Source organism: Sarcophilus harrisii, chromosome 1 (assembly GCF_902635505.1).
Source record: "Sarcophilus harrisii chromosome 1, mSarHar1.11, whole genome shotgun sequence".
Taxonomy (NCBI): domain Eukaryota; kingdom Metazoa; phylum Chordata; class Mammalia; order Dasyuromorphia; family Dasyuridae; genus Sarcophilus; species Sarcophilus harrisii.
Genome location: NC_045426.1, coordinates 342,772,906 through 342,917,084, shown reverse-complemented (window position 1 = coordinate 342,917,084; position 144,179 = coordinate 342,772,906). Strand labels below are relative to the sequence as shown.

The 144,179-nt window shown below is 35.4% G+C and overlaps 1 protein-coding gene across 3 annotated transcripts; it reads left to right on the top strand.

Annotated features, from left to right (window-relative positions):
* The first annotated feature begins 32,968 nt into the window (after positions 1 to 32,968).
* Positions 32,969 to 118,306, top strand: TEKT4 (tektin 4). Of its 3 annotated transcripts, none has more exons than XM_031945751.1 (6): positions 32,969 to 33,030; positions 99,261 to 99,331; positions 102,582 to 102,725; positions 108,803 to 109,025; positions 112,388 to 112,542; positions 117,956 to 118,306. In XM_031945751.1, the coding sequence occupies exons 2-6, from the start codon at positions 99,309 to 99,311 to the stop codon at positions 118,170 to 118,172; spliced, it is 762 nt and encodes a 253-aa protein (XP_031801611.1). In that variant the 5' UTR covers positions 32,969 to 33,030; positions 99,261 to 99,308; the 3' UTR covers positions 118,173 to 118,306. The 3 variants fall into 3 exon arrangements, with proteins under 3 accessions (XP_031801611.1, XP_031801609.1, XP_031801610.1); XM_031945749.1 differs by lacking the exon at positions 32,969 to 33,030 and adding an exon at positions 66,107 to 66,744; XM_031945750.1 differs by lacking the exons at positions 32,969 to 33,030; positions 102,582 to 102,725 and adding an exon at positions 66,110 to 66,744.
* Positions 118,307 to 144,179: the final 25,873 nt, after the last annotated feature.

The following is a 144,179-nucleotide window of genomic DNA, read 5'->3' as shown; positions in this document are numbered from 1 at the left end:
TACTATCTCCTCTCCTGCTGCCTATAGGCATTCCCAGATTTTTCTCTTCTTTAAAAAAAAAGCCTTTAATTGATCCTACCACTCCCTCAAGTGATCTTCATATATATTGTTTGGCCCTTTCACAGCCAAATTCTTAGAAAAAAATCTGTCAACACTCATTGCCTCTACTTTATCACCTCCTACTCATTTCTCAACCCTTTGCAATCTGGTTTTTGACCTCATAACTCAACTGAAACTGCTGTCTCCAAGGTTACCAATTATCTCTTAATTGCCAAGTCCTATGGTCTTTTCTCAGTCAAACTCTCTTTATTTGACATTACAAACCATCTTTTTTTCCCTAGTCACTCTCTCCTGATTCTTCTCCCTGACTGGCTCCTCCATCTCTGTCTGCCTTGTCAGATCAATCTATGCTCAAATCTCTATGTATAAGTCCTCTTCTCTTTCTACGTTCTTCATCTTGATCATACCATCAATTAGCATGGGTTTAATGATCACCTCCTGTGCCCAGTGCTTCCCAGATCTCTCTGTCTAGTTCTGGTTTCTCCCTAGGTTCCAATTCCATCCCATTCACAAAATCCTCTCTTTTCCCTAGCTTCTGAATTTTTTGCTGAAGTAACTATCACTCTTTCAGTCATTCAAGTTCCACCTTTAGAACTAGAGTTGACTCTTTTCTAACCTTCAGAAATAAATCAATCAAAAGAATAGTTTATTCTGTTTCTATAATATAATTTGTATCTGCCCATTACTCTCTGTTCATTCACCCACTGCTCTGATTCAGGTCTTCCATATCTTTTACCTGGACTTTGCAGTAGCCTCCTAATAGGTCATTCTGTTTCAAGTCTCTCCCACCTCAAGTGGGACCACCTACCTGCCAAAGTAGGAGATCCCAGTCTGCTTGTGTCACTCTCTATAGTATGAGACAAATTCCTTTATTTAACTATCAAAAGCTTTTCTAGCTTAGCTTCAGCCTTTCTGGATTTACTACATACTATTTCCCTATTTATGCTGTAGACAAAACATCATATTGACTAGCCCCCCCTTATAATAACCCAGCTCCTGCTTCTGTGTCTTTGTTAGTCATTTAAAAAACATTTATTAAGTGCCGATTATTTGTCAGTCAATGTGCTAAGCTCTAGAGATAAAAAGAAATGTAAAGAAATTCCCTGACCTCAAAGAGCTCACAGTCGAATGGTGGAGATAAAATGCAAACAATTATGTGCAAACAAGATGTATACAAGATAAATTGAAGATTGTACTGAACACAATAAGGTGGTTAGGTGGTACCAGAGCAAAAAGAGTGCTGGGCATGTAGTCAAAAGGCCTTCCTGAGTTCAAATCTGTCCTGAGATGCGTATTTGCTATATGACTCTGGGCAACTCACGTAATCCTATTTGCCTCAGTTTCCTCATCTGTAAAATAATCTGGAGAAAGAAATGGCAAATCACTCCAGTATCTTTGACAAGAAAACCCCATGTAGGATCTCAAAGAGTCAGATCTTTACATCTTTAGTCATTTACAAAAGGGAGAATGATGTAATGGATAAAGGACCAGCCATGGGAGTGCTGAATATCCACATTCACATCCTGGCCATGTGATCCTGGATAAACAATTTAAAATTTCAATGTCTCAGGAAGCTAGTTGATTAATAATATTGTTAGAGGGAATTTTCCTGGCTGAGATTTTCTTACACTGATGAAAATCAGAAGTTTAGGCCTCTTTCCCAATTCCCAGATAGACAGTGGCTACCACCTAGTAAATGTGCATGGCCAGTGAATGAATAAATTGGACTTATCTAAAAGGAGAATGAACTGCCTCACGATAGCCAGTTCCTCCTCACTAGAAGTCTTCAAACTGTTATTTTTCATCATTCTTGAAGAGGATCAATGACATCATAAAGGTGATGACTAATATGTGAACTGGATTTAAAATCAACTTCAGGTAAAAGTTTATACTGAACCCAGCACTGGAATTTAGTCAGCACTGACCCAGATCAACTACTATTGCTTGTGGAGGAAGCTTGCACAATCTCCCCTTTGCCCTAAAAGCAGACCTCAATTTTTTTTAATTAAAGCTTTTTATTTTCAAAACACATGAATGGATAATTCTTCAACATTAACCATTGCACAACCTTGTGTTCCAATTTTCCATCTTTTCCCACTGCCTCCCCTAGATGCCAAGTAGTCCAGTATATGTTAAACATGATAGAACTATATGTTAAATCCAATATATGCACACATATTTACACAATTATCTTGATGCACAAGAAAAATCAAAGCAAAATGGAAAAAGTGAGAAAGAGAATAAAATGCAAGCAAATAAAAAAAAAGTTTGTACTGAAAGTTATGTTGATTCAGCAAGTCATTGCTCCCAAACCTCTTAGTCAATCAATGTTAGGGAGAATATCACCTAATCTGATATCAAGATATAAAGAGCAACTTCCTAATAAATCACCATATGCAAATGGAGCAGGCCACCTTAGGAGATAATAAGTCCTGATCACCATTCATTAGAAATATTACAGTGCATTGTGGGATGCCTTCCCATTCTGAGAATTTGGTTTTACCACATCCTATTTATCATAAGCAAAACTCTTTATAAAATCCTTAATAGATATGGAGATGTATTATAGAAGCTTCCACTAATTCTGATGCTGGCTGAGACTTTGCCAAGATGCCTCATCTTCCTTTTTGCCCAGGAGCATCACTCTGACCTTCTGGTTCTCTTTACCCACTGGTGATTTCCTACATGGGGTCTTAATTTGGAGGGAGTACCCAGCCTAGCTATCCTTAATTCTTCTTCCACTCTGCTTCTGATTTCATCACCATGCCTTCCTATAGGTACATTCCCAGCTTTTTAGCTCCCTCATTAGAATATTAGCTTACTGACTATTGAATCAGGGGCTATATTTCTTTTTGCTTGTATTTGTGTTTCCAAAACTTAATACCAGGTAAGTGATACCAGGTAAAAGCATTTAACAAGGTACCTGATACAAAGTGAACACTTATTGTCTGAGTACCTCATACAGTAAAAGTCCCAAGATAGGTAGAAACCTGGGTTATTTGTACAAACAAGCAGTAAAATAAGAACAATAGGTCAACTCTTGAATGGATGGGGATATCTCAGACTTTAACAACAAGCACAGTACTAGTAATTCATTAATCTATAGGCTTTTTATTACCTGCTTTATATTTTAATTCACATAAAGTAGAGAGGGTATGGGGGTGGGTGAGGGTGGGTAGAGAGTAAAATACAGCCAGGGTGACTGCCAGACCACAGATGCAATGGGTAAGAGGTAGAGCAAGGCTGCCATAGATAGTCTTTCAGAGAGGTTGCCATTAAACTTAGCAACCCAGTCCTGTTGAGCTCTTTAACATACCTCCTGGTATATACTTCCTTAGGCAGTTAGGTGGCACATTGAATAGAGTGTAGGCTTGGACTCAAAAATACTCTTCCAGAGGCACTTATCATGTGACCCTAGTCAAATCATTCAACCCTGCTAGCCTCAGTTTCCTTATCTGTAAATTGAACTGGAAAAGGAAATAGCAAAACACTCTATTTCCTGCTAAGAAAACTCCAGATGGGGTCATGAAGTATCAAACATGACTAAAAAATGACTGAACTTGTACATCTTCTACAATTTATTGCCGAACACTTGTACAAAGCTAGAAATTTTGACACCTGAGTCAAATTCAGTTGAGCTTGGGGAAAGGAGAAGGAAGAATGACAAAAAGATACATAAATGACAGCAAGGATCACTGGCAGAATGGAATGACCTTTAAAGAAAGAGAGGTTGTTGGTTGTTGCTGGCTGATGGAGTGTCTGAAAATAACTATGGAGAAGAAAGATGTGTGTCATGGGATATGGTGAAGAATTGTGATCCTTGAAAAGGATACAAGAATGTGATGTCTTCATGAAAAAAGTGAGTGCTGGCGGGTAAAAAAATACTAGATCTGAAGTCTAGGAGACCTGGGTTCAAATACTGCCTCAGACACTTACTAGATATATGGTTCTGGATAATCACTGAATTTTTATTTTATTTTGTTTTTTCAATCTGGAAAAAGGAGGGAGGATGGGTTTTGGTGGCCTCTGGATTCCTTCCAGCTCTAAACCTGTAATCATGTGATCATGGTTTTAGTGAGCACTGGCAGATAATGGAAGGAATATGAGAAAAAAGAGAACTTCTAGATGAAAGAGAATGTCTTAATAGAAGAGAGTTCTATAGGGCATAATGAAAAGGGAGGGCTAGGGATAAGTTAGTTTTTGTTTTTTTTTTTCTGGGAAGAGAGAACAACATATAGCTTAATGACTGATCCAGGAAATTCTTTCTAATATGGAGGCAGGGTGGTCTTCAGAGTGAATGAGGGAGACCTATTTGGGTGGCCATGGATTATGATAGAGAATCTACGCAGAACATCAAAACAAGTGTATCTATTCTTGCATAGCAAGCGCAGGCTCTTTTTTAATGTGGGGGACTGGCACTAGTAGGAACTTTGCAAGGAAAACAATACAGGAAAGTTTCTTGGGGAGGTATTGCTATTGATGTGCTCTATGTGTGTGTGTATGGGGGCACATATGTGCAATAGAAGTCCTCACTTAGACAGGAAACAGTCTTGCTACTTATCCAATGTAGAGATGGGATATATTAGAACAAAAGGACTGGACTAGGTCTTGTGGTCAAAATTTATCTCTAGCTACTTCTTAACTGGTATTGGGCAAATCATTTAATCATATCAGATCACATTTATATCACCCTGAATAAAACACCTTGTTCACAACAGCCCCATGATATAAATGAAGAAACTGAGGCTTACAGAAATTGGCATGGCTTGACCATGGGAACAGAGTTAAATGTTGGAGAAGATGGTATTTGAACCTAATTTTGCTAACTCTGAATCCAATACTTCTCAAGCGTGTCTCTTTCAGTATCGATTTATTTTCCTTTTCTAAAATGAGAGTCTTAGATTAGATCCTAAATTGTTTTCAGCCCTAAAGCCTATGTGTTGAAAGTTCTGGGGTTAAAGTGGTTGTTCTGCCACTAACTAGCTGTATGATCTAGGGCAAGTGGGTTAATATCTCTGATTCTGTTTCTTTATCCTTAAAGTGAGAGTTGATCATCTCCAAGGTCCCTTCCAGTTCTGCCATTCTATGATCTTATTTTTATTCTACAATTTTTCCCCTTCTTCCTCTACTCTAGCAAAGTCTTACAATTCTGAGATATTGCCAGTTTATAAAACTTGCATCCAGGAAGCCATAGACAAATTGATACCAGGTAAAATAGAATTGACTTTTTCTTCCAGGCTGCCTACCTAGTCCCTTTGGTTGTCAAAACCTGTCAAGAAGAGATGACTCAATTTACGCAGTCTGTCTCCTCTGAGCTATGAGATGAAATATCAATTTAGCCTCCTGGAAAGAGGTGGGTATTCTCTCCTTCTACACGATGCCATGTTCAAATAGATGGCAGACTTGGGGATTAAAAGTCAAGGGTCAGAGGAATAGAAGTACCAGGTAACAAATGCTGGGGTAAATAAGGCTCAGGGGTCATTGCCACCAGGAGCCTTATTCCAATATGCTGCACTTGTTAGCCTGTATCTATCCATCATGCAGCTGCAAGGGACAACTATTAATGTGTTCAGAGGAAGTGGAGGAGGGGATTTTATAAATAAGAGGATTAGCAAGATAAGTATTAGTTTTTTTTTTTTTTATTATATCTCTAACAGGGCTAGCCTGCAAAGCAGCAAAATGGTAGAATGAGATTCCAGAGAGAAGAGGTTTCTGTGACATGGTTGAGAAAATTGCGTGGAGATAAGCCAACCTGAAGAGGAATAAAAATCACGATAGGATTGGAACTGGTGGGACAAACTCAAATTCTTCCCAGGGTGCAGAACCAGAGGGCAAGCTTAACTTGGACAGAAAGACAAAGAAATAACTGCAATGATAACATAGGAGGGAAAGGCATAGGCATAGATTATGCCCTGAGGAATGTCATAGTCCAGGAAAAGACTCAGAAGGAATAGTCCTAGAACTTGTCTTTGAGAACTCACAGCTATTTGGAGGAAGATAAGACTTGTGGATCAACCATTCTGGAAAGTAGTTTGGAACTATGCTCAAAAAGTTATCAAACTGTGTATACCCTTTGATCCAGCAGTGTTACTACTGGGCTTATATCCCAAAGAGATTATAAAGAAGGGAAAGGGACCTGTATGTGCACGAATGTTTGTGGCAGCCCTTTTTGTAGTGGCTAGAAACTGGAAACTGAATGGATGCCCATCAGTTGGAGAATGGCTGAATAAATTGTGGTATATGAATATTATGGAATATTATTGCTCTGTAAGAAATGACCAACAGGATGATTTCAGAAAGGCCTGGAGAGACTTACACGAACTGATGCTGAGTGAAATGAGCAGGACCAGGAGATCATTATATACTTCAACAACAATACTATATGATGACCAGTTCTGATGGACCTGGCCATCCTCAGCAACGAGATCAACCAAATCATTTCCAATGGAGCAGTAATGAACTGAACCAACTACACCCAGCCAAAGAACTCTGGGTGATGACTAAAAACCATTACATTGAACTCCCAATCCCTATATTTATGCCCGCCTGCATTTTTTATTTCCTTCATAAGCTAATTGTACAATATTTCAGAGTCTGATTCTTTTTGTACAGCAAAATAACGGTTTGGGCATGTATACTTATTGTGTATCTAATTTATATTTTAATATATTTAACATCTACTGGTCATCCTGCCATCTGGGGGAGGTGGTGGGGGATAAGAGGTGAAAAATTGGAACAAGAGGTTTGGCAATTGTTAATGCTGTAAAGTTACCCATGCATATAACCTGTAAATAAAAGGCTATTAAAAAAAAAAAAAAAGACTTGTGGATCCAGTAAGTAGCTTATCCTAATTCTCCCTCTCTTTGTGGCTGATTTATTCAATCTTTTCCCACAGTGACAAGTTAGGAGTTCCAAGAAGGGGTGCCCATGATGACAATTAACTCTCTCCTTACATATGACTTGACTATGAGATGATGATAGAAGACATATTTCAGCTCCAGATGTGTATGTACATTGCAAATACTAGAAGGATTAAGATGGGAGAGCCAGGTTTGAAACAGATTACTCTGGAAAAATTACCTAGAAATTGTAGGATTTGATTTGGGGATTGAAGATAAGTAGGACATAAATAGGTGAAGAGGAAGAAAGTGGATGTTCTAAATACTTGGTGGAGAAAAGGAAGAAGGACAGTAAAGTAGAAGATATTGTCTATGATGTTACATCATTATGGATTGTGCACATTAACAGTTTGGTGATACCAATAATAATAGGGCAAATTCATTTATGTAATACTTTAGTTTAAAAAAAAAACACTTGTCATCTAAAAATACAATTATTCTCATTTTATAAGTAAAGAGAAGAGAAGGAATGTGTCTCAGGTCACATGATCTAATATTCAAACTCGGGACTTCTGACTCCAAGGGAATTATTATTGGTGGAAAGTAAATCTAGAGATCAGCTGCATAAAGAAAATGTTGTTTTTTGTTTGTTTGTTTGTTTGTTTTTGGATGCATATGAAGTTTTACTGCAGCTGCTGAGCTCCAGAAACAGGGTCATAGTCCTCTTCCTATCCTTAGGTCTGAGGAAGATATATGGGAAGCTCTGTTTCTGAAGTGTTCTAGACTGTATTTAGCTCTTTTGGGCCTTGCATTTGGAGAGCAAAGCTGAGGGTCGGGTTCATTCTGGATCCCAGGAGACTATGAAAATGAAAAGAATGGGAAGAGAGTCAATGGACCAGGCCTTAGAAGAGCAAAATTCCATGGAACTAAAAAAAATGGAAAATACATCCCATTTCCTTTATCCTGGAGGTCAGAACCATACAAACTGAGAGGGAATCTGAGCCAAATTTGAGGCCTGGCCTCCTTCTACTTTGGTGACTTTGCTGTTGGTCCTGTGGATGATTCTGCACTTTTATTTTTTAACAAGAAAGATTTCTGGCAGAAAAACAGAGACAGAGAGAGACTAGAAGAGACAGATATAAGGAGAAAAAACTTCAGACTGTGTCATCACTGTGTTATTATAAGGGGAATAATCTTGGACCTTTCTTTCCCCCTTACCTTATATATCTAATAAGTTTTTCTAATGTTTCTCTTTTTAATATCTCTAGAATACTTCTTCTATATTCTATTGGTTATCATCTACTTCAGGTCTTATTGCCCTGACTGGACCATTACAATAGACTGACCCCTTTCCTATACATCCAATGTTGCCAAAGTAGTCTTCCTTATGTATCTTTTGGATTATCTTGATTATCTATTTAAAAAATTTTTGAGGCTCCCTATTATCTCCAAAATAAATATCGGATTATGATCCTGACATTGAAGGCCTCTGGGATCTTGTACTGTATGTTTTATCAAAACTGTAATTAAATTCTCAGACTTCCATTCTCATTCTTCCCAAACTATCTCTATGCCTTTGCTTATGTATTCCTTAAGTTAGAAGTTTTCACAGAACATGAAAAGTATAATTCGAGGGATTTATCAAATTTCTGACTAACTGCCCCCAGCCCAGATACTTTTGGAGTTTCATGTCAGATACCCCAAATACTACTGTTACCACCACCTTGTAAGGTCATGGTCCACAAGCCCAAAAATATGAGCAATTTTATATACAGGCCAAAGAAAACAAACAGAGCCTGTATTAGGCACAACAGTTATTGTTTGTCCTTCATTCCTGAAGAGGACCATTACGTCAAGGAGGTGATATCATGCCATGCAAGTGAATTGGATTTATGTGAGGGAGAGCTGTCCAAGGTCACCTGCTTCACTTTTCCCTCCAGAGCCATCTGAGTCCAGTGGCCAGATATAGATTAAAATGGTTGGAGATGGTCCTGATGCAGTGGAAGCTATGACATGATGAGAAAATCTTATATGCTCCTTTAAAAAATCTGTGCTCAAGATGTTTATGTACAGTAAGAAATACCAATGCTTTATTGCATTAACCCAGGATTTCATTCACAAAACACTATGAGGTAGATACTGTTAAATATTAGTATCTCCATTTTATAGATAAAGAATCTGTGACACACCAGTTGTCACACAAACTCCAAGATATAACAGTATTTGCCAGTGAATAAGATCTCCTTTGCTGAAGCCTTCCATTGACCTCTTTCTGCTTATTAATATTATTTCCCTCTTTACACACTCTTGAGTTCATATATTTACCTATTAACATGCTGTGCCATCCCAGTAGAAAATACTTTCATTTTTGTCTTTGTAGACCCAAAATCTATCATAGCACTTTGAACATAGCTTTTGCTAATAATAATAATAAGGGCTTTAAAGTTTATAAGGTACATCACAAATATCTCATTTGAGTCTCACAACTCTGGGAAATAGATGTTATTTTGCTCACTTTAAAGATGAAGAAACAAACAAACGGAAAAAAAAAAAAGACAGAGGTTAACTGAGTTGCACAGTCACAGAATTAGCAAGTTTCTGACTTGATTTGAACTCCTCATATTTCAAGTCCAGTAGTCCAATGCTCTATTTTTTTGAGCCATGTAGTTGCCTTATAGCAAACAATCAATACATTTTCATTGAAATGACTTGAATTGAATTACTGCTGCTGTTGCTTTTGTGGACCATTCTTATCCTTGTACCATAGTTGTCTGGGTTAAAAATCTTGCCCTCATCCCTGCCTCCCATCTCTTCCCATTAAACTGTAAGATTTTTTAAGAGAAGGATTTGGGTCATCCCTTTCTTAGCATCCCTAGCACCCAGCACAAGGCCTTGCGCATAGTAGATGTTTAATTAATATTTGTCCAATTATAGTGACTGAAATGGAATGGGATTTGTTGAATTCACCTGCAGACAACATGGGCAGTCCTTCCAGGGCCTTTATTCTACAAAGGCTGGTCCTTGAGGAATAGAAGAGGGTTCAAATGGTCTAGGTTTGCATCCTCCAGACCAAAATGACATTTCAAACAGAATTCACAGTGAAGATGATCAGATTGGATAGACTTTTGGTGACTTAAATTACACTGAGACCTTGGAAAATGAATTTTTCATGGTAACTTTGGATTCTAAGTAGCTGGAAGCTGCTTTTCAAGTTGATTTAAAATTGAAGTCTCTCAGCAGGAAGTGCTTACACCAAATCTTGGCTACTGCTCCCTTCTTTCATTTGGCTTGGTGTGCTACTAGGGACTTTTAAAAAATTCTGCTTCAACCTCTGGAATTCATTGGTTGTGAAAATTATCCTTCCTAATCTTGTACTAAAGTTTGCATAGGCAGATAAAGTGAAGAGGGCAGAAGGATCAAGGCCAGGAGACCTGGGATTCTTGTCCTTGCTCTGGCATCAACCCATTGACTAACCCAATCATGCAGAATCTAAGATCTAGAGATGGAAGGATCTCTGGAGGCTAAATAGTCCAATCTCCTCTTTCCAGAGAGGAGGAACTGAAACAGTATCTTATCCAAGAAAGCACAGGTTGTAAACATAATAATCATCAGAAGGAAGATTTTTAATAAGGTTCCTCTGCCTCTGAAGTCAGTGTTCTTTTCCCTCCACTACACTGATTATGTGATTTTGAATAGATCACTTCCCTTATTTGGACCTCATTTTTTTCCCTCTGTAAAATGGAAGGCCTGGACTAAATTATATTAACTCTAAAGTTCATTCCAGAATTAATATTAGCTACATTAAGGTCCCTTTGGTCTCTGATATTTATGCTCTTTGTTCTAAGGTCATTTTAATCTCAATGTTTCTGTAATGTATTTGTGGAGATTCATGACTTGCCTTGGAATTACTGATTTGTACAAATAGTGTTTCTAGAATCCAAGTTGCTTGTAACACGGTTTAAACCCAATCCATTTTTTTCTCTATAGTAAAATGAAAATATGCAAAGCTCATTCTATCAATTATTAGTCAATCTTTCAAGTTTTCACTAAGTCCCTGCCCATTTCTGATCACGTAGAGAAAGCAAGATGGCGGTGCTATTTAAGATATAACACCCAAAGGTCTTGATTTTTGTCTTAGCTATGGAATCTTGATCAAAGAAATAAAAATATGGCATTTCCTTATGTTTGATCACATGTGACACTTTTTTGATAGGAGTTAACATGAGGTTTTATATATGTAGGCAACTTCTGGAGTTCTTAGTGTGATTTGTCTTAGAAAGAGACTTAAAATTGAGAGAGTAGCCCCCTCATAAACTTTTGTTAAAAAGAAGTAATTTCTGAGATCTTTACAGACTGGAATTCTGCAGTGCTTCAAGGTTTGCTAAGCCTTTTCCAAAAAAATTAGGAAATAAAGTGTCACTTAGGAACAAGAATGGCACTCTTATTCTAACCTCTAGAAACATGTTCTCTAAGACTAATGAAAAGCAACAGCCCAAGTGTCCAATTTTCACAGCCTCCCTAGAATAGGAGAGTAGTTAGATGTTTGCATTTGGAAAGGTTCTTAGATGAACTTTTCAATATGCAAAGAATGACCAAAAAGAGATTGTATATTAAACAATGACCATCCTCACCAACTATATAACTTTAATAGTTAACATTTGTATAGCATCTTAAGCATTTGTAAGGCATCTTGCAAATATTATCTTTTTTGATCCTCACAACAATCCTGGGAGGGAGGTGCTATTATCTCCATTTTTACAAATGGGAAAACTGAGGCAGATAAAAGTTAAATTATCAGGGTAACAAAGTACTGGATACTGGAGTCAGGAAGATCTGACTTCAAATTCTGAAGACCTGAACTTGAATCCTGCCTCCAAATCTAACACTCTACCCCACTTAGCTTCTACCTGCATGAACTTCTGTTATAGATCAACAGATATAGATCTGTTATAGATCAACCTATTCTTTTATACAGTAAAGATAAACTGAGGACAAAACATAAGAGATCTCTCCAAAGTCTCTCACTGAATAAATGTCAGACCTTAGGAACTAGAACATAGACCTTCTGGCTTGAAATCTAGTAAGACTGAATTTAAAAGCTAAGTTTTCCTAAAACAAAACAAAATGTGGAAGATTTATCCTTTACATGAAAATTCTGAGAATAATATTTCTGTATTTCAAAGGAAATGTCAAAATATCTGTGATTTCATCAGTGTGGTATTTCTTCTACTGATGCAGGTCACATATATGCCCTTAATTTGTAGTTGCGTGAGTCATCATGACCAAAGAAATAAAAAGATGACATTTCCTTATATTTGATCACGTGTGACACTTTTTTTGGTAGGGGTTAACTTGAGATTTTTTTCATGTAGCCAACTTCTGGAATTCCTGGTGTGATTTGTGTTAGAAAGGGACTTAATATTGAGAGAGTGACTCACTCATAAAGCAAGCATATATCAGAGGCAACACTTGAACTTAAGTTTTCCTAACTATGTCAGGCTGTTTCTCTCAAGGCATTTTATAGTTTGCAAAGTATGTTACCTCAATTATTTCATTTGATTCTTTTGACAGTCTTTGAATGGAGACAGTCCCTATTTTGAGGTAGGGAAGCTGAAGCTAGATGGGGTAAGTGACTTTCATAAAGCATAGAGCTGGTAAGGAGCAGGACTTAAACATAGGCCTTCTATCACCAAATCAAGATTTTTTCCCTTTTATCACTCATGAGAATCACCTGTGTATAAAATATCATATAGTGATGAATCTAAGCTTTTTTATGTCTCCTAGATGCTTTGTTCTATTATTAAATCAGTCTGACACCCGTGAACCATAAAATACTCCAGCCCCCAAACCATAGGCTCTTGAGTGCCCAGCATCTAACAATCACATTTCTAAAGAGAATTTAACATTTTGTGTCATATTACTAAATTGACAAATCAGATGGTCCCTTGTGATTTACTTATCTCTGACTCAGGCCTTATCCTTAAGACAGGTTACAGAGCAAGCTCAAGGCCATATGTCCCATGCCTTCATGAACTCAGATAATAGACTTTATAGAAATATGGTGCCCAACCTAATGAACAATTCAAGTATCTGAGGAAAATGAAAGGTTTTATAAATATGGTTCTGAAGCTCAGGGGATATAGGTGGAAGCTAGAGACACAGATCTATGAGGAACCTACATAAAATATATAAATATGACTTTGGAAATATATCAGTTCACCAAGGGAGAAAATTCAGGGAGAGAAGATAGCTAAGGACAAAGCCTTGGCCTAGGTCAAGAAGAAAAAACAGCTATCAGGGTGGAAGGGAATAGGTAAGAGGAGACCCAGCAGAGAAAGCAATGTCATAGAATCTAGGAAAACAAAGAATATTCAGGATTTTGGTACATAAAAAGCTTTAGAGAAATCAAAGAGAATGGAAATTGAGAAAAGGGCAATGTTTGATTATTAGGAGATAATTGATGACCTAGTAATTCCATTTGGAAGAGAAGTTATTAGCCAACATCCCATACTCTCTGGTCAAAATTACACTGGGAATGAATGGGAGTGGGTAACCAATTTGGAGCTTTGTCTCATCTATGGCAGCATGAGTCCTAGCATTGCCTTTCCCTGTAACAACTACTTATATATTTTCTAGAAAATGAGGTAACATTTTCAGGGAGCCAGTAGATATTTCTGAGGTCATAAGAGAATAAAATACAATTGAATGTGGGTTTTATTTTAATCAGAGCAGGAAACTGCAATTTAGAAAGGATCTGGCTTTAAAAGACCTGAGTTCTAATTCAAGCTCTGTCAATTACTACATATCATTTTGGGCCAGTCATTTTTCTGTTCTGGGACTCATAGAGCACAATTCTCAACAAATAGTAGGCACTTAATAAGAATTTGTTGATTGAATGTATTATATCATGCTGCATTATTAGTTGTCAATTTCTCAGTAATCTTAGGTCACTTTGGGGAGCAATATTCTGGACATTATTCTGGAACCCAATGAATATGATGGAATATACATAGTTTTCATTTGTCTCCATGAAGAAAAATTGATTCCAAAGAAAAGAGGGAGACCTAGGTAAATGAAGTAAGCAGGTGATTCCAGAAGCTAAAGGAAGGTAAGTGGGAATACCATGTCATCTTGACATCTATGGTTGTCATTCAAGGGCCTGATCTGGCTCTATATCTAGCTCATCAGACACACTCTGCCCTACAGAATGGGGCAGAACAAATGAAGCTGTAAATGGGCTTCTCATCCATGCAAGAAAGCAGTCAGCTGTGGGTCTCCTTTGGTGAGGGAATAATTGTTCGTAAAACTACTCAGTTTTCTTCAAGTCTCACTGTCATTATTGTCCTAATTTCAAAGACCTTGTGGTGCTTGGGAAGGTTCTATGTTTTAAGGACAGTAATCATAGGCTGTAACAGAATAACTTACTTACATAATAACAGTACTTGAGATTGATAGAGCTCTCTGCTTATGAAAAGCCTTTATGGGAAAAGAGATTTTGTAATGGGAAAAGCATCAGACATTGTCTCTGTGACCTGGAAGACCAGGGCTAGAAAACTCATGTGATACTTCCCTTCCTTTTTTCTGTCTCTGCTTTCCCATGTGCAATCAGTTGCTTCTTTCTATCTGCTCAATATTCCTTGCATGTGACTTTTCCAAACTATTCCCATTGCCAAGCAGTTAGATGGTATAGTGATTACAGTGATGGGGTTGGAGTTGGAAAGATCTGATTTCAAATACTGCCTTAGACATTTGTTGGACCTTGGATAAATTGCTTAGTACATTCCAGCCTCAGTTTCCTCACATGTGAAATTTCTTCATTTGTAAAATGAGGATAATAGTACCTACCTCACAGGGTTGTTACAAAGATTAAATGAGATAGCATATATGAAGAGCTTAAAATGCTGTGTAAATACTAGTTATTATTATTATTATAATCACTCTAGTCCAGGCCTAAAGTTAGAATTCAGGTTTTTTTTGTCCATTTCATCATGGAGCAGTATGACTTCCTTACATTTGTGTGGTCCACTGTGAAGTATCTGGCCTCTGTTGTTAAGACATTTTTTCAAATTGAGTCCAAACCTCTGTAACTCCATTTGGGATTTTTCTTGGCAAAGATACTGGAGTGTTTTGTTTTGCCATTTCCTTCTCCAACTCATTTTACAGTTGAAGAAACTGAGACAAATAGGATTAAGCTGCTTGCCCAGGATCACATAGCTAGTAAATGTCTGTGGCCACATTTGAACTCAGAAACATGATTCTGGCTCCAAGTCCATTGTTTCATCTGCCATGTCATCTAGTTCCCCATATGGGCTCTAAAAGGAAAAACTGTGTATAGGCGAGTACTTCACTGGCAATGGGTTTAAGGGAGAGCTACAACAAGCCCTCAATTCTAATAGCACATAGGTGCTTCCTGAATCTACTCCATGCTTTATATTCTAAGTTACCAGGGTACTAGTCCAATTCTAACAAAGAAACAAATCTGCAACAATGAACATTTATTAAGTTCTTGCTGGGTGCATGACATTATTAGCCTAAGCACTGGGAGAGAAACAAAATTTCCTTACACCATCATCTAATCTGGTAATCAATGTCCGAGACATTGATATGATTAAGGCACTGTATTTCATTATAAGTGCTCTGGTGAATTAGAAATTAAGTTCTTTGTGAACTCTAAGGGAGAAAGTTGTTATTAATCTGAGACTGGTGGCAACCAGGGAAGACTTTTGGAAGGAAGCTGCATGAAGTTAGACTTTAAAAGGGACTGGGGAAGATAGTATAGAAAATTGTTCAGAGTGACACCTAAGGCTGAAGAGATAGGGTGGTTACGAAAAAAATGAGAAATTTCAGAGAAACACTCATCCATCAAGTAATGCAGATAGCAACTTATCCAAGCCTACATAGCTAAAATAATTCTTGTTGTGGGTCTTCCCAGATGTTTGACAACAGTGTCCACACAAAATGCTAGAGACTTCCTTTGATTTCTCTAGTTAGAAATTAGTGGAATATGTGGGATGATGACCAATTTACTAACTTGCCTGTGGAGGTAAGAGGCTTTCAGTAGAGACTAACTGATACTTTAGTTGATGGGGATGGGGAGCTATAAAGGGAATTCCTTCATTGGTGTAGGCAGAGCTAAATGAGTTTTAAGAACAATTCTAACACATTCTTTAAAAAGAGAATTGCTAGATGCTCTCATTGAGTCCAACACCATTGGCCCATGCAGATTATAGCCCAAAAGTTCTGAAAGCCAAACAAAATCAAACAAAATCTGGCAAATGTGATTGCTGGGCTATTGGCAGTCATTTCTAAAAGATTTAAAGAATAGAAGATGGTGTTAGAGGATGGAGATGAACAAATGTTTTATTTTCACAGAGAGGAAAATAATAGATTCTTTCAAAAATAGAGCAAAAATGGTACTTGTGATTCTGGAACATTTAGAGAATGATCAACTTGTGAGTAACTAGGTGGGTGAAAGGAGCAGAACCAGGAGAACACTGTACATAATAACAGCAACACTGTGATATCATCAGCTGTGATAGCTCTTCTCAGGGATATAGTGATCCAAGATAATTCCAACAGACATAGAAAATGCTATTCACATCCAGAGAAAGAACTAAGTCTGGATGTACATAGAAGCATAGTATTTTCACTTTTTCGTTTTTTCTTTCTTGTGGTTTTCACCTTTTGTTCTGATTCTTCTTTCAAAACATGACTAATGTGAAAATATGTTTAATATGATTATACATAGATAGCCTATATCAAATTCTTTGCCATGGGACAGCGAGGTGTTGCAGTGGATAGAGCACCAGCCCTGAAATCAGGAGGATCTGAGTTCAAATCTGACCTTAACACTTAACACTTCGTAGCTATGTGGCATCATTTAACCCCAATTGCCTCAGCAAAAAAAAAAAAAAAAAAAAAAAAAAGTTTGCCATGTTTGAAATGATGAATTGATGAATGGGAAGGAGGGAGAGAAAAAAACTTTGGAACTCAAAATCTTATAAAAACTAATATTGAAAACTATTTTATATGTATTTGGAAAAAATAAAATACTTTTAAATGGGGGTCAATCAAGCAAGTACATTATTAAGAACAGATTTAATGTTTGCTAAATAAATGCTGAATGAAATATGGAAATGTTTTAAAAGAAAATTGACTATAATAAATACACTAACTGGAAAAAAAGAATGAGCTTGGCCAGGGAGAAGATAGTGTTGTTTGGTCCTGTGATTTTATTTGTATAGGGAATTCTAGAGAAGAAAAATTTTCTACTTTAGCAAAATAACAATTATTTCCTTTACTCTCCCTTTTCTTTCTCCTCTTAAGTCCTCCAAACACAACCAATCTACCTCATGTTCTCAGGTTTTCTTGTTTAACTTGCTTAAGTATTGTTTAGGGACATCAAAAAAGTTTTATAAAGGGACATGTATCATCTCCCCATTTTAGAATGGTGGCAAATCATCATCATAGTGATACTCTGCAACTTGTAGTCTGAGAGAATTGTCTAGGATACTTGAGAAGTTAAATAACTTGAGTCCACAGCCAGGATATGTTGGATGCAAGATTTGAACCCCTGTTTTTCTTACACAAGCCAAATCACAATCCAGGACATTGCATGACTTCTTTTTACGGTTCAATCTAAAGTGAGGTACCATTAAAAGAAATATATTCAGAAAGAAAGATGATAGTCCTTCTGCCTTTTGCTTTCTCTCTATTGCCCCCTACTCTGATTAGTCTAAATTCCAGAGTCTTGTATTTATTTCTAGGTGTTACAATTTAGGAAAGATTAACAAACTGAAGAGGATCCAGAGGAAGGTGTCCAAGATGGTGAGGTACTGGCAAGAGAACTAAAAACCAGACTATGTGCTTTTTATATTGTAGAATTACTGCTTTCTGGATATGTCTGTGTTTTTGTGTCTAAGTTTCTCTCTCTGTGTCTTGGAGTCTCTCTCATTCTGTTAAAAGAACAGAAGGATGTATGTTTGAGCTTTAACAATCATTTCTGAGGAAAAGAACTTTGAACTTGAGAACTTTGAAATACAAACACAAGAGTCAATAGAAACCTAGGAAGGTAAATTTATTTGAGCAATTAGAAGTATGATGATAATTTGCCAACATTCTAACAGGGAGAGATGAAACATTTCCTTTTAGAAACTTGCTTGATGTCTCTAAACAGTATCAAATAAGTTAAACAAGAAAACCAGAGAACATGAGATAGATTGGTTCTGTTTGGAGGACTTATTAAGAAGAGAAAGAAAAGGGATGGTAAAGGAAACAAATTAGTGTTGAAAAAGGGGAGATAGAGCTTGCTACTTCTCATAACTGGAAAGCATGAGAAGATTATACACATATGGAGGAAAGAGTGGGGGAGAAGAATGGGACAATCCTGATTTATCTGACAATGGACAAAGGGGAGTATAACACACATAGATATTTTGGCATAGGAATATGTTAAATCCAACGGGGAAACAAATAGAAATAGGGAAAAGAGGATGGAATTAAGAAGGAAGATAATGATAATACCAGGGAAGGAACTGTCGCAAGGGAAAAAAACATCCTACAGAAGAGATGGAAGGAAACCAGAATGTAAGGGTCAATGCAGTGACTAGTTACATCTTCAGAGGATCTTTGATGAAATATGATGCACAATTCCTGACAAAGGTGATGGACTCAACTGCAGATGGAGACATCTATTTTTGGTGATGGTCATGGAGAATCACTGTGCTTGCCTAGGTTGCTTTGTCATTCACCCTCACCACCTTTTTCTCTTGTTTTTGTAATTGATGTGGATAGAGAATGGAGGGGAAGGAGGGTTTTAATAATATGATACAAAAAAATTTTAAGGACTATTGAAACATTTTTAAATGCATAGAAGGAAGCTCTGAATGGAAAAACAGACAAGCAAGGTCATTTTGAAAGTTATATAAAGATTATGTTATATGTTTTAAAAAAAAAACCTACGTGGTATGAAGTGGATATTCACAGTCTCATCTACAAACCATTACTTGTATTCTGCTGTGTATATGTAAATGATCCTTTTTGATGTTTGAGGTCAGAATAAAAATAAATTTTAAAATCTTAAATAAGTTCCCTTCATTATATTCAGCCTGAGTTTTATTGCCATAAATTATTGTGCACAAAAGTCATGCTCTGATACCTCATTATGACATGGAGGTGACCTTAAGTTTTCAATGGCTATGCCAATGAAGCATAAGATCTGGCTGAATCTTACCATGCTGGAAAATCTTCAAGTATGGTTCTGGCAATAGATTATGCTTGCTTTCTGAAGCATAGCATAACCAAGTAGAGGGAGGTGCATCCCCCAGAGGAGAGCCACTAGGTGATGAATTTTCTGGCCATGGTAAAGTATGAAGCAAAGAACACCACCACATTGCTTTCTGTTGCTCCCCTTATATCTCTATAGTGATGGCAACAGAATGCACAAAAAAAATCACATGGTTTTTTAAACCTTCTATAAACATCTATTATCTGTTGGTACTAAAAATGTGAAATCCTTGTCCAATGACTAACAAGTCATAATACTAGAGGAATGGCGTAACATCAATATTGACATTCTCATGCTAAATGAAACCAGAAGATACAAGAAAATTACAGTGAAATAAATGACTCAGAGGTTCTTCTCTCACAGGGGGAAAAAAGAGTCAGTAGACTTAGCTCTATTTTGCATCCAAAGGCAACAAGAACTAGGATTTCACAGGGCACTTGGTTATCTTGCATGGCAGTGCTCCTGAGAAACATAAGCAAAAAAGGCACCAAGAAGGTAATTTCAGTTTAATATACCATCTGTTGTATTACATGAAAAAGGACTGAAAATCTAAAAAGAATTTAATAAGAGACCCTGATACAAGTCAACATCTATTTTAATAATCATTGATTTCAATACAAAGGTGGTCATAGAAGGTAATGACAAAAGTAATTATGTTGGAAACTATGGTTCAGGACTTTTTTAATAAAAGAGAGAACAAAGACTTTTAAGCTATTGAAAAAAGTCATATGTGTGTGTATCATGGATATATTCTTTAGGAAAAAAGTCAGAAGATACTTAATATTGAAAGCACTGAATAACATTACAAAAATAGATTTTTTAAACTAGAAAACCAAGACCCATGAGTATTTCAATATGCAAATGTTGAAAAAGAAGACTATGTATGAAACTCTGGATCTATTACACGTAATTTTAAAAAAATCTTTTCAATGTAAGGTGAAAGTATCAATATAGCTCTGCTTATCTTATATCCCCTTTTGAATTCCTTTCTATTCTCTTCTGTGATTCTTTTGATGTTTCATACAGTGCTGTTGTCTTTATTTATTAAATGTGTGTTTTTTCATCATGAACACTATTCTACCCCATCTATCTCTAAATCTTCCACTTTCCAAACAAAAGTCCTCTCTGGTAAGTGATCAGTAAGTATAATCAAGCAAAAAAGATTAGTGCCATATTAATTATGTCTGAAATATGAACCTTATTCTGAAACTCTAGACAATCATTTCTCTATCAAGACAAGGGAAGCATGCATCATTACTGGACCTCTCAAATCAGAATTGGTTATTTTACGGCTCTGTCTTTATAAGTCTTTGCAATATTGTAGTCATAATGTATATTGGTTTTTGTTCTGATAACTTCACTTTATATCAGGTCATACAAATGTTTCTAGGCATCTATGAATTTGATTTTTCATAATTTTAGAGTGTAACACTATTTTGTTATATTTACATACCACAATTTTAATTATTGCCTAATTGATGAGAACTCTTCCTTTCAATTCTTTGTACATATGGATTCTTTCTATCTCTTTTGGGTACATGTATATAGTAGTATCAATAGCTTGAAGTATATATATATATATATATATATATATATATATATATATATATATATATGATTTAGTGATTTTTTTTGAGCATAGTTCCCAGTACCTTTCTAGAATGGCTATACAAATCTATAGCTCAATTAATAGTGCACCAATGTGTCTGTCTTCCCATATAATCTTCAACAATTCCTCATTTACTTAATATATATATTACATACATATATTTATTACAAATATATATGCCAATCTGATGAATATAAAGTAGGATCTCATTACTTTTATTTATTTACATTTCTTTCATTAGTGTTTTGAACATTTTCTCCATATGGCTATTGATAGTTTGACCTTCTATTTATTGAGGAATAGCTTTTTCTTATAAATTTATCAATGTCAAATATATTTTGAACAATAGACCTTTAGGAAAATTTTGCTACAAAGATTTCCCTATCAACTCTTTCCTTCTAACTACATTGATTCTATTTGTGTAGAAACTTTTCAATTTTATGTAATCAAAATTGTCTATTTTATCTAAATATGATCCTCTTTTCATTATTTACCTTTGCTATTTTGACCTTTTGTTCCTTCAGCGATCCTCAAACTACGCCCACAGGCCAGATGCGGCAGCTGAGGATGATTATCCCCCTCACCCAGGGCTATGAAGTTTCTTTATTTAAAGGCCCACAAAACAAAGTTTTTGTTTTTACTATAGTCAAGCCCTCCAACAATCTGAGGGACAGTGAACTGGCCCCCGATTTAAAAAGTTTGAGGACCCCTGCATGTATTGCTATCATGTCTTTGTGGTTTTTTCTGATACTGAATATGTAAGCTAACTTTAAATAGTATTATAAAGGTTAAATATGTACAATAGAATTCCCTAAATATACCATCTTGTGATATGTGAAAGGTAAGTCATTTCCTCTTTCACTACTCTTTATCTCTTCAAATTTTCTTTCTTGTCTTGTTGCTATAGCTAGCATTTCCAGAATTATATCCAAAAAATGGTGGTAAATTTGATTTACCTCTGATCTTTTTGGAAAGGCCTATAGTATTTCTCCATTATAAATGACAACATTTTTTAGATTATTATTCACCACAGTTAGGAATGGTCCAATTTTATATGTAAATACTTCATGAAATTGTAACCCAATTTTTTAGACTTCTTATCTTCATTGTTTGCCCTCTATCTTCTATACCAGAGAAACCTCCTCACTGAAGCCCTGTTCTCTTCCACAAACTACAAGTCCCATTTTCTGATATTGCTGAGAAATTGCTTTTGGGGGAATGTTTATTTTTTTAATAGGATCTGATTCTTAAATGAGCTTTCCTCCTCATTCGATCATTCTCTTTGCAACCCTCACCTATCTTCCCCTAATGCTTGCCTTTAGTTTTGTTCTCTTACCCAAGAAAGAAGCCAGATTCACTTTAATTTCTTGCCTAACTATCCACTTTCAATAGGAAAGTTAAAAATCTCCAAGTTGGAAAATTTGAGAATCTGTCTGTCTCTGTCTCTGTCTCTCTCGCTCTCTCTCTTTCTCTCTTTTCTCTGTCTCTCTCTACTTTCTTCTCTCTCTCTCTCTTTCTCTCTTTCTCTCTATCTCTGTATCTCTCTGTCTCTGTCTTTATCTGCCTGTCTCTCTCTATTTCTGCCTCTATATCTCTCTGTTTCTTTTTCTGTCTCTGCCTCTCTCTCTGTCTCTCTGTGTATATGTGTATGTGCTTTGTCTCTGTGTCTTTCTCTTTGTCTAGCTGTCTCATTCTGTCTCCGTCTTTCTCTTCTCTCTTTCACTATCTCTCTCTTTCTCTCTGTCTGCCTCTCTGTTTTACTGTTTTTCTGTCTCTATCTACATATAGTTTGTATATATGTGTATGTGCTTATGACATAGTGTGTGTGTGTATGTATGTGTATCCTTTAAAACCTAACTTCATGAAATTTCTTTCCAAAAGCCTTCCCTGATTCCCCTCAGTCTCTCAATTTTTGCCAATTTTCTGTGTATGAAGTAAAAACTAAGAGTTTTTTCTTTCAATTTTTCTAATTATTAGTTATTTGAAGCATTCTTTCATGTGGTAGTAATTTGAAATTGCAGATCAGTTTATTATGATTGTTTGGGTAGTTATATTATTCCTTCCCTATATCTCTCTTCCTAGACAATAAACTCTCCTCAAAGCCAAGAGCTATGTTTTATTTCATCTTTGGAAAGCAATATGATGAGTGGATGATATATTAGAATTGGAATCAGAAAGATGTGGCTTCAAATCCTACCTTTGATATTGCCCCATGGCCAAGTCACTTAACCTCTCCAAGGTTTCTACATCTGTAAATGGAAATAATAGTACCCACTTACCTCACAGACTTGTCAGACTCAGATAAAATAATATATATGAAGTGCTTGTCAAACTTCAAAACACTGCATAAATGTCCATTATTAATAATAATTTTATAATAATTTAATAGTAATTTTACAATAGTTAATTATCAATTATCACTTACTACCTAACTATATGATCTTGAAGTTATTTAATGTTTCTAGATGTCCATTTTCCTATCTGTATAACGGGAAAAACATATTTGCATTAACTATTTGATGGGGGATGTTCTAAAGACTGAATAAGATAACAGATCTGAATTTGAAGCTATGTTATTACTATTAAAAATAAAATAGTAAAATAGAGGGAACTTATTGAGTTTGATGTCATTCCTTATATAAAATCCCATTGTAACATTTCATCATGGTGGAGAGGTGACCTTGGGTTTTCAAGTGGAACACAGGCTGCCCTGGCAGCTGCTTCAACCAAGCTGTAAAGTCTCTAAGAGCAGGCCTGGTGACAGCTTGTGTGTCTGTTGTCTGAAGTAGCAAAATGTGGAAGAATGCAGCCTCAGACCAGTAACTGCCAGGTGATGACTATTTAAGTTTAAGCAACTCATAATTAAGTTTGGAAGAGATTGCAACCTACATCTTGTATTGGGGATATTTAAATGTATTAAATTGTTGTTTTTGTCAGTTAACCAGCATTTATTAAGTGCCTACAAATGTGCCAGTCACTCAGCTTAGCATTAGTGATACAGGGAAAGGTAAGAGACAGTTTCTTTTTTATTTATTCAAGTTTTTTATTTTAAAAACTTATGCAAGAATAATTTTTCAACAATGACCCTTGAAAAATTCTGTGTTTCAATTTCCCCCCCTTCTTCTCACTCCCTCCCTAAATGGGATGTAATCCAATATATGTTAAACATGGTAAAAATATATGTTAAATCCAACATAGACATAAATATTTATACAATTATCTTGGACAGTCTCTATTCTGGAGGATTTTCCAGTCAAATGGTAGAGACAATATGCAAACAACTATTTGCAAACAAGATACATGCTGGATAAATTGGAGATAGTCCCAAAAGAAAGCTTGAGGATTAAGGGAGATAAAGGCAGAGTTCCTCTACAAGGTGGGATTTTAGCTGGTCTTGAAGGAAGTCAGGGAAGTCAGAAGGTGAGGGGGACATTCAGAGAAATGTTCGAAGAAGAGAGAGAACATGAAAGAGATAAGAAGGAGTTTGGTGTTATTTGGGATATATAAAGAAGATCTAAGAAGAATAGAAAGATAGGAAGGACCAGATTGTGAAGGATTTTAAATGCTAAACAAAAGATTGATATGAAATCTTGGAGATGTTAGGCAACCTTGGGGTATGTTGAATGAGATTGGGATGAGACATAAGATCTCCCCTTAAGGAAGATCAGTTTGACAATTTAATGGAGAATGGAAAGGAGTGAAGAAAGACTTCAGGCAGAGACTTGTTGAATACAAAGATATTAAATTGTTGATATGTTAAAATATTATCAATATTTTCTAGATACCAAATGAGACTGGGTCTTAAATGTTTTGTAAATTTTCAAAAACCACATGAGAGGGAGGAAGGAGAGAATAAACATTTACATATTGACTATGGGCCAAGCACTGGGCTAAGAACTTTTTACAAATATTATTTCATTTGATCTTCACCACAGTCCTGTGACATAAGTATTATTATTATCTTCATTTTACAATTAAAGAAATCAAGGCAAACAGAAACTAAATGACTTGACCAGTGTCATACAGCTTCTTCAATTATTTCAGTCCTTTCCAACTCTTCAGGACCCTATTTCATTTTTTCTTGGAAAATATACTGAAATGGTTTGTTATTTCTCTCTCCAGATCATTTTGCAGATAAGGAAACTGAGGTAAAGAGATAAATGACTTTCCCACAGTCACACAGCAAATAAATTTCTGAAGCCAGGTTTGAACTCAGATGTTCCTGAATCTAGACCTGGCTCTATATAGTTCCTGATGGATATGAGTGCAAGATATTTTATTTTCACAATCCTTTTTTCTACTCCAACCTGTTCCTCTTAGATATATAATTGGATTTGAGATTGGAGGGGCAAGAATTATAAGCCAAACTATGATAATAATTAGGACCACACCTTAAACCTAAATCATTCTGCATTTCATTTGTTGACCAAGAAAAGGTCCCAGGCCAAGCCCCATTTAGTCATTATAAGTCTCTCCAGGCCTTTCTGAAATTATCCTTCTGATTATTTCATATAGAACAATAATATTCCATAAAGTTCATACACCATAACTTATTTAGCCATTCTCCAACTGATGAGCATACACTCAGTTTCCAGTTCCACAACAAAATGCTTCTTTCTTCCTGAATCACTGGATGGGCATTGCTTAAGTCAAACTGAGACCTATTGAAGACTTTAACTTAAAAGCCCAAGGTCTCCCACTGCATCCAGGGTCATTTCCGGTTGTCCTATCTATATCTGGCCCCAGGACCAGATGATTCTGGAGGGGAAAGTGAGACAGGTGACCTTGCACAGCCCTCCCTCACTGAAATGCAACTCATTTGCATCACCTCTCTGATGTTATGGTTCTCTTTGAGAATGAAGAACAAACTCCAACCACCATACTGATTAGCGCGTATAAGGCACTCACATATACTATCTCATTTGATCCTCATGACAACCCTGTGACACAGGTGCTATCATTATTTCTATATTGCAAATGAGAAAATTGTGGGTGAAAGAAATTAAATGATGTAACAAGAATCACTAATAAGTCTCTGAGGCAGGATTTGAACTCAGATCTATCTGATTCAAGGTCTAGTGCTCTATTGTGCCAGCTTGCAGTCTCTACCTATTCATGATAAGGTTTTCCAAAGAGGGTTCCAAAAGGATCTCCAAGAAGATTCCAAAGAATCCAAATGATTTCTTCAAGACCGCACAAGGTATGCTGCACACATTTATTATTTTCTCATCTCTGATCCATATTTTCTTATATTTGAAAAAACTTTCTTACTCCATGTGCATTGATGCCCGACATTTGAAGCCCGACTTCAACAAAACTTTCCTTGATACTCCCAGTTAATAATGACTTTCCTTTCTTCCCATTTTACATAGTATTCACATACATGAACATTTCACGTATTATAGTTATTTGGGTAGATCTTCCTCCTAAGATAAGCCCCATGAGTGCCATGCATCTTAACACAACTTTGTTCCTTCAGGAACACAGCATAGTGTTCTATAAACTTTACTTAAGCATTATTCCATGAAATTTTGTTGAACTGAGCTAAATTTAAATGGAGCCAAGACTCAAGTACTCCATCTACTTACTACATTCACAGGAATGGAAGACCTTGTGTCTTATAGGTTATAGAATCACAAAATATTAGACCTCTTATAGCACAATTCATTTTTATAGATGAAGATACTGAGTCCTAGAGATTTATACAACTATCAAGTATAAGAGAGGGAGCTCCAACTGTGGAGTGAACTTTGATTATATGAGGTTCCCTCCCCCCCCATTTATAATTAGCTCTATTGCCTTTCCATGACGCAAAGAAACAAGGAGAATAAGGTCACCTGAATGCTTTTTTTCAAGAATGTTAGAGAGAAGGAACAATTAAAAGCCCCCTCTATAGTCCTGAGCAGATTTCAACCTTATAGAAGTTGCCCTGTAAGAGGTTAAGATGTCAGAGTTTCTATGTCCCAGAGAAGGAGAGAACATTTTAATAACAAAAGAATTTACAGTAGCAGAATATTCCCCAGACAAATCTCTAAGCCCAGTATACAGATCATGACCCAGTCTCTCCCAGCTTGTCTGGATAGAAAAGAAAACTTGCATGGGAGGCAAGTTAGAGAAACTACTGATTCGAAAAAACTCATCCAGAAAATCTGACTCAGAGTCATGTTTGCTCATCAGTCAACCATCCACTAAGTCTTTCCTCCATTACATGCCCAACATTGTGCTTGGTTCCACTAAGGACTTTGTCAACACTAATTATAAATTAAAGGATAAGATAAGTAGTGAAACATCCAAATGCAACGAGCATTTATTAAGTATTTACTATGTGCCTGGGCTTCTATTTATCATCAAGGGAAAAGTTCCATGGATCACTAACAACTTATCCTGTCCTCCTAGAGTTTATAATCTAGTGTGCAGTGGAGGTAAGGGAAGTCACGTAATAAAGATGTAATGATGTAATAAAGAACATTTTATTCTCCTATTTTCCAGACAAAGAAATCAAGGTGCAAATAGTTTGAACTTTTCACTCAACTTATCAGTCAGATCAGAATCATATGTGCCAGCTCAGATGTCTAGTAAAGTAATAAGTGTGTCCATTCTCTTTAGATAGAATAATTTTTTTATTAAGGTTGCTAAGGCAAGTCATCCAAATGGGCAGAGACAATCAACTTCCAGGTCAATTTTTTTATGTACCTGCATTCTTACGTGGGCTGATTATTCTTATGAATAAGAAAGAGAATTGGGAATTAGTACAGAAGCAGAGGTGCAGCTCTCCATCTGGGTCTACTATTTTCCCTGGACTCTGCCCTTGAACCAGACCCTATGATTAGTAAAAGGCAACAACTAATAACTTAGCTATATGGATAACCCATTCATCCTTTACTGGTTAGTATAATTAATATTAATTAGTAATTGATTAGTAATTGATAGTATTAATATTTGAGTACTTGATACTTAATAGTAATAATACTTAAGTATTAATTGTATTAATATTTGAGTATTTCCAGCAATATTTACTAGAAGTCAATTAAGATACTTTGGTCAGAGATCCTTCCAAGTGATTGGCAAACAGAAATATGGTCTATATATATATATATATATATATATATATATATATATATACATATTTGAAGTTTATGTTGTCTCTCTAATATAATGGGAACTCCTTGAGGGCAGAGATTGTTTATTTTTTATCTTTATATCACCTAGTGTTAGGACAATGCCTGGCACAGAGTTGATAATTAATAAAAGCTTGTTGATCGGCTTTGGCAGAGAGAATTAGGATATCAATTTGCTAATGACTGGCTAGGCAACCCAGCCAGGCAGCTGCTCTTGTCTCATGCAAGCTGTTAGTTTTTGATTCCCATCTTGAAAGAAAGTAGCAGTTGCTTTTACCCAGAATCCTTTGAGGGTGGAATCATTAGCATTTGTGTATCTAACAAGGTTCTGCTACAGCAGATCTCTTTACTCCTCAGCACAGAGTTCTGGCTCCCACATTACCCTGTTCTTTAGAGTTTTATTTTTAGTGGAAAAAATGCCAAGGTTGCAAAGGAATAATAATGATAACTGTAGCTCACATTTATATGGTGCTTATTATTATATATATATATATATATATATATATATATATATATATTTTTTTTTTTTTACAGAAGGTTTTCTTTACCACGGTACTGTGAGTTAGATAATAATAATAATTTCTCAGGTTTCTATTATGTTTTAAGATTTACAAATCATTTTTCTCACAACCATATTTTTGTGAGCATAAGCATCATTGTCCTTCTTATAATAGAAGGGGAAACTTAAGCTCTGAAATGAGGAGTAACTTCTTCAAGATCACATAGCTTTAAAAAAAAACCTAAATAAAAATTTAAAAATGATTACATACTTGAATAAGTAGTAAAGATTCTGATTATTTCCAAATTATCCTGCATATAGCTTGTTAGTATATAGTTTTATGTTTAGTATCTCTTCCATTAGACTGTTAATTCTTTGGGGGCAGGGACTATGATTTATCTTCCATTATTTCCCCAGCATTTTACACAGTGCCTAGTACATAATGATTAAATGTTTATTGATTGGATGATTGACTGATTGGGAGATATTTCCATCCCATTCAGATCACAGAGATAGAGTGTGTTTCTACTCCTGCATGCTGATGGGCCCTCTCAGCTTCTGCAGATCTCTTTTGGACAAGTCACATTTGGTTCTCTATCTACTTTGAGCTAGAGGATACAGTGAAAATTTGAAGCTTGAATCTTTTATAGCTATGTACTAGCTGTGTGACCCTGTGGAAGTCACTAGCCTCAGTTTTTCTCATTTAAAAAATGGGAATAACAATAATACCTACCTCTCCGAGTCATTAGGAGGATCAAATGAGATATTTATAATGTACTTTGCATAATATAAATGTTAGTTGTTCTATTTCCCAGCATCTCTCTAGGGACCTTAGAGGTCATCTAGTCCAAGGTCTTAGTTTTATAGAAGAGAAAACTGAAGTCCAGAAAAGAAAGCTCATACTTCAGTCAACTGGTATTCCCTAATCTCTTGTTATTTCACAAAATTCATCACTCAACAATGGGTTGCAATGGATAGCTCTTTCCCCAGATAATTAGAAACACTGAATGATCAGAGATTTTGAACAGGTTTATCTCTCATACCCTTTACAGCACTGATGCTCTTTATCTGTGATCTCATGATCTCCCAGAGCAGGCTGTGTTCCCCACTCCTGCCTATTCCTGCCTATTTCTACCTATTCCTACCTTAGTGGATGCTGAGTTTTTGAAATCACTTAATCTCAATTATGACAAGTCACTGATAAACATAGATTTAGAACTGGATAGTACCTCAGAGTTCATCAAGTGAAGATCTTTTTACAAATAAGGAAACTGAGGCTCAAAGAAAAGTAAATCCGTTTGCCTCATGATCACTCAGCTAGTAAAGGTGAATTCCTAGTCCATTGCTCTATTTTAGCATGCTACTTGGTAATACTACTCTAAGTTTTTTAGACTTTTTGATTTTGTTGTATTTTATTTCTGGCATCCTTTTAATAAAATAGAGCCACTGACATGGCTAGAAAGATAAGTATCTATGGAGAGAATTTTTTTTATTATAGCTTTTTATTTACAAGATATATGCATGGATAATTTTTCAGCATTGACCCTTGCAAAACCCGCTTTTTCAACTTTTCCCTCTTTCCCCCATCCCCTCCCCTAGATGGCAGGCGTAGACCCATACATATTAAATATGCTAAAGTATATGTTAAATACAATATAGGTATTCTTATCCATACAGTTATTTTGCTGCACAAGAAAAATTGGACTTAGAATAAGGTAAAAATAACCTGAGAAGAAAGTCAAAAATGCAAGTGGACAAAAAACAGAGGGAGTGGAAATGCTATGTTGTGGTTCATATTCATTTCCCATAGTACTTTCACTGGATATAGCTGGTTCTCTTCATTGTTGAACAAATGGAACTGATTTGGCTCATGTCCATCAGAATTGATTATCATATAGTATTGTTGTTATAGAATGATCTCCTGAATCTCATTTCACTCATCATCAGTTCATGTAAGTCTCTTATGGAGAGAATCTTTGAAGGAAAGCATCATCTTATAGCTAACAGATGCTGGGCATCCAAAGGGAATGGTTCATAACAAGCTAGAGATGTTTATTATGCTGTTTGTTATTTTATTCACACAAAATATGAAGAGCTATGTGGAATTTTGTGTTTAATTTGGATGGAGAGAGAATCCCAGAATGTCAGAGCTGGAAGCAATTTAAGAAATTGTCCAATTGCCCCTGCCCCCTTATTTAATAAATAAAGAAAATAAAATATAGTAAGGCAAAATAATTAAGGTAATTTGACTTAGAGTTGGAAGAAATCTTTAAACATAATTTAGATCAATTCTCATCTTAAAGATGGGGAAATGATGTTAAAAAAAGATAAATTTAAATATTCCCAGGGTCATACAGAGAGTTGTTAACACAAATGGGATTAAAAATCAAATGCATTGGTTAATCTAGGGCTCTATTCATTAGGAAATATTGCCTTCTGTGAAGATACACTGAAAAGATTGATAGTTCCTGGGATTGCATACAAGTAAAGTAAGCAATCCCCAACATGGTGCAAGTTGACAGGTACCAAGAAGACCCTCAGATATCTTCACCCCATACCCAACTAGACTGTTATACTGCATTAGTTATATATATATATATATATATATATATATATATTCTATATATATAATTCTACCATTAGAACTAGAGCAAGCCACTGTTAATTCTGTCTCTATTAAAGTGCAACATTCCTTTCTCTTAGGTAGACAGTTGTGGACTCACAGAATTGGAGAGCAAGAAGGAAATTAATGACCATTAAGTACAGCTTTTTTTTTTTTACAGCTAAGGAAGCTAAAGCCCAGAAAAATCCAGTGATTTGACAAATAGCATATAGCTAGCAAAATGGAATGATCAAGATTTGAACCCCAAAGTTTTCATTTTAATCCCAGTGCTGTCCATTAAAATCGCATATCCTACTATGAGGATCAACAGAAAGGGATTGAAGCTTATAAGAAAAAATGGGATGACTAAGAAAGAAGGCAAAGAAAGTAGTCTAGAGATTCAAAAGAAATTTTAGTGACTTTAAAATTTGATCCTGAGTGGAGACAAATACATGATGTACTCATGGAACAAGAATGCAAATGCCTGAGAAGAGGGCAAGAAATCAATGAGATTAGTAGAGTGTAGGAGGAACAAAGAGTTCAGTGCAGTTCCCTAACTGCACAATGTAAGGAGACTGAAGAGTATAGGATGAAAAGGGAAAATCAGAATTAAATTCAGGGATGATTGTATAGAAGATAGATCACTGCACTTGAACTGGATTCAAATCTTGTTTCAGGTATGTACTTAGTTTGAGACCCTTAAGAAGCTATATAAATGTCAAATGTTAGTTCAGAGTTCTTATTGCTAACTGTGGCATAAAAGGAAGGTTAATACATAGGAGGTAAGACTGAGCGGAGCAAAGTGATTTCAGTCTACCTTCCTATGTTTCTCTGGAAAATAAGGGATGCTCTGTATAGTCTCCCAGATCAATACTATCCAGATAAAAGGTTTCATTTTGTGAAGAAAGCCTTTAGGATGGACCAAGAAGCATCTAAATGTTTGAGCTAAGTTCTTGGGAACCATTGTAACATCTTTTACTTTACAGGCAAGGGAGGAAAGCTGGAAACTTGTGATAAGGAGTGAAGGGAGATGTACATTGTTGTTTTAAAGGAAACAATAAAACCAATTTCATCATTTATACCAAAACACATTCTAAGAAAGATTGAATCAGATTCATTGGACAAGTGTTATTGAGTTACCCTCCTCCAGATCATTGAACAAATGGCACTGAACTTCTCTTCTCACAATGTCATATTTGTTGAACATTTATGTTTCTTACCCATAACTCTAGCCAGTTGTTCTATTCCGCTCTCCACAACAGGTGCTGTATGTTACTTTGCAACCTCTGACTATTTTTTGCCTATCACAAGAGTCCATCAAAGGCTAACAGTTAATCACAGTTCACAGTAGCATAATTCATGATTCTGGACTCCTCACAGGGATACCCAACCAAGTTCCTCTTAGTAGTACTTCTGTGAAAAATCAGATACCAGGAATATTTTAAGGGAGATTCTGTTTGCCCTGAGCCCAACCAGAAGAAAACAGGGCAAGTGGTAAGTGTTTTGGGGTTGTTATCAAAGCTTGCTTCTTGGGTTTGTTCCCTGTTGTTGCCAGAGAGAGACTGTGAATGACTCTTCCCTTCCATTTAATTTTTTTGATTGGTCCAAGTTGAACAAAGCAGAAAAGAGGAAAATGCCATTATGAAATGAGCAAATAAAAGGTTGCAGTTTAAAGGGGTAAAAAATTAAAAGGGAAAGGAAGTGGGAAATCATGGCAGGAACAGAGAAAAACTTGAAGGCTGAAAACATTTGAAATCAAAGCTCATTCTGCAGTCAGCCTCTGCCAGCATTGTCTCAGGCTAATGAGAGCCTGGGAGTAAAATGATTCCTCCCCTCTAATTAGAAAAGTGCTTCCTCCCTTTGGACAAAGGAAGTATCCGCCTTCTTTGGGACAATTAGCATTCAGAAACACTGTAAAGTTTTTGTACTTGGTTGATACCAGCAGATCTCCAGAGATGCTTGACCACAAAGACAAAGATGAGAAGCTAACTTGAGTTTGTGGATTAGCAATGGAAAGGTAAGGTCCCTGGAATTCTAAAACAATTGAAAGAGAATGGTATTTAATAAGCCCTCCTTAGCCTTAAACAAAATCAAGACAATTGAAAAAGAACTGTATTCAATACTTCCCTTTAGCCTTAAACAAAATCAAACACATTCTTACCTAGTATAGGTTGTTATTCACTTGTTTCAGTCCTGTCTCCTTGGTACCTCATTTGGGATTTTCTTGGAGACATGCCAGAATCTATTCAGAAAGAACAAGCCACCTCCTTTAGCAAGTTCACAATCTTGGAGAGGTGGAGTGAGATGGAAAACACCAGGGCTTTTCCCACTAGTAGCTGATAGTTAGACTACAGAATACATAAAGAGTGTAGGACACGGTATCACTAAGTGCTAGAATGCATTATATAGAGTGTGAGTGTGAGGGAAGAAAGAAAAGAGTGAGAGGGGAGAAGATCAAACTACTGGACTAAATAAGGAAGATGAATAGGATTCTGAACAGGTAGAGGCAGGGAGGCTGCTCAGGATGGAGAAAAAAATCAATCATAGGTTTATGGGACCATAGATTAACCTTAGTGTCCATGAAGTTCAGTCCTGCCAATCATGGAAAGAATTCTATGATAAACTTGGCTAATGAGCCTTAAGGAAGGATGGCCTCTTTTGGCAGTCAGAACAGACTATGGATCTCTTCTCAGAATATCATTTAATATTACATATATATATATATGTAATTATATTGTTTATCATTTAAATGCATAAAATAAAAATAGGATTATAGACAAAATTAATTATGATGAAGTAGTTATCTAATTTTTTTTAAAGATCCAGATCCTAAGTTAAGAACTACTGTTTTAGAACTAGGAGACTGCACCAACAAGGTTATGCAATGACCAATTCTGATGGACATGGCTCTCTTCAGCAATGAGATGATTCAGACCAGTTCCAATGATCTTGTGATGAAGAGAGCCATCTACACCCAGAGAGAACTATGGGAACTGAGTATGATTCACAACATAGCATTTTCACCCTTTTTGTTGTTGTTTGCTTGCATTTTATTTTTTCTATTTTTTTCTTGTTTGATTTGATTTTTCTCGTGCAGCAAGATAATTGTATAAATATGTGCATATAAATCCAATATATGTATTTCTACTATATTTAACATATATTGGATTATTCGCCATATAGGGGAGGAGGTGAGTGAAGGGGGGAATATTGGAATACAAGTTTTTGCAAAGGTTAATGTTGAAAAATTATCGATGCATGTGTTTTGAAAATTAAAAGCTTTAATAAAAAAAGAACTCCTCCTTTAGAAGGATAATTTAAAATGATATACACAGAGACAAATGTGGTGTATTCACACCTGGAATACTGAAGCAATTTTTGTCTACTGTTCTTCAGAAAAGGATAAATAGGACTCTTTTAAGAAAGTCTATAGAAAAGAGAGATTTGGTGGAGTGTCCAAATCCCTGGAAACAAATTCTAATTCCAACTTTGACATCAAATTGTTATATGACTTGAGGGAATTTTTTCTTCTCTGGGTCTCTGTTGCTTCCTATGTAAAGTAGGGGTTGGGCTAGATGTTTATAAGCTCTTCCAGCTCTAGAATTATCCAATTCTTTAAATTCCTAAAATTTTGAAGGAAATATAAAACCAATCAAAGAAGATGAATTAAGACAACTGAGCCTTTACACTTGGAAAAGACTGAGAAAGAGATTATTTTTAGAAACTATTTAGATTAAGGAGAAAGAAAACAGTTTGAATACCCTATTATTGAAACAAAGAACCCCCAGTAGACCCCAAGGGAAAGCAATTTAGGATAAAAATGAAAAATTACAGAACATTAATGCTGGGGGGAAAAAAAAAATTTTAGTGATCATTTAGTCTGAAGCCATAATTTTGAGGAAACTGAGGCTCAGGAAGGTTGTGGTTTATAACTGGTTACTCAGGAAATAGGAGAGACAGATAGATAAGAAGAAAGATACTGGATTTGGAGTCAGGAAATCTGGCTTCCATTCCAAGCTCTGACATCTACTATCTGAGTGGTCTTGAGCAAATCAGCTTTCTTGACCATTTTTCTCATCTGTATACTCAGTAGTTGATCTAGTAGAAAGATTACTGGCTCTGAACTAGTGGACCTGAGTTCCAATCCTAACTGCAACTAATGTAGCAGTTTTACATTCTACTATAGCTATTTCAAATCCCAAACCAGGTTTCTTTTGGAGAGCTATAACTAATAAAGGAGAAATGTATTTTTCTCCCAGTCATAAACATGGGAGCAGCATCCTAGCAATCTCAAGAGGGGCTTCCCTGCTTCAACCCCTCCCCATAGAGCCTGTGCCCTCTGTTGTCCTGTGCCTCCACTCTCAGGACTCTGTCATTATGGCATGCACTGACTAAATTTGCCCCTCTTTCAACTCCTGTGGGAGAGTGAGCAGGACTTTTTTTCTCTCAGTATGACTGCCTAGAAGGGTGACAGCTTTATTCAGTCTCCCTGGACCCACCTCACCTTCAACTCTTTTTACTCTTGGTGAAAATTTTTTCTAGTTATTTCCAACTATAAAATAAGAGTAGTGGACTAAATGATTTCTAAGATCTTCTCCAGTTTTAAATCTTATAAACCTATGAGAAGAATCTTAGAATTACTCCAGTTTCATTAAGCAAATATATTTAAACTTTAATTTTAAAATTTATTGCCATATTTTGCTTTTATATTACCTATATTTCTTTCTTCTCCCAGTAAGCCAAAACTTGTAACAAAGGATAAAAAAAGTAATTCAGTAAAAATAACCAAAAACATTAACCAAATCCGACATCATATGGAAAGTTCTGAACCCTACATCTACAAAGGAGGCAAGATGATTACAAGGAAATGAATTTACATCTCTTTTTTAGGACTAAGCTTGATCATTATAATTTCATAGTATCGAGTTTCAATTGTTTTGTTATTCTTCCTATTTTGTTGTTGTAGTCATGGATATTATTTTCCCAATTATTCTTGCTTCATTTTGAATTTATTAATAAAAGTATTCCCATTTTTCTGTGAGTTCATCATATCCATCAATTCTTACCACATCATAACATTCTGTCACCTTTAGGTACCATAGCTTATTTTGCCATTTCCTAGTTGATGGGAATCTACTAACCAATATTTAAGTGACAACTTCGTATCATATCCTGTGTTAGGAACCTTAGAATTGGAAGGAACTTTAGAGATCATCTAATCCATTCCCTCCTACTAAGCACAGGGGCCTCCTCTATAGTATTTTTAATAAGCTGTTTTCTCCTTGCTCACCCCTTTCACTATCATGTTCTTTCACTATCACACAAGGCAGATCATTTCATGGTTGGATAGTTCTAATCACTAGAAAGTTCTTTATTTGGCACTGAAATGATTCCTTACAATGTTTCCCTCCTATTATTGGTTCTAGCTTTGAACCACCTCCCCTTTAAGTAAAACAAGTCAAATCCTTCTTTTCTAAACAGCTCTTCCTATATTTCAAGACAGCTATCATTTTTACACACACACATGCACATGTGCACCCCTAAAATCAGTCTTTGTTACCTCCATCTACCACCCTCCCCCATTCTGTCTGGCTTGTTGCACTTCAATCTACTAATGTCCCAAGAATGGCAGGAAAGGAGAGAGGGAAGGGGAAGGAAGAGATGACAGTTGTCTGAAGGACAACAGAGTGATGGAGAAGGAGGAGTACTGGGGAACAGCTTGCTCTGTCAAAACTGTTCCATGCGAGAGAAACCTTTCATCAGCTTTCCCAAGGGAAGGAGAAAAATCCTATGGTGGATCTGAATTCAGACAAGCTACCCATCCCACGTTGCCTTGCACACAATATGCCGCTTGGGCTCAGTGCATATCATCACAGCTAATCTCGTGCCAGCTGTCCTGAAGCTTTCTTCAGACAACACCAAATAGAAACTGATAATAGGAGGAGCGTTCCTTCTCATGCTTTTCCCCTTCCTGCCAACCTCCCCCGACCCCCCTTCTCCATTCTGGGAGAGAAGATGACTGAGTTGAGCCAAAAGAAAACTTCATACACTCAGCTTTCAGAAGAGAAAGCAAACTGCATTCTTTCCCTTTTCTGGTGGTGTATTAGACTTGTAGTAGCAGAGTGACACCTCATAATTCACAGTTCCTGAGAGAGGGGAGACCCCACCACATGAGAACTTGGAATGGTTGGGTGGGAAATTGAAGGCTTTGCTAATCAAGCCCACAAGATTTCTGAGAAGGAGGACTGGGAGAGCAAATGTTGCCAGGCACGCAAGCACTTTGGAAGCATCCAGATACAAACAGCGTAGGGGAAGAGGCAGGATAGTGTGGGGAAAAGAGCTCTAGTCTTAAAGTCAGCAGAGACAGGGCTCTACTTCCTGCCTGGCTACTTCCTGCAGGACTTCACCTCTCTAGGTGGGAGCTCAGTGAAATCACCTGGGCCCTCTGGACCTTAGTTTCTCCATTTGTAAGACAGAAAAACTGGGTTATCTGGAAGATCCCATGCAGTTCTAAATATTAAATTCTTGATAAAGTAAGTTTCCCTATCCCCATCTTAAAGACCTCTATTAGCCACATACATGCATAGTACAACACACACACACAGAGCAACATACAGTGCATACACATGCATGCATACATGTGTGTACACATGAATATCTAAATAATTTGTAGTGGCTATGATTTCTACATATTCCTCCTGATGCTGTCATGTGAAGGAGAGATTAGCTTAAATGTAAATTTAAGGCTAATGTCATGAAAAGTCCTAAATAGAACAAGTTGCAGGCAGTTAGGGGTTGTAATAGGAAGAGTTCTAAGTTTGAATCAGGAAGACCTGCCTCAGGATACCTATGTGACACTGGACTTAATAGCTCTCACTCTTAGTTTCCTCATCTATAAAATGGGAATGATTATGGCTCCTACAAATTATATACGGATATATTATATGTGTTTATATATACCTGTACATACGTTGTATATACATGGATATTCATGCATGTGTTTATGTGTATATAGACAAATATCATGTATTATGTATATGTATGTATTAACATTATGCTCACTATAAGTTTTAATTTCAATATACATTATACAAATTCAACTTTACATAAAGAATTCAGTCTTCCATCCATATGTCTGTCTCGACCATCCCCTCCTGTCTGTATCTGCATCTGGCATCCACATGGCACCTCTGTGTTCTTCCTCTTGGTTTGGCCAGGCCTACATATGACTGGCCCCAGACTCCACTTATTTCTCCTTGTGCTCTCACTTCCTTGAACCATTTCTTCCACCATGTGTGTTTTGAACCATGTGCTGGTTCTATACCTCCATTGGGCAGGGTGGAAGTAGGGCAATTTCCTTCTTGCCTGCCTCCCTCCCTTTCCTAGTAAATTCCTATTATGTAAAGATCATGTAGAGGTCTGCAGAAAACCTACTTAAAGTCTATATGTGTATATATTGTATTATATGCACTCTATAAACATTAACCATTATCATCACTATTACTATCATTACATAGAAATCCCTCAAATCTTTAACCCTTGGAAAGGAGCTGATATGTTCTGCTATAGTCCATACAACAACCTTCTTTTTTTTAACTTTTTATTGACAGAACATATGCCTGAATAATTTTTTATATTATCTCTTGCACTCACTTCTAGTTCCGACTTTTCCCTTCCCTCCCTCCACCCCCTCCCCTAGATGGCAAGCAGTCTTATACATGTTAAATATGTTACAGTATATCCTAAATACAATATATGTGTGCAGAACCAAACAGTTCTCTTGTTGCACAGGAAGAATTGGATTCAGAAGGTAAAAATAACCTGGGAAGAAAAAAAATGCAAATAGTTTATACTCATTTCCCAGTGTTCCTTATCTGGGTGTAGCTGTTTCTGTCCATCACTGATCAATTGGAACTGAGTTAGATCTTCTCTTTGTCGAAGAAATCCACTTCCATCAGAATACATCCTCATACAGTATTGTTGTTGAAGTATATAATGATCTCCTGGTTCTGCTCATTTCACTCAGCATCAGTTCATGTAAGTCTCTCCAAGTCTCTCTGTATTCATCCTGCTGGTCATTTCTTACAGAACAAAAATATTCCATAACATTCATATACCACAATTTACCTAACCATTCTCCAATTGATGGGCATTCATTCATTTTCCGAACTGACATGAACTAGGACTAGAGAAATCATAAAATTCAACCACTAAAGAAATATTACTTGAATTTTACTCTCACAACATCTCTGGAAAGTATATGCTACTAAGCAAATTACCTACAGCTAAAAAGTAACAGTAGTGATTCAAATCTAGGTCTTTTGATTACAAAACTAATGTACTATGCATTGTAATTTGTTAACAGGAATGAATCTCTGGTCCAAACTAAACATGCAAGGTCATAGAATTGTAAATTGATATATATACAATGATGACTTTGTCCAATTTCCTCATTTTATAGATGAGAAAACAAACCCAGAAAGGTTACTTGATTTGTCCAAAGTTATGGAGGCAGAAAGTTGAAAAGATGAAAATGAAGCACAGAACCCAGATTCAGCTGTGACATGGGATAATGAAAATCAAGATCAATTTGGGAGAATTGGATTGAAAAGGCAATGGATTGAAAAGCCTTCTCTCTTAGAAGGCCTTCAAGAAAAACATAAAGGAGCCCTTCTTCAAAGTTGTTTGATTGGAATCAACATAATCTGAGAGTTCTTTCTATCTAAGTCATATGTAAAATCTTAATATTATTGTCCCAGAACTGGATTGGAAAAATGGTTTGACTAATTTTTAAGAACAGAATAAGACTACTTCCCTTTCTTCCAATCTCTATCCAGAGCCATACACCTTCAAATCTTTTACTGACTTCCTAAGATTTGAAAGTTTGTCCTTAAATAATCTGATCCCAGGCTCTCTAGGCAGGCCAAAGAGTCCTGAATTTGAAGGCACATAACACAAATTCAGATTTTAACTCTGTCTTTGTGAATACAGCCAAGTCACTTCACCTTGCTAAACCCCAACAGATGACCTCCAAAATTCCTTTCAACCCTGTGTCTCTGATCCTATTATATATATCTAGGAAACATATATTGATATTCTCTCTGAGGAATCAATAATTGATCTCACTGAAGAGATCCCATTGCCTTTTAAACCCAGAGAGAATTTAATGAAGTTGGAGAACACATTTCCCTCAATTCACCATTGGCCACAAGCCTGGCCTGACCTGAATTCACTCATAAAATTCAGTGAAAGGAATTTTGACAATTAATAGGAATCTCCTTCCAATCTATCCAATCCCCATCTCAAAACTCTTTTTGGCTACTGATGCCCAAATTTAACTCTCCTTTATCTTGAGCAAGTGACAACCAGCATCCAAAAGAACCTCATTAAGACAGCTTAAGATGGGGATGCAGTTACTAGTCAGTTTCACTCCTCTGATCTGTACCCTATTGTTCTTGATGGGGCATTATTGCACATATTTGTAGGTGAGCCCTAGATTTCTTGCTATTCTGTGACTTCATGTTCATTTGAGTCAAGAACTTAATATCACCAAAGGGAAACTAGGATTGATCCTCCCTAGAATGCCCCTGGTTTTCAGTGAAGGAAATGGAACATGAAGGTAAAAATCGATTTTGGAGAAACTGTTTTCAAAGCAGGAAATTTAAGGAATATCATCCTCCACATAGAAGCATCCCCATGCTTGTGGTTGTACAACCATGGATTCTACTTCATGATACATGCCAGTGTTTTTGGAAAGTCCCATTTAAACTTGTGTAGTATATTAATAAACATTTCTGAGTTTGATGAGTTGTTACTTGTGCTACTCATCTTGGCCGAATCATTTCCACTCAATAGGCCATATCTCAATTTCTTTTTTTGTGAAATCAAGGGTTGGTTTAGATGAGGAGTTCTTAATCAGTTATCTGTGATCTTTTTTTTAAAAATGACAATTATATTTTTATATAATTGCTTTCCTTTGTAATCCAATATATTTTATGTATTTAAAAACATTCTGAGGTGTCCAGGGCTGGTCTAGGTTATTTCAAATATCCTTTTTGGCTCTAAGAATTATGATTCTTTGTTCTTTATCAAACTAGGGTATGACTTGGGAGAATTTTATTAAATTCACTATGTTCATTTTTCATGATATATAAACAGGTGTGCTGCATTACCATTTTGATTCTGCAAAATACATTTATATGATCTCATTTTATCTTTGTACTATCAAGACTTTGAGGTCTGTTGGCTAAAGCATTTGATTTTGAAGGTTCACATTTTTATTTTCAGTGTGCAGTATTTTTCCTATTAGGTATTCGCCAAATTGTAAAATGAACCCCCTCTTTGTGATAAGATTCGGTGGTGCTATTCTATTTTCAACAATAAAGAAACTGAGGCCCAGAGGGATACCCTAATGCTAACAGTAAAATTCAAAGGCTAGAGAAGTCCAGTAGCAGGAGGCTGGCACCGGTATTTTGAATACAATGGCTCCCTCTGTTGGTACATAATTTTTATGTGTTTTTTTTTTTTTTAATTAAAAAATATCATACTGCCTTTCCTTGGGAAATTGAGAAGTTCTTATTCTGAGGTTTTAATCCCTAGGCCATGGTTATTCTAAACCTCAGATCCTAAAACATTTTTCTTTGTTTTTACTAATTGTTTTCACTAATTCAATTTACTATTTCAATATAATTGATTTCCTATATAATATTATTTATTTTATATTATGCATTGAAAATATTCTAATAACAAGCCTAAGATACAAAAACAGTTTAAAGACCTCTGATTTATAGGAGGAAAATTGGAATCAATTGCCTTTTCTGTGGATCCTGTTCCTTTCAGAAATGATCTCTAATGTCTGAGGAGATTAGAAAAGTCTGTTTGTCCCTCTTTGCCCATAGGAGATGGAAATCTACTTTGAAATCAAATGAGTAGGTGAAATGTATGAATAATTCACTTGGGCTTTTTGAGACTTCTTATACCAGTAATGCTTGGCATTATGGAAGCTGAGGGAGGATTCAATCACTGTCCAACAGAGCACTAATGAGAATAGCTCATATTTATATAATATCTTAAGGTTTACAAAGTATTTTCCTCATCCAACCCTATCAGATAGGTAGTGGGAGTAGGATTCTCTCTCTCTCTTTCTCTGCCTGCCTATCTGTCTCTCTCTCTCTCTCCATCTTTCTCAGACACACACACACACATACCCACACACACAAAGGAAGGAAACTAAACTACAGCTCTGAGAAGTTAATGGATTTCCTTGGAGTGTTCAGCTAATAAGGTATAAAAAATAAGTGCTTGATTGTAGGTTCAAATCCAGATTTCCTAGTTCCAAGTTCAATACTCTCCTCCTTCTAAAATTTTTCTTTCCCTCCTCTTTGATAAATTTTATAAATACATTGTATAAAACTCCAGCACACTTACAGTTAAATCCTCTACAATTGATACTCTCTGAGAATCACTAATACCCTATCAATAATAATAATTATTGTTATAATTATAATAACTAAGTTTGCAAAGTGTTTTATATACATTATCTCATTTGGTCTGAGGAACAATTTGAGTTTAGATCAACCTGTTTTCACATCTACTACTTTATCCACTGTGACAGGACAGTAAAAGGAGTACTATGGCTAGTATATGCATTGATTGACTTTAGTTAAGTTTTATTTTTTGTTTATTAAAGATCAGGTGTGTTTTCTAAATTAGTACTGATCTTATCAGCTATTTCTTATCTGAGCTTTGTTGTTGGAGACAGTGTCCAGATAGTATCCAGAAGGACAGTATACATGGTAGTCAACAATGTCTAATGCTGCAGAAAGGACAAGAAGGATGGGAATTAAAAAGATCCCATTAGAACTTGCAATTAAGAGATTATTGGTAACTTTGGGCAGAGCAGTTTCAGTTGAGTGATGATGTTAGAAGTCTAATGCAGGAAATTAAGAAGAGAGAAAGGAGAAGAAGTGGAGTCCATGATTATAGATGGCTTTTTCAAACAGCCAAGTTGAGGAAAGGAGGAAAGCTATAGGATGATAATTATGAAGTTTGATGGCCTCAAATGAAGGGATTTTTTTCTTTTTCTTTTTTCTTTTCATTTTGTTTTTAGGATGGGAAAAATTTGGACATGTTTGTAGGCAGCAGAAAGGAAACAGGTAAAAAGGGAGATTGAACATGAAAGATCCCCCATATATATATATATATATATATATATATATAGAGAGAGAGAGAGAGACAGAGAGAGAGAGACAGAGAGACAGAGAGACAGAGAGAGAGAGAGAGAGATAAAGGGGGCAATCTTCTAGAAAAGATAGAAGGGAATGAATCAAGAATACATGTAAAATCATTCGTCCTTGGCTAAGAGATGGGGCACTTTTTCATTAGACCCTGGAGTAAAAAGGGCAAAATTGTAGGAGATGATGTCAAGGAGAAGGTTGTTAGATTAATGATAATGAAGGAGACAAAAATAATGGTTTGGAGAATCTAAAAGAAGAGGTGATGGAAATTAGAAAAAAAAAAACTAGAAAAAAATTGCCATTATGTAGAAAGATATATTGAAATGTCAGGGCAAGAAGCCTGGAGAAAAGTCTTGGAAGGTAGAAATAGTATTGGTGATGATAAACTTATCGATCTATTGGTCTGGGACAATTTATGATACTCTCTGCTAGGTACTGAGATGCAAAGATAAAAATAAAGCAAAAGATTCTCTGCCCTCAAGCAGCTTATATTCTATTGAATTCCAGTTATGTAGATCTGTTCTTTATTCACCTACAAGATTATGAGCTCCCCTCAGTTAAGAGTTAGATTCAGTCCCTGCTTCTGATGCTGACTTCCTGTATGGTTTGGACAAATTACTTACCTTTCCTTTTCTTTATGTTCCTAGTGGGTAAAGAACTAGGACCAATGAAAGACTTTCAAATGATCAAGAGCTACTCATAAATAATGTCAACTGAACCCAAACCAGTTTCTAAACTGTGGAGTAGCCAGAGCTGAACAAGGCAGGATAGAAATAGGAGAGTCAGGAATTAAACAGATGTTTAATTTCAAAGTGAGGAAAATTCTTGCAAGCAGAAGTCCTCCCAAAAAGGAAGGCTTCTGGCTTGTGGCAGGAGTAGGATTTTAAGCATGAAAATTACAAAAGTGGGACCCAACATCGTCATTCTTAGATTTTGAGCTTATAGTTCCCATGGCAGATCTACATATGCAGGTGTTTGGGGGACACTATGAACATTTTGGGGTTTTGTGGCAATCCTTGAACTTTGTCATCATTCATCAGGGTACAGAACCAGGGTTAATGTGTCAGGGACATGAGTGCATCACTTGGCACAGGCCACTTAGTAGTTATAAACACAGGCATTCTTCAGAGTGTCAGGGATTGATCACTGCTGCATTGTATCAGCAATAGTTCCAGGTTTCAGGTTAGGTTCCTCTGGAAAATAGGGCTAAATAGTTAAAAACCATTAATCCTAATTCTGGGGTTTTGCTGTGGCTGAGATCGTCCAGAAAGCGAGCACAAAGAATTGTTTCTATACCAAGCTCAAGGCACAGCCTGTTTGCTGGATCTTAGCTCTGGAAAAGAGAGTATCTTCTAATATCTTGACAATAAAATGGAGTGCCTTCCTCATCACAGAATGGTGTTCAAGTAGGACCTGGGCAACTACTTCTAATGGATTCCATAAAGGGCATTCTTACCCCTATAAAAAGCTGGTCTATATTATTCTGATATTCCTTCCCAATAGATTCTCTGATTCCTCTGTTCTGGAAAACAAGGAAGATGATGATATGGTAAGGAGATGGTCTATTTGAGAAACAGAAAAATAGACTGGAAAAGGATTCTGTAGAGAAAACATGAGTTGGAGGCAGTTGAGAGGTCACTCATGAATTAATAACTTGAGCTAAATAGGGCTATTTTTATTTTTTTCTGGTGGCTGGATGATTCATGCCTTTGCTCATCCTTTTCTCTCCACCCCCTCTGCACTCTACACATTTGCCACAACCTTATTCAAGCTCCACCTCCTCTAGGAACTCTTTCCTGACCACTGCAAGTGTCATTCCCATCTTTAAATTGCTATAAAACTTATGGTCAGAAATAAAACATCTAATGCTCGTGAACTGTCATCTTGTGGGTGATTCCCGTTTCCTCTGATAGGTTTCTCATTCTTAGAGGGCCATGTTTGGGTCTTCTCATCACCAGAACTCAATGATCCACATGACAGGGAACTAATTTACATATTCTAATTGTGGGCAGTTCTTTCTTTATGCAGTATTTAAGAGCTTACGATTGCTCAGTAGATAGAGCACTGTCCATGAAGTCAGGAGGACTCATGACACTTACACCCTTACTAGCTGTGTGACCTTGGGCAAGTCACTTAAACTCAGCTACATCAAAAAAATAAACAAACAAGCAAAAAATATTTTAAAAAGGAACTCAAGTAGTCATTTCTCCAAATGGCTGGTGGAGGTTCTCCTGTGTTTTGTGGCATGTTCCAAATTAAAGTGAATAGGGTTTAAGTGACTACATCATGGTTGCTTAATCTTTGACCCATGCCCTAAGGATATAAACTCTTTAAAGAAATAGTCTGTTTCATTTTTGTCATTGTAGTTCCATCACCTGGTAGTGCCTTATACTAATTAGCTGCTTAATAAACTGAATTGTTTTATGAAATTCTCTTCTTTTAATATCAATACATCCTATCTAGCTAAGTTTTCTTTGAGCATGAGGTATATTTTTCTCTTACTTAAAAACAAATTGAACTGTATAGTTTTGCGGAAATGGTAATGAAGAAGGGATCCTGAAACTCTAAAACTCCTTGAAGAGAAAATCTTCAGCTCTACTTCAGTGAGGGACCCTGTCTAGGGGAAACAAGACAGTTTCATTCTGTTATGTAGGTGGGGTTGATTCAGTCCTGAGCAAAAGAATTCCAACCCATTCAATTCTATTCAAATTCCAGCTCAAGCTGAAACCCAGTTTGCAGATGAGCCATCTTTGGCTGTCCCAGCCCCCACTGGGTCCGACCTGCTTGGGCAATCCCAGCCCCCACTAAGACCCAATATAATAGCTTCCTTCAACAAAAGTCTTCTGCTTATGAGCCTCAGTAGTTCACTCATCTGCCAGAATTTTCTGTCCACTGAGAACTGCATTCTCAGTGCAAAATTCCATTTTCCAATAGCTCTGCCACTATAGAAATCAGTCTATTGGTAAACTGATTTCTATCTAACAATAAACTTTCATTTTGCAACTAATATTCAGGAATGAGTGAATTCTTCACTCCTAGAACCTGTGGCTGATTTAAAGGGGATTCTTAACAACTCTCTTATAGCCACTAATCTAGATCACTCAAACAGCATCATATTTATGGTTTCCTGACCAACCAGGAAATCCTGAATATGAGAACCACATTGGGTTTTGAGCTGTTGGAGCAGTATTTTTCCAGGGAGAATACCTGTATTCTCTGATAAAAGGCCTTCTTTTGTCTCATGCTATCTCTAAAGATAGTGGACACCCAGACCGGGTCTGGGCTGTGGGCAATAGTCTCCCAGGGAGAATATCTGCATTTTCTGGCAAAAGGCCTTCTTTTGTCTCACTCTATTTCTAGAGATAGTGGGATCAGGAACTCCCCCCCCCCCCAAAAAAAAAAAACCAACAAAAAAAGAAAACAAAAAAAAAAGAAAACAAAAAACAAACTTTTTTTCTTCTTTTATTCTGTGGCGGATACCCAAGCCATCCGGGTTAGGCTTGGGTTGTTGTTAGAACTCTACGCTTGAGCACAATTTTCGGGGGACACCCCATGGGAATTGCTGTGGACTGACAAAAGGCCTCCTTCTGCTGCTCTCTGTTTCTAAAGATGTCTAGACACACGAGAGCTGCTGCAAGAATTTGGGGGAAAACTAAAAGCTTTTACCTGTCTACAATGAGAAGAAACACCTCTGCCTCTAAAAATCCTTCCTTGAGCAGAGACATTTGGCTTGAGAAAACTCTCCTAACTGGAAAGCTTAAGATGCTTAGCTTTTGCTGGAAGGGAATCAAACTCCCTCTGCCCAGCCCCTCCAGAGACAAAGGACTTTCCTTTGCATCTCAAGGCACTCCTAATACTTTTTCTCTCACCAGACCTGAATCCTGAGCCTTTCAGCTTTTCCAAGATTCTGCTTTTAAAACCCTGCCCTCAGGCAGGAACTCTGAGACACTAGAGGAAGCATCTCTTTAAGAAAGCTGAATATTCCGCCCCCACCAAATCACGGAGACACATAGCCATTCTGGGGACCCCTCTGGAGGCCCAAGGTCAGCACTCTCTTTGATCTGTCCTGGGGAGAAACTTAAGAGAAATCATGCTTGAGCCCTTTTCCCACTCCACTATTACATACAGCTCCTGATCTTTAATGATCAGGCTGTAGCCACGAGGAGAAAGATCACTGAATTGGGGCAAGCTTTGGAGAACATCTATCTCTCTACTCTGGCTGCTACTCCCAGGACAGGGGTTGAGCAGTCTCAGGTCTTGCTCTTCCAGCAAGATTTTGAGGTTTGGTCGGCTTCTCCTCCCTCAAGTTCCAACATGGAATCAACAGAGGAACCCTCGTTATTCAGGAAGCAGCCAGATAAGATGGCATTTCTTTCTCCTTCACTCTCACTCAGCACCTCTGGTCTTTCTCCGCTCCCCCCCCCCCCCCCCCCCCCATAGAGTGGAGATTGCAGAGGAATCAAGGCCCTGTTCAGACCTCTCCCACATGGCTTGCTAATCTATCATTTAAATGCTCCCATCCTGTCCCCTTATTGGGGTACTGTACAGTGGGGAGATGGGGAACTCAATCTTATCTTCTCAAATCTCTGGAAAAGTTTTTCACCAACTTTTAAAACAGAACTTTGCCATTCTGGACAAGTGGGCCATACCCATCCCCGACCCTTTGTCTGGCTCTTAAAGGAGCCGCAGCTTCCTGCCCTCTCAGGAAGCCTGCTTGTCCCATATATTTTAAAACCGGACTTTGTTTCCCTGATTTAGTCATCCTGCCACACAGTAGTGCCTCCCGTCACAGCCTTTTAACTGAAGAAGCCTCAAAACTATGCTTTTGCACGCTCACGAGGCTACCTACAAAGACAGGGGATTCCAAACTGCTCTCAGTTTTTTTTTTTTTTTTTTTTTTCTAACCTCAGAGCACTTGCTTAAACCTTCCTTAGCTCCTTGTGGAGAGATGAATAGCCTAGCTATGGAAAGCGGGGTATGTCCTTTCTCTCACTCTCCTACCCAACTTTACAGGTGGGAACTTTTTGCTCTCCTTGTGGAGAGATAAACAGCCTAGCTTTTGAAAATGCTCCTGTGAGCACTCTGGGGAAAGCAGGCTCCTAATTTTTTCAGTCCCAAGAACTTTTTGCTCCTAGCATAGTCTCTCCTAATTTTCTGGATTGGTATTCTATACCCTGCCAGCAATTAAAGGTTTCTTTCCTGTAAGCTCCAACTATGGCCAAAGTTGCAGATTTAGGAAAATCCTTTGGAATAATGGCTGGGGAATAAAATTCCAAAGCTATTCAATTAAATTGTTAAGGGAAGATAGTTTCTTTCTTTCTTTTCTGTTCTCGTTCCCTGACCACAGGAGGGCAATGTTAGAGGGAGTTAGAGTTAGAGGAGTTAGAGGAGTTAGAGGGAGAGACTGAAACTTTTTGAAAACTCCTTAACTACTTTTACTTTGAAAACACATTAACAACTTTCTGCTAAGGGAGCTCTGAGGGTATTCAGTGTTGTTAGGTGGGCTATCAGCATTCTTAAGGCAGCCCACAGATGGGACCTGATGCATTTTTCTGCAAAAAGGCCCCATTCCTAAACTCCTCATTTCAACCCTGGAGGACACCCCACTTTAATCTGTTCCTGAGATCTGCTTTCTCTAGGCTTCAAGCTTTGGATTTTCAACTGCCCTTCAGCCAGGATAACATGGGATGACTGACCAGGGCAAACACCTCTTAGATGCCCTGCTGCCGTTTTCAGACCCCACACCTTATACCTCACTTCCTGGCATGAATCCCCCAAAATCTCTACAACCCTTGCCAGCTTGAAGCAGTTACATGAAGAAGAGATCTTTGCCCCTTTATCCCAAATGCATTTGGAGGTGACTGCTTGAGGGGGGAATGAAGAAAGGACCCCGAAACTCTAAAACTCCTTGAAGGAGAAAATCTCCAATTCTGCCTCAGTGAGGGACCCTGCCTGAGGGAAAAAAGACAAACAGTTTCATTCTGTTATCTAGGTGGGGTTGATTCAGTCCTGAGCAAAAGAATTCCAACCCAATTGAATTAAAGAAACTCATTCAATTCTATTCAAATTCCAGCTCAAGCTGAAACCCAGCTTGTAGATGAGCCAACTTGGGCTGTCCCAGCCCCCAATGTGTCTGACCTGCTTGGGCTGTCCCAGCCCCAACTAAGACCCAATATAATAATTTCCTTCAATGAAGGTCTTTTGCAGATGGACTTCGGTAACTCACTCAGCTGCCAGGACTTTCTGTCCACTGAGAACTGCATTCTCAGTGCAAAACTCTATTTTCTATAGATCTGCTACTATAGAAATCAGTCTCTTGGTAAACTGATTTCTATCTAACAATAAACTTTCATTTTGCAGCTAATATTCGGGAATGAGTGAATTCTTTCACTCCTAGAACCTGTGGCTGATTTAAAGGGGTTTCTTAACAACTCTCTTATAGCCACTAATCTAGACCACTCAAACAACACCAGTAGCACTTATAGATGAATGAGTTACTCAACAGTGGCCCTCCTGGCTTCCAGATCTTTCACAGTGATATTGTCACCTCCACAACACATCCTGACAAAATGGTTCCTTCCCTATTGCGAGATGCATGGCACGACTGATCCAAAGCAAGCTGGAAATGGGAGATTTTCAACAGGGTGAGTTAGGAGAAAATCCCTGTCACAATTTTTCCTTGTAGAGACTAGGAGTTATTCAAAATGGATTGGGGGAGAGGGGAGGCAGTGAGCAAAAGCAATATATTAATAGAACATTAAGTCTGGAAAATTTTTAAATGGGTAAATGTGGGGAAATCTTAATAATTAAGCCTTCTGCTGCATCACCTCTGTAAATGACTCCCTGTATAACATACTGGAGTCAGCTCCTATAGAAAGAGAAGAGAGGAAACAATAATCAGCTAAAGAGTTGGAAGCGTACTTGGAGATAATCTAGTTCGGTTCTCTTCTCTGAAGTGAATATTCCATTCCTAGAACCACTTGGGGTTTTGAAAGACCTGCTTTGGCCTTATTTCACAGATTTTTATTTCCCAAAAGACATATCCACTACACATCCAAATGTACCCCTTTATTATCTCTTTATGTATTGTCTTCCTCTATTTGAATGTAAGCTCCTTGAGCTAGAATCTACCATGTGAGAGTAACTGTCTAGAGAAGCACAGGACAATTTTTTTTAAACTATCTTTTATAGGGAAGGAAATTGAGCTTCAGGACGGAAAAGAAGCTTACAGTGAATTTAGGGAGGAGCAAGGTATACATTCCAGGTTTTCTGATTCCCTGAGTTAATTCTCTTTATAAAAATCATACTGAAAGGATATGTTAGAATTTCAACCTCAGAGTATAGATTAAAAACATAGTCATGGAATGTTGGAATGCAGCAGCTATATGAGCATCTGGCAGCTAAAGTCTAGCCAGACTCAGGACCTCATCACAATGGGATGGGATTTGGAGTCAGCAGGCAAAGTTCAAACACCCCTTCTTTCTTACTACCTGTGTGACCATGGACATTTCACTTTTCTAGGTCTCAGTTTTCTCATCTACAAAATGAGGATTTGAATTAGATGACCTTTAGGGTCCTTCCTCAGTTGTCAGTCAACAAACATTTATTAGGCACTTACTCTGTGCCAGGCTCCAGGATAAGTGATGAAAATACAAAGAAGAACAAAAATAGTCCTTTTTTTCAAGGAATGTGCAATTCTAATGAAGGAAATCACATAGAAATAGCTAAGTACATACAAGTTATATAAATTCATGATAGTTTCAAGTCAGATTGTGAAAAAAAAAGGAGTTTGTCTAAAACATTGGAGCCTAATTTTTTTAAAAATTGCATTGTAAAATCAATAGGATTGAAGTTCCCCATGATTGTTTTAGGATGATATGCATGAGATCCTAAGTTCCAGAAGATCTTAAGTTCTGCACTGAACTTAAGTTCCAGAAGTCTATATTAATGGCCACAAATTCAAGCAATGTAATGAAGGTTTTGAGTTTGCTCCTGGGAGACTCAGTTTGTGTGTCTCACCTAAGAATCACCACAAATTCAGAATGGTTTATCATCAGTTTGGATGAAGGATAATTTAAAATTTTTCATTCATTGCATTTCCCAAATACCTCTCTACTAAAGTGATAAAGGGACTATAAACTGCACTAGGAGGACGAAATTTCCGTATAAGCTTTCTGAGGCTTCATAGAGTAGTGGAAAGAGAGTGGAATTTAGATGTATGCTTGGAGATAATCCAGTTCAGGTTCTCTTTCAAATCCTGACTCATGCATTTGCTAGCCAGGTGACTTTGGACAAGTCTATGCCTTATCAGTGAAATTTGGACTTTATAGCCTCTAAGGATACTTCCAGCTCTAAATATGGGATTCCTTTTATTCTATGGTCAATGAAATTATAGGTCTGTGAAGGACTGAATAATGGAAAGCTACTGAAGGTAATAAGTAGGGCAGTGACATGATTATAACAAGACTCTAGTCAGGGAAAAAGAATGGAAATACACCTTTATTAAGCACCTGCTATGGCCCCAAACAATTTAGAAATATTACCTCATTTGATCTTTACAACAACTCTGTGAGGTAGGAACTATTATTATCCTTCATTTATAGATGAGAAAATTGAGATAGATAGAAATTAAGTCACACAGTTAGCACACGTCTGAGTCTGGATTTCAACTCAGGTCTTCCTGATTTCAAGCTCAGCAGTCTGGAAGATTATTCAGGTAATGTGAATTATAGGGAGCTAGAATTACAGATTTCAGGGAGACATTTAGAGGCAAGCAATCAATTATAATATTCTATAGGAGAGGTGTTATGTATGTGAAAAAGGGTGGAGATTATGTGAATAAAGAAAAGGGAATGGTTATGAGAAATATAAGAGACTAGACTTGATAGGACATAGCAACAGATTGTATTGGGTGAAAGGGGCAGAAGAGAGAGAAGGACTCTGAAATTTCATATCTGAATAATTTGGAGGATGGTTGATTGAAATAAGGGAGTTAGGAGGAGTGACACCATTAGCAAAGAAGAAAATTAGTTCTATTTTTTACTGTTATGTGTAAGGTGCTGGTGAGACAACTCTATGGAGGTTCATATGAGCTCATTAGCAAAGAGATGCATTTTTGTCTTGGAATTTGGGAATTGGAGAGAGTGAAGAAAGTTTGAAATAGTTGCAGTAGGGAATGTAGTTATTAAAATAAAAGATTATCAGGCACAGTGAAGGTCTAGTTGAAGTGAAATAATATGAATTGGTGGTGAGCCAAGCTAACCTATTTTAATAAACTCTACTTATAGAGTTTGGAGTAAAAGTGGAGAGAACGAGATATATTGATGGAGAGGGACTTGTATAACCTTACTCAGACGCTATCCTTCTCTCTCCCACTGTTTTATTATGGGGAAAGAGGGTGATGAGTAATCCTCTTATTACTTACCTTTGTAGTTCTAGAGCTTCTCATTGCTTCTCATTGTGTAAATGCCAAAGCTATGACACTTAGCATTAATTTTTAAACACAATAAACATTTAATTAGTAATAAAGCAAAGGCAAGAACAATCAAAGATCTCAGTTACTCAATAGAAATCAAAAATTAGCCAAATTATCACAGTCCACCCATAAATTTTGGATCACTCTCTTCCACAACTGCACACTGGTGTCCATCAGGGAGAATGGACATAAAAATATAGAAAACTGGCAAGAGGTAATGCTGAGTAGGGGAAATCATATACCTGGTCAATTTCAGACTTTGTTGTTTTTGTTCTTCCTCAAGGACAATATGCATCACATGAAGCTATTTTTCTGCTAGTTTTTCCCTCTTTAGCTCTCACCGCTCTCTTATTGGACAAAGTCATTCCTTTTCTGCTCATAATGTCAATGAATCATTAACAAGTTCTTTTTGCTTAATAGGGTGCTGAGAAAAATGATATGCTGTCATTAGCTAAGTGCTAAGTCACATAACATTAGCATTATAAACTTAAAATTGTAAGAGGCCTTAGAAGTCAGTGAAGAACATTATGTTATACAGTAGGGAATATATAAAGTTTAGGTAAGATTGTTCCCTGCTCTCCTATATTGTATAGACAGGTAAAGAGATAAGACCAAACAGGTAATTATAGACCATTATTATATGGTCAGTAAATAACAGAAATAAAAAGCAAATTAACATGTAAAACCCAAAGAAGATATTTACTGACTGGGGGACAAAGATGGTGTCTCTTTATTGAATTATAATTTCCTTGAAAACAATGACTATAATTCCTTTCATCTTTATATCCTTGACATCAAGATCAGTGGTTTGCAAACAATGGGTGCTTTAGAAATCTGGGAAATTTAAACAAATTGGATAGGAAAAACCTTCAAAGACAAATGGGGCCACATCTTGCATGTTATATCTATCATCTTCCTTCTTAAATTATGTTCCTGTTTCTCAGACTAGTCATAAGGAGATATGCAGAAAAGCCTGCTGACACCCTAACCCCAATAAGAGTAAAACTAAAGTCTTACTGGTTTCTGATCTGGTTTGACCATGTTGATTCTGAGTCAATTTGTGCTTGACTGTGACCCCAAAAGCCTATTTATCATTTAGGATTTGGTGTGTTAATTCATGGTTGTGACTCACTATCAATTATTAGGTAAATTATAATTAGCTTGGGTAATTATTAGTGAAGTCTCAGCACCTGGCAAACTGAGAAGGCAAAGTTCATTTTCAGATATTTTTTCCTTTCCTTTGGACTAAAAGAGTTGCAATCTTCAGTTAAGTGTTATTTGATAACCACGTAAACTATTTCCCTCTGAAGACAATTTGCCATTTAATAAAGCTATATTGGAGAATGAAAAGTTATTAAAATTCAATTGGGATAACTATATTTTATAAAGTCCTAGCTCTACTTCTGACATACTTAGTGACCTTGGGCAAATTATTTCTCCCCTCTAAGCCTCAGTTTCCATATAAAATTAGGATACTATATTTACAGCTGCAAACTTACTTAAAAGTAATCTATTTTAACCTCTTCATTTTTCAATTGAGGAAACTGAGGCCTAAAAAGGTTGTTACCTGAAGCTATATAGAGAGTAGAAAGCAGAGCCAAGATTTCCAAATCTAGGCCACTTTCTACTATTCCATATAGACTAGATATATTAAATTTCTTTCCAGTTCTGAGGTTTTTAAAATTATTTTTATTTTGTTAAATATTTTCCAATTATATGAAAAAAATTTTTTACAATCATTAAGATATTTTTTTTTGAATTTCAAACTTTCCCTTCTATTCCCACTTTTTGAGAAGTCAAGCAATTTGTTTTCAGTTATGCATGTGAGGTTATACAAAATGTATTTCCATCTTATCCATGTTGAAAAAAAAGCACATACAAAATAAAACAATAACAAATAATAAAGTTAAAAAAAAAGTATGCTTCAATCTTCATTCAGAGTTCATCAGTTCTCTCCCTGTTGATAGATATCATGAGTCCTTTGGTATTGTCTTGAATCACTGTTTTGATTAGAATAGCCAAATCTTTTACAGTTGATCATGTTTAAAATTGTTGTTATTGTGTACAACGTTCTTCTGATTCGGCTCACTTCACTTTGCATGAGTTCACATAAGAGTTCCCACATTTTTCTGAAGTCATTTTGCTCATCATATCTTAGAACACAATATAACCCCATTACAAGCATATACTACAACTTGTTTAGCCATTCCCCAACTTCCAATCTTAACCACAACAAAATGAGATGTTATATATTTGTTCACATTGATCATTTGCCCTTTTCACTGATTTCTTTGAGATATAAATGTAGTAGTGATAATGCAGGCTCAAAGTGTATGCACAGTCTTATAGCTCTTTGGTCGTGATTCCAAATTGTTCTCCAGAATAGTTGAATCAGTTCACAACACAGTATATTAATGTCCTGACTTTTCCACATTACTTTAATATTGATCATTTTTCTTTCTTGTCATATAAGCCAGTCTGATAGGTGTGAGGTGATATATCAGACTTCTTTTAATTTTCATTTCTCTAATCAACTGTGATTTTCAGCATTTTCAAAACATGACTATAGATACTTTTGATTTCTTTTGAAAAATGTCTTTTCATATTCTTTAGCCATTTATGAACTGGGGAATGATTTTTATTTTATAAACTTGGCTCAGTTCCCTAAATGTTTAAGAAATTGAGTTTTTCTCAGAGAAACATTGAAAAATTTGCTTTTAGTTTCCTATTTTCCTTCTAATTTTGGCTGAATTGGTTTTGTTTGTGCAAAAGCTTTTTAATTTCAAATAATCAAAATTATTTTTCTTTTTGTAATTCCCTTTTTCATTTGGTTATAAATTATTCCCTTCTCCAGAGATCTTGATAGGTAAGCTATTCTATACCCTACTGATTTATTTATGATATCAATCTATGTCTAAGTCAGTCTTCCATTTTGACTTTATCTTGGTATAGTATGAGATGTTGCTCTATACTTAGATTCTGCCAAATTGCTTCCTAGTTTTCCAGAGATTTTGTTAAATGTTGAATTATTATCCCCAAAGCTTGGATTTTGGGGTTTAACAAATACTAGATTATTATCGTCTTTTATTGCTGAGTATAATGTACCTAATCTATTCCACTGATCTACCACTCTCTTTCTAGCCAGTATCATATCATTTTCATTTTACCATTTTGTAATATAGTTTGAAATCTGAAATTGCTAATCTGCTTTGATTCCTGTGATATTTTTGAAGTTTTTTCTTCCAATGCTTTTTAAAATTCTTTTTCTACATCTGTAAGACAATTGTTTAGTAATTTCATTAGTATAGCACTGAATAAATCAACTTAAGAATTGTCATTTAAAAATTATATGTGGATCAGCCTATCCATGAGCAATTATTTCTCCAATTATTTAGATTTATTTTTATTGTTGTGAAAATTATTTTGTTATTGTGTTGTTATAATCTCTTGGTTTATCTTGACAGGAAGACTCCCAAGCATTTTATATTATCTACAGTTATTTTAAATATTAGTTAAATTATTTTACTTTCAATTTTATTAACCATTCCTTAATTTTCAGGATTTCCAATTTGGTGTTTAACTTGAGATATTTAATTTAATCTTTTCCTAGGTTTTTAGTTGCATATCCAATTCATTGATTTGCCCTTTCTCTCTTTTATTCCAAAGTGTATGTATTTAGATGTATAAATTTTCTCATAAGTAATGCTTTGGATGCATTTTCCAAATTTTGTAATATTGTAATATTGCCTCATTATTGTTATGAAATTATTGAATGTTTCTATGACTTCATCTTTGACCCACTCATTCTTTTTTAATTAAATTTAATTTTTAAAAATTTAATTCCATTTTTTTATTATTATAGCTTTTTATTTTCAAAACATATACATGGGTGGTAATTTTTCAACATTGATCCTTGCAAAACCTTCTGTTCCAATATTTCCCTTCCTGTCCCCCACCCCCTCCCCTAGATGGCAGGTAGTGCAATACATATTAAAGCTGTTAAAGTGTATGTTAAATATTATATATGTATACATATTTATATAGTTATCTTGCTGCACAAGAAGAATCAGATTTAGAAAGAAGGTAAAAATAATCTGAAAAGGAAAACAAGAATGCAAGCAAACAATAACAGAAAGAGTGAAAATTCTATGTTGTGGTCCACATTCATTTCCCACAGTTCTTTCATTGTGGCTGGTTCTCTTCATTACTGAACAATTGGAATTGATTTGGATTATCTCATTGTTGAAGAGAGCCATGTGCATCAGAATTGATCATCATATAGTATCATTGTTGAAGTTTAATCATTTCCAATGGAGCAGTAATGAACTGAACCAGCTACGCCCAGAGAAAGAACTCTGGGAGATGACTAAAAACCATTACATTGAATTCCCAATCACCCTTTATTCACCCTTTCTCCTTATTCCCTTCTTTTACATATATGCCTATCTCTATCTATATATCTATTTACCTCTTTCCTCTCTTTAAACTAATTTAGACATAAATGAGTTTAAATCATTTCTTACACCCACCAACTATTTTTCTCTCTACTATCAAGGTTCTTCCTTGCGTGTCTCTTCCATGTGACATATTTTCACCATTTCTTCCTCTACGGTCATTATTGATTGTTCAAAATATGGTTCTTTCTCACCAATTTTTACATCATTACAACATAATTGATCTATTTTTATCTAGAACTTCCTTCTAACAGGCTTTATAATGATAAAGATCTTAACTTTTTACACAAATAAAATTAGAGCTAAACAACTGGAAGAATATCAAGTGCTCATGGATAGAATGAGCTAATATGACAAAAATGACAATTCTATCTAAATTTATTTATTCAGTGCCAAACCAATCAAACTACCAAGAAATTACTTTATATTACTAGAAAAAAACCCAGAATTTTTCTGGAAGAACAAAAGGTCAAGAATTTCAAGAGAATTAATGGAAAAAAATGCAACATGACCTAGGTTTATCAGACCTAAAACTATATTATAAAGTAGTAGTCATCACATTGATGCATTGTTGGTGGAGTTGTGAATGAATCCAACCATTTTGGAGAGCAGTTTGGAACTATGCTCAAAAAGTTATCAAACTGTGCATACCCTTTGATCCAGCAGTGTTACTACTGGGCTTATATCCCAAAGAGATTATAAAGAAGGGAAAGGGACCTGTATATGCACGAATGTTTGTGGCAGCCCTTTTTGTAGTGGCTAGAAACTGGAAACTGAAAGGATGGAGTTGGAGAATGGCTGAATAAATTGTGGTATATGAATATTATGGAATATTACTGTTCTGTAAGAAATGACCAACAGGATGATTTCAGAAAGGCCTGGAGAGACTTACACGAACTGATGCTGAGTGAAATGAGCAGGACCAGGAGATCATTATTATACTTCAACAACAATACTATATGATGACCAGTTCTGATGGACCAGGCCATCCTCAGCAACGAGATCAACCAAATCATTTCCAATGGAGCAGTAATGAACTGAACCAGCTATGCCCAGAAAAAGAACTCTGGGAGATGACTAAAAACCATTACATTGAATTCCCAATCCCTATTTATGCCCACCTGCATTTTTTATTTCCTTCACAGGCTAATTGTACAATATTTCAGAGTCTGATTCTTTTTGTACAGCAAAATAACGGTTTGGTCATGTATACTTATTGTGTATCTAATTCATATTTTAATATATTTAACATCTACTGGTCATCCTGCCATCAAGGGGAGGGGGTGGGGGGGGTAAGAGGTGAAAAATTGGAACAAGAGGTTTGGCAATTGTTAACGCTGTAAAGTTACCCATGCATATAAGCTCTAAATAAAAGGCTATTAAATAAAAATAAATAAATAAATAAATAAAAGTAGTAGTCATCAAAACTTTCTGGTACTGGCTAAGAAATAAATTACTACATCAATGAAACAGGTTAGGTTCACAAGATAGAATAGTCAATGACTATATAAATCTAGTGTTTGATAAACCCCAAAATTCCAAATTCTAGGATAAAAACTCATTATTTAACAAAAATTGCTGTAAAAACTAGAAAATAGTATGGCAGAAAGTAGGCATTGACTAACAGCTAGTACCTATACCAAGATGAGGTCAAAAGGATTCATGATTTACACATAAAGGATGATATTATAGGCAAATTAGGAGAACAATGGATAGTCTGTCATTCATATCTGTGGAGAAGGAAGGAATCTGTAGTGCAAGAGTAACTAGAGTACTTTATAGTATGTGAAATGAATAATTTTCATAACATTAAATTAAAAAGATTTTGCACAAATAAAACCAATGCAGTCAAAATTAAAAGAAAAGCAGAATTTACAGTCAGTATTTCTGATAAAGGCCTCATTTGAAAAATAGAGAACCAAATCAAATTTATAAGAATACAAGTAATCCCCCCAATTGACAAATAGTCAATGGATATGAACAATTTTCAGATGAAGAAATTAAAGCTATTTCTAGTCACACAAAAAAATGATCTAAGTCACTATTGGTCCCAGAAATGAAAATTACGAAAACTTTGAGGTACTTCTTCATACCTCCCAGATTGATCAAAATGACAGGAAAAGATAATGATAAATATTGGAGGGGGTATAAGAAAACTGGGATACTGATGCATTATTGGTGGAGTTGTGAACTGATTCAACTATTTTGAAGAGCACTTTGGAACTATGCTCAAAGGGCTATGAAACTGTGCATACCATTTGATCCAGAATTGTCTCTATCCCAAAGAGGTTTGTATTCCAAGGAGGTTATGAAAAAAAGGGATAATGTGTACAAAAATGTTTGTAGCAGTCTTTTTTGCAGTGGCAAGAAACTAAAAATTGAATGGATGCCTTTCAGTTGGGAAATGGCTAAAGAGTTTATGGCATATAAATATAATGGAATATTACTGTTCTATAAGAAATAAGTAGGCTGATTTCAAAAAAGCCTGGAAAAACTTACATGAACTGATGCTAAGTGAAATGAGCAAAACCAAGAGAACACTATGCAGCAACAAGAAGATTATGTAATGATCAACTGTGATAGATGTGGTTCTTTTCAATAAGGAGCTGATTCAAGGGAATTCCAATAAACTTGTAACAGAAAGAACCATCTGCATTAAGAGAAAGAAGAAAGAATGTGGATCAAAGCATACCACTTTTGTTGTTGTTTGTTTGCTTGTTTGTTTTTTTTTTTCATCTTATTTTATTTTGTGTGCAGTATGATGAATATGGAAGATGTTTATGAGAATTGCATGTTTATCTATATTGGATTGCTTTCTGTCTAGGGAAGGGGCAGGGGTAAAGAGAGGGAGAAAAATTTGGAGCATCAGGTTTTGTGAATGAGAATGTTGAAAACTACTTATACATGTATTTGTAAAAATAAAAAGCTATTTTAAAAACAGTAAAAGATATCAAATATTCCACCAAGATTTAATTCTTTATGTAAAAACAACCAAACATATTCACCTCATAGGTACGCAGATTTGCTTTCACCTTTAATAAATGGTAAAATTATTTTTTAAAAGATCTTAGAAACATCTTTCCATATAGAAAAATTAACAGTTTAACCCAACTGAGTTTTTTATAATTTTCTTTCATGTTTACTTTTTAATGTTTTTTTTGAGTCTTGCATTTGGGAACCAAATTTTCTATTCAGCTCTGTTCTTTTCATCAGGAATGCTTGAAAGCCCCTTATTTTATTAAATAGATTTTTCTCTTTTGCAATTTTTTCTCCTTCCATATACTCATTTTTGTGGGGTAGAATATTCTTAGTTGTAATTCCAATGCTTTTGCCTTCTGGAATATCATATTATGACCTCTATGCTCATTTAATATGATAGCTCTTAAATCTTGAGTGATTCTGACTGTGGCTTGATAGTATTTTTTTCAGGCTGCATGATGTATTTTTTCTTTGTTCTGGTCTTGAATTTGGCTATAGCATTTTTGCAAACTTTCATTTTGGGATCTCTCTCTGGTGGTGTTTGGTGATTTCTTTCAACATCTATTTTATTCTCTGATTTTAGAATATCAGGGCAATTTTCCTTGATAATTTCTTGAAATATGATGTCCATGCTCTTCCTTTGATCATAGTCCAGATCACAAGTTTTTCCAATGAGATATTTAACACTTCCTTCTATTTTTCCCATTTTCTGACTTTGTTTTATTATTTCTTTGTAATTTCATGAAGTCATTAACTTTCATTCACCCAATTCTGATTTGTAAAGAGTTATTTTCTTCAGTGAATTTAGGACAACTTTTCAATTTAGTCATTTATACTTTTTAAGGAGTTATTTCCATTATTAATCTTTGTAATTCTTTTTTCACTTAGCCAATTCTAGTTTTTAAGGGATTTTTTCTTTAGTATTTTTGTGCCTCTTTTAAAACAAGCTGTTGTCTTTTCTAATTTTCTTCCTTTGATTTTTTTCTTTCTTTTTTGAGAGGCAATTGGGGTTAAGTGACTTGCCCTGGGTTATACAGCTAAAACATGTTAAGTGGCTGAGATCAGATTTGAACTCAGGTCCTCCTGACCTCAGGGCCAATGTTTTATCCACTGTGCCATCTACCTGCGCCTGATTTTCTTTCTTTTAAAATAATAGCTCTTTATTTTCAAGACACATACAAAGATAACTCAACATTCACCCTTGCAAAACCCTGCATGCCAAATTTTTCTCTCCTCTTCTCACTCCTCCCCTAAACAGCAAGTAATCCAATAAGTGTTAAATATGTGCAATTTTCTATACATATTTTCACATTTATCATGATGCACAAGAAAAATGAGATAAAAATGAAAACAAAAGCAAACAATCAAAAAAGATAAAAACACTATGTTGTGATCCACACAGTACTCACAGTCCTCTTTCTGGATGCAGATGGCTCTCTCCATCACAAGTCCATTGGAATTGGTCTGAATCTTCTTGTTGTTGAAAAGAGCCACACCCATCAGAACTGATCATTATATAATCTTGCTGTGGCTGTATACAATGTTTTCTTGGTTCTACTCAGTTCACTTAGCACTAGTTTGTGTAAATCTCTCCAGGCCTTTCTGAAATCAGCCTGCTGATCATTTCTTATAGAACAATAATATGTCATTACATTTATATATTTCCAGGATCAGATGGATTCACAGTGAATTCTACCAAGCATTCAAAGGACAATTCCATTGCCATGTAAACTATTTGGGAAAATAGGCAAAGGAGTACTACCAAGTTTCTTTTATGATACAAATATAGTGCTGATACCTAAGCCAAGAAGAACTAAAATAGAGAAAAAATTATAGAACAATTTCCCTATTGAAAATTTAAACAAATTATTAGTGAAGTGATTATAGTACTATATCACAAGGATCATAATTATGGTTGGATTTATATCAGGAAGACAGGGTTGGTTTAATATTAGGAAAACTATCAACATAGTTGACCATATAAAAACAAAATCAACAAAAATCATATAATTATCTCAATAGATGCTGAAAATCTTTTTTTTGACAAAATATAACACTCATTCTTATACAAAAAACTGCAGAACTTAGAAACAGAGGGAGCATTCCTTAAAATGATAAGCAATGTCTATGATAAGCAAGCATTATCTGAAATGGGGATATGTTAGATGCCTTCCCTAAAAGATCAGGCATGAAGCAAGGATACTAAATATTACTTCTTATTCTATTATAATAATAGAAATGTTATCCATAGTGATAAGAGAAAAATAATTTAAAGGAATTAGAATAGGCAATGAGAAAACAAAACTATCAGTTTTTACAGATGATTTGATGGTATACTTAGAGAACCCTAGAACATCAATTAATGTTTTTCTTGAAATAATTAGCAACTTTACCAAAGTTAAAAGATATAAAATAAGCCTACATAAATCATCAGAATTTTTTTTATATGACCAACAAATCCCAGAATGAAGTAATACAAAGAGAAATTCCATTTAAAATAATTGTAAGCAGTATAAAATTCTCATGAGTCTAACCATGACAAATCCAGGAACTAGATGAACACAACTGCAAAACACTTCACACAAATTCACACTTCACTGACAAAAAAATCACATCTAAACATTTGAAAAAAATATCAAATTCTCATGGGTAGGCTGAACCAATATAATAAAAAAAATGACAGCTCTGCTCAAACTAATTCTCTTATTCAGTGCCACACCAAACTATCAAAAATTATCTGACCAACCTAGAAAAAATAACAATAAAATTCATCTGGAAGAATAAAAGGTCAGGAATATCAAGGGAATTAATGGAAAGAAATACAAAGAAAGGTAGCCTAGCTCTGTATTATAAAGCAATAATCACTGAAATTTTCTGGTACTAGCTAAGAAATAGAGTAGGATCAATGGATTGGAATAGGTACACTAGACACAGTACTCAGTGACCATAGTAAACTCATGTTTGATAATTTGTATTTACCAAATATATTGTATTTATCACACATACAAAAACCTTAGCTTCTGGAATAACTACTCACTATTTGACAAAAACTGCAAAGAAACCTGAAAACCAATAGAACACAGACTAGGTATAGGCCAGCATCTCACACTGTACACCAAGATAAGATCAAAATGGCTGCATGATTTAGACATAAAGGGTGATTTAGACATAACCATAAGCAAATTAGAAAAGCAAGGGAATAATCCACCTGTCAGATCTATGGGGAAGGGAGGAATTTATGACCAAACAAGAAATAGAGAACATCATGAAATATAAAATCATCTTAAATATTAAAATAAAAAAGCTTTTGTACAAACAATACCAATGCAAATAAGATCAGAAGGAAAACAGAAAGCTGAGGAAATAATCTTTACAAGTTTCTTTGATAAAGGCCTCATTTTTCAAGTATATAGAAAACTGCATTAAATTAATAAAAATACAAACCATTTCCCAGATGATAAATGGTCAAATGATAAGACATAGTTTTCAGACAAAGAAATCAAAGCTACTATGGACATATGAAGAAGTGCTCTAAATCACTTTTGATGAAAGAAATGCAAATTAAACAACTCTGAGGTACCATCTTACACTTATCAGATTAGCTAACTGGTAAAAAAGGAAAATAACAGAGAGGATGTGGAAATGTAGAGATGATATGGAAAATTGGGCCACTATTGCAGTTGTGAAGTGGTCTGATCATACTAGAGAGCAATTTGGAACTATGCTCAAAAAGCAATCAAATTGTGCCTACCTTTGATCCAGCAATATGACTACTATCCCAAAGAAAACATAAAAAGGGGAAAGGCAAAAATAGCAACAGAAGCCTTTTTCATGATAGCAAAATATTGGAACTTGTGGAAATGCTCATTAATTAGGGAATGGTTGGACAAGTTGCAGTATATAAATATAATGGAATATTATTGTGCATAAAAATGATGAACAGGCAGATTTCAGAAAAATTTGTAAAGACTTCTACAAACTGATGCAAAAAGAAAAGAACAAAACCAGGAAAACATGTATTGTATCAGTAACATTGTGTGATGATCAATTATGAACGACTCAACTCTTCTCAGCAATACTGTGATCCAAGAAAAGGTCAAAGAATTCACAAAGGAAAATACTATCCACATCCAGATAAAGAACTAGTGGACCCTGAATGCAGATTGCCCCATATTTATTTCACTTACTTTACTTTTTCATATCTTTTTTTCCTTTTTATCCTTTTCTTCTTTCATATGTTTTACATGATAATACATGTATAATGTTTTTGGAAGAGGGGAGGAAAGGAGACAATGAAAAAGAGGGGAAAATTTGAAACTCAAAAAAACTTGCAAAAATAATTGCTAAAATTATCTTGATATGTAATTGGAAAAATATTGTTTAAAAAAACAAAGTATGCTACAGACACTCTCACTATACATACTTTTAGCTGTTTCAGCAAGGGAAGAACCCCATCCTATAGACTTTGTGACCACTTGTAATGGTAACTTGAATGTGTGATCTATAAGAGGATTTCTGCTGCCTCCCTCTCTGATGTGCTTTGGAATTTATTTATTGATTCAACAAGCATTTGTTAATAAGATAGCAATCACATACTCCCTAATTCCAGGATACCTAGCTATCCCTTCCCAACTTCTTTCCTACCTATTGAAATCCTACCTATGTTTTAAGGTTTAAGTCAAACAGTCACTCAAATCTTCCAAGGATACTTCCCTATTCTGGCCAGCTTATAGGAATTTCCTGTTCTCTCATTAGGCAGATTCTTCAACTTCACATAAGATGTTCTGTGTTATGTAGGACTTGAAAAGAAAGGCCTGAGTACATGGTGAAAAAGGATGACTAAGGCTAGCCAATATATTTCATTAGTTTCCTCCTAAGATTAAAGGATCTAGAGAGTGGTCTCAGCATACTGGTTGTATCCTTACCATGAGCCAAAATTGACAAGTAAAACAGGCATAGATGGATTGGAATCTGGATCCATGAGAGGGAACATCAATCCTAAGGAAGCACAACAGTCAAGACAGCTGGTACCACTTCCCCCCACTGAATCTGTGGATAGATTTCAGGAGGTCCATTAGTTTAGATGGGCAAAATTATATTTCTTATTTTAAATTTAATTGGTTTGTTCTATTTTATTTTAAGAATTTAAAATCTTATTTTGAAAAGATACTCATAACTTCATAATATGACAAAGGAGTCCATGGCAAAAAAAAAATATTAAATATCTAATCTAGAGGAAAGAACAATTGAATTGTTGAAGTTAAAAGAGCTATATTCACATCCTGTCACTACTGCTTACTCGTCAGATCTCCAGCATTCAGTTTACACCTTCATAAAAAGTTACATAATATTATCTTTGAGGTCCCTTCTAGGTAGATGAATATATTTTAGTCCCATTGGCAATGGGGCCATGTCCCTTTCTTTCCTTATACTGGTCTGCACATCTCCATTGGAATTAATTACTATTGGGTGTTACCGAATGTATTAAGTTTACAGGTTCAAAAGCCAGCATCTTTGGAAATAGGCTTTATAGGAGATTTCATTACCTATTAAAGCAATGATCTGCTGTAAGGACTGAGCCCCACTCCTCAGTCACAGAACAAAAATTGCAGGGTGAAGTCACCAGAATGGTTCTCTAAAGGGAAGCTGGTGTCCAGGGTTTGGCTTGGCTACTCGACCATCCCTGGATCTGCTCTGTCTACTTGATAAGAGAGTTTCTGAAAGACCTCCCTACTGCCTGCCACCTTCCTCCATCATTCAAAAGCCAGGGACAGCATAGCCTTTAATTGGGTGACACTTATTATTTGGCCCTTTAAGAACAGCAGGGCTACCTGTGGCCTTCCCTCTTTCATCCTTAACAGAATGTCCCTTTCCTTCCCCCAGCACTTGTGTGTGGGAGGGGAAACCCTGTTACCTAGCAACAGGATGCTGGTGTTGAGTATGTTTCTGTTTCCTAGGAGATGAAAATCACTTCAGTGAAGGGCACCCAGGGAAGCCCAGTTTAGATTTCTCTCTGGTCCCTGACTTAAGGGGAGCCATCTGTCTCAAAGACCATGCCTCAGACCAACATGCTGGTCACCCAGGAGCCTGTTCCACAGTCAGTGAAGAGCTCTGACCTTGTCCCCAAGGTCCCTGAAGTGGAACACAATACAGAGCACTATGGCTCCTCAGAGCTGGCCATGGCTGGCTTCCGGTCAGCCAAGTACCTTACAGAGGAGTGGTATCAAAATAATAATATTCGCTGTCACCAGGCCTTTACTGACTGTGACCAGTCAGAGTGCAACCGGCAGGAGTCCAAACATCTGGCAGCTGAGACAAAGGCCCTCAGTCAGCGCACACAGCAGGACACTAATAAGAAAGTAGGGGAGAGACTACAAGATGTACATTTTTGGAAGTCAGAGCTACAGAGGGAGATTGAGGACCTGATGGCTGAGACTGACTTGCTGATTGCTCAGAAATTGAGGTTGCAAAGGGCACTGGATGCCACTGAAGTACCTTTCAGTATTTCCATGGACAACCTACAATGCCGGGAGAGAAGGCAACCTCCAGACCGGGTCAAGGATGTGGTGGAAATGGAGCTGTTGAAGGTGCTGAAATCATTCACCCCCTGGGAGGGTTGGAGGGCTGCTTCATATCCCCCTATTTCTGAGGAAGCTGCTGCCAAGTAACTATTTTCCTAAACATGGCTGGTCTCAGCATAGGACACCAATGATTGGTGAATGAGGATCCCAGGGGCAAGTATTAGTAGACTAGTCAGTGTAAAGACACTCATACCCTCTCATGCACCATTAGACTTTATTACTTTTGGAGATCAATAGTAAAATGCAAAGCTATTAGGAGAAGGGTAAGTGGAGGCCACTTACCCACAATTTACTTTTTCCTGACAGAAAGGTCTAAGGTGAAGGTTTTATTGTGACTTTGGAAATAACAGGGATGGAGGGATTGGAAGAACTGAAAGGATAAATTCAGATTATGAAAGCAGAATTTATATAAATGAAATTGTAAAGATTATCCAAGGCCAACATTTTCATTTAACAGATGAAGAAATTAAATACTAGAGAGTAGAAAGGATGTGCCCCAGAGTCACATTGGTAGCCTGCAACAGATAAATGATTTAAATCTAAGTCCTCTGACTCCAAATCTATTCTCCTGACAGTACATCATGATTTCCCTAATTTCCCATTGTTTTTTGTTTTTCTTTTTGTTTTTACTTTTGGTCAATACAAGGCTGGGCTGAAGTTAGTATACTAACTATTCTGTTGTCATTCAGCTACTGGTGAATTTCCTGGATGTGTCAGGAGGAGTGAAAATAGAATGTGTTAAGATCATGGGGTTGACAAATAGTTAGTAAATCTTTTAAAGAGACAGTATACATATCATTATCAAGTCCAAATCAATTATTTTACAGAGAAGAAGCTTAGGAAGTTAAACAGCCTGTGATAATACATAAGCATAAAAAAAGTAGAATTAGAACCAGAATTCAATTTTTCTGTGTCTGTTGGATCCACAGATCTCAATTGTTCACATTCTTTCTGGGAGACTAGAGACCAGGTTCTGATACTGGGAGATAAGAAGATAAGAGATAAGAAACCAGGCTCTAGTCCCTGGTTTAGCTGCTGATTTCCTCTGATTAAACAAATAACTTGCCCCCACTGAGCTACAGTTTCTCCATATGCATATGGATATCCATATCTAAGGATATTTAAGGTTCTTTTACACGCAATAAACTGCATGGAATTCTGGTTCTCTCTTCTTCTGGTCAAATTGGGCTTTGACTCTGTCCATCCTTAGCTATACGTATACCAGTAGAGAAGTTGGGGAAGAGAAGTAGATACAATTGACAATTGACTCATTATATTGTAAAAATCCAATTTCCGTTTCAGGATCATCTATGAGCATGATCACATGAAGTTTGATTTCTTTCCTCATTTTCTTCATTTGGTGTTTCCTAGCCCTCCATCAATTAGAGCCATCTCATCCTATCATCTATCCCTTCCCCCTGTTTCATTTTGGGGCACACTTCGCCTAACCAGAAGACATGAGTTTAATCCCTGCTCCCCTGCTTACTCCCTGTGTAACCTTAAATAATTTACTTAAGCACTTTCCTCAGTTTCTCAATTTCCTCATTTTCTTCAATGTTAAATGAGATTGCTAGACTAGATGACTGCTAATATCTCTACCATCCCTTTTTGTGATGAGTTATTTTTCAGTCATTCACTATTCTTTATGATTCTATTTGAGGTTTTCTGAGCAGAGGAAACTTAAGTAGTTTGCAATTTCCTACATTTCCTACTCTAGCACATTTTATACATGGGAAAACTGAGGCAAACAGAGTTAAATGATTTGCATGTGGTCACATAGCTAGCAACTATCTAAGGTCATATTTGAACTCACAAAGAGGAGTCTTCCTGACTTCCCAGCTTAGCACTCTATCATCTGTGCTGCCTAGTTTCCACCCCCAAACATATGATACTACAGCCAATACTCACATAGGCAAGTCACTTCCATTCTGTTCCTCTGTTTCTTCCTCTTTAAAATGCTGCTTTTTTCCTATTGGAAAACACATTTTCCAGTCAATCCAGAAGGATATTAAGGAAAAAGAGAGAACTGAATTCTGGAGATTTGGACTTCTGTCCTTGTACACACATTCATCATCATATGACTCAGGATAAGCTGGTTTAAACTCTTTTGAGGATTATGCAATGATCTTTATAGGCACTTCTAATCTAGTGTTCCAGGTTCTTTGTACTTTATTGCATGATATAAATAATAACTCAAGTAACAATAGAGCTCCTCTATGTAACTAACCTTGTGCTCAGCTATGCTGTGGAGAGAGATTTGGGGTTAGATAGCATTCACAGCACAGTTAAATGATAGTAAAGAAACTTTGATAGATGTTCAAGTAAGGGAAAATAATACATTAGTTGGAATCTCCTTAATTAGTAGACTATATGAGCTGGACAGAACTTTTGATGTCATCTTCTCCAACCTCTTTATCATGCAGTGGAAGAAACTGAGATTCAAAAGGAAGTAATGTGCCCAAATTCACACAGATAATTTCTGACTGAAAAGGATTTGAACTCTAGTGTCCTTATTACTAGCTCAAAGTTCTTGTCTTTCTGGTTAGAAGAATAGAAATGGTCTTTAAAATGCCTTTTAGCTCTTTTCTGTCATTCATCTGATAGGATTTGTCCCCATGCTTTTGACCCACAGACACTGGGCTACTTGGAAATCCTTTTCACTATATAATTTAGGATGCTTATAAATTTGATTGGATCATGGTTTCCAGGACAACAAAATTCACAAACTCCACAATCACTATCTGTAACCCATTCTAATATATGCAGTTTAGTTTGTTTCTTCCCCCATTGCAACACTAAGACAGCTTCCTCATTTCTATCCTTAGTCTAAGAGATGAAATATGAAGGTCCCTGAGGCTGAAGAACTGAACATTTTAGCCACTATGGCTCTGTAAGGCTTCAAAAACAGTCTGAGGTCCTGTAGCAAGTGAAAAGAAACTCACTCTCCATCAGACTCCTGGATTATCTGCTTGTCAGACTCAGGCCTATATCCAGCAGAAGATTCTAAGTTTGAGATCTTTATAAGATACTAGCTATGATTTTCCATAACCCCCTAAGGTAAGCCTATGCCTGAAAGGTGAATTATGACACAGGACAGAATTTGTCTTTTATGGTTGATAAGGTTTTAGGTGTTCTCTCTCCCAAAGGTATCTAATTTCTTTAGACATCATCAAAGACCAAAAAGCCTCCAGGATTCATAGTAATGAAACTGGAATGGCAAAATTTCACATTAGTAAAACAGAACAGTACAAAAGGAAAGACAAGAAAAGGAATAAAAGGGAAGGAACATTCATTACATTTTTACTACATGTCAGACTTTACATCTCATTGATGAAACAATGTCATCAAGTGTTAGGAAGTTATAGAGTAGAAAGTCAAGATGGAGAAAGGATTTCAGCTTTCATAGTCTTATTCAATGTATATTTCTGTTTATATTTTCCACAGTTAAGGCATCCATGGTCATAGGTACTGGTAACATAGTTTATCATTTCTGCTATGGAAAGTGAACTGGACTAGAATTTCATCCTCTAACATTAAAGATTTTGTGACAAAAGTCACTTACTTTACCCGAACCTCATTTTTTTCATGTATAAAATGAGTGGGTTGGTTTAGATGATCTCTTGGTTCCATTTCATCACTGATGTTTTATGAATCATTATTTCCATAAATCAACAATGTGTCCAAGAATGCACTTGTCATGTTTAGTCATTGACAATTTCATATATTTCCTATGACAAAGCTTCTTTCAATCTTCCTTATTTCCCAGAAAATCCAGGGAGCAAACCAATCAATCCAATTCAGTATTTAGTAATCAAGTATCTAGTATGGGGATCATTGTCTTAGGTAGGAGAAGAGATAGAAAGATATCTGGAGTTAAGAAAATAGATTTTGGTTTTTTTAAAGCTTTATTGGTATAAAATTTTACATCATTTTCATATCCCAATGTTTCACATACACCTCTATTTTAATAGAACAAAGAGGAGTCAAAGAAGACAAATGAACACAATGGCATATCTGAAAATGTATATATTAGATACCTATAATCCACCACTTCTTTGCTGATAGGGGGAAGATAATGTTTCACTATCTGTCTTCTGAAGTCATAACTGGACACTGCTTTAATCAGAGATAACTTTGTCACATTGATCCATCCATGGTTACATCAACATAGGTCGTTTTCTACATTGATGGCTGTCTTAAATGTTGCTTTCTGATCTTAGGAGGTTCTTACTTATGTCTTTCCATAAATCCTCTATGGAGGATCCATCCAAAATGCTGGGGGCACTTCTTTGGTTCTTTTAATATCTGGAAGGCAGAAATGTTCCATTAAGGCCATTTATTTGTGGCATTAATTCTTGTCATGTGACCAGAGCATTTTCTTTTCGGTCTACACATATCTTTGATAATGTCTGTTAAACATTTTTTACATGCAACCTAGTACTTATAACCTGATCCATCAAATGTATTCTCACTATGCATCTTTCTATCATCTTTTGGATTACTAATAATATTAACTCTTCTTAGATCATGGCATATAAAATCACATAATATATAACTGCATAATATACTTATTAATGTTATTTAATCATATTAAATAGAGCTATATAATCATCATGCTATATTATATAATTATATAACATATACTTAAATCTAATTATATAATTATAATATATATATATATATATAAAACAATCATATAATATTGATATTTAAGGAATAGAACTGAGCTGTTTCATCAGCAAGTAATTTGGGATCATTCGAAGTGCTGGACAGATAGGATTCTATTTAATCTTCTCTTATGTATCATCCCAGCTCACAACTTATTTATAGCACCTTGCTAAAATATATGTATGTGATTTTCCTCTATTAAAAGAAGTAAAGATGGAAAACCAGAAAAAGTTCAATTTTTATTTAAATTTTTAATTTTCTTTACATGTACACATGTATACCACACATGTAGATATATAAAAATCTGTGTATACATGCATTTCCTGGAAAGATGCAATTATCAACTCTTGCCTTAATCTTCACATTATTAAATGCATACATGTGTAGTCAGTTTATGGGATGCCCATTCAGCTGCATTTCATAGTCTGAATAATAGACATTTTTCATCTATATGATTTTTCTGTCTGTGTCAGACAAATTTCCTTTATGTATCTATTCACTTTATTGAGGGTATTTTATAGTGTTCTGGAACTCAATGTGCCATTAATATATTTTCATCTGCAAGTAGAGACATTTGGAGAGCACTGCTATTAATGGGGAATGGTTTTTTTTTGTTTGGATTCTGCCCATAAAGCCAGTGCACATCTTAGAAGACACCTTGCAGATTATTGAAGAAACTGTAACTTTAACTTCTTCATCGGAGACACTTGAAGGAGAGTCTTCAAGGTTATGTTTTATTTTTCTAAGTCAAAATTTTCTCTTTTTTGTATTTGGAAAAAAAGTAATACTTTAATAGGCAAAGGACAGTTTAATATAATTATAATTTTAACCTTGATGACCCCATGAAATGATCTTGGTAACAAACCAGGAATCTGAAGACCTCACTTTGAGAATCAGTGTAATAGATCATTTATACCAAAAATCCCTAGAAAGCTTTTTTCTCTTATCCATCAATATCTAAAATCCTTATTACTTTTGATCCATTTTGGGGGCTTAAGGATCACCTTATCCACCCTCACCTTCTCTAATCATAGTAATACTAGCAAGTCACTGCCCCCTTTTCACACCATTCTTGATTTGGAAAGTAGCTGTAAGTTAAAACTTTCCAATCAATAAATACACAGTCAGATCTTTTATTTTTTTACATCTCAGTTAATGGTATAAGCTATTAATATCTGCTATAGGAAATTATTTGGTCAAAATCTTCATCATTATTTCAACAAAGCTATATATATAGGCTATTTTTCACAGCTTAGAGAAATGAGAAAAAAACATGAAAATCAATAATTATTGGTAGCTTTTTGGTTGTTTGGGGTGGGGGAGGGCAGAAATATACAACTTCTCTAAGCAATTCTATTTTGGTGGAAATTTCTTTTCATTTCTATATCTTGAAAATCAAACTCCCCTCTCCCCAGATGCCTTTAAAATTACTTTGCCTTGGTTGTAAACTTTCTACTTGTGTATTTTTTGTGGTCCATCTGCCCTTCCCAGCCCTCATTTAAATACTCTCCCTGCTTCCTTAAATGGTATGTTGAATAACAGGATTATATACCTGCTCTGGTCCATGAGCCCTTCCCAGGCACCATTTAAATGATATCTCTACTTCCTTAAATGATGACATGTTGGAAAATGGAATGATAAAGTCCAAATGTGATGTTTCCATCATCATACCTGATAATATATTGTTATCCAAATGTTAACAAATTTGTTCCTTTCCACATTTACTGTCCTCGTCCCAACTATAGCCACAAATGACTTCTGAACAATTTGATTTAGCTGGATTTCATAGCAAACTTCATATGTTTGTTTTTTTCCTTGACTCTCAGTTTTATGAGGTAATACTTCCAGTCTTATCATTATAATGTTTTACAAATGAAACATTTTTGGTTTCTTGGTCTCCTGTTTTAAGATCAAATTGAATATTTGCTACTGAAGGGCTTTCTGGTTTCTTTCCAACTTCTCTTTTAGACTGTTAGAGGCAGCCAAGTGATTCAGTGGATAAATTACTGGGCCTGAATTCAGGAAGGTTCATCTTTCCAAGTCTGAATCTGGTGCTTACTAGCTGTGTGACTTTAGGCAAGTAACTTAACTGCTGTCTGCCACTGTTCCCTAATCTGCAAAATGGGGATAATAGTAACTCTTACCTCTCAGGGTATGCAAAGACCAAATATAATAATATTTGTAAAATCACTTAGCAAGGTGCTTGGCACAGAGTAAGCCACTTAATAAATCCATATTTCCTTCCTTTATGTTTTTTCAAACATCTTTAAAAGTCAGTGATAGTAAATCAATGTATTTTCTTTTGTCTATTTCTTGTGGTTTTTGTTTTTGTTCTTTTACTATTCTTAGCTTGGAATAAGAGGCTAAAGGATCAAAGGATTAAGGATTTGGGAAATTTTAGGAATTATTTTGCAAATGATAAGGTTCAAATCCAGACAACTGTCAAGGTAACAAAAGCACTAAAGTTTCAGGATCAGAATTGAACTCGCACCTTGTTACTTTAATTGCAGGGCTTTTTTTCATTATCATACTTCCCCTGACTTGAATTTGGCCCCTTAGACAACCTAATTAATCCAGGTCAGAAAATGCATGTCTATTCCATGATTAATTACTGTGTATAAAATTATGTATTCCAAGCAAATAATTTTTCATTATCTGTGAAGTTCTCCCATTTTACATGTAAATGAAACTTCAGTTACATTTTAAAGGCAAAAATCTTCCAGTAACTATAAAGCAATGCCCTAGCTTTTGGGGGGAAGTATCATGAGGTTATACTAATAGTAATGTTAACTAGCATTTATGTAGTTGTTTAAAGTTTGGAAAACACTTTATGCATTATCTAATTTGATTCTTACAACAACTATATCAAACCCAATTTTCTTTTCCTACCCACTACCTTTCTTAAACTGGATCCCCTTTACAGCTACTACTTCATTATTAATATGCTATGATCTTCCAGGTTAGAAATTTCAGTTAATAATTCCTTCTCCTTCATTCACTTTATCTGCTTTGTACCCAAGACCAGTTACTTTTTCTTTCAAGATGTCTCATAACTGTTTGTCTCCCTGGTTCTTTCTCTAGATGCAGATTACATTTTCCATCCTAAGTCTATTAGAATTACCTAGGATCACCACATTGTTGAAAAGAGTCAAGTCCATCACACTTGATCATCACATAACCTTGTTGTTATTGTGTACAATATCAAGACAATTTCTACCATTCATTTTTTTATTTTTTATTATAGCTTTTTAATTAAAAAACATATGCATGGGTAGTTTTTCAACATTGATCTTTGCAAAACCTTTTGTTTCCCTCCTTTCTTCTACTCCCTCCCCTAGATGGCAGGTAGTCCAATACATATTAAATATGTTAAAACATATGTTAAATATAATATATGTATCCATATTTATACAGTTATCTTGCTGCACGAGAAAGATCAGATCTAGAAAGAAGGTAAAAGAAAAACCTGAGAAGGAAAACAAAAATGCAAGCAAACAATAACAGAAAGAGTGGAAATGCTATGTTGTGGTCCCCACTCATTTCCCATAGTTCTCTCTGTGGGTGTAGCTGATTCTCTTCATTACTAAACAATTGGAACTGGTTTGGATCATCTCATTGTTGAAGAGAGCCATGTGCATCATAATTGATCATCGTATAGTATTGTTGTTGAAGTGTATAATGATCTCCTGGTTCTGCTCATTTCACTCAGCATCAGTTCATGTAGGTCTCTCCAGGCCTTTCTGAAATCATCCTGTTGGTCATTTCTTACAGAACAATAATATTCCATAACATTCTTATACCACAATTTATTCAGTCATTCTACAATTGATGGGCATCCATTCAAGTTCCAGTTTCTAGCCACTACAAAAAAGGCTGCCACAAACATTTTTTCACATGTGGGTTCCTTTCCCTCCTTTAAAATATCCTCTTTGTCTTTGGGATATAAGCCCAGTAGTAGCACTGCTGGTTCAAAGGGTATGCACAGTTTGATAACTTTTTGAGCATAGTTCCAAATTGCTCTCCAGAATGGCTGGATCTGTTCACAATTCCACCAACAACGTATCATTGTCCCAGTTTTCCCACACTCCCTCCAATATTCGTCATTATCTTTTTCTGTCATCTTAGCCATCTGAGAGATGTGTAGTGTCTACCATTCATTTTAACAAAATTTTGAGTTCCAAAATTTTCTCCCTTCCCTATTCCAGAATTGGTAGGCAATTTGACATGAGTTATGCCCATGCTATTTTGTAAAATATATTTCAATATTAATCACAGTTATATAAAAAGATGAAAAGAAAAAAAAACTACAAAAATAATAAAGTAAGTGGAATAAATATGCTTTGATATGCATTCTGAATATCAGTTCTTTTTTTGGATGTGAATGGCATTTTCTTTGTGAGTCCTTTGTCTTTGTCTTGAATCATTGTGTTGCTGAGAAGAGCTGAGTCATTCATAGTTGGTTGTCATACAATGTTGCTGATACTGTGTACAATATTTTTCAGGTTCAGTTCATTTTACGTTTCTTCAGTTTGTGCAAGTCTTTGCAGGTTTTCCTGAAATCTGCCTATTCATCTTTCCTTATAGAACAATAGTATTACATTATATCCCTATACTACAACTTGTTCAGTCATTCCCCAACTAATGGACATTCTTTCATGTTGCAATATTTTTCAATTAGAAAAAAGATTGTTGTAAATATTTGTGTACTTGTAGATCCTTCCCCCATTTTAGGACCTCTTTGGAATACAGACCTTAGAACTGGTACTGTTGGATTAAAGGGTATAGTTTTATAGCTCTTTTGGGCCTAGTTCCAAATTGCTTTCCAGAATGGTTGGACTACTTCACAATTCCACCAACAATGCATCTGTGGCCCAAATTCCATAAAATTTTATCATTTTCCTTTTTTGTCAATTATCCAATCTATTAGATATAAAGTGGTACTTCAGAATTGTTTTAATTTGCATTTCTTTGATCAAAAATAATTTAGAGCACTTCTTCATTGGCCTATAGTTAACTTTGATTTCTTCATCGGAAAACAACTGCTTCTTCATATTCTTTGACCATTAATTAATTGGGGAATGGTATGTATTTTTATAATTTTACCTCTGTTCTCTATACTTTTAAGAAATGAGACCTTTATCCATAATACTTGTTATAATGATTGTTTCCCATTTTTCTCCTTTCCTTCTAATCTCAGTTTCATTGGTTTTGCTTGTGAAAAAGATTTTTTAAAATATGTTTAAAATTATCTATTTTATATTTCACAAAACTTTTTGTCTCTTGTTTGGTCATGCATTTTTTCCTCCCCACAGAATTGATAGATAGAAAACTTCTTGCTATTTTAATTTGTTTATGGTATCACACCTATTATATCTAAATCATATACCCATCTTGACTTTATCTTAATATATGGTATGAGATGTTGGCCTATATCTAATTTATGTTCTATTTTTTCCCAGATTTAACAGAAGTTTTTGTCAAACAGTGAGTTCCTACCCCAGAAGCTAGGTCTTTGGGTTATCAAACATAAGATTACTATGGTCATGACTATTGTATCTAGTGTATTTAACCTATTCCATTGATATATAATCTATTTCTTAGCCAGTAATAGCAGTTTTGATAACTGCTGTTAAAATATAGTTTGAGGCCTGGTATTGCTAGGCCATCTTCCTTTGTATTTTCTTTTTATTAATTTCCTTGAAATCATTAATCTTTTGTGAAGATTAATATTGTTCTCATTTTTTCTAGCTCTATCAAAAATCTTTTGGTAGTTTGGTATGGCACTGAATAAGTAAATAAATATAGGTAGAATTACTATTTTTATTATATTGGCTCAGCTTATCCAAGAAAGATTGATACTTTTCCATTTGTTTAGATCTGACTTTATTTATGTGAAAAGTGTTTTGTAATTGTTCGTATAGTTCTTGGGTTTGTCCTGATAGGTAAACATTATATTATTTATAGTTATTTTAAATGGAATTTCTCTATCTTTTACTGTTTTGCTTTGTTGGTTATATAAGAAAATGATTATCTTTTAAGAATTTGGGTGCTAGCTTTATCTATAGTGCCAAAGAATTGGAAATCAAAGGGATAATCATTATTTGGGGTAATGACTAAACAAATTGTAACATATGAATATTAGTGAAAACTATTGTTCAAAAAATTGATGAGCAGATGGATTTCACAAAATCTTGGAAAGACTTACATGAACTGATGCTGACTAAAATATGCAGAACCAGGAAAACACTGTACATAGTAAGCATAGTATTATGTGAATGATCAACTTTGAGAGATTATTTTGCTCTTTTCAGCAATACAATGATCTAAGACAATTCTAAAAGCAATGTACCTCCAGAGAAAGAACTATGGAGTCTGAATGCAGATTGAAATATACTATTTTTTAAATGAATGCTATACTACTTGATTCATATATGGTTAGTATTGATGTTGTTTCACTGTCAATGGTACCTTTTAGCAAGATGTGGTTTCCTTACTTATTTCTTGATTAGGGCTATTTTTCCTTTCATTTTGTCTGAGATCAGGGTTGCTATCCTTGTTTATATTTTTATTTTTTTGCTTCAGCTGAAGCATAATGGATTTTGTGCTAGTTCCTTATCTTTACTCTGTGGGTGTCCCTTCACTCCAACTGTTTTTCTTATAAAAAACATATTGTAGGATTATATTTTTTAATCTACTCTGCTATCTGCTTTTGTTTTATGAGAGTTCATTAAATTTACATTCACAGTTATGGTTACTATCTGTGCAATTCCCTCTTATTCTTTCTTCTGTTTGTCATCTCTTTCCTTTCATTCTTTCTCTCCTCACCAGTTTTTTACTTCTATCATCGCTCCCAATTTTCCTCCTGTCAGTCTTCCCACTCTTTTACTTAATCTCCTCCCTTCCTACTTCTCTGTTGGGTGAGATTTCTTTTATTATTATTATTAAAGCTTTTTGTTTTAGAACATATGCATACATAATTTTCAACATTCACCCTTGCAAAATCTTGTTCCAAATTTTTCTCTCCCTCCCCACTTCATCCTTCCCTATATAGTTAGTAATCCAATATGTTAAATATGTGCAATTCTTCCATACATATTTCCACATTTATTATGCTGCACAAGAAAAATCAGATTAAAAATGAAAAAAAATGAAAAAGAAAACAATGCAAGCAAACAACAACAAAAAAGTGAAAATCATATGTTGTGATATGCATTCAGACTCCACAGTCTTCTCTGGGTACAGATGGCTCTCTTCATCACAAGATCATTGGAATTGGCCTGAATCATCTCATCGTTGGAAAGAGTCACATCCATTAGAATTGATCATCATATAATCTTGCTGTGTTGCGTATACAATGATTTCCTGGTTCTGCTCACTTCACTTAGCATCAGTTCATGTAAGTCTCTCCAGGCTTCTTTGAAATTATCCTGTTAGTCATTTCTTACAGAATAATATTCTGTAATACTTACATACCATAACTTATTCAGCCATTTTCCAACTGATGAGCATCCTCTTAATTTCCAGTTTCTTGCCACTACAAAAAGGGGTGCCACAAACATTTTTGCACATGTGGGTCACTTTCTCCCCTTTATGATTTTTTTGGGATACAAGCCTCATAGAGACACTGCTGAATCAAAGGATATTCACAGTTTGATAGCCCTTTGGGCATAGTTCCAAATTCTCTCTAAAATGGTTAAACCACTTAACAATTCCACCAACAATGTATTAGTGTCCCAAGTTTTCTCACATACCCTCCAACATTTGTCATTGTCTTTTCCTGACATCTTAGCCAATCTGAGAGGTGTATAGTGGTATCTCAGAGTTGTCTTAGTTTGCATTTCTCTGATCAATAGTGATTTAGAGTGCCTGTTTATATGATTAGAAATTATTTCAATTTCTTAATCTGAAAATTGTCTGTTTATATCCTTTGACCATTTATCATTTGGAAAATGGCTTGAATTCTTATAAATTTGAGTTAATTTTCTATGTTTTAGAAATGAGGCCTTTATCAGAACCCTTGGATATAAAATGTTTTTTTCCCAGTTTTCTGCTTCCCTTCTAATTTTGTCTGCATTGGTTTCATTTGTACTACATCTTTTTAATTTAATATATAAAATTATCCATTTTGTATTCAATAATGATCTCTAGTTCTTTGTCCTTCCTTCTGCACAGATCTGAAAGATAAACTATCCTTTGTTCTTCTAATTTGCTTATAGTATCACTCTTTATGTCTAAGTCATCAACCCATTTGGACCTTATCTTGGTTTAGGGTGTTAAATGGAATGACTAGTTTCTGCCATACTCATTTCCAATTTTCCCAGCAATTTTTGTGAAATAGTGAGTTCTTATTTCAAAAGCTGGGATCTTTTGGTTTGCCAAACACTATATCACTATAATCATTGACTATTGTATTTTATGAATCTAACCTATTCCACTGATTAACTACTCTTTTTCTTAGCCAATAACAAATGGTTTTGATGACCATGGCTTTATAATGTAGCTTTAGATCTGGTAAAGCTAGGCAACCTTCATTTGCATTTTTTTTCATTAATTCCCTTGAAATCCTTGACCTTTTGTTCTTCCAGATGAACTTTTTTTATCACTTTTCTAGTTCTATAAAATAATTTCTTGGCAGTTTGATTGGTATGACACTGAATAAGTAGATTAATTTAGGCAGTATTGTCATTTTTATTATATTAGTTCAGACTAACTATGAGCATTTGATATTTTTCCAGTTGATTAGATCTTATTTATGTGGAAAGTGTTTTGTAATTGTGTTAATATAGTTCCTGACTTTGCCTTGACAGGTAGACTCCCAAATATTTTATATTATCTACATTTATTTTAAATGGAATTTTGTAAGAGAGATTTCTATTTTCAGTTGATTATGTATATTCTATTTTGAGCCAATACTATGACAGTATGGTTCAAATGATACCCATTACCTACTCTCCCATCTTCTTTAATAATAGGTCTTTCATGCCTCTTTATGTGAAATAAGTTACCCTTTTTTTACCTTTTCCTTCTTTAGTCACCTAATGTATTCCTTTTGTTATCCCTTAATTAGTTTTTATGTCATTCCTTTACTTTATATGTATTCCCCTTTTCTTTGTATATTCCTTTTGGATATATACTACTAATAGTTCAATTGTTAAGAATTACAAGAATCATCTTCAAGTGTAGGGATATAAACAGTTCAGCTTCATTAACTCCCTTATATTTTCTTTGTTTGTCTTTCTCTTGGGTATTGATATTGCAATTTAATTTTTTGGTTTAATTTTTTCTTCTTACAAAAGCTTGAAATCCTTCTATTTCATTGAACGACCATTTTCCCCTTTGATTGTATTATGCTTAATTTGGTGGAGTAAGGGATTTTAAATTTTATTTCTAGCTCCTTTGCCTTCTAAAATATCATGTTCTGTGATCTGCAATATTTTCATGTAAAACTAGGAACCTGTTTAATACTAATTGTGGTTTTCTAATGTTTGAACTGTTTCTTTTTGCCCAATTGGTGTTTTTATTTGTTATCTTTTTTAGTGGATTCTTTCAGTGCCTACTTTGGCGTCTGGTCCCAAGATATTAGGCAGTTTTTCTTGATAATTTCTTGAAAGATGCTGTCCAATTTTGCGATTTTCAGCAATACAATGATCCAATACTACTCTGAAGGACTTATAATAAAAAATGCTATCCATAATCAGAGAAAGAACTGATTGTGTCTGAATGTAGATTGAATCATCCTTTTTAAAAACCTAATTCTTCTTGGTTTTTTTTTTTACAACATGACTTTTATGGGAATGTTTTGAATAACTTTATGTGTGCTTTTTCAGTGGGGAGGGGAGGGTGAGGAGGAAGAGATTCTCTGGAATACAAAGGTTTAAAAATAAATGTAAAAAATTGTTTTACATGTCTGACTGGAGAAATATTAAAAGAAAAGAAGAAAGGAAGGAAGGAAGGAAGGAAAGAAGGAAGGGAGGGAGGGAGGGAAGGAGGAGGGGATAGTGGAGAGTATGGAGGAAGGAAGGGAAGAAGAAAGGAAGGAAAAAAGAGAAGATGCATCCAAACCCTTCTTGTGATTTTGAATTTCACATAGTCTAATGATTCTGACATTGTCTTTCCTGGATCAGTAGTTTTTTTTCCATGAATGATTTTACATTTTCTTCTATTTATTTTCATTCTTTTGAATTTTATTCTTCATACCTCATAAATCATTATCTTCCACTTCCCTAATCCTAACTTTTTATAATGTTATTTTTTTCAGTTGGCTTGTACTTCTTTCTTCTTTTCTATTTTGCCCTAAGGAGTTTTAAAATTAGTGGATTTTTTAATCTTTGTTTTTTCATTTGATCAATTCTACTTTTAATTTCAAGATGCTGATTCTTCTATTTCATAATTCTCTCAAATCACTTTCATTTCTTTTCTCTATTTTTCTTCTACTGTTCTTGTATGAATTTTAAACTCCCTTTTTAGCTCTTCCATGAGTTCTTTCTGGGCTTGAGATTACTTCCTTGTTTTCTGTGGGCTTTTGCCATATTTATTTTGACATTGTTGTCCTTTTCTGAGTTTGTGACTGTCACCATAATCATATTCTTTTTGTTGTTGTTTGCTCATCTGGGTTCTTTTTTTTGTCTTTTTCTTTTCTTTTAAATTTAAATTCTGTTTCCGGATTAGAAGGGACACTATCTCAGGCTACTTGGGCCAGGCCCTAGCTGTTTATTTAGTGCTATACTGATGTTGTCCCCAGGCCCATGGGGTGGCTATTGGCTCTTATGACCATAGGAATCTGGCAGTTTACCTAGTGCTAAACTGAAGTCCTAGGGTTTAGTGTCTGGCATGGACTGAGGCTAGTGGAATGTTTTTGTGTTTCACTGGAGATACACTGACACTCACATGGTGTTCTGGCCATTGGAGGTTGCCTGTTTCCCTATCTTGAATATTTAAAAAATATTTTTATTTAATTAAATATTTCCCAATTACATGTACTAATTTTAACAATTTTTTTTTAAAATTGAGTTCTAAATTCTTTTCATTTCTCCCCCTTCCAAAGACAAGATTTGATCTCTATTATATACATGGGAGGTCATGCAAAGCATATTTCTAGATTAGCCATGCTGAAAAAGAAAACACACAAAAAATAAAAGAAAGTTACTTTAAAATAGTATGATTCACAGATGATAGAGAGTAAACAGGTTTTTGTCTGAGCTCTTTCTGGCTTCTCTAAGAATCAACACTAGATCAAAGCCCCTGAAAGGGTTTTGAAGTGACAGAAATCACAAATATTTGGAGTGTAAGAAATTTCCAGCAGAAGATATTTTGGAAGAATTTCAGGAAAGGTCTGTTTCAATCAGGTGTGTGTGTGTGGGGGGGTACTGTCTAGTGCAGGCCTAGCACAGGAAGACCCAGGGCAGCACACTAGGGGATTCCATTGGGAGGCTTCTGGCCAAAATACAACAGCGCTGGATACTCGGTCCTGATTCAGAAGCCAATGGTTTGGCAAACTAGCAGTGAGACCTCTGAAACAACTATAGAAGGCAAATAGTGAGAGTCTGCCACACCCATCTAGCAGAAAGTCTAGGAAGCCAGGACAGCATGAAGCTGCTGTGTAGAGGAAGATTGGGACACTCTTCCCTTTGCCCTAAAGGCAGGCCTCTCTCAACTTTTAAAAATGTGCAAAAAAGCAAATAAAGAGCTCTGATCATATATAACTATTATGGAGACAGGGAAGAATAGACCTAAAACCCTGGGGAAGCTATAGGCAAAACATCTCCAGATGAATTCAGCCTCAAAGAATGATATGAGTTTCTCTCCAACTCAAAAGCCTTTCTTGGAAGAATTCAAAAAAGATCTTAAGAGTTAGAAGAAAAATGAGGAAAGGAAATGAGAATTTTGGAAAAGGAAACACAGAAGTGGACTGAAGAAAATCACTCCTTAAAAACAGATTGAGTGAAATAGAAAAACAAAATAATTCCTTGAAAAACAGAATTGGTGATATGGAAATAGAACAATTCTCTAAAAAATAGAATTGGTGAAATGGGGAAAAATCCAATGAACAAAAGAACTCATTTAAAAATACAATTGGAGGGGCAGTTAGGTGGTGCAGTGGATAGAGCACCAGCCCTGAAGTAAGGAGGACCTGAGTTCAAATCTCACCTCAGACACTTAATACTTCCTAGCTGTGTGACCCTGGGCACTTAACCCCAATTGCCTCAGCAAAAAACAAACAAACAAACAAACAAAAAACTGCAATTGGCCAAATGAAAATGGAGATAAGAAAGCTAAGAAGAAACTAATTCATAAAAACTAGAATTTAACAAATGGAAGTGAATAACTCAATGAGACAGCAAGAATCAGTCAAACAAAACAAAAAAATGAAAAAATAAACAATAGAATAAAATATAAAATACCTCATTAGAAAAAACAACTGACCTGGAAATCAGATCTGAGAGAGACAATCAAAGAATTATTGGAGTGCCTGAAAACCATGGTGAAAAGAAGAGCCTAGAAAACATCTTTCGGGGACTCATCAAGGAATATTACTCTAATGTCCTAGAACTGAAAGGTCAAATAGCCATTGAAAGAATCTACTGTTCACTTTCTGACAGAGATCCCAAAATAAAACCCCAAGGAATAACATAGCTAAATTTCAGAATTATCAGATTAAGCAGCAAAAACTTTAAGCAGCCAAAAAGAAACAATTCAAATATCGAGGAGCCACAATCAGGATTACCCAGGTCCTAGCAACTTTCATTTTAAAGGATCAAAGGATCTTGAGTCTGATATTCTGGAGGGCAAAGGAGCTTGGATGCAGCCAAGAATCAATTATCCAGCAAAATTAAGCATTATTTTTCAGGAGAAACAATGAACATAATGAAATAAGGGATCTTCATTTATTTTGGATGAAAAGACCAGAGCTGAAGAGAAAAATTGATCTTTAGCGAACTCGAGAGAAGTATTAAAAAAAGGAAGAAAAAACCTTGTTATTTTTAAAGGTTAACATGTTTACCTCCCTATATAGAAACATGCTATGTATAACTGTTGAGAACTGTATTTTTGTTAGGGGTATACATAGAGTATGGGTATAATTTGATTTTATTATGATGATATAAAAAAGAAACAAAAAGTGGAAAAGGGATTGTACTGGAAGAAGAGGAAAAGGGAAGTAAAATGGAGTAAATTAGATCACTTGAAGAATCAAAAAAGACCTATTACAACTGAGGAAAAGAAGGGAGAGAGATGAGCAGTGTGAACCTTAATCTCATCTAATTTGGATCAAAGAGAAAATACCAGACACATCTAGTTTGATATAGAAATTTGTCTCATTCTATAGAGAAGTAGAAGGGGGAAAGGAAAAGTAAAGGAGGAGGCTAATAGGAAGAACAGAAGTATAAGGGGGAAGAGTTAAGAAAGGTGGGAGGAACTGAAAAAGGGGAGGGCAGATTGAGGGAGGTGGTGGTCAGAAACAAAACCTAATGAGGAGGTTAAGGAGGAAAGGAAAGAGAAAAGTATAACTTGGGATAATAAGATGTCAGGAAATACAGGGTTAGTAATTTTAACTGTGAATGTGAATGGAATGAATTCTCTCATAAAATGTAACTGGATAGCAGGCTGGATTAAAAGCCAGAATCCCACAATATGTTGTTTACAAGAAACATTTTAAGCAGTGATACATACAGAGTAAAGGTAAAAAGCTGGAGCAGAATCCAATTATGCTTCAGCTGAACTAAAAAAAAAAAATTAAAAAAAAAATAAAAAGACAGGAGTAGCGATCCTGATCTCAGATCAAGCAAAAGAAAAAAAAAAGTTTAATTAAAAGAGATAAAGAAACTACATTTTGCTAAAGAGTACCATAGATAATGATGTGACATCAATACTAAACATATATGTACCAAATGGTATAGCATCCAAATTCCCTGAGGAGAAGTTAAGAGAATAACAAGAAGAAATAGACAGCAAAACTATACTAGTGGGGGATCTCTACCTTGTTCTCTCAGAACTAGATAAATCAAACTACAAATTAAATAAGAAAGAAATTAAGGAGGAAAATATAATTTTGGGGGGAAACTGAATGAGGACAGAAAAGAATTTACTTTTTTCTTGATGTTACATGGAACTTACACAAAAACTGGCCACATATTAGGGCGCAAAAATTATTTAAATCAAATGTAAAATAGTAGAATTCAACCTGCACTCAGAGTTCATCAATTATTTCTCTGGAGATGAATAGCATTTTTCATCAGAGGACCTTTGGCATTGTCTTGGATCATTGTCTTAATAAAAATAGCTAAATCTTTCCTTGTTGATCATCCTTACAAACTTACTCTTACTTTGCACAATATTCTCTTATTTCTGTTCACTTTCTTTTGCATAAATTCATTCATGTCTTCCCGGGCTTTTCTGAAACAATTCTGTTTCATCTTGATTATTGCAACATCTTCCTAATTAGACTTCCCTGTCTCTTGCCTCTCCCTTTTCTAATCCATTTACCACAAATTACCAGAGGCACTTAATGCACAGCTCTGTGGTATTATGCAAAGAGCCCTACTTCTGAAGATAATGTTTATAATGCAATTAACATAGTGCCCAGCACATTGTAGGCACTTAATAAATTCTTTCTCTTGATTTCCCTTCTCTCAGCAGAGGATCTTGTTTTAACTTCTTTTCTTGGCTATATATCACTGTGTGACTTTAATTAAATCATTTAACTATTCAGGACCTTGGTTTCTTTATTTGTAAAAATGAAGGATGTTGGAATAGATGACCTCTTATAGGTCCCTCCTAGATCTGTGGTCCCTATGTTATTCTGATGTTCCAAATCCTCCAATGACTTCATATAATTTATGAAAAAAAAAAAGAAAAATTCTCAGATTTGGAATCAAAGACCTTTATAAGTATGCCTCAACCCACCTTCCAACTTTGTATTAAGCTGTTTCTTTGCATACACCCTCAGGTCCAACCAAGTCCATTTTCACATTACCATCTAAACATGCTCAGTTCATTCCTGATACTATGCCTTCATTCACATTATTTTCTAGCCTAAAATGTTCTTCCCTTTCTTCTCTTCTTACCCAAATGGTACTGATTGTTTTCTTGATGCAACTTTAGGAAGATTTTTTTTTCAGCAAATCTCTCCTAACTTTCTAGTCCATGCCTCTCCCTTTCTCTTTAATTTCTCTAGCTCCAACTGTCTCTGCTAAATACACAGTACAGAACTTAATTGCCATTTGTGAATTTTGAACCTTGGTAAAGCAGATGCCATACTTATAATATTGGCTTTATGCTGTAAAAAAGGACAGTTTCTGATTTTTTCTTTACTCAGTCCAATAGCTAATGTAGTTATGACTCCTTGTGGAATCATGCTATAATACAGTAAGGAACCCACTTTCCTTGATTATAAAGTAAGAATATTTATAATTTCAAAAACTGAAAAGCACAACAAGAGCAAATTATTGTGGTTGTTATTTCTCTTTGAGAACTGACTGGCATTCTGAGATTCAGAGGGATGTTTTCTCTAAAAACCCTAAGAAAGATTTAGAGTATTGTGATCTTAGAACAGAAGAAGAGACGTGAGCCATGCCCAGGAATTTTAAAAGAAAGACACATAGCCCTGGGAAAGAAGAGATTAGAAGGAGGGATGGGAATATCTCTTTTCTACTCACAACTTACTAAGGCAAACTGGAAAGAATCAATGGCATAGGGATAGCAACAGACAGAAGTAACCAACAGAAAAAAAAAATGATCTACAGCAAAAAAAAAAAAAAAAAAAAAAAAAAAAAAAAAAGGGAAAACAGTTGAGTCCTCAGGACTCTTCAAAATAGAGGAATCAGTACTCATTTTTAAAGAGCTTACAGAAAATAAAAAAAGAAGGAAGAAAGAATTGTTCTTTCCTCAACTTTCTGTCTTTATGATTTTCTAGTATTCTGCTTGATTACCTTAATATTTCCTGTATCCAGACCTTGACTGAAATAGTTAGAAGCCAGGAATTACTTGGAGATAAAAAAAATCTCAATTCCATTAAAGAGCAAAATATCTTTCTGAATATTTGAAATTTACTAACTGGGGACTCTGAGCTATTAATACACTACTTTTTGTCTGCTACAAACTTTGCAAAGGGGAAGAAGATAATATGGACCTCTCAATCATAACATTGAACTAAAGTTAAAAATCAAACTCATAAATACTGAAAAGTTGGCTCTCCAAAAATGGATGTACATATTTGTTTAGTTTGCATCATTAATGTTTTCTCTTTAACTTTCTTAAGTCTACAGCAGAGTTGTCAAACTCACAAATAGCCAGTAAAACCCTCAAACAGCCCAAACCAGTTAAAATGTAACTGGAATATATATATATATATATATATATATATATATATATATATATATATAATGCATTTAGATAATATTAATTAGTAGTTTTCTAAGTCATTATGTGCCCTTCAGAGATCCATTTCTATTTAACTTTGATATTACTGATGTAGACAAACCACAAAAGAATAAATTAAGCCCTAATATATAATGTATGTTGATTTCCAAGGTGTAAATATTTATACTGAAAATTTAAGAACATGTTCTCTTGAGTCAGTTCAAATTGACTCCAAACAGGAGTATGGAGGAAAAAAACATCATGCCCTAAATGCCTTTCAAAGAAAGAGGTTAGGCCTGGGAAAGATTTTGCTCTGCTTAACTTAGCTGGAAAGAGAGAATAAAAAAGTATATAATAACAGTCATCCAACTTGACACTCCATGATTATTCCTAATAGTTATTATTACTTCAAGACATTAAGAACAAGATTCCTTTGGTTTGAGCATACCCTTCACTCTATGCAATCATGGTCCTTCTATGCGTTATTGGATATTTTCATAAAGAATTGTAGGAAAAGAGAATCATTGGCAAAATGAATATTATTTATGTAGGAATTTGAGCCACCATCACCATCATCATCATCAACAATAGTTCTCTGAAAAATGAAGGGACTAAATTGTCTAGATGGCCTCTGAGTTTCTTCCTGCTCTAAAGATATTATCCTACAATAACAATTTTTATTTAGATGCCATTTATCCCCCATGGGACTATGCTACATTTTATAAAAGAAATGAACTAGACTACTCTCAATGGCCACTGATATGCCTTCTAACTCTTAAATTTTGTGATTCTGTGAAATCCATGGAATTCCTACCTTTGAGACCAGAGGAATACTTGAAAACTCTAATTCCAACCAATGGGCCAACTGCTTATCTTATGCAGGACAAGTTATTTCCATTATGAACCTTGGTCCTTTCATTTTTAAAATGGGATAATAATTCAAAAGAACACAGTATAAACATGAAAAAGAGCCATTATAAGACTATTGTCTATCTGGTTCTCAGGATTTCAAAGTTAGAATCGGTTCCTTCTGTGAGCAAAAAGCCTGAAAACTCTGGGAATGACATAACAATTTAATCTCCTTTAAGCCTCACAAGAAAACAAGCTCCATAAATTTAAGTGAATCACAAAATTCGGTCTTAAAAAAGGAAAAGATATTTCTGTTGGGCCTCCACAGCAGAGATTCAATGATATAAAACTGACCTAGTGATTTATCGTGTGTTCTGCACAATCAGAGACAGTCCCAGCCCTGCTGGTATTGTAACTAAGCTACACAGGGTCATAAAAAGAAGTGACAGCCACAGCCTTGCAATCCAAAACACTCATTACTTTCTCAATTGATGGTTACTTGTGCCACTAAAAAAGACAATTATTATTATTAACTGGGCAATCAGCTGAAAACTGGCACAAGTCTTCTTCCAAGCCCAAATAATTTTTCCATCTGTGTATGGATTGAGCAGATCTGTTCATAGACTGAATGAAAACACCTTTTCTGAAATCACTTATCTGGCTGATAATTGTTTCTTACCTTTACATAGACAAGATAGGTACTTTATACTCTTCCAAGATTTGCTATAGTTCCCACTTCAAAGAAAGTGACATTGCATATCTCTGGAGGAGCCCTGAGAACCTTAATATATAGACATAGTGGAATCATTGGCCATTAAAAATGGAAAAACCTGGCCTTAGTACCTTACTACACAGTGCATGAGCTGGGATTGGGAGTGTGTATACATACTAAAAGGCATTCCTTTGGACGACAATAAGAAAGAAAAATAACTGTGGTGGCAAAAAATTAACTTAAACCATCTCAATTCCAGACCTGCTGTTTCTAGATTAATTTCCCATTTGCCCCCTACTAAGAATGTGCTGGTCAAGTTTAACAACTAGCTCTCCAAATTGAGGGACTAACTTTTAAGATTAATCCGCCTCATTAACACTTTTCTTCATCACTTTTTAACTCTAGACAGTCAACAAAACAATAAATCAAGTTCTGATTTACAGTTTTCCAATTTCTAAGCTGAAAATGCAAAACACTGATAATTTAACAATTAGTTCTCCGAGATCCTTTCTGAGCTGACTCTGACTATATGCCAAACCCACACACTTGGAGTGTTGCTAGTCTTTAAAGTCATAAATCTTTAGAAACAGAAAGGATCTCAGAGTCCAACACCCTGGCTTTATACAGGGTGAAACTGAGACTCAGAGAAAAGTGATTTACCCACTGTCCAAATAAAGTAATTGCGTGTAACTCTCTTCTTTTATTAAAGTCCTTTTGTACTCCTTATCATATGATTTTACAATATGTTGAAGTTTACAGACCACTTTTATCATAATAGATAATGCAAGTATTTTTCTCACTTTACAAAGAAACTGAGGCTGAGAGGGGAATGATCAGGATAGCAATGAATTTAAATTCGTGTCCTATGATTGATTCTAAGGCCAGTATTCTTTCATGATATTATGCTGCCTCTTCAAAAATATCCTCCAAACTCAGTCATCCATTCCTGCTCATTTCTTTGCAAGGAAACATGAATACTATTTTTTTTTTTAATAAAATGGTATTTTTTTCTAAATACATGTAAAGATAGTTTACAACATTCACCTTTGGGGGCAGCTAGGTGGTGCAGTGGATAGAGCACCAGCCCTAAAGTCAGGAGGACCTGACTTCAAATTTGATCTCAGAAACTTAACACTTCCTAGCTGTGTGACTCTGGGCAAGTCACTTAACTCCCCTGCAATTGCCTCAGGAAAAAAAAAAAAAAAAGCCTTTGCAAAACCCTTGTGTTTTAATTTTTTTTTCTCCTTCCTTTCCTTTCCCCTTTTTCCCTTCCCAAAGATAACAAGCAAATCAATATAGTTAAAGAGAAACATGTCAAGTTTTGATTGCTTTGGTTGTGAGGACATTCAGTTACCCTACACTAAGAAGGCATTCTATGTTACTTTTTCCTTATTTAGTAATGTGAAGAATTAAAGCTTTGTAGGTTTCCTTTTTTTTTTTTTCTTTATTTTTTGGTTAGCTCTATAGTATCTCCATTAAATTAGGGGAAGGAATTTCTTTTTTATTTTTACCAGGTTAAAAGGTTCAGGGAAATTCCATATGGGTAACAGTGGATGCTTCATGTTGTGGCTAGAATCCTAGATCTGAAGCCACAGATGTACTAAACTCAGCTCATACTGGCTTTTGAAACTGAATTGTTAAATTTTCATTATGAATATTTCCATCTCAGAAATTAGCAAATGCCACAAATCAGGGTTTGATTTATCATTTTGTTTGTCTAGGAAGTGATGTTAATGCAGATTAAATTGTAAAATATGTCATGCATGAATATTATCCCTTAAAAGTCAGTTGTTAAACATTTATTGGTGCTCCCCTGCTTCATGTAATCCTGTTCATGTGTCTTGATTCTATTCTGAAGGAAGCACAAAAATATCACAAGACCCTTTAAGAGGAAACATTCAGCTTGAGAACAAGAGTGAAAATTGTTAAGAGCTCTCTGGCTCTCAGAGAGCTGGCTACCTCCCTATCATTAGCTCTGTACCTTTGTGGGTGGTAATGTTTGTCTCCTTAATCTAAAACAGATGTTATTAACCAAGAGTCTTCAGACAACTTGAATGGGAAAAAAATACATTTTTATTTCAATATAATTATTTTCTTTTGAAATGCTATGTATTTTACTCTGTGCATTCAAAATACTGAGAAAAAGGGTTCATGAGTTTCCAAAAGAGTCTATGATATGTAAAAAAAAAAACCCCAAACCAAAACAAACAAACAACAACAACAACAAACAAGCAAAAACAATCAAGAACCTTATTTAAGGATTTGATGTGTGAATATACCCAAACAGCTCACAGTTTAGCCCCCATTTTACCTAAGGCCATTTTCCCTTCATTCCCAGTTGTATGCTTCATTGATTCACTTCTAACTCTAGGACATATTATAATCAGCATTTAATCAGAATAAATCAAAGGTTGCCTGGGGCATTCAGTTGTGGATGAGATGCTGATCTGCATTGATAAAGAGAATTCTTCATCAAGAAGCTTCTTACACAACTCCCAGCCCTCCATCCCTCCAAAAGAAGAGAAATATGAAAAGCAAAGCAGAAGCATAATTCAGCATCATCACAAAGACACAGATGATACATTACACTAAAACCTTGTGATTACCTCCTTCCAAGAAACCCTTTCAGGGTCAATATCCAATTTTTTTCTTAGGTACCAGCCTGGAGGTGACCCAGTAATACAGTTTTCATTTCTCTTTGTTAAAAGATAAAAAGGGGATTTTCTTCCCAATGAACACATATGAAGCTCTGTAAGTCAGGCCTTCTGTTGATTTACATCAGGAAATTTAAGCACTTTCTGCATAGTAGTAGCATGGTTTGAACAAATGGGCAGCACCAGATCCTTATGTTCATGTTCTCCATCTTTGAATGTTGGACTTTCTCCAAGGGAAAGGTCACTACTACTTGCTCTAAGTGTCCCCTCCAAAGGAGAGGTTCCAAAAAGTGGAGGTCAGGGCAATACTAACAGAAAGCTCCTAGTCCTTTGCCATCTTCTCTCTCTCTCAGTCTCCTTAAAAAACCCACAAACCTATTATGGTATGTGCTTCTTAGACTGAGAAGGAAACTGAGCGCCCAAACAATCTTTAGACTACATATATCCAGCAAATAATGATCATGATGAATTAATAATAATAACTGAAATTTATATTAGTACTTTAATTGTTGCAAAGTGCTTCATATACATTTACTTCTCACAACCCTGTAACAGGCAAGCAGTCACTCCCATTTTGTAAATGAGGAAACTATAGGAACCAGAATGAAAGTCCAAGTCCTTTGACTTGATCCAGTATGCTTCTCTTTACACTATGCTTCTTCTGTGAGTTTTACAACCTCAAAGAATTTAATAGTTGGAAGCAATTTCAAAGGCCATTTAATCCAAGATGGATTTGAACAAAACATGCCTAACAAGTGGTCAGGAAGCATTTGCATTTGAGGAGGGTCCTTCTGTCCCCTTGAGGTTATCCATTCCATTTTAAATAACTCTGATTGTAAGATAAAGTCCTTATATCAAGCTTGAATATGCCTCTCTATCTAGCTTCCATCCATTACTTTTACTTTCATCTTCTGGGACCAGTAGAATAAGTCTCTTTTACTTTGTAGCCATCAAATATCTAAGGAGAGCTATGATGTTACTCTCATCCTGGCTCAGACCAATATGCTATTTCTCCTCCAACCATCTTTTCCTCATTGATAAATAGGACTCTACCCATGGATCCCTAAATTCAACAGATTGGTTTTGCTTTATCCTTCTGGGGTCCAGAGCCCCTGCCATTGAGGGAGATCCTCTCCCTTACCTCCCCTTTAAGCATCATCTTTCTGGATAAGAATATAAGTAACTTGAGGACAGAGGGCAGAGACTATCTCATTTTCTTGTATATGTATCCCTAAGAAAGAAAGATGCATAGTAGGCACTTAATAAATGCTCAATCTACCTATCTAGTTCTCCTCCTTTATGCCTTCTCATCTCTACTCCAAGCATCCCTAATTCCTTCAATTGATCTTTAAGATCTTTATAATTTTACAACTTTTCACCATTTGCATGGCCCTCTTCTGAAAGAACAAACTGGATTACCTCTAAAAATTCAGTACCCTAAAAGGTGCCCAATGCTCCAGATATGGTCTGGCCAGAGCACATTCTTCACCTTCACTTTTTAGATTTAGTCTAATAAACTAGCTTGTCATAACTGTGATTGATTCAACATTTTAGCTAACTACTTTAACAAGTTTGATAAGGGTGTCTTTTATGCCATTGGCTAAATCACTGATAAGAAGTGTTTGACAGCATAGAACAAAAGACAGATCTTTGGGTCTTCCTAAAAGACTGGCTTCTAAGTTGTCATCAAACCATTAATGACTGTTCTTTGTATCTAGTTATTCTTTCCACAAGGATAGTATTAGAAATTTTCTCAATTACTTCCCTGGCACCTAAGCTGATGCTCTACAATTATGCAGCCAAAAAAAGGGGGAAAAAATAAATGAAGTTAATTTGTTATGACCACTTGATGTAGACACTGCTCTTTTTTCTAGATGTTCACTAACTTATCTCTTCAATAATGGAGTTTAGAATTTTGCCAGGAATCAAAACCAAGATCCCTTGGTCTTTATAGTCTGTTTCCTTTTGTGAAATCTGGGACAATATTTGACCTTCTCTAGGCCTGTGTACATCTCCTGTTTTCCACAATGCTTTAAAGATCACTGATAGGGTCCATTGACCACATCTGCCAATTTTCCTTGCATTGTAGGATACAATTTACTGGGGTTGGTGACTTGCATTTCATTAAGGGCAGTTCAGAACTCTTTTACTATGATGCCTATTTATCTTGTGTTTCAACATTCCTCCCCTCACATTAGGTTTTGTTTTATTTTATTTTTTTCTCATTCTAAATTCTTAGCAAAGCAAAGCAAAGAAAAATAGACTTGAATAACCCTGTAATTTTGTGTTATCAGTTTTCATTGTCTTATTCACCTTAACAGTCCTATCCTTACTTTTTTAAAAAAAAGTTGTCAAATTTATTTTAGCTTAAGTTCAAAGAAAAGAAAAAAAATACTGCCACATACACAGCAAAACATGAAAGAATGTAATATAAAATACAATATTTCTAGTTCAAGAAACCCTATATAATAAATACTATACATTATTTTCACAATTGTCTAGCTTTGCTTCCTTGGTTTTCTTTCATACATACATATATACATATACATATATGTAGTATATATATACATATATACACACATACACAGATATTTACTCACACACACACACACACACACACATATATATATATATGTATATACACAGATACCTAAAAATTCAAATTTTTAACTTATCAGTCTATTTATGGGAAAATTCATCCCATTCACATTCTAAACTATAATTATTTGTATATTTTCTTCTTACCTATTTTTACTCACTATTCTTCTCCCTCTATTCTTATACCTACCGGTTCCTCTGCTTTACTTCTACCTGCTACCTTGCCTTCATATTCCTGTCCACCCTTCCTAGAATCCCTCCATTATTCTTGCCCCCAACCTATCCTCTTGCCCTCTTATTTCTTTCTAAATTTAGAACACTTTTATGTTCTAGATATATATGTTCTCTTTTTAAACTATTCCTAATAATGTTTCAGCACCATCTCCCTCCTCACTATTAACTACTTTTATATCATTTGTTCCTTTTTCCCTTATTTTATGATATAATTGCTCCTTTTTAATAATTCTTTACAAAATTTTACTTTTTTAATCACCACATCATACCCGGTTCACCCCAAGCTTTCTTTCAAACTACCCAAATAAAAATAAGTCATAATAGAATGTATGTTATATATATATATATATATGCATATATATATGAATAACATCCATATATATAAATTGATCAATTTTGAGGGACATAGCTCTTTTCAACAATGAGGTGATTCAGGCCAATTCCAGTAGACTTGTGATGATCCATTTGCATCCAGAGAGAGGATTGTGGGGACTGAATGTGAATCACAACATAGTATTTTCACCTTTTTTGTTGTTGTTTGCTTGCTTTTTGTTTTCTTTTTCATGTTTTCCCTTTTTGATCTGACTTTTCTTGTGCAGCATAATAATTGTGAAAATATGTATAGAAGAACTGCATGTTTAACATATATTAGATTACTTGTTATCCAGGGGAGGGGGCGAAGGGAAGAGAGGAAAAATTTGGAATACAAGGTTTTGCAATCAAAAATTAACTTTGTATATATTTTTTAAATAAAAATCTATTATTATAAAAAAGATAATTTCTTATAATATTGTATTAAGATTTAAAAAAATATTCTCAAGCAGTCCAACAATTCTTATTATTTCTCCGCAATCTGTTCTTCAGATCAGTTATTTTTCTGATGAGATGTTAGTCCTATTCTTACTTTGATCTTCCTTTTTTCCAGCAATTTAATTTTTAAAAACATCCTCTTTTTTGGTTATCCTTCCTTTGTTATTTTTCTTGCTTCAATTTATTACACTACCATCAGGTTGAATGGGCTAGAACACACTTGTATTTGTATCCATCCTGCAAAATACAGTGTCTGACCCATGATAAATGCTCATAAATGCTTGTTAATTGGTATATTGAAGTAGAGATCTAAGAATAATAGAATTTAGTCATATGCTATGACTGTGATATTTAATTTACACATTTTTTTAAAGAAGAAGAAAACTGAATTTAATAATGGATGGTGATGGATGAAGAGAAGTGCATTGATGGGGGGCAAAATAAAGATGATGGAGAATCATAGATAAGCGATGGATGCTATGGTGTGAGGTGGAGAAACTTGGAATAACATGAGGGACATTTATGGTATCAGCTTGGGTCTTTCTTCCTTTTATCACTATAGGCGTGAAAGATATTCGTAGGTATTTGCTTTACATTAGTACTGAGCCTATAATACAACAGTTACCAGTGTGGAAACCAAAGAAGTGAAGCCATTATCTCAGCTCCAGCCTCCTACTATTTATTGGAATTGCATCAGCTGATGTTATTCTTTGTTCCACCTCTAAAGAAGAGTTCCTGGTTTAAAGTTTAGACTGCATCTGACATCCTCAGTTATTTACCTTTCTGCCATTGGCATGAAATGGATGGACTCTGAGAAAGCATTTAGTACAACAATTATGATAATAACTCCATTTATATAATCCTTTAGTTTTTGCAAAGTACCATTACAAATATCCATTGCACCACCTACTTGCCTAGCATGGGATAGCTCCCTCAATCTTTGATAACAAAATAGCCAAAAGAAAAAAAGAGCTCACATCTATATAAGTTTTACCATTTACAAAACACTTTCTGTCCAACAATCTTATGAGATAGTTCACTTTCCATTACCTTCTACAACTTATTCAGCCATCCCCCAACTGATGAACCATCTGTTCATTTTCCAGTTCTTTACCACTATAAAAAGAGCTGCTACAAACATTTTTACACATGTGGATCCTTTTCCCTCCTCACCTCAATTTTATTGGAAAATAATATTAATAAAATCTATCAATATCTCAAAAGTCCTAGTACAAAATAAAATGTTCTACACCCATAGATCCACAATCTTTGAATAGGAATTGGGAGAAGTGTCTTTTCCTATCTTTTCTTTGGGGTTCAAATTTGTTTTTTTTTACTTTTTTTATTTTTTATTATAGCTTTTTATTTACAAGATATATGTATGGGTAATTTTTACAGCATTGACAATTGCAAAACCTTTTGTTCAACTTTTCCCCTCCTTCTCCCCATCCCCTCCCCCAGATGGCAGGTTGACCAATACATATTAAATATGTTTAAGTATAAATTAAATACAATATATGTATACATATCCAAACAGTTATTTTGCTGTACAAAAAGAATTGGACTTTGAAATAGTGTACAATTAGCCTGTGAAGGAAATCAAATTTATTATTTCTCAGCATTCATTTTCAATTATTGTATTATATATATATACCACATAAAGTGGTATATGGAGAACTTATCCTTTTATTCCAATTACTTCCCAAGGATATATGCTTAACAGTGTAAGCTCTGGATCAAATTACATGAATATATTAGACATTTTATTTATATAATTCCAAATTACTTTATTAATTCAGACTTTCTTCAACATTATATTCATATGCCTATCTTCTTACAACCCTCCAACATTAACTATTCACATCTTTTGTAATTTTATCCAACTTGCAATATGTAAAGTAAATTTTAGGGTTGTTTTACTTTACATTTCTCTCATAAATGATTTATTCTCTAATAAGTGATTTAGAGGATTCCCTTATATGGTTAACATTTTTTTTTTGAGAACTGTCTTTTTATAGCTTTTGACTACTTCTGTATTGGTGTTGTGGTTTTACATATTTTCTTTAATTGTCTATATATCTATATACATATATCTAGGTGGTACAGTGAATAAAATGCTAGAATTGGAGTCAAGACTTCTCTTCATGAGTTAAAATCTTATTAGCTATGTAACTCTGGGAAAGTCACTTAATCCTGTTTGCCTCAGCTTCCACATCTTTAAAATGAGTTGGAGAAGGAAACGACAAACCATTCTAGTATCTCTGCCCAGAAAACTCCAAATAGGGTTACAAAGACTCAGACATGGCTGAAAATTGACTGAATAACAACAACTATATTTTGGATATCCAATCTTTATCAAATATATTTGATATAAAGCATTTTTCCAAGTGAACAATTATCTTCTTAACCTAGATTCCTTTTGTTTATGCAGAAGTTTTTCAATTCTATGAAGTGAAAATTATTTATTTTGTCTTCTATAATTGTCTTTACCCTTTGTCTAAGGATTAATTTTCTATGGGGCAAAGATTATTATCATTATTCTGAAATTAAGAAACTGAGGCTCAAAAGGCATGATCTTCCAAAGATCATAAGGTAAGTTAACAGAAAAACTGGAGCTTGAAGTGAAATATTTTGACTCAAGTTCGGGAACCACATCTCTTTACAATTGTGCACAACCAATGCTGATTCTTAGTAGGATGGATTCTCTCCTCTTTTTAAAACACAAATTAGGAGACTAAATAGAATAATAGGGATAATTGACACTGGTATATAAAATGGTAGCATCATAAACATAATGGCAAAACATAATGACAATGATAATTGATCTTATAATGCCAGAGAGATGGTAGATTATTAAAGATAAAAGAAAAATGAGCTTATTTAAAGCCTCCATCCCTGGCCCCTTACCAATGCTTAACAAACTGATCATTTATGGCTCAATTTGCTGATCAGTGTTTATTGAATTGATTTGCATTTTAATTATGATTTATTAGTCTCAAGATATTCACTTTCAAATCTTAGAAGTGATTTTCTTGGGAAAAGGAGGGAAATTATGTCTAATACAAGGGATAGAATACCTCACAGGGTGCTATCCTATATGTTTGCTCTCCCTCCCTCTTTTCCCAAGTGCTATCCAAGATAGGTATAAGTAGTATAAGAATCAGTGGATGATTTGGGATCAGAAAACCTGGTTTTGAGTCTTGGCTCAGCTACTTCTTCCATGTGTGATCTTTGGCAAGTCCCTGACTCTTCTTTCAGCTTCTGATTTCCTTGTGTGTAAAATGAAGGAATTGGATTAGATACTCTTTTTGTTGGTCAGTTGTGTCCAATTTTCCATGACTCCATTTGGAGTTTTCTTGGTAGAAATACTGGAATGGTTTGCCATTTCCTTCTCCAGCTCACTTTGCATATGAGGAAACCAAAGCAAACATGGGTGAGTTGCCCAGAGTCATATAGCTAATGCCTGAGGCTGGATTTGAATTTATGAAGATAAGCTTTCCTGATTCAAAGCCCCATGCTATATCTATTGTGTCACCAGCTGCTCCTACAAACAAACCTTGCAATTTGTAAAAATGAGAGGACTGGGATCAGTCAGGATTTCCATACTATATTTTATTGTTGTTCTTGCCTTTTAAATTCAGGAAGCCGAACTCATCCGAAATGTTCAAGAACTTCTAAAAAGGACTCTGATGCAAATCGTTAACCAGATAAGGTAAGACATTTTTGCAACAGTTTTATGTTGCTGACCAGTCCCTTAGAAGCAGCCTTGGGTCATTTAAACTTTTGTTAGCTTTTCCTCAAAGAAAGAACAGACACATTCATGTTTGAACCATTAGAGGAACATGCTGTTTTGGAGCCAGTTGGTGCCAGATCTGAGAGCTGGTTGTTAATTTTTCAGTGCAAATCTTTTTATCCCAGAAATAGATATAAATCAGGGTGATTTATTGTTAGGTTGGTTATCTAAATGTAAGCAAGTTATGGAGAAAATGTTAACAATTCTGATTAAAAGTAAAGTGTGTTATGCATATATTTTGGGGTTAGGGAGGTAGTTGTTTTTAAAAGGCTAGATTTTTTGACATTTTGTTTTTGTTTGTTTTGGGTCTTATTATGATTTACATAATACTCATAGAATATTCAGAATTGGAGTGGTTATTGCCAGACTGAACAAAAGACATGGTGATTTTAGTTTATCCCCACTATCTTCCCTAATGTAGTTTCATATCCAGCATTTCACAGATTTCACGGACAAAATTGTCTGATTTCAAATTCTGACTGCTTTTTACTACCATTGTAACTTTGGAAAAGTTACTTATATTCTTTAGAATTTATTTTGGTGAAGTTATTTATCTTCTCTTATTTATAAAATGTGGTGGTTTGACTAGATTTCTCTGGTCTCTTTCAAATATAAATTCAAGATTCCTGTTATGCAAAAAAATTTATTTTCACTTTACAGATAAGGAAACCAGTTTAGAAAGAGAGGAAGTTCTTAGTGCTAATAAGTGGCAATAGAATTAGGACTAATTTCAAATCCAATGCTTTTCCTTCCATCTTGCTTTTCTCCTAAGTGGCCATGGAATTACAGTATCACCTTTTATGACACATATACAAATTTTACATTTATATTCAAGTCATGTGATATATAAAATACTTATTTGGTCCCATAGTGCATATGATAATGATATATATGTCGATATACACAAATATGCATATGCATACATATACACTCATTCACTGAAATTTGAAGCAAATCCATATGTCCAATAAAAATATAAGAACCCATTTTCTTTTCATTTCTTGGTTGGTACTGACACCTAGTGGATAATATGAAATAAAATTTCCTCTGAAATGTTCAGGTTCATGGGATTTCATAAAATCCTAGGATTTCAAAACTGAAAAGGACCTCTAGTGGCTATCTAGTCCAAACTCAACCTTAAATAGAAATTTACACTCTTCCAGACAGATGACTTCCTCTCCTGGAAGGGATGCTTCCTGTCCTGGAAGGATGCTTCCTTTCCATGATATTTCAGAGATCACTTTCTTCCTTTGAATTCCATAGATTTATATGAAGGTTATGAGTTTCATAGTATCTCACGTCTGATACTACCTGTGTAACATTGGACAAGTTACTTAACCTCTATGAATCTCTGTGTCTTCATTTGTAAAATGAATGATTGCTAATTCTTCCAGCTCTGAAATTCTGGGATTCTTTGACTATATATTTCCTTCTTATTCTAAAATGATGATGCTATGAGATAAAATGAGCTCTGGGAGATGGAGTAAAGCAATGAGCTGGTTTAGTTTGGTAAAGGAAAGGAAGGCAAGGATCTGTCTTCTCTATTCATGGATCAATATAGCCTCTGTATCATTGCCACCTCCAACTCGTTTTGTCCTGATTGAAAGAATTCCTAATTTTACCTTTGAGCTATGGTTAGCATTTTACTTCTGTCCCTCAGTGATTTTCTAATCTGGTATTTTGTTCCTTCAATCAATGTTTCCAGTGTCAGGTGTGGCTGTAGCCCTGGGTTCTCAAAGGCCATATTGCTGCAAGCTTCTGCCAGGAAAGAGAGATTTAATTATGGATCAGCAATAGACTGTGTGTCCATATCCATATAGATTAATTTATCACTAAGAAAGTCAGCCACCAGGTGGTGAACAATTTAGTCACAGGAAATCATTACGGTTCTCTATATTGAGAGTATGCAATCTGATTTATTTGGTGGTATGTCTGCTCTGGAGATAACAAGAGGAACAATAACATCAAAAATGTTGGATTCAGGTAAAGTCAAAGCCCACAATATCCAAATTACATCAAGATCCTTTAGAAGTTTCATTGTCCAGAGAGGAACATTTCCTGAGGGCTGGAGGATAGAAGCTTGAAAGCTCATACATTCTAGCATAATCACTTTCACATAGGTTGAAAATGGTAGGAGGGATGTCTCTTTGTTTATTTATTTATTTGTTTTAGTGTCCCTCTATTTAAAAAGGAACCTTCCAACTTACTGGTAGTACAAAACCCTTCATTCTATGTAAATAGTTATAACTGTACACCTAATAGATGATTTCAGCATCTCACTGGACCTATGCCATATGCCTTAGCTTTGGGGAGTCTTCATTTTCTTATCAATAAAATGAATTGTTTTGGACTAGGTTATCTCCCAGATTCATTTCAGCTCTAACACTATATAACTCTGTAGCCCTATGTGCCTGTGAAGTATGTCACAGAATATAGATGGAAAAACTTAGATTCCAAAATAAAATGTCTTGGTTGAGTTTTAGTTTTCCTGACTTTCAGGTCATTGGTCTGATGCTATCCTATACTTTTAAGTTGCTCTAGTCTCTGTCACCTATAGGTGAATGAAATATCTAAAAACAAGTTTGGGTGATGAAAGAGAAATAGATAATATGAGGACCCTGGAGAAAGAAGTGCCCAGGATGATATAAAGACAAACTTCAGTTTTTTCTGGATTTAGAAGTTGGGCGGCAGCTAGGTGGCACAGTGGAGAGGGCACCAGCCCTGAATTCAGGAGGATCTAAGTTTAAATCCGGCCTCCAACACTTAACATTTCCTGGTGTGTGACCCTGGACAAGTCACTTAACTCCAATTGCCTCAGCAAAGAAAGAGTTGGGGGAGTGGATGCTGCATATTTGTTTAAAAAAACAGATCAAGAAAGTGATATGGGAAGGAAGTCATATGGGATGTAGCTATACTAGTTATCCAGCTAGCTAATCTAGAGTGAAGTATTTCAGCTAGTAATCTCCAGAACCAGGTTTTAAGACTGAATCTGAGTTCAACATTCCAAGTTCAGTATTCCCTTTATTATACTACATCTGTTCCCTTGTAGTAATTGGGGATCAAAATCTTTTAGGTACTTTTGGGACACTTCCACTTGACTTCTATGTGATTGTTTTACATTTTGATCCATTTGAATTTTTCCCCAATATTCCTCCTCCTTTCCTTTTAGGCTGAACAGAGACCACAAGGAATTCTGTGAAATGGACTGGTCAGATAAGGTTGATACCTACAACATAGATGTGCTGTGTTCCGGTTACAACAACGAAAGCACCACTGTCCAGTTCCACCCTCATTCATCCAAATTAGATGACAGGTCAGGACCCCTTTGCTTATTTATGTGACATCTGATCTTCTGGACTAATATCTGGCCTATTATTATTTGCTGTCAATGCCAATATATCAGTCACTGTGGTATGAGTTGAGTGAAGGGGAGAAATAACCAGGATAGCTATACTCTTTGTTTGGGCTTGTAGAGTGGAAACATGCCTACTATAATCTATCATTTAATTCAATTTAGCTTTGAAATGGATTCTTAAGCTTATGAAGCTTATGTTTGAATGTGAGCATGTCTGATGTTCTGGAAATTAGCATTAACATTGGTTTTAAATGGAATGCTTAATCCATATTGAATATGTGACACAGTAGAAATGAATATGCATCCTTTTTCTAACTTCACTACCCCTCTACCAGTCAGAAGATTCAGATTTTCCTGAACCATTTTTAAATCTTCCTATCTGATTTTATGCCTCCATTCCCTTTCCCTCACATGCATTCCATGGATGAGCACTGATTAGTGAGCTAGACCACACTTCTTATAATTCTCCTCACAACATTACTCATAAACCTTGAATGAATGAAAAAATCATTTCTGAAACAATTACTACAGGTCTATACCCTCTCTAGTCTGTATCCAAGGTTCTCAACATTCTGCCCCAAGTAGCTTCCCAAACTCATGACACACAACTTTCTTGTATTTCTAGTCAAATTAGTTTATCATTCATGGTTCACATCACATACTTTCCTTCCCAAATGCCATTTTTCATGGGTTTTTTTTGTGTGTGTGTGTCTAGAATACATTTCCTTCTATATATCTACATGTCCATCTATCAAAAGCCTACCTCCATCTTTTGTAAATAGTATTTTTTCCAATTAAATGTAAAGATAATTTCAACATTCATTTTAATAAGATTTTGAATTCCAAAATTTTTCCCTCCTTCCCTGTCTATCTCCCTTTTCAAATTTCTCAAGTAAATTGATATAGATCATATATGTGAAATCATGTTAAACACATTTTCATATCAGTCATTTAGTGAAAAAAAGAAACAGAACAAAAGGAAAAAAACTACTCCCAAAATGAAAATAGTATGATTTGATCTTCATTCAGACTTCAGAGTCCTTTCTCTGGATGTGGATAGCATTTTCCATCATGAGTCTTTTGGAATTACTTTGTATCACTGCATTGCTGAGAACAGCTAAGTCTATCATATTTATCATGATACAATGTTATTGTTATTATGTACAAAGTTCTCCTGGTTCTGCTCCCTTCACTCAGCATTAGTTCATATAAGTCTTTCCAGGTGTTTTTCTGAAATTCACTGCTATTATTTCTTATATCACAATAATATTCATTAAATTTATATACCACAACTTGTTCAACTATTTCCCAATAGATGGGATTTCCCTCAGTTTCTAATTCTTTAAGCCCAATCCTTCTTTTGAGACCCAGATGAGTTGTTATCTTCGACAGAAAGCTTTCTCAGGTCTCTACAGCCTTCTGAACTGTGAATTCCTTGGCTACTTTTGGGGTAAGTCCTCCTTTAGCATTTCCTCCCTCTGTCTTACATTGTAGATCAATTTAACAATCTTTTATTTTGTTAAGTAAGGGCCCACCACAAACATGTTACCCTATTAGGTACAGAAGACAAAAATGAAACCCAAAGAGTCTCCTGCTTTCAAAGAGTTCACAATCCTAAGAATTATACTTAGCTCTTTAAAATTATACTAATCACAATTACATTGTACAGTACAATTATATTGTAGTTATGCTTTAAAATTATACTAATCCAAATTACACTGTATAATACAATTATATTGCAATTATGCAGGTCTGTATCTTAGCTAGATTTCACGAGATCCCTAAGGGGAGAGGTCTCATCTCCTCTCCACCTTTCTATTGTACCTTATCCCCAATCCTTAGGTGCCAACTGTAAGAATCTGTGTAAATTAGATGTCAGTGAGTTATCTTTTGAATGAATAGCAGCTAGTTTGAGTAAAGAGGGTTTTCCTTAGTAACAGCTCAGGGATTTAGAAGAAAAAGTTCCACAAAAGGGAAATTTCCACATATTATAGACCACCATTGTCATCACTCATATTTCTGTGGAGCACAGGAGTTTCTTTCTCCTCAATATCTTTGTGAGGGAGATTATTTATAGATGAACAAAGGGATGTTTATAGAGAAGAAAGGATTTGACAAATGCTAACAGCTAATAAAGATTGTACTTAGAGTGATTTCTAATGCTAGAAAGAAACATAACAAACCCATCCCCCCTCATTTTAAAGACCCTTGAAAATAGGAACTATTTGTGTATTTGCATCTCCATAATCTTGAAAAATACCTAAAAGTAGTCTGGGCTTTATAAATTTGCATTGAACTGAATTCAGAGTCTTTTATAATCAGCCCTTTCCAACTATTGCAGGTTTTTAATGCCTTGTTCCCTGCCATATACCTTGATCTGCCATGACACTGGCTTCCTAACACAAGTCACTCCATTTCCCGTCTCTGGGCATTTAATTCCCCATGCTATATACTCTTCTTCCACACTCTTGCTTTCCGGTTTCTCCTCAAGTCCCATCTAAAATCTCATATTGCCAGAGAAACCTTTCTCAATTCTCCTTAATCTCCAAATTATCCTGGATACAGTTTGTTTGCACTAATTTGTTTGACGTTTTTTCCCCTTCTTAGACTGTGAACTCCTTAAATATAGAGTTTTTTGCCTTCCTTTATAATTCAAGTGTTTAGCACAAGGCCTGGTGTATAACAAATATTTAATAAATTCTAACCGACTAGATGACTCACTCTTAAGGAGGGAAATTGGGGTGGAGAAGAAAATTACCTTGCTTCATCTTTAGTTAGTAAATGTTTAGACTTTGGGACTACTCATGCCTTCCTAGGTCATTGCTCCTTTTGGACTGTACTCCTGCCCGTGACCTCCCTGGATGAATTACCATGGTTCACAGAGATATTCTCTTGTGGCTCTCAGAAGTAGATTCCCCAACGCTTTGCCACTTTATAGTGTATTCTAGTTCTTTTGAGAGGGGGCATTGCTATGTAATTTCTTCCAGTAACCAACAGGTGGCAAACCACCTCCACCAAATGGTCAGCTTGCTTCTATACCCCTAGTTCATTCCAGAGAGAAACTGGTCTACATGCGAGTCTTTCTCCTCTAACTAGGGGTCCTGGAGACTGACCATTGTATATTTTTCCCTCTCTTCCTTGATGTGAATTGCTAAAAGTGACAAGCATTCAAGAAATGCTGGTGAAATCAAAAGAATATAAGTTGGTAGTCTTAGGATCGTAGATTTAAAAATAGAAAGGATTGTAGGGGCCATTAATTCCAACCCCTTTATTTTATTCATGAGGGAACTGAGGTAGAGAGGAATTAAGTAACTTTTCAGAGACATACATTCACATGATTGGACTCAAATTCAGGCCTTATTGAATTTCTCTAGATCTAGTACTCTGTGCAATCCTTATTTCTCTAGTTAGAGTTTCAAAAGCATCTCCAAAACTGCTATCTATTAGTAGGTGGTTTTAGATATAGAGACTGGGTCAGGGGGAAAAAAATGTCAAACTGGTGTTCTGAACTTCGCCAGAAATAATAGAGATATTTAAGTTGGAGTCTGTGATCTTTAGAGAGATTTTAGGGAAGTGTATACTTGGATTACATATATATATACCTTTATTTTCACTTAACTTTTACCTTAAATTTATTATTTTCTTCAACAAAATAAAGCATTATTCTGAAGTTTCCGTAGTTTTAGCAGATAGGCAAAGGGGTCTGTTAGACAAAAAAAAAAAATGTTAAGAACCCCTGGTATAGTTTTTGACATCTGCCTCTGAAAAAAATGATTCTCTGATGAATAGCCAGAATGAGCATTGTATGAAAGGGGACAGGGATTTGAGATCATGGTTAGGGCCTAGGACTAAGCAGAAGACTGATTGAGGTATATGAAGGGTATTGAATTCATTCTGATTCAAGAGAACCCAGTAGGTGTAATGGTAGGAAAAGAAGAAAGTACATCTTCCTGCAAAGTTCTTTCAAGCTAAAGTGACCAGAATCTAAGGAGGTGACACTAAGCCCAAATCAAAACCAAGAGACTGAATGAAGCCAGATGTTAGTTTCTGGCCCTGGGCATCACAACTAGTAGCCAAACCCATCCAAGGGCTATAGAAAGGAAAAAGTAAATATTCTTTCTGGAAGCTATTCCTCCCCTCTGCTATATGAACACAGTGATCCCATTCAACGGTATAATCTGTATTGCCTTTCTGCACTTCAGGACCTTCTCTGAGTACATTATAACCGTGGGCTGTATTTTTTCTGTTTGATTTTTTTGGTCAAGGGAATTTAAGGGACTTCAAAGTCCTTTAAGAGCTTAACCCCCTTTTTTATTTTCTCTTTGGCCCCTGGAGTGGCTAAGGGTCCTGGTGCCTTAAGTAACTCAGACTTTCCAGTATATAATAGATTTAGAGCTGGAAAGAACCATGAAAACATTATAATCCAAATCAACTTTCTGGCTTCACAGAGGAAGAGACACATTCAGAGAAGTCAAACTCTTTATAACAGGTTATATAACTAATAATGAACAATGATAGGATATAAAGAATGTATTCTTTCCACTAGATCCTTCCCTAGGATAAGAAGTGGGACCCTTATTCAACTAAGCCACTTTGTGTAAACTCTAGCATTCCAGCCCCAAATGCTAAAAACTCTTCTCCACATCTTATGCATACTTGAATATAAGAGGTCAACTAATATTCTTTTCTAAATAATATTAAGGTAGAAAAGGAATGTAAGAAAGATAATGACAGCAGTTAGGAAAAAAAATTTTTGAAGGAGGTGAACCCTGATCAAGTCCATCAGGGTACCAAATTGTCCCTCTAAGGAAAGAGCAGTCAGTAAATTCATGAGTTCAATTATGTGTTTTGTGGCAAGGAGCATTCTACTATCTTCCTTAGATCAAAGACCAAAGATACCTTTAATTGGTGGCTGCCAACAACAATAACAACAAAATCTTATCTTCTGCCTAATTCAAACCCTGTATATCTCCTCCTCTTTTTCTTCTTCCTCCTCCTCCTTCCCTTCCTCCTTTTCCTCATCTTCCTCCTCTAAGTTATCTTTTCTGGTTAAACCTACCACTGAAATGATCTGTCTTTTCTTTAGATTCCTACTTTTTTTGTGCTATAGTCAGTAATTCAATAAGATTAAGTGCCTATGTTCCAGTCTCTGTGCCAAGTGCTGTGGATACAGAAAAAAGGCAAAATATAATCCCTTCTCTCAGTAATTCACAGTCTAATGAGGAAGACAATGTGGAAACAATTATTATCAAATAAATAATGTGTATAGGACAAAGTGGAGATAATCACAGAGGGAAGATGTTAACATAAAGAGATCGGAAAAGATTTCTTCTAGGAATCTGGAGTTTGGAACCCTGGGGAGCCAGGGGCTAAAGTGAGGAAGGGGAGAATTCTTAGCATGGGACCAGCCAAGAAAAATGTCAAGCCTGGAAATGGAGTATCATCAATGGAGAATGAGAATGAAGGTCATGTTACTGGATCCTAGCAACTGAGGGGGTGTAAGGTATAAGAATTCTGGAAAAGTGGGAATGGGGCAAGATGTGAAAGACTTTGCATACCAAATATATGGAATAGAGGGAGGCAATTGGAAGTCACTGGAGTTTATTAAACTGAGGGCTGGGGAGGGAATGGTACATGTGTGACATGGTTGTGCTTTAGGAAGATCACTTTCCCAGCTGAGTAAAAGATGGACTAGAATGGGGAGAGACTTAGGCTATAGTCCCACAGTCAATGTAGCCTGTGAAGACCATCATCTGCCATTTTTTCTAAGCTGTCTGAGTTTATTTCTGCTGTGAGGCCCCCTCCCTTACTGCTCTTTTCCTATATGGGGACTGAAAACCTGGCACACACTATACAAATTATGCCCCATGTTCAGCCTGCATAAGTCCATCTCATTTCCTCAGTTAGAATGGAAACTCCTTGAGTCAAGAAAACTTCCTCTACCGACTTCCAAAAGAAGTATTTCCTTGTTTCATGACTGCTTAAACCCTGGTCCTAAAAACACTGATTAGTTTACCATCTTCTGACCCCTTTAGTGCCTCCACCCCAGAAATGTGGGGCAAGTACTGCCAGGAAAATGTATGTCGGGCACAACGGGAGAAGACGGCATCTGTCAACCTGAGGTTGCTGATCGACAATATCCTGAATGACAGTTCCAAGGACCTCTGCGTACAGTGTGATGCTGTCAACTTGGCCTTCTCCAGGGGCTGTCAGGAGATTGAGAATGCCAAAAACAATCTGGAGCATCACCTGAGAAAAGTGAGCACCTGTGCTGGGAACACCTCCTGCTCACCATCTCTGCCTCAAAGCCCTTGGGCACCAGGCCCATGCTTTCAAAATCCAGTTAGTCAACTGACATGCATTTTTTTAAACACTTATCCTGAGCCAGGTACTGTGCTAAGCACTGGGGATTTTAAGAAAACAGAAAACTGTAAAGCTCACAAGTCCAGTAGTGGCGACAATACAAACAATTACATAGAAATAAGCTTTATACAGGACAAATTAGAGATGACTATGTTGTTTTTCTTTTTGTTTTGAGGGGGACCAATGATATCATGGGATGAGTAAATTGAATTTAAGTGAGGCAGAATTGTACAAAGTCATCAACCTCAGTTTCTCCTCTAGTGCAGGGGCTTTACAAAAGTCGGGATGATTGATAATAGCTTAAAAAGTAGCAGATGACCTTGGCATCTTCCATGTCTGACCAAGCTCTTAAGTGCTCCACAGCACCTGCTTCGGATGCCTTCATGGCCATTGGAACAAATAAATTATGATCAGCCAAAGAAAAGCACTAGCATTAAGGGGATTGGGAAAGGTTTCTTTTATGAGGTTTAAGTAAGATGTGAAGGCAGTCAGGGAAGCCAGTAGATAAAGATAAAAAGGGAGAGTGTTCCAGGCCTGGGTGACAGTTGGTAAAAATGATCAGGAGATGGATTATTCTCTATGTGATGAATAATAAAGAACCAGTGTCACTGGATCACAGAGTAGGGAAAGGCATAAGGTGTAAGGAGACTGGAACAGAAGGAATGAACTCCAAAGCATTTTATTTCTGATCCTGGAAGTGATAGGGAGTCATTGGAATTTATTGAATAAAGAGCATATATAATCATGAACAACTAGGTAGTGCCATACTACACAGAGAGAACTGAGCCTGATGTCAGAAACTTTATCTTCATGAGTTCAAATCCAGCCTCAGACACTTACCGGCTGTATGACCCTGAGCAAGTCACTTAACCCTGTTTGCCTCAATTTCCTCAGCTGTAAAATGGGTTGGAAAAAGCAATCAACTCTAGTGTATTTGCCAAGAAAACTCCAAATGAGGACATAACTAAAAAGTCACTAAACAACAACATAATCATATTTGCATTTTAGAAGGTTTAATTTGTAACTGGGTGAAGGTTGTATTGGTGTTGAGAGAAATTTCTGGTAGAAAAATCAACCAGCAGACTATTATAATAGTCTAGGCATGATGAGGGTCCATACCAGAAAAGTGGTAAATCTAAGAGGAGAGAAAGAAGGGGGTAGATAAGACATGTTCATTTACATGAATTTCACTCTGTAGGCAGACATAATTTTATAGATAATCTAGTCCATTCACCCAGGGCAGAAATCCCTTCCGTAGAATTCTGGTCATCACTTGGTCACCACTTGAAGCAGTCCGATAACTACTGATGATAGCCTAAAATAGCTCATTCCTTTGTCAGGAATTGCTAGGAAGCCTAAAACAGCCTATTATCTAGAATCATGTAATGTCTGGGCTAGAACTAGCTCGTTTGGCTCAAAATCCTCATTTTACAAAACCAAGGCATTCATAGATTTGAAATATTTCATCCATTGTTCTATTGTTGAGAAGTAGCCACTAATGTGGATATTCCGTGTCTAAGACCATAATTCTTTCCATGACTTCCAATCACTGGTCTTCTATGAAATTCTCATTTTCAGCCAAGCACAAACTTGTAGCAAAGGTCCCTTCCACCCAGAATCATAGCTTAGTCTGGACTCCCAGATTAAGCACACAAAACCCCTTACTGTTCCTTATTCCAAACCTAGAAGGGCAGTGAACTACCTGGAGACCAACAGCCAAGGCTCCCTCTTTCAGCACTTAACACAGATAAAAAGAAGAATCCTGAGGACTTCTTATTCAAGTCCTCACTTCCTCAGCAAGCCCCAAACTGTTTTGGTTTTTTTGGGCTAATAGCAGATCCTACTCAGCTGCTTCAAAATAATTTGACATTTGGGATAATTTGCTACAGTTATAAAGTGGGAGTGACACTGTAGGAAGGTCATATCCTAAAGGAGTTTTGATGGGAATGAATGGAAGCAGCTCCTGTGCTTGGACAGCAGAGGCCAATTTGCTCTGCCATATCTCACCCCTGCCAGGGCAGGAGTGCCCTGTACAACATTCTGGACAGGCAGTTTTCCATGTTCTGCTGGAAGACTTCAAGGAAGTGGAACTCATCACTATTCACTTGTGAGATGACTCTTTGTAATAAACTGGAATCAACCTCTTACAGGCTTCCCTTTTTGGTCTTCTCCCTTTTGCATACTTCCTGTGGCTCAATTTTATCATCAATAAAATAGGGGTCCCTTCCAACTCATCACAGACCACCTGAATTTTACAGATGGGCAAAGTGAGGCTTGCAAAGTGACATGGCTGTCACTACACAACTAGAACTTGCCTCTCACCCTCTCATGTTTCCTACCTCTACCTCTTTGATAAGTAAGAACAGGTCCCCAGTTAAACCTATAAAATGATATAATTGGACTCATTGACTTCTAAGAAACTGATAGGTGATTCTATGACACTTTTCTTTCTATAACTTCCCCCACTATTCCCTAGCAGAGTGTTTTTGGAGTGGTAAGTGAACAGGATACTTAGCCATTTTGATTCAAGCAGCTCTTGGGACTTTTTATCATTTCCAATTTGGCAATGATTCATCAGGTTTCTTTTATTAAACAAATGGCTGGGGCTCCACTAGCAAAAAGCAGGTATAGAACACAGAAAATTTCCTGCAGTGTCCAAATAGTTCTACATATTTCTTGTTATCCCTTTTCTCATTTCCTTGGTTGTTTTGGCTCCAGGATCTCTGGTCAATGAATGTTGGGACTGAGCCATAAACTTGTCCCTGTTAGCACCATCTCCAAGCTTTTCCTGTGCTTTAGGGACAATTCTATTTCAGTCATTAGAATAACAAGACACATACAGTTAGAAGTGATATAATGTTTAGGAATACAAAGAGGAAATATGGTAGAAAGGGAGGGTGGATCTGAAGCCTAAATCTACCTGATAGAACATTCAAATGCCTGAGTTGAGAAGTCAAGGGGTTCGTTTTTCCCTCTGGTCAAGCTCAGAGAGCATGATAAAAGATAGAATCCACAGAGAGTGCTTTAGAGAGTCATGTCTCCAGTCCTGCAAGAAGAAAGAGAAATGATTGTGGACTTGGGCCTCTGGGTTTAAGTATATGACATATCCCTGGGTCTTACCATTTACTGAGCTGGTTCAGTTCTGTCACTTGGTGAAAGCACTCTTTTTAGACTGCTGTCTTTCCCTAAACTTGCTGGTTATCCATATTAACCACAGATGCTCAATCTCCTGTGTAAACACTTTGTTTCTTCCACAGATACTCAGAGAAATTACTGACCAGGAAAACAACATTTCATCCCTCAAACAAGCTATCAAAGACAAAGAAGCCCCCCTGAGAGTAGCTGAGACGAGGCTTTATCAGCGATCTCAAAGGCCCAATGTGGACCTCTGTAGGGACAATGCACAAATCAGGTAATGACTTTATCCAGGCTTCAAATAGATTATATTTTTGTACTTAACATAGCACCCCATTAGCTAATCAGAAGATCCCTGGGGTTGCTTTGGGATAATTCAGAGTATAGTCTGAATCCTCATCTTTTATAGTATTTTGTTGCTAGATCATTCTAGAGATACATAGGTACATTAGCAAAAACATTTAATAAATATATTAAGAGGAAATTAAATAATGCAACATTCTCTCTACTCATACACAAAAGAGCATAATATCCTACATCTCCAGAAGAATTATTATCTAATTTTCCTTTAATTCCCCTTATATCCAACCTATTGAAAGGACACAGTCAAAATTTCTAGAAGTCTATATTTAGAACACATAATCTCTGAATTGTAGTATTTTTCCTAAGGTTCCTTCAGAGAAACTGGAGAGTAGATGAAATCTTTTACCTTAGCCATAAAGTCATCTATATGTGTTTCTAGGGACCGGGGAATGCTATTGTTATATGACTCCACATAGTGCTTTCTCTCCGAGAAACAGTTTGGTTATGAGAAAAAGTACTGAATTTGGAGTCAGCAGATTTGGGCATAAATCCAAAATTTTAATACTATCTTTTGCCTTTCCAAATCTCATTTTCTTCCTTTCTAAAATTATGAGATTTAAAAAAATTATAGTGCCTATTTTGTAAGAGTATTGTGGAATAAAGATGGGTTTTTAAAATTTATTTTGTTTTAAACCGTTGGGTGCATATGAGTCTTGGATTTCATTGGTGTCAAGAATTTCTAGTGAGAAAATTTCCTCTACTCATACAGACGGGCAAATATAGAGTCATAAAGAGTTACTTGGGGGAATGGAGTTCAAGAGTGATTTGTTCAGGATTATAAAAGTAGTCAGTATTTCTTAGAGACGGGACCAGAACAGAAGTCTTATACTTCTTTAATCAACTATTTAAAGAAACTTTGGCAAGCATATAGCATTATCAATAAAATAGGCTAGTATTATCATGACACAACCTTACTAGAGGAAAAGCACACACTCCTGGTTGAAACAAAAAGTGATCAGACAAATGGAGAGCCCAAACTTTGCCATTTTCTTGTCAAGTGGTATCCTCTACCCTTGGCATCAGTTTATCTGTATAATTGTGGGGAGGGGGTAAGTGATCCCTTCTGTGACTGATAGATCAGTAGCAGCCAGATTCCAGTTCTCCCTGGATATCTTCCCTGCTCTGCCTTTCTGTACAAGAAATCTCTCCCTGTGTATGCACCCAAGTGCAGCAGAACACTCATGTTTATTATTCAAAGATTACAAGGAAATCTATTAGCTCCATGAGAGCACATTCCAATATAAGGATAATTTTTTCCATTAATGTATCCCACAGAGTACCTTCCAGCTGAGCCTCTTTCAAATTAGCAGAATCTAAATCACTATTGATTAAAGAAAATGAAATTAAAACAACTCTGAGGTACCATCTTGCACCTATCAGACAGAAAAAGAGAATAAAAAATGCTGAAGGGAATGTGGAAAAAATTGAGACATTAATGCACTGTTGGTGAAGTTGTGAACTGGTTCAACCATTCTGGAAAATACTTTGAACTATGGCCAAAGGGCTATAAAACTACACAAACTTTTTGATCTGGCCAATCTACTACTAGTTCCATATCCCAAAGAGATTAAAGAAAAGTAAAAGGATCTATATGTATAAAAATATCAATATCATCTCTTTCTGTGCTGTCAAAGAATGGAAATTAAGAAGATGCCCATTATATGTGGGAATGACTGAACAAATTGTGGCATATGATTATAATACAATATTATTGTATTATAAGAAATGATGAATAAGATGGTTTTGGGAAAATCTCGGAAAATCTCTAGGAACAATATGAAATTAACATAACCAGGAGAAAACTGTACACAGTAACAGGAATATTGAATGATCGGCTGCATCTGATCAATACAGTGATCCAAGAGAATTCCAAAGGACTCATGATAAAAGTTTCTATCCACTTACAGAGAGAAAATGGATAAAGACTTAATGCAGATTGAAGCATATTTTTAAGGATCATATGGAAATATGTTTTGCATGGTTTCACATGTATAATTGATTTCACATTGTTTGCTTTCTCAACGGGTGGGAGTGAAGCTAAAAGAAGGGGAAAAATTTGAAATTCAACTTTTTAAAATTGCTGTTAAAAATAAATAACAAGATTTTTTTGGAATGACAGCTGAAGACCACAGCCCTAAACCAGAAATGACCTGATTAGAAATATCAATGAAATTTTCTGAGAAGAAAAGACAGGAATCAGGCAGATAGATGCTAGATTATCCCTCCAAGGAAGGTTAAAAGATTTGCTTTTTAAAGGGGTTTGAATGTTGATGAATTCAGCTAAGACAAGGATCCACTAAATATGTGAGGAAAGGACACAGAAAGAAACAGAAAAAGAAAAAAATTATGTGGTGATGGTCACAGAGTGAGACTACAGCTGTAAACGAAAAGGGAATTGGATTTGGAAGGAAAAAATAGAGCATCAAATCCATCTGCCATGTTGAGTTGTCTAGGCAATGGATAATATTTCTTTATTCACCATAAACTCATGAGGTACTTATTGTTGTTATAATTATTGTTGTTCAGTCACTTCAGTTACATCTGACTATGACCCCATTTGAGCTTTTCTTGGCTATTTCCTTCTCCAGCTCATCTTATAAATGAGGAAATTGGCAAACAGGATTAAGTAACTTGCATATAGCAAATAAGTGTCTGAGATCAAATTTGAATTCAGGTTTTCCTGACTCCCGGCCTGGCACTCTATCCACTGTGACACCATTTGATAGACAAGGAACTTCTCTGTATATTGTTTGTACAAAGTTTGTGTATTATTCTTTCTCTTCACCTCCATCCCATCGTGAGATCTTTGAGGCAGGGACTGTGTTTTTGCTTTTATTTGTATTACTAGCACTTAGCATTGTCCTTGGCACCTAATAGGAACTTAGTAAATGCTTGTCATGGGGAAAGTCAATAGCATACACAGTCCTGACAATGCCTGTGGCACTTGCAGATAGGACAAATGGATGGACTGCACCAAATTTTTTCTAGCAGATAGTGGCTTACCCTCTACTTATTCAGATCAGCCTTCCATAAATCCAATCTAAGAAGCCAAATTAGATGTTTTCCACCCAAGGCCTTCACATCGTCTCTTCGGAGATAAATTTGTTTCACATGTCTATCACATTGCATGATGGATCAGGTCAACTACACTCTGATCAGAACTAGTGATTAAGGCCCCATCACATAGCTTCATTATTACTAGGATGCTTTACAAGATTCATGATCTTGTCAGTGTAGGTACTTTCCCCACTGACAGAACATATATCTTCCATGCCTTACCAGACAGATTCATTAATTACTAGGTCAGAACATTTAAAAAAGTTAAAAATAGTTTAAAATCACTTGGATTCATGAATTGTTAAAGACATAAAGGTAGGGCAGCTAGATGGGGCCATGGATAACATGCAGGGGACATGGAGTCAGGAAGATTCATCTTCCCAAGGTCAAATCTAGTGTTAAACACTTACTATCTGTGTGACTCTTGGTAAGTCATTTAACTCATATTAAACATTTACCAATCAACTCTAGTGAGACTATAGGAACTGCTTCCACTCCACCACTGAACCTTATTTCCCTGATTTCCTGGTTCAGGATTATTTTCTTGCTAGACTACTTCTGTAGACACACACACACACAAACTATTTTGATGGCATTCAATTTATGTTGAATTTAGTTAATAATTTTTATTTAAAAAGATAGTTATGTATTTGTTGAATTTAAATAAAATTTTATTAAAAGAAAATATTTATGTATTTGATGACAATAAATACACCTAATGAACAGACAATTCTCAGACAAAGAAATTGAAACTATTTCTAGCCATATGAAAAGATGCGCCAAGTCATTATTAATCAGAGAAATGCAAATTAAGACAACTCTGAGATACCACTACACACATGTCAGACTGGGAAAGAGAATGCAGAATGTTAGAGGGGATGTGGGAAAACAGGGACACTGATGCATTGTTAGTGGAATTGTGAATACATCCAACCAATTGTGAATAAATCCAACCATTCTGGAGTGCAATTTGGAACTATGCTCAAAAAGTTATCAAACTGTGAATACCCTTTCATCCAACAGTGTTACTACTGGGTTTATATCCCAAAGAGATCTTAAAGAAGGGAAAGGGACCTGTATGTGCAAGAATGTTTGTGGCAGCCCTCTTTGTAGTGGCCAGAAACTGGAAACTGAGTAGATGCCCATCAATTGGAGAATGGCTGAATAAATTGTGGTATATGAAAGTTATGGAATATTATTGTTCTGTAAGAAATGACCAACAGGATGATTTCAGAAGGGCCTGGAGAGACTTACATGAACTGATGTTGAGTGAAATGAGCAGGACCAGGAGATCATTATGTACTTCAACAACAATACTATATGACGATCAATTCTGATGGACCTCGCCATCTTCAGCAATGAGATGAACCAAATCAGTTCCAATGGAGCAGTAATGAACTGAACCAGTTACACCCAGAGAAAGAACTCTGGGAGATGACTAAAAACCATTACATTGAATTCCCAATCCCTATATTTATGCCCACCTGCATTTTTGATTTCCTTCACGGGCTGATTGTACAATATTTCAGAGTCCAATTCTTTTTGTACAGCAAAATAATGGTTTGGACATGTAAACTTATTTTGTATTTAATTTATACTTTAATATATTTAACATGTATTGGTCATCCTGCCATCTAGGGGAGGGGGGAGGGGGAAGGAGGGGAAAAATTGGAACAAAAGGTTTGGCAATTGTCAATGCTGCAAAATTACCCATGCATATAACTTGTAAATAAAAAGCTATTAAAATTAATAAAATAAAATAAATGGAAAAGAGATTTAAAAATAAACACATCTAATGGATTTTTCCATTCTCTTTTTGTGAAATAAACTCTCAAGATGCTGATGGATGACTTCCATACAATTCACTATTTTCCACTATACACTTCCTTATATAGACACTCAAGGTCATTAAAAGAAATATCACAACCAGAGACCTGGTTTCCTAGCTCATTGCTTCCCCCTTTCCACCTGGACAAACATAATGGTGTAATGGAAATTGTACTTGACATCTGAGGCCTTGGGTTCTAGTCCTGCTCCTGCTCCTTACTACTTATGGTGACCATGACTATTGAAATTCCTTTGGCCTCAGTTCCCTCAACTGTAAAATCAGTACATATGTGTGTACTCAGTTATCTTTGATATCCTATTCAGTTTGAATTCATAACATGGCATACAAGATCTCTTCCCTTGACATACCCCTCTATTAACTCCAGTGAACATACTCATTATAATCCTTTTGTTTTTTGTTCTCCTGTGTCTTTGTGATTTAGACTGGCCAGTGAAGTGGAAGAATTAACCATGTCCATCAAGGCTCTAAAAGAGAAGCTGATGGAGTCAGAGCATGCCCTGAAGAACTTGGAGGGTACTCAGATGATTCTGGAGAAGGAAATTTCCATCAAAAATAATAGTCTGTTCATTGACCGTCAAAAGTGCATGACGCATCGCTCCCGCTACCCCACCATTCTCAGGCTGACTGGCTACCAATAAGGACTCAAATCCCTCTATTCAAGACTACCCCATTCCAAAAGAAAACTCAGAGTTGCATTTATTATTTAAAAAGAATAGCACAACTTCTATAATAGAAAATGCCAGTTATGCGAAATAAAATGTGTTTACCTTTATACATTTTCCTTCTAGTATATTAAAACTAACTTTAAGCTCTTAAAACCTTGATGTATATGGACAAGTCATTTAATTGTTGCCTGCCTCAGTTTCCTCATCTGCAAAATAGGGATAAAAATAACACACCTTCCAAGTCTGTTGTGAAGATAAAACAAATCTTAAACTACTAAATAAGTGCTCATTTTCATCATCTTTATATTATGGATATAAATCATAGATTATAGGACTTTGGGAATAAGCAGAAAGGTACATTAAAAATTATTTTGCTAATCTCTTGGTTTTATAGTTTGAGAAACTTAGACCTAGAAAGGGGAGAAATCTTGCCCAAAGTCAAACAGGTTCTAAGTAGCAAAGCCAAGGTTCAAAGTCAAGTCTAACTCCAAATATAGTATCCTTTTTCCCATAACAAGCTAGTTTCCAAGACACTACAGAGCATCTGCTTGTTTCTTTAATCTAATCTCCCTAATTAACTAGTCAATAAGCTTTTCTCAAGAGTCTGGGAAGCAGGTCATAGAATCAAAGAATGTTTCAGATGGAAAGGATCTTGATCCAATACTTTCATTTTACTCATGGGAAAACTGAAACCCACTGAAGTGAGGAACTTGGACCAAGGTCATGCAAGATAGGAGAGAGCCAGGATGTGATCTCTTAACTCCAACATCTAAGGGTATTTCTATTTATACCATGCTCAAATATCTCCCAAACACATTCACAACAGTTCTCTACACACCCTTTCTTGGCTACCCTATCACCCGTAATAAGGCTTTTGAAGCAGGATACTCTTTTCTACAAATATCCCTTCTTGGCAGCATATGACATCTTCAAAGACCCCTTTTTAGCATTGTTTCTTCCTACAAACAGCTTTATTTTATTCCTCCATCCCATCATTTCTTCCATTTCCTTTTTCTCTTCTCCTATACCTTCCCTATCCCTACAAACATGAGTATGGCAGTTGCTTAGGTAAGGCTAGAGTTAGAATAGGAGTGGAGACAGTAAAGAGGTTGTATATTGAGAATGTATTGCTTGGTTTTGGAGTTATAATAGTTGGGCTTGGTATAGTAGGAACACAATGATACTTTATGTTCCCTGTTGAGGAAAACTATCTTGAATACCCTTCTGTGGGTGCTACATGAGAATTTGTTTACTCTTCCATACCTATACCCACCCTAGAACCATGTTAGAACCATGATACTCCTGTATAAAGGCTTCCTCTGAAACCCACAACATGGGCAAAAATAGGAAACTGAATTGTCCAAGTTATGGAATATTTTTAATATTAAGCACATACTATATATCAGGCACTGTGTTAAGCATTTTACCACTTTTTCTATTGATTTGGGGTATGTTTTTTGTAGTAGTGGTACAATATGGATCTACTCTTATTTTCTTGCCAAAAAATCACATCTTCTCATGAAAAGGAAGAACAATTTATTTTTCTTGCATAAGATGAGAAATATGGAAATATGTTTAAAAGGATTATACATGTTTAACCAATATCAGATTGCTTGCTCTCTTGGTGAGGGAGGATGTAAGGAAAGGAGGGAAAAATCTGGAACATACAGTCTTACCAAAATGAATGCTGAAAACTATCTTTACATATATTTGGGAAAATACTATTGGCAGGGAAAGAAATTAATGAATTGCTGGGGGGAAAAAAAGATCAATGTCTTGACATACAGAGGACAAAAGATCTTGCTCATCTTGTGTGTCATCTTGGGAAGGAGACAGATATTCCAGAAAGGTCTGACTTGGTAACTTATCCAGCATAAAGAATTCTTGGAAAGTAAATCTCTTCCAGCAAGGAGATATCAAAAGGTTAAGTGCCTTGCCCAGTCCATATAACATAGCTAATAAGTGTTAGAGGCAGGAATTAAAATCCGGCTTTCTTCACTATAAGACCCACCCTGTCATCTGCTACTCCATCCCTCTGTCCCATGACCAAAAAGATCTTGACCACTTAGAGGACAGGTAGCAAAGACTGACTGGATGCTTGTTGACGCAATAAAGAGAAGCAAATAAGGTTGAATGAGACAAACTCTGAACTCCCTTCCAATCATTGAGATGCTATGATTGCATATGAGAAGATTCAAATCAATGACTACAAATGCAGCATCATACATTTAGTCTGGTTATTTTGACCAGTCTCATTAAGGAAGAGATCAACTTGGTCTGTCCAGTAGCTCAGATGATGTAAGGCAGATTGCACTTAATGCTGACCCACAGATTCCCTTTAATCTATGTTCTCCCATTAACACAGAGAGCTCAGAGTTGGCTGCCTTATTAAAACTAAGTCTAAAATTACTGTACTTTAATTGAAATGATGCAGGGAACTACATTAGGGGAGCATTGTCCTCTGTGATAGCCAATTTCACTCTGAAGTCCATTATCCTCAAAGCACACTAGCTGTGGCTGCTAACCATTCTGACTTGGGGAATTAAAAGCCCAAACCTTTGCTCTCCAATAAATGACATCAGCCAGACATATTCAATCAGTTCTGCCCAGGACAGGAAGCACTCTCTGATGTAAGTCCAAAGCTGAGGGACTAAGGGCACTGTGTGAGACAGCAGAATGCAAAAGGAAAGAGAATGAGATAAATTAATAACTTAGACTTGCCCCCTTCCCAAGATGGCACACAAGATGAGCAAGGTCCACTGTACCTCAAATCACACTTCCTTTCCTGAAAATATGTGATAGTTGGAATTACAGGAAAAAAAAACCTTCCCAGTGATATTTTATCTTCATACCAGAAATAGTGTAGATTCTGTTCCCACCTTCATCTTGTTCTAGCTAACTAACCAAAACAGAAGAGAAATTACAAACTTAATTACAGTTCTTATTGGCAATAAATTATTAAGATTTCCCTAATTATAATCATTTTCCATTCAAATATTCCTGAGCTGTATTAAGAGGCTCAGGGCTCAGCTGATAACACCAGGCATTCTGATTCACTGGATTCCAATTAGATAGCCAGGAAAAGGCACCTGAGAATATTTCCAGAGAATAATTACAGAAGAGTGGAGGCAATGAATCTGAGTTCTCCTTCTCCTATAGTGGTTGCAGGGAGCTACATATATCATGTTTTGAGAGTTTTGAAGCTTTTTTTTTTTTCAAAACAATTCTATGAGGAAGGGAGGAAGGTAAGTTCTATTTTCATTTTATGGATGAGAAAACTGAGGTTCAGAGAGATAGTCGTTTATCATACCCAAAGCCACACAAATATCTTGAATACTTAGGTACTTAGGCAGCTAAGTAGACCAATGGATAGAGTTATGGGTCTGGAATCAGGAAGATCTGAGTTCAAATTCAGAGTTAGATACTTAATAGCTATGTCACTTTGGGCAAGTCACTTCATTACTTCTTGCTTCAGTTTATTCAACTGTAAAATGGGTATTCTGGGCTAGACTTTACTCAGGCCAATTCCTGATATTTTAGGTTCCATGTTGGAAGAAAATGATATTTGCAGAATTCAGAATTTGCAGGAAATGAACAACAAGACATTTAATAAGGCACAGCTGAATCAGAAGCTAAGAGATCCCCCAAATCAGAGATGATAGGCTCCCATCGTGATTTACCAGCCAAGCATTTGAGTTCCTTTCTACTTCTCATGGCTGCTTTGTACTCAGGTAAGGAGAAAGTTGCTTCAACTGTTTGTGACCTTATTTCTTTTGAGCCAACCAAGTCTTGAAGAATATCTCAGTATCTTTTTTTTCTTTCTTTTAAAATTAAAGCTTTTTATTTTCAAAACATATGCATGGATAATTTTTCAACATTAGCCTTTGCAAAAACATATGTTCCAATTTCCCCGCTTCCTATACAGCGAGTAATCCATATATGTTAAACATGTTAGAAATATATATTAAATCCAATATATGCATACATATTTATATAATTATCATGCTGTACAAGAAAAATCAAATCAAACAGAAAAAATGAGAAAAAATAAAATGGAAGTGAATGACAACAATAAGAGTGAGAATCACTTATTGTGATACACACTTAATTCGCATAATCCTTCTCTCTGGGTGTGGATGGCTCTCTTCATCACAAGATCACTGGAACTGCTTTGAAGCATCTCGTTATTGAAGAGAGCCACGTCCATCAGAATTGATTATCATATAATCTTGTTGTTGAAATATATAATGATCTCTTGGTTCTGCTCATTTCACTCAGCATCAGTTCATGTAAGTCTCCCCAGGCCTTTCTGAAATCGTTTCTCACAGAACAATAATATTCCATAACATTCATATATCATAATTTATTCAGCCATTCTACAACTGATGAGCATCCACTTGGTTTCCAGTTTCTAGCCACTACAAAAAGGGCTGCCACAAACATTTTGTTTTGTCTGTTTGTATTCTTTGATCATTTATCAATTGGAGAATGGCTTGAATTCTTATAAATTGGAGTCAGTGGTCTATTATATATTTTAGAAATGAGGCCTTTATCACAACCCTTGAATGTAAAAATGTTTTCTCAGTTTATTGTTTCCCTTCTAATCTTGTCTGCAATAGTTTTGTTTGTATAAAATTTTTTTAACTCAATATAATCAAAATTATCCATTTTGTGATCAACAATGATCTCTAATTCTTCTTTGCTCACAAATTTCTTCCTCCTCCACAGGTCTGAGAGGTAAACTATCATATGTTCTTCTAATTTGCTTATAATATAACTCTTTATATCTAGATCATGATGCCATTTTGACCATATCTTGGTGTACAGTGTTAGTTGTGGGCCAGTGCTTAGTTCCTGCCACACTAGTTTCTAATTTTCCAGTTTTTGTCAAATAGTGAAAAGGCCCCAAAGTTAGAGCCTTTCTCAATATCTTTTAAGGGAAAAATAGCCTAATTTGTCAGAACTGGGGAATAGAGTGTGGAGGGGATTAGAATATTAATTAATCTTACCATACCTGGCTGTCACCTGAGTGACATGGACAATACTGTTGGACTGGGATTCAGGAAGACCCAAACTTGAATCTAGATGTGGACATTGTGTGACCCTGGTCAAATCACAATCTCTCTCAATGTTAGTTTCCTTATCTATAAAATGAAACTAATTATAATACCTTCTCCACAGGGCTCTTATGTATCCACCTGAGATAACATATTTAAGATGTCTTTCAAATCTTAAAGCATTATATATGCCATGTATTAATATGGATTATTTCTTGACATTTTATTAATTCATCAATATATTTATTAATATTATTTCTTAACATTAAACTATTTGATTTACTAGTATAAATTTTTAATAATAGCTTTTTTATTTTCAAAATACATGCAAAGATAATTTTTAATATTTATCCTTGCAAAACCTTGTGTTCCAAATTTTTCTTCCTCTCTTCTATCTTTCCCTAGGCAGTAGGCAATCTGATATATGTTAAACATGTGCAATTGCTGCCCAAGAAAAATCAGATCAAAAAGAAAAACCATGAAAAATAAAAAAGCAAGCAAACAACAACAAAAAAGTAAAAATACTATGTTGTGATCCATTTTAATTTTCCATAGTTGTATCTGAATGCAGATGGCTCTCTCCATCACAAGTCTTTTGTAATTGTTCTGAATAACCACATTATTAAAAAGAGCCACATCCATCAGAACTGATCATCACATAATCACGTTGCTGTGTATAATGTTCTCTTGGTTCCACTCACTTCACTTGGCATCAGTTCATATAAGTCTTTCCAGACTTCTCTGAAATCATCCTGCTGATTGTTTCTGGTAGAACAATAATATTCCCTAACATTCATATACCATGACTTATTCAATCATTTCCCACCTGATGGGCATCCACTCATTGTTAATTGTTAATAATCCATATATCCATATTAAACTTCATCTTGGTACATCTGGGCTAATGTATTAGTATATTAGGATAGTTCTAGATCTTGATTGCCATCTTTTATGTCAGCTGTTCTTTTTTTTTTTAATTTATTTATTTTTTTTATTTAATAGCCTTTTATTTACAGGATATATACATGGGTAACTTTACAGCATTAACAATTGCCAAACCTCTTGTTCCAATTTTTCACCTCTTCCCCCCCACCCCCTCCCCTAGATGGCAGGATGACCAGTAGATGTTAAATATATTAAAATATAAATTAGATACACAATAAGTATACCCGACCAAAACGTTATTTTGCTGTAGAAAAAGAATCAGACTCTGAAATATTGTACAATTAGCTTGTGAAGGAAATCAAAAATGCAGGTGTGCATAAATATAGGGATTGGGAATTCAATGTAATGGTTTTTAGTCATCTCCCAGAGTTCTTTTTCTGGGCATAGCTAGTTCAGTTCATTACTGCTCCATTAGAAATGATTTGGTTGATCTCGTTGCTGAGGATGGCCTGATCCATCAGAACTGGTCATCATATAGTATTGTTGTTGAAGTATATAATGATCTCCTGGTCCTGCTCATTTCACTCAGCATCAGTTCATGTAAGTCTCTCCAAGCCTTTCTGAAATTATCCTGTTGGTCATTTCTTACAGAACAGTAATATTCCATAATTTTCATATACCACAATTTATTCAACCATTCTCCAACTGATGGACATCCATTCAGTTTCCAGTTTTTAGCCACTACAAAAATGGCTGCCACAAACATTCGTGCACATACAGGTCCCTTTCCCTTCTTTATAATCTCTTTGGGATATAATCCCAGTAGTAACACTGCTGGATCAAAGGGTATGCACAGTTTGATAACTTTTTGAGCATAGTTCCAAACTACTCTCCAAAATGGTTGGATTCGTTCACAACTCCACCAACAATGCATCAATGTTCCAGTTTTCCCGCATCCCCTCCAACAATCATCATTATTTTTTCCTGTCATCTTAGCCAATCTGTATGTCAGCTGTTCTTTTAAGTTTTGTGTCATGTGCAAATTTTCAGGTGTGCCATCTGTCTTCATCCAAGTGATAGCAACCACAGTAACAATTTAAAAAAAAACCTTAAATCACACAACATGAAATGCTGATGCCTGAGCTACTCCCAACAGATACTTGCTTCCAGATTTACAAAGAATCATTAATAATTACACCTCCTGAATGGAACTAATTGTACTATTGTTTAGCTTATTCATCTCTCATATTTTTTCTCAAGAGATATTTTTAAATTCTTTGCTATAATCTGATTAAAGCTAAATTTCAACATTCTCTTTATCTGCTAGTTTGATGACCATATCCATAAAGGAGATAAGGTTTATGTGATTTGACATCCTTTTTATAAAAACTTATTATCATATTGATTGTTTTTTATTTTTATAGCATAACTACCTCTGGAGATACACAAAAACACTTTCAATGTCAACATTTCCCACAACTCAAATGGAACCTTTCCTTGTAATAAAAATCAATTATCAAAACATCCAAACAACTAAATTCATCTAATACTATATCAAACATTTTGTCCCAGTAAACCTATTTCTCTGCCATAATAAGGGAAAATATTTCATTTGTAATGGTATTAATTTTTTTAATGATTAAGAGGTTTTTTATAATAATCCTTTCATTTACATTGTTATGTAGTCATGTTTATTAGTCTTTTGGATCAGTTAATTTCACCTAGCATCAGATAAATCCTCTTTATCTTTTCTCTGGATTCTTCATTATCCCTTATTTCTTGTTATATAATAATATTCTATTGTATTCACATGCTATAGTTTTTTTCAACCCATTTCCCAATTGATGGTTTCCTACTGTTTGTAGTTATTTGTGACTACAAAGAGTGGCACTGTGAATATTATAAAAACAAATTAGATTTGTTTCTATATTTGACCTTTTGGGGGTATATGTCCAGTAGTGGAATTACTGAGTCCAAAGTATGAATAGTTTAATCATTTTTTTATGTTATTCCACATCAAGATCTAGGAGAGTTGGAACTATTTAAATTTCCATTAGCAATGTTTTAGTTTGCCTGTTTTCCCAGTCTTTCCAACATGATTTCCAATTTTTAAATATTTTTGTCAATTTCAAATTGTGAAATGAGCATCAGATTTATTTTAAATTGCATTTATGGTTTTTTTGGGAGAGGGGATTTGGACCATGTTTTCAAATGATCTTAGGTAACTTGCAATTGGTCTTGTATCCTTTAATTATTTAATCAGAGAATTTATACTGCTTTCCAAATGGGGGAAATTATTTGGATCCTGCCTCAAACATACACTAGCTGTATCATCCTGCATAAATCATCTTTCTCAGCCTCTATTCTCTTATCTGTAAAGTGGAGATCATAATAGCACATGTATAATAGCACAAATTTGTATCTCAAATAGAGGTTTTTGAAGCTTTTCAAACGTTAAACTGATATGTAAATGCTAATTTACAATGCTACTATTAGAAAGAAATAAAGAGTGATAAATGAAGACAGAAAGAAGACAGAGCTATTAATCTTCTTGTTTGCATTTTCTGTCAAAGACTATAACTTTTTGACTGGAAAGTACAGAATAAAAATGATCAAAGGAAAGTTGAGACCGAAGATAAGTAAGAAAATAATATCTTTGCATATTTTTTGATAATTTATCTTTTGATAATTTATCAAATTATAAAAGTAGCTCTTGGGTTTATATGGAGAATCAACCCAAATACATATCTTTTATCACAGACTTGGCAGAGACAGTTTTCCATATGACAGTTCCTTACATCAATGGGATTATAGCTTCTATCCGAAATTCGCAAAGATACTTATCCATTTTATTTGGGACAAATTATTTTCTTAAATAATAGCTTATTTTCTTAATTGATGTCCATTTATTTTATTTATTTGTAGTCCAAAGACCCAATATCAGTGTGGTACCGGTATGTCTTCTCTTTTTCTCTAGGCTGCCTTACTTCCCCTCCTTTTATTCTTGATGGCACATCATAAGGAGAGGAATATGCTACCAAGATTTGGTCGTGATCATAGTTGCAATACATTGATATAACCAAAATTCTCGAGTCCCCAAGATAACACTGTTGTAGAGAATATACTCTTCCTACTCACTATTGAACCAAGACTGGTGTGTGTCACATTTTCACAAATTCAGTCACAATGATGTTATTGACTCAAAACATTAAATACCAAATGATAAGACAAAAGGAATGATGACATTTACTCATTAGAAGGCAAAAGCTAAAATACTCAGAACATAACATTTATTCAATAAAAGATAAAAATAAGATCAAAATGCAATAATGCTTCCATAAACCCAGATCATTGTTTTACACAACTGCACACAGTGTTCATTGTAGGGAGGAGCAGTATGAAGAGATGAGCATATGTTTATAGAAATTTAGTAGGGAATCATACAAACAAGGAAAATCATGTGTTCAGGGCAACTCACAACTTGGACCTCTGAGGTTTTGGCAGCCACGTCTCCTCTTTTGTTCTCAAAAGTCTCCTACTGTTTCAATTGGGTCTTTGAAGCAATGTTATGTTCTTTTAATATACTTTTAACAGAATTTTGAAAAATGTGTATTATTTGAGAAAAATATACAGCATTACATTTCCAATGAAAAGCAGTTTACTTAAAACTCAGATACACCAGCTAATCAGATCTATACACTAAGAGGAGCTATGAAAGTGTTTCCTTTCTCAAACATAGAGGACAATTAAGGAGGCAACACTGGCAACCATAAGAGTTTTCCTCTGTCTTAGGGGATAGATAGTATCAAAAGGCAGCTCTTCAAATAACAGAGGATGCTACTTCTGTGTAGCAGTTATAAGGCTCCTTTTCTCACTTATAATGCTCTCTGATATCTTCAAAGCCTGCCTGTTAGCCAGACTAGATTTCTGTCAGTTTCAGAATCCTGTTTTCTGTAAGTTTCTCTTAACTTTCTTTATCCTTTATTCCCATATTTTTTCTGACTCCTCTTATTTTCAGCTTTTTTCCCCCTAAAGCTACTAATAATGCCTCCTTGTGTTTAGTGACTCATCTCTATGTGAAACTCTTAAAAAAATCCAACTGTCAGAAATGGCCAGTATATAATCTTCTTATGATTTCCAGACAGTTGTTTAACTTAAAGTTCTTCAGTAATATATCCTTAGAAGCAATCTGAAAGCATGTTGTCTGAAAACCAACTTATGAACAAGAATACCTTATAGAAATCCCCACTTCTTTTCAGGATTTTTCACTCTGAGAGTCCCTCAAAACAGTCAGTGATTCTCTTCAAGCACTTTTATCTGATGAACTGGCACTTCTCAAGCTGAGTTCAATGATCCATTCACAAATGTTTTCTTTTTTCCCCTGCTCATTTGAACAACCCAAATGTGCAAATTAAGGAGGTATTGGGGAAAGATAGTGCCTCACATGTGTTAAATCTTTTTTATGGACACACATTTCTGACATTCTATTTATTCTTGATGAACTTGTGAGGTCTCTTTGGGGTCACCATTTTGTTTTGTAACTGTTTACTAACAATATCTTTAATTAATTTAGAATTTTGCCAGGGATATATCAAAACTTGATGGCCTTGAAATCTGCAGATTTCATCTTCTTCTTCTTCTTCTTCTTCTTCTTCTTCTTCTTCTTCTTCTTCTTCTTCTTCTTCCTTCTTCTTCTTCTTCTTCTTCTTCTTCTTCTTCTTCTTCTTCTTCTTCTTCTTCTTCTTCTTCTTCTTCTTCTTCTTCTTCTTCTTCTTCTTCTTCTTCTTCTTCTTCTTCTTCTTCTTCTTCTTCTTCTTCGGATTAGGGTACATTTACCCTCCTTCAGACCTATGGTATTTCTTCCATTCTCTGTGATCTTTCAAATATCACTTAAAGTAATCAGAAATTACACATCCACTCATTCTTTTATTATTGATGATGAAGTTCATCTTGAATTCATCAAGGGCAACTAAGTGCTCAATTATTATTTCCTTACTTATCTTCAGTCTCAACTTTCCTTTGATCATTTTTATTCTGTACTTTCCAGCCAAAAAGTTATAGTATTTGACAGAAAATGCAAACAAGAAAATTAATAGCTCTGTCTTCTTTCTGTCTTCATTTATCACTCTTTCTTTCTTTCTAATAGTAGCATTGTAAATTAGCATTTACATATCATTTTAACGTTTGAAAAGCTTCAAAAACCTCTATTTGAGATACAAATTTGTGCTATTATACATGTGCTATTATGAGCTCCACTTTTCAGATAAGAGAATAGAGGCTGAGAAAGATGATTTATGCAGGATGATACAGCTAGTGTGGGTGTGAGGCAGGATCAAAACTCAGATTTTGACTCTATCCACTTTCCTGTCTAGCTACCCTAGGGCTCATGTCCCTATTTTGAGTCTTCTCTTTTCCCCAGTAGAGTTTAGAATGAACAACAATACAATACTTGCTATTATCCACAACTAGCCTCTTTTTATTGTAAGCTTTACTATTTCTGACATTTTAATAGCATCTTTCTACAAGCATTCTTCATTACCAGTTACATATTTTTATATAAAATCTACATTAGTTAGAGAGCTTCCTGTGCAGCCATATCAAGTTAGAGAACTGATCACTGGAAAAGTTTTCCTTATATGGATTTTAAATCTGCCTCTTCATCACATCCAGGTTCTGATTCTAGTTCATTTTTAGGGATAAAAGGAAACATTCTGCTCCCTCTTCTACATTACTGACAGAAGTAGCAGGAGAATTCTTCCCTCAACAGAAGATTTATCTTCTCTTACTGGGAGTAAACTCAAGAAGAATTAAATTTTAATCCATCCTCTCATACTTCCCAGTTTTGTTATTTAATCTCTTTCCCTCAGTTTCCTCAACTGAAAATAATGAGCTTTGAGAACAGAGGATCCTCTCCATATCCTAACCAGATACTGGAGGAGTTTTAGTGGAGAATTCCTACATGAAATTCCTTTAAGTAACTGGAGATTATTTTATTTTCATTATCTTCTATCATATCCCTAGTTCATAGGATAATGGAGCTAGAACTAGAAAAAAAAACTTCAGAGTCCTCTCATTCAAACCCATCATGTCACAGATGAGGAAACTAAGGCCCAGGAAATATATATATATATATATATATATATATATATATATATATATATATATGTGTGTGTGTGTGTGTGTGTGTGTGTGTGTGAGAGAGAGAGAGAGAGAGAGAGAGAGAGAGAGAGAGAGAGAGAGAAAGAGAGACTCAAGATTATACAGGTAAAAAGGTAAAGGTAAAAAATAAGGGAAAGGGTTTTGAATACTGAGCTCTCAGACCCAAGTCCAGTGCCCTTTTCCACCTTTCCATGATGTCTTTTAGGGGATCTTACCATGGTTTCGCTATTGCTTTCTAGCCTTTTCCCTCATGTTCACACTTCTCTAATGTTTAAAGACTTACAAAGGGTTCTCCTCATCGCAATCCAGTGACAGATAGTATCAATATTATTGATGACATGATTTTACCTATGAGAAGTTGCCCAGGAATCCACACAACTATCAAGGGTCAGAACCAAGACTCCTGATTCTCAGACCATTGTTCTTTCCACTAGAATAGATTCAATTCAATGGAGGCTGACAAACTGAAATGTCTTCCCAAAATTCAATGCAATCACGTCCACTGATTTCTTCAATAAGCATTTAATGGGCAGCTGTGTGTGAAGTACATTACTAATACCACAGGCCTGAGTTGGTCTTTCAGACTGTAACAATTACCTAGCCCCAGCAGCCAGGCCACTTTGCAATGGTGATTTTTAAAAATATCAATAGTTTTTTTTTTCAAAATACATGCAAAAATAGTTTCAACATTCACCCTTGCAAACCTTATGTTCCAAAATTTTCACCCTCCCTTTCCCTTCCTCTAAACAGCAAGTAATTCAATTATAGTTAACCGTGTACAATTCTTCTAAATGTATTTCCACATTTATCATGATGCACAAGAAAAATCATATCAAAAAGGGAAAAAATATGAGAAAGAAAAAAGCAAGCAAACAAATAACAACAAGAACAAAAGGTGAAAATACTTATGCTGTCTCCATTTAGTCTCCATAGTTCTCTCTTTAGATGCAGAGGACTCTTTCCATCACAACTCTATTGGAATGAAATGGTGATTTCTATAAGATGCATTTGAACACATTTCTTTCTCTGGGCCAGCCAAATCTGGGAAACCAGGCCATAGAGTCAAAAAATTTCAGAGCATGACGGTATCCTTTTAGGGGCTCAGGCCCTTAATTTAGCAGAAGAGTAAACTGAGGCTCAGAAAGCTAACTTAAATTTGTTCAAGTTCTCACAGAGAGGAAGAAATCATGGAATAAAGGCTTCTGATTCCAAATGCTTTTTCTTTCCCATTAAAACATACTGCCCAGATATATGGGGATGGAAGTAATAAACGGCACCATCTGTGATCATCTAGGACAAAGCTTAAAGATTAATAGCAGGGGATGAAGAACAGCCTTTATTCTTAGAATGGGGGGAAGGGTACCAGTATGGTCTCCCTTTAAGGATTCTTAAACATGATGTTCCTTCTGTGTGTCTGAAGAGGGTTCATTACACAATTTCTGCATCCACAGGATACTTTGGATGCAGCTGCTTTTCTTTAGAATATAGCTACAATTTTCTCATCAAGAACTATGAGCAAAAGTGGTGAAACAGATGACTTGCATTCTAGTGTGACTGCTCTCTACTGATTATCTCCTCATTTTTCATTATCTCACCACCACCACCATACACACACATCTTTAGTGGTACAGTAGATAGAGAGCTGGGTCTGGCAATAGCAAGACCCAACTTCAAATCCTATCTCAGACAGGTGATTGGTAGTTGTCCTTTGTTCTCAAATAGTACCACAGAGATATATCACAGTTAGAGTTAAGGTACAGTATGTATAATGGTGGCTGACCAGAACAATATGAACCAAAAAGGGGAAAAGGACCCACATGTGCAAAAATGTTTGTGGCAGCCCTTTTTGTTGTGGCAAGGAACTGGAAACTGAATGGATGCCCATCAGTTAGAGAATAGCTGAATAAATTGTGGTATATGAATGTTATGGAATATTATTGTTCCATAAGAAATGATCAGTAGGATGAATTCAGAGAAGCTGGAGAGACTTACATGAAATGATGCTAAGTGAAGTGAGCAGAACCAGGAGATCATTATACACTTCAACAATAAGATTATATGATGGTCCATCAGAATTGACGTGGCTCTTTTCAATAGCAAGGTGATTCAGGTCAGTTCCAATGATCTTGTAAAGTAGAGAGCCATCTGTACCCAGAGAGAGAACTGTGAAGACTGAATGTGGATCACATCATAGTATTTTCACCCTTTTGTTACTATTTGCTTGGTTTTTGTTTTCTTTCTCATTTTTTTCCTTTTTTTGATCTGATTTTTCTTGTGCAGCATGATAATTATGGAAATACATATAGAAGAATTGCACATATATTAGCATATTATATATATGCATAATATTTAACATATGTTGGATTAGTTGCTATGTAGGGGAAATGGTGGGGGGAAGAGAGGGAGAAAAAAATTAGAACACAATTTCCTTTGGAGTCTCCCAAACACTGAGTTAGCTCTGGCAATGCATGTGTCAATTTCATTATGAATGTGAACATCCCTGGAACGTTCACTACCAAGATAAGTGAACTTATCCATAGCATCCAACTTCACCATTTACTGTAACTTGTGGATCCACATATGGATGACGTGGTGTTGGCCGATGGAGAACGTGTGTTTTCTTGGTTTTAATTACTAGATCAAAATTCACACAAGTAGCAGAGAATGGATCCATACTTTATTCCATTTCAGCTTCAGAAGCTGCATAATTATCTGCAAACAAAGTCATGCACCAACACTCCCTGCACTTTAGTTTTGACTTCTAGCCTTTTCAAGTTGAATAATTTACCATCAATGCAGTGACTGCCTTTGATTTGATTCCATGTTTCTTCTCATTGAAGGTGTTTGAAAACATGTTAAAAAGCATGGCAGCAAGCACGCAGCCTTGTTTCATTCCATTGGTGATTGGGAAAGCTCAAGAACATTGCCCATTGTCCATAACCTGAGCAAGAATGCCGTTGTGAAATTGATGCTTTCTACTGATGAACTTCTCTGGGCAATCACATTTGGACACAATTTTCCATAGACCCTCATGACTGAGAGTATCAAAGGCCTTGGTAAGATCTCCAAATGTTGTATGTAGACCTCTGTTCTGCTCCTGGCATTTTTCCTGGAGTTGCCAGGCAGTAAACACCATATCAACTGCTCCTCAGCCCCTTCTGAAACCAATACTGGCTCTTGGGTAGATGACCTTTTTCCAGGTGTAGGGTCAGGAGAACTCTAGCAATAATCTTACCAGCTATGACTAAAAGAAAGACCCCTCATCCCCCTCTCCCCAGGATTGTTACAAGACAATCTATTCCCTTTGTCTTTATAAAGATGAATAATGAGGCATTTTTGAATTCCTGGGTTATAACCTTCTCTTGCCATATAATCTGGAAAATCTCTGACAGCATTTATATGAGCAATGGACCCCACTACTTTGTAAATCTCAACTAGAATAGAATCAATACTCAGTGCTTTACCATATGAAAGTAACTTAATGACATAACCTCTTCTACATTTGGAATTTCAGCTAGGGAGTGTTTGATTTTAACTTGAGGTAAACAGTCAATAGCTTCAGCACTGATTAATATTCAGTCCAATTCTCCGGAACCATATCCTTATCACTAATCAGTGTGACACCATCAGCAGAGTAGTTGAGATGCACTATAAGTCTTTGGCCCATAAATAGCCTTCAGGGCATCATAAAAGCCCTTTGGATTGTTACTATCAGAATAAAACTGAATTTCATCTGCCTTCTAACTGATCCAAGAGCTCTGCATCTGTCTAAGCACTGCTTGTATTTTATTTTTGATGGAATTAAATGGTAGCTTCTTAGAGATAGATAGATGAACTATTCTGCTGGTACATCATGTGAAGATCTCATTTTTTATTTAGCAGCTTCTAAATTTTTCCATCAATTTTATCACAAATGTCTTTATGCTTGTGACGTTCTGACCCAGATGAGTAAATGCAGTGCTGTACGCTGAATTTCTGAAAACTGCCCATTTCTTTTCTGCTCCCCTGTTGCCAACTAAGCATTGGCTCAACTTAGCTTCCAAGTTAGCAATGAACTAGTCTCTCTCAAAGAAGTGCTCTAATATGTTGATATTAATTTTTCTGGTAGTCTTTTTGCTTTGGAGACACAACTTTTGTTGAAACCAAATATTTAGTTTGAAGAGGATAAATTTGTGACTGATCCAGCATCCTTCATTGTGTATATTGCCTTCATCAACCTCCCATCCTGTTTCTCTCTTCTTCATACAATTATTTAATGCTAAAATTTCCTTTGAGGGTGTATACATGAAATTTTATTGTGTTTAGGTAAAGGAAAGACAATGTTGATGATGACAAGTTCATGAAATGCTCAAGTCTTCAGTTGTAAGTGACTGTTGCTGTTGCTGTTTCCAGTTTCATTCCTCCTAAAAACTCCCTGCCATGAGTGGTACTTACTCAGAATTATAAGCTTGTCCTCTTTTGGTACATTAATTTTAAGGTTTTCCAGGTCTTCATAAAGTTTTTCTTTGATCTCTTTTTCACATTGTCATAAGCTTGTCATTCATCCCTTTTGGTAGAGATATACAAGCTTGTGAATTAGTTTTGATTGCAAAACCTACACTAGCTTTGATTGACTTAGCTCTCTCTCTCTCTTTTTTAAAGCAATACAATGATCTAAGATGATTTTAAAAGACTCATGATGGAAAATGCTGTGCACATTCATGAAGGGAATTAATGAAGAGAGATCTAGATCAGTAAACATATTCATATAAAAAACTTCTGTGACTGAACAATAAAAGATTAGTCCAACAAATTATTACTTATCTTTTGAAATTAAGGTATAAACATTTAAATATGAAACTGAATTTTCTAATTATTATTTGAATTTATCTTTCTATATCCTTTCTTTCCTTCTTTCTTTTCTTTATTCCTTAATTTTTTTCTTTTTCTTTTCAATAGCTTTTTATTTTACAAAATACACACAAAGATAGTTTTCTTATTAAAGCTTTTTTAAATTTTCAAAATATATGCATGGATAATTTTTTAAACATTGACCCTTGCAAAACCTTGTGTTCCAATTTTCCCTCTTCCTCAGCTCTCTCCAAGATAGCAAGTAATCCAATATATATTAAATATGGTAAAAATATATTGTTAAGTTCAATATGTGCATACATATTTATATAATTATCTTTCTGCACAAGAAAAAAATCAAATCAAAAAAGAAAAAAATGAGAAAGAAATAAAATGCAAGCAAACAACTACAACAAGAGTGAAAATGCTATGTTGTGATCCACACTAAGTTCCCATAGTCCTCTCTCTGGGTGTAGATGGCTCTCTTCATCAACAGATCATTGGAACAAGTCTGAATCATCTCATTGTCGAGAAGTGCTACGCCTATCAGAATTGATCATCTTATGATCTTGCTGTTGCCATGTATCATGACCTCTTGATTCTACTCACTTCACTTAGCATCAGTTCATGTAAGTTTCTTCAGGCCTCTCTGAAATCATCCTCCTGATCATTTTTTATAGAACAATAACATTCCATAACATTCATATATCATAACTTATTCAGCCATTCTCTAATTGATGGGGTAGCCACTCAGTTTCCAATTTCTTGCCAGTACAGAAAAGGCGGCCAAAAACATTTTTTTCACATATGGGTCCCTTTCCCTCTTTTAAGATCTCTTTGGGATACAGGCCCAGTAGAAACTACTGGATCAAAGGGTATGCACAGTTTGATAGCCCTTTGGGCATAGTTCCAAACTGTTCTCCAGAATGGTTGGATCACTTCACAAGTTCACCAACAATATATTAGTATTCCAGTTTTCCCATGTCCCTCCAACATTCATCATTATCCTTTCCTGTCATCTTAGCCAATCTGAGAGGTGTGCAGTAGTACCTCAGAATTGTCTTAATTTACATTTCTCTGATCAATAGTGATTTAGAGCACCTTTTCATATGACTAGAAATTATTTTAATTTCTTCATTTGAAAATTATCGTTTCATATCTTTTGACCATTTATCATTTGGAGATGGCTTGAATTCTTATAAATTTGAATATATTTTAGAAATGAGGCCTTTATCAGAACCTTTGAATATAAAAATGTTTTCCCAATTTATTGTTTTCCTTCTAATCTTGTCTGCATTAGCTTTATTTATACAAAACCTTTTTAACTTTATATAATCAAAATTATCTATTTTTTGTTCAACAATAATTTCTAGTTCTTCTTTTGCCACAAATTCATTTTCTCTCTACAAGTCTGAAAGGTAAACTATATTTTATTCTTCCAATTTGTTTATAATATCACTCTTTATGTCTAAATCATGAACCCATTTTGACCTTATATTAATATAGGATGTTAGGTGTGAGTCAATGCCTCATTTCTGCCATACTAGTTTCTAATTTCCCCATTAGTTTTTGTTAAATATTGAGTTTTTCTTCCAAAAACTGAGGTTTGGGGATTTGTCAAATACTAGATTACTATAGTCATTGACTTTTTTTTTCCTGTAAACTTAACCTATTCTACTGATTGACTACTCTACTTCTTAGCCAGTAACAAATGGTTTTGAGGACCATGCAAAGATAGTTTTCAACACTAACTCTTGCAAAACCTTGTGTTCCAAAATTTTCTCCTTCCATTTTCTTCCTCCTCCCCTAGACAGCAAATAATCCAATATCTTAAACATGTGCAAATCTTCTAAACATATTTCCACATTTATCATCCTGAGCAAGAAAAATCAGATCAAATGGGAAAAAATGAGAAAAAAAAACAAGCAAGCAAACAACAACAACAACAAAGGTGAAAATACTACGCTGTGATCCATATTCAGTCGCCATAGTCCTCTCTTTAGATGCAGATGGTTCTCTCCATCACAAGTCTACTTCTATGCCCTTTTTTATTAGTCAAAAAATCAATCTGAGAGTTAATAGTTTTAACCTCCTTATGATTTCCTTGGAATACAGATTCAGTAGTGGTATTACTGGATCAAATGGTATGCACAGTTTGCAAATCCTTTGGGCATAGCTCTCTAAATTGTTCTCTGGAATGGTTGGATCAGTTCATAACTCCACCAATAATGCATTAGTGTCCCAGTTTTCCTATATCCACTCCAACATTTACTATTATCTTTTCCTGTCATCTTAGTCAATCTGAGAGCTACAAGGTGGTATTTCAGAGTTGTTTTAATTTGTATTTCTCTAATCAATATTATTTTAGAGTATTTTTTCAAATGACTAGAAATGCCTCTAATTTCTTCATCTGAAAATTATCTCTTCATATCCTTTAACTATTTATCAATTGGGGAATAACTTGTAGTCTTATAAATTTATTTATTAATTCAATAGTTTTTTATTTCAAATTTGTTAATCTCTCCTTTTATTTTTAGAATTTCAAATTTAGTGTTTAACTGGGGGTTTTTAATTTGCCCTTTTTCAAACTTTTTTAGTTGTAAGCCTAATTCACTGATTTTCGCTTTGTCTATTTTATGCAAGTAGGTCTCTAGAGATATAAAATTTCCCCTAATGACTGTTTTGGCTGCATCTCACACATTTTGGTATGCCATGTCATTATTGTCATTCTCTTGGGTGAAATTATTGTGTCTATGATTTGCCTTTTCACCCAATCATTCTTTAGGATAAGATTATTTAGTTTCCAATTACTTTTTGGTCTGTTTTCCCTTGGCTTTTTATTGAATGCAATTTTATTGCATTGTTATTTGAAAAGGATTTACTTTCTGCCTTTGAATTTGACGTTTTTACGTTATAGTATATGATCAATTTTTGTATAGGTTCCATGAACTGCTGAGAAGAAAGTGTACTCTTTCTGTCTCCATTTCATTTTCTCTAAAGACCTATCATACCTAACTTTTCTAGTGTTCTATTTACCTCTTTAATTTCTTTCTTATTTATTTTGTGGTTTGCTTTATCTAGTTCTGAGAGTGCAAGATTGAGATGTCCTACTATTATAGTTTTGCTGTCTATTTCTTCTTATAGCTCTCTTAACTTCTCCTTTAGGAATTTAGATGCTACACCACTTGGTGCAAATATGTTTAATATTGATATTGCTTCAAAAATCTATGCTATCCTTTAGCAAGATATAGTGCACTTCCTTATCTCTTTTAATTAGATCAGTTTTTGCTTTTGCTTGATCTGAGATCAGGATGGCTACCTCTGTTTAATTAATTTCTGTTTTTTAATTTCACCTGAAGTATAGTAGATTCTGCTCCAGCCTTTTACTTTACTTTGTATGTATCGCCATGCTTCAAGTGTGTTTCCTGTAAACAACATATTGTAGGATTCTGGCTTTTGATCCAGTCTGCTATCCACCTCCACTTTATGGGAGAGTTCATCCCATTCACATTTATGGTTAAAACTATTAAATCTGTATTTCCTGCCATCTTATTATCCCCAGATTATACTTTTCTTTTTCTTTCCCCCCTCATCCCTCTCCTCAGTATTAAACTTATGGGCCCCACTTGCGTCACACAGCTCTCCCTCTTTAGAATCCCTCCCACTCCCCTTGAGTCCCTTTCCCTTTCTTATACCTTTTCCTTATTACTCTTTTCCTTTTCCCTTTTCCTCTCCTACTTTTTAATGAGGTGAGAGAAGTTTCTCTGTAAACAAATAAGTCTAATATTTTCTCTTTCAGCCAAATCTGATGAGAGTACACAATGTTCCTCCCCCATCCCTAACTCCCCTCAGATATGACAGGTTTCCTTTTCCTCTTTGTGGGATGTAATTTCCCTCTTTTTATCTCCCATTTCCCCTTTTTCTGATACTATCCCCTTTCTCTGTAATTTGAATACATCTAATATTTTTCCCTTTGAGCCAATTCTGATGAGAGTAAGCTTCACACTATGTTTATCCCTCTCCCTTCTTTCCCTCAGATATAATAGGTTTCCTTTGTCTCTTTGTGAGATGCGGTACTTCTACTTTTCCCTTTTTCTGGTACAATTTCCTTTCCACATCTAGATTCTTTTTTATATTATAACAGTAAAACTAAATTATACATGTACTCTTTATATATACTCATAATAGAAATATAGTTCCCAAATTTTCTTTTTATCTTTTTATGCTTCTCTTGAGTCCTATATTTAGAGGTCAAATTTTATGTTTAGTTCTTTTTTTTTCATCAGAAATAAATGGAATTCACCTATTTCACTGAATGTCCATCTTTTTCCTGGAAGAAAATGCTCAGTATGTCTGGGTAAGTTATTCTTGGCTGCATGCCAAGTTCCTTAGACTTAGAATATCAGATTCCTGGCCCCTTCTATCCTTTAATGTGGACAATGCTAGATCCTGAGTAATCCTTATTGTGGTTCTTTTGTATTTGAATTTTTTTCCCCTGCTTGTAGTATTTTTTTCCTTGGTCTGATAGTTCTGGAATTTAGCCACAATATTTCTTGGAGTTTTGATTTTGGGATCTCTTTCAGTAGGTGATAGATGAACTCTTTCCATATTTTACCTTATGTTTCTATAATATTTGGGCAGTTCTTTTTGATGACTTCCTGAAAAATAGTATCTAGTCTCTTTTTTTCATCATGATTTTCAGGAAGTCCAATAATCCTTAGATTATCTCTCCTAGATCTATTTTCTAGGTCTTTTGTTTTCTCAAGTAGGTATTTAATATTTTTTCCTCTTTTTTCATTTTTTTTGGTTTTGCTTGACTGATTCTTGGTGTCTCCTTGAGTCATTCATTTCCATTTGTTCAATTCTGATTTTTAATGAATTATTTTCTTCATTTATTTTTAAATTTCTTTTTGTAATTATCCAATTGAATTTTTAAATGAGTTGTTTTGTTCTATGGAATTTTTTTTCCCATTTCACCAATTTTATTTTTTAATGAGCTATTTCCTTTTTCCAATTCACTAATTCTGTTTTTCAGGGAGTTGATTCCTTTATCCACTCTATCTTTTAATGAGTAACTTGACTTATCCAGACCCTCATGCAAAGCTTCCTTTTCCTTTCCCTATTTTTCTTCTAGCTCACTTTAAAAAGCCTTTTTAATTTCTTTTATGAGAGCCTTATGTGATGGGGACCAGGTTACATCACCATTGTGGACTTCATCTGGAGACAATCTGCTTTTAGTCTCTTTACGGTTTGAAGTCTGCTGTCTTTCAGTATAGAATCTATCTATAGTTACAACCTGGTTTGCCTTTTTATTGATTTTAACAAAAACAAAAAGAAAAAAAAAACTGCAGTCTTTTTTTGAGGCAGTGTGGTGTTACCAAGTTTCCTCAACAGACAACAGGAAATAGCAGTGAAGCAACAGTGGGACAGCAATTGCTGTGCTGGGATCAGCATCTGCACTGGGATTAGCTTCTATACCGTAGTTAGCATCTGCCCTGGGATCAGCGGTTGATTGCTGAGATCGTACTGAATCACTTTGGGTGCTGGGTAGGCGTGACCAGGGCCTGAGAGGCTCTAGTGTTTTGGGGTTATAGTCTTTATCCCTTGTGTTTATAGCTTCTCTAGTGATCTACTGGCTTGCTGCAAGACCAGAGTAGCCAACACTGTGGTAAAGTTCTCCCCACAAATTTTCAGTCATCAAAGACCACTCCCCACCCCCTCTGATCTTCTCAGCTTGAGCTGTTTCCCATGCTCTTACTTCCTACCTGCCTGATTCTGCACCTAGCCTAACCATCTCTGCCTGTAAGCAAAAACAGACCTTTTCTGGTGAATTTCAAGATTATCTTCTGTTGGTATTGTGTTATACTCCCAATATTCATGGGTTTTTACAATCAAGCATTAATTCCGAGGCTGAGTTTCATAAAAATAGTTTGAGGATAAAGGAGAGCTTAGATAGGCACATGTGTCCTCTCCACCATCTTGGTCATTCCCTGGATATTTTAACCTTTTGTTCCTCCAGATGAATTGTGTTATTTTTTCTAGCTCTATAAAATAATTTTTGGCAGTTTGATTTGTATGGCACTGAACAAGTGGATTAATTTAGGTAAGAGTTTCATTTTTATTGTTTTTCCATTTTTCCAATTGTTTAGATCTGACTTTGTGTAAAAAGTGTTTTGTAATTGTTTTCAAATAGTTCCTGGGTAACTGCAACTGGCAGGGGGATGTGACAGTGAGGAAAAGCAAATAGAACAGAGTTAGGTGAGACAAGTTGTAGTACTAGCCTAGTAGTCTTGAGTAGTACTACTCAAGCAAGTGAGATTCTTGTATCACAGAGAAAACTTGACCTTTCTCATGGGAAAAATGGTAATGCAAGGATACCATATTTTTCTTGTTAATATTTCATATTATTATTTTGTATTTCTATTTTTCCCCGTACTGACAGTCACAATGTATGCAACTGTTTCTCTGAGCTTGGCTATTATTTGCTACACATCTGATAGAGAATTCAAGGACTTATCTTTATGGGACAAGAAGCTTGGAATTGTATCCCCTTTACACCAGGAGTAGAGCTCGACCATAAAAGTAAAAAAAAAGAAAAAATACCAAAAGAAAAGGAAAGAAAATGAGCAAGAAACAGAAAAAAAATCTTGACCATAGAAAGCTACTATAGTGATAGGGAAGATCAAAACACAAACTCAGACAAGGACAAAATGTGCACAGAAGAAATCTCAAAGAGTGATATGAATTTGTCTCAAGCCCAAATTTCATGGAAGTATTCATAAAAAAAAAAAAAACTTTAAAAGGCAAATAAGAAAGGTAGAAGAAAAAATGACAAATAAAATGAGAAGTTTGCATAAGAGAGTCAATAGCTTGGAAAAGGAAGGAAAAAAAAATTTCTGAAGAAAACAACTCAAAAAATAGAATTAACCAAATGGAAAAAGAGATACAAAAACTAATTGGAGAAAATCACACATTATACACTAGAACAGGGCAAATGCAAGCTAATGACTCTGTAAGATAGCAAGAATCAGTCAAATAAACCAGAAAGAATGAAAAAAAAATGGGAGAAAATGTGAAATACCTCATTGGAAAAACAGCCAACCTGGAAAATAGATTCAGAAGAGACAATACAAAAATTATTGACCTACTGGAAGGCAACGAACCCAAAAAGAGCCTGGATAGCATTCTTCAAGACATCATTAGGAAAACTATCCTGATATTTTAGAAACAGAGGGGGAATATTCATTGAAAGAATCTTATCACCTTCAGAAAGAGATCCACAAGGAAAACTCCCAAGGAAAACTGTTGTGAAACTCCAGAATTACAACCTCAAGGAAAAAGTACTACAAGTTGCCAGACAAAAACAATTCAAATATCAAGGAGCAACAGTCAGGAACACACAGGATCTGGCAGCTTCTACAATAAAGAATCAGAGTGCCTGGAATACCATATTCTGGAAAGCAAAGACTTTAGAGATGCAACCAAGAATTAACTACCTAATTATACTCAACATCATCTTTCAGGAGAGGCAATGGAGGTTCAATGAAGTAAGAGATTTGCAATCATTTCTATTGAAAAGGTCAAAACTAAACAGAAATTTTAATTTACAAATACAAGATGCAAGAGAAGCATAGAAATGTAAACAGGGGAAATATGTATTATTTAAAAGTTAAACTGTTTACATTTCCATTTGGAAAAAATGTTATCTGTAACTCTTGAGAACTGTATCTGTCACTGGGGCAGACAGAGGGGGACATCACATGGACTGAGGGTAGGATTGAGAATGGTCCCTGATGTGATGAAATCAAAGAAAAAGACATTAAGGAGTGAGAAAAGGTGTATACTGTAAAAAAGAGAAAAGGTAAGGTATAATGGGACCAAAAGACCTATTACAAGAAATTGTTGTAGGGAAAGAAAGGAGAGGGATGAGCATTGTCTGAAGCTTGATCTCATCAGTTTTGGTTCTAAGAGGGAATAACTCAATCATTAAACTGGATATAAAAATTTATTTAACACTATAAAGCTGTAGGAGGAGAAAAAGGAAAGAAAAGGGAGAGCAGGATAGAAATGAGGGCAGAAACTCTAGGGATAAAGGAAAGAGAAAGGGAGAAGGAATTATAAAAGATAAGATAGTGAGTGGAGTGGGTTAAAAAACACTACTAAGAGGAGGAGAAGTGATAGGAGATAAGGCAGTGAATAGGGTAGGTAAAAAAAAAAAAAGCACAGTTAAGGACTGGGTGGAAAGAGAGAACAAAAGTATATACAGGGGAGAAAATAGCTTGAAGGGAAATACAGAACTGGTAATCATAACTATGAATGTGAATGAGATGAATTCTCCCATAAAATGGAAGCAAGTAGTAGAGTGGATTAAAAGATAGAATCTTACAATATGCTGTTTACAAGAAACACATCTGAGACAGAGAGACATATACAGAGTAAAGATAAAAAGCTGGAATGAAATTTATTATGCTTCAGCTGAAGTAAAAAAGCAGGGATAACGATTCTTATTTCAGATAAAGCAAAAGCAAAAATAGGTCATTAAAAGAGACAAAGAAGGAAAGTACATCTTGATAAAGAATACCATAAATAATGAATAGTAATCATAGTAAATGTGTATGAACCAAGTATTAGAATAGTCAAATTCTTAGAGAAGATTTTAAGCCAGTTACAGGAAGAAATAGAAAGCAAGATTATACTATTAGAATACCTCAATCTTTTCCTCTCAGAATCAGACAAATCTAACCACAAAATAAACAAGAAATAAATTAGGGAAGTTAATAGAATCCTAGAAAATCTAGATACAATACACCTCTGGAGAAAATTGAATAAGGACAGAAAGGTACATACCTTTTTCTCAGTAGTACATGACACCTTCACAAAAATTGACCATATATTAGGGCATAAAACCCTCACAATCTCATGTGGAAAGGAAGAAATAGTAAATGCTTCCTTTTCAGACCACAATGTAATAAAATTATATTCAATAAAGGAGCAGGGAAAGAGAGACTAAAAACCAATTGGAAATTAAATAATTTAATTCTAAAAAGTG

Coding starts and splice junctions, on each gene's coding strand:
- TEKT4 (XM_031945749.1), top strand. CDS start 66,211: ATGCCTCAGACCAACATGCTGGTCACCCAGGAGCCTGTTCCACAGTCA. Junction 102,726..108,802: donor TCATCCAAATTAGATGACAG/GTCAGGACCCCT, acceptor TGACCCCTTTAG/TGCCTCCACCCCAGAAATGT. Junction 112,543..117,955: donor AGGGACAATGCACAAATCAG/GTAATGACTTTA, acceptor TTTGTGATTTAG/ACTGGCCAGTGAAGTGGAAG.